The sequence below is a fragment of the Bufo gargarizans genome, chromosome 4, assembly GCF_014858855.1.
Source record: "Bufo gargarizans isolate SCDJY-AF-19 chromosome 4, ASM1485885v1, whole genome shotgun sequence".
In the NCBI taxonomy this organism is placed as follows: domain Eukaryota; kingdom Metazoa; phylum Chordata; class Amphibia; order Anura; family Bufonidae; genus Bufo; species Bufo gargarizans.
The window spans coordinates 490,635,018-490,779,196 of NC_058083.1; the positions used below are offsets into that span (position 1 = coordinate 490,635,018).

At 44.6% G+C, this 144,179-nt stretch overlaps 1 long non-coding RNA gene across 1 annotated transcript; it reads left to right on the top strand.

The window, feature by feature from the left end:
- Positions 1–8,046: 8,046 nt before the first annotated feature.
- On the top strand, positions 8,047–117,955 carry LOC122936347. The gene is made up of 3 exons (XR_006388920.1): positions 8,047–8,167; positions 82,532–82,662; positions 117,779–117,955. It is a non-coding gene; the product is annotated as an uncharacterized LOC122936347 (long non-coding RNA).
- The last annotated feature ends 26,224 nt before the right edge of the window (positions 117,956–144,179 follow it).

The window sequence follows — 144,179 nt, forward strand, 5'->3', positions numbered from 1 at the left end:
CATACCAAAAGGTGGACAATATCAGAGTCATGCAAAATATCGGAGTCAACAAGTCGGCTAATCACAAGGTCTATCAGTTCTCACGTGACAAACACGGCAGTGGAGGTGGATCGTGTGCTTCATAATAGGGAGATCACAGACATCCATGTCGAGTTTGCAAAAAAGTACTAACAGTGGACAGTAAAAGATTGGAGCGAAGAGACAAAATTCAGTAGACTGGGCTCTGATGGGTGCAAATGGTACTGGAAGAAACAAGGGAAAAGAGGGCTAACAGATTGAGAAATTGAAGGAACTGTCAAGTTTGGATACTTCACCAGGATTGATGGTGGTCTCAATGCTGAGCTATATGCGAGTCCCCTACAAGAAGAGTTACACTCGCGTACTATGAATAGGACAATGACCTGAAGCATATGATTGGTGAAGAATTGGTTCAATGACAATGAGATAGAGTTGCTGGATTGGCCCCCATAGTCCCCAGACCTGAACCCAATTGAACAGTTGAAGAAAAAGCTGTATTTATACCCATGTGAGTTGACCAGTATGCACCAAAATTGGGAACATGTAGAAGGGACCTGGGACCTCGGTCGAGACATTGCTTGAAAGTGTATTTACAAAAATAATAAAAATAAAAATTTAGAATTTTAAGAGCAAAACAGTAACAATGCAGTTATACAACAACAATCTGCATAACTAATCATATGCTAAAAAGTTGCAAGTCTAATTTATGTATGAGATAGCCAAGATGAAAAATTGCAGGAGGGTGATACAGTTGAGTTCAGGAGGCACCTTCTTGTGTTCTCTACATCTACTAACCTACCAAAACCTGATATCTCCCTCTCAGTGTATGGCACCATCATCATGCCTAGGAAGCATGCCTGCTGTCCTGACTTTATGTTTGACACTGATCTTTCCTTCACCCCCTATATTCAAACTCTCGCCCGCTTATGTCGCTTGCTCCTGAAAAATATTTCTAGAATCCGCTCCCTTCTCACTATGGAAACAACAACAACTCTCATTGCTGCCCTGATCCATTCCTGCCTCGATTACTGTAACTCATTACTTATCGGTCTTCCCCTCACCAAACTCTCCCCTCTCTAATCTATCCTTAATGCAGCAGCCAGGGTCACCTATCTGTCTAACCGCTACTCCGATGCCTCCGTGCTGTGCCAGTCATTACACTGGTTGCCTATACAGTATAGAATCCAATTTAAACTTCCTGTCCTCACCCACAAAGCTCTCCATAGTGCTGCACCCCCTCCGCCTACATCTCTTCCCTCTTTTCTACCGTCCTACCCGTGCTCTACACTCTGCAAACGATTTACAACTGACATTCACCATAATCTGAACCTCTCATTCCCGCTCCAAGATTTCTCCTGAGCTGCACCATTTTTCTGGAATGTCCTACCCCAAGCAATTAGGTTAAATCACAATATACACAGTTTTAGGGGCTCCCTAAAAGCACACTTTTTTAGGGTGGCCTATCACATCCCCTGATCTAACCCCTCTCCATATATAGCCCATTTATCATCATTTCCTGAACCTGATCCTCCACCAAACTCTCCACCACATCCATGCACTCAGAAGCACTACAGATATCAGCTGGTGACTGGCTCATGTAGCTTTATATCTGCTCCCCTATTTTCCCAAGATGGCTGGACCATTGTACAAAACAAGTACTTTTACCTTTTGTGTCACCCCCTATCTCCTCATAGATTGTAAGCACGACCCTCATTCCTCTTTTAATTATTGACTTGTCTATTGCTGTGCTACTATGAACCCCTGAATTGTAATGCGTTATAATACAAATAATGATTATTTTTATTATCATCATCATTTATTTTTTACCCTTTAATGACCAGGCCTGAAAATACACAGTTTTGTGATTTAGCATCCATAGTGGTTTAAAGTACCTAACTTTTTTATTTGTTGGACTACCAAAATAATTTTTTCAAATTTTTTTAATGTGATATCTAGGGATTTTAATTTATATTTTTTGGGGAGAATTTTTTTTTGTTTTGTTTTAGTGGGAAAAACTGCAAAAAAAAATGAAAAAGTCAATTTTTAGAGCTCCTTAGGGTACTTTAACACTAGCGTTTTCTTTTCCGGTATTGAGTTCTGTCACAGGAGCTCAATACCGGAAAAAACTGATCAGTTTTATCCTAATGCATTCTGAATGGAGAGCAATCCGTTCAGGATGCATCAGTTCAGTCCCTCTTACGTTTTTTGGACGGAGAAAATACCGCAGCATGATGCAGTTTTCTCTCCTGCCAAAAATACTGATCACTTTGCCGGAATGCCGGATCCGGCATTAATTTACATTGAAGTGTATTAAGCCCGGATCCATCATTAAGTGTTCCAGCAAAACGAATCCGGCTTTCCGGTCTGCACATGCGCAGACCTTTAAAAATGCAAAAAAATAATAATACCAGATCAATTTTTCCGGATGACACCAGAGAGACGGATCCGGTATTTCAATGGATTTGTCAGACAGATCCGGATCCGTCTGATAAATGCCATCAGTTTGCATCCGAATTGCCGGATCCGGCAGGCAGTTCCGGCGACATTCCAGGATCGGGTGGAGATAGGAATATTTTGTCCCTTTTCATCTTCTGGAATTCTTCCTTAGTTTTGGTGCCATAGATAGAAATTTTAACAGATCTCTAGATGAAGCCCAAGTCATACTGCCATGCGATACCAAGCTCAGGTCAGGTGATTTTCACATCACAGTTTCATTTTCTATTTTTCTGATCTGTCAGAAAAACAAAAAAAATGATCTTGGGCATCCATTTTAGCCATTTTCGCCTGAGATCCGCTTTTTTTAGATGGGGAAAAAAGTATGCAGGACTTTTTTTTCAGTCTTAAAAAAAAGGATCTCAAATGGATGCGAAATGTGCATAACAATCACAAGATCAGTTTTTTTTTCACAGGATCTTTTTTTTTTTCTGTTCTTCTAAAGGATTAGAAGAACACAAAAGGTGATGTGAAAACAGCCTTAGTTGCATCCTGTCTTAGGAGGTTAGGGGTGGATGGTATTAACTAGCATCAGAAGAAGTCCCCATTTTAATGTTTGCTATGGGGCTCTCTCATCACTATGTACGCCCCTGGCTGAAACTTACAGTATCATTTAAGGAACATTTTGGGTATTAGTTACTAATACCCATAATCACATCTGACGCTAAGCCATAACAAAGGCACAACCGCTCAGTCAAGTGATGTATTTCTCTAGGGAGTCCACAAATGAATTCAATGAAGCATTACATTCCCTTACTGCCAATGACACTGCCTAATTGTTGTGTCGGAAATATTCATTATTGAAAATTGTCACTTTCCATAAAGCATAAAAATCAGCCTCAATCCTATTATCCCTCTAAAACAAACACAGACACATTTTATTCCAAATATGATTATCACTTTAACATTTCTGTGCAGTTCCTCAGGATCTCCATCAGGGAGTTAATCTTATTCTCCAAATACAGCCATACTGTAAAGTCTATGCAAATCCTCAGTTCACGGGTATTACGTTACATTTTGCACCTTGTCCTGATCACTATGTAAGGCTGCATTCATACAACCGTTCAATGGGTCCACAATCCTCAAGATGTGGCCGAAGACAGGACATGTCCTATCTTTTGCGGCCCAGTGGCATAGAGCTGAAAGCACACAGAAGCCCCCTTTTTCTGGGGATATAATTGCAAGGGTCATCTCAGGAAGGGAGACTCCCTTCCTCAGTCTATTCATCAGTTGACTGCTGCAGCAGCAGCTGGAAAAGCAGGCATCTGTTTAGTGCTCACCCCCAGCAGAGAGATACGTGCGTACGTCATATTGGACCCTTCCTTCTTTACTGAACAGTGGCATGCTGGCTTGCATCTTAGCTTTCTTATCACAAGAGGGCTCACATTTTCCTGCCCTGCCTGAATAAGCGAGAGATGTACCAGCCACATCACTGCTAATATCATTGTTGGAGACTAGGCTGGCTGATATTTTCACCCAGCCCTGTGCTGGAGGAGCAGTGCTGCCCAGCATTTAATGTGACCATGCCACCCACATAAAGAAGAAGGTAGGGAAATTTCAGAGCAGCACTCATTTTCTGCTGAAATGGGTGCAACTTTCCGCCACCGTTTACAAATGTACCCAATAACTCACCTTAGAAATATACTCGCACCATAGTTTGTTTTAGTCCTAGCCTCTTACCAGGGGCAGACTGAGAACTTAAAGTGGTCTTGTGAGGAATATGGATCATTATTTAATGGCAGCCATGATATTCATCTGATTTACCTTTGTCAGTGTACCTGCAAAATAAGTTCTCACTCCAACCATCTGCTTGTTAGATAGCAGAGGTAGTGAACTCCACAGGGGTTCTGACTTCAAGGAGGCCGCATGCGTACGAATTCACATCTCAACAGCCAGTATGGAGGCCAGCTAATCCTACATGAAAACCTCTCTGTAGGAGGTCTCAGCCCTTGCCCAGATCTATCATTTCCCCCCAGACATCATGGAACTGGCTGTTCATAAGAAATTATGAATCGCCCATCCATTCCAGACATAAGTCAAATATATTTATACGATCTTGGGGCAAAGACGAACATGCCCATGGTCATAGGTTGGAGGTCGGGTGCCAGGGATAGGAGATATACATATCTCCCCACAGAAACCAAATAACGGTACCATGCTTGGACTCTACTGGTAGCTGGAACCCAGGCGGATCCATTGGTCCCAGAACCACCTCCCTGCGACATTATGGTCTGGACCTATGAGCCCTGACCGGTTTTGTGGCTCATTTGCTGCCAGCCACAGAACAAGGGGAATGGACCCTTTCAGAGGCCGGGAGGGGCCGGCTACAGGTCAAAAGGCTCATGTCAGCAAGCAGGCGTGTCTTTTCTCTGAAGGAGGGTCACATCGTGCCGTGTGTTTAAAGGGACCTGCAACCTGCTGACATCACTGCCCTTCATGTGAGTACAGCTAAGAACTCATCACAACCAAAAGGATTCATCCATCTGGTAAACTGACTTTTGCTCTGTTTAATCCTGTTTGTACCATACCACCTGTATTTGTAACCTCAGACCACTGTATATATCCTTGTGTGTATAGTGTATTGTCTAGTGAGCCCTTAAGGCGATTAAATATACAGTATAATTTAATCTTGTGCTGTCTGGTATATATCGATCACGAATCCCCACGTCCGTGTTTCGGCCTAGTAATATGCTGCCGCTGGTTGGTTTCTTACCCTGTATAATCCAGTTATCGGACCGGGCTTATATCAAAACAAGAAACTGGTGGCAGTCTTTCCGGGCTGAGAACGCGCTGTTTTACTGGGGCAGTGAAAAGGCTCTCTCAGCTTGTTGCCTCTCTGTGCCCGTGTGGACAAGAGGAATCTGTGAAAACGGTACCAAGACTGACCTTACCCGCGCCTCCAGGAGGGTGTAACGTCACTCCTTGGTAACCAGTGACCATACAGTATCTCGTGAGCTCGACCTAGTTGACGTCCGGCGTCAGCCGGGGCACGAGGGGTGGTATTCATCACAGGCCTCATGTTGTAGAGAGGTCCAAATTCACAGAAGGCGTGGAAACACATAGGCGGAGTCAGCAAGGCAAAGTCCCAGCAGCATCATATACCACAGTGCAGCACAATATATTGCCCCAACAGCTGTTCTTCTGTGGTGGCCATCAATAGATGTCATCTTCTGTCCTCCTCCTCTTCCAGTTGTCTCCGATTAAGATATGTAGCAGGGGCTTAGGAGGTGAGATGTGGGCCACAGCAGTTGAATTCAGGAGGGCATGTGCGGTCGCTGGCTGGGTACATGAGTATTTTATTTTCACTGTGTTAATTGTTAATTATCGCTGAGAGATCATTATGTACCCTGCCAGCAGCAGAGAGAAGGACTTGGTTGGCCCACTGGGCATTAGCCCACCAGGAAATTTCCTAGTAAGGTCTGTGGCCAAAATGCCCCTGCCTCTTACCCCGTCTGAGATTGGAGAGGTTGGTATGTGGCCTCAAATATGTCTTGCAGCTAGGAGTCAGGAAAGATAACTATCATTCTATAAGTTAATTGTCTTAAGGTAGGTTTACACATGCCAAGCTTAAAGCCGATTGTCGGGAAGGAGCGCAGTCGGCTGCTCGTTCATTGGAGGTGAAGCGTTGCATTTGCATGCAGTGATCAGTGCAGATTATGAGAATGAGCTATCGCTATTGTGATCGCTAGTCCCCATACAGCTGCATTGTTTCTAGGCAGCAGATCGCTGTTTAGACAGTACGATCTGCTGCCCAGGTGATCAGCGCACCTTTACACAAGCAGACTGTCAGGAACGAGTGTTCGCAGGAAAGTTCATTCCCAATAATCTGCCCAAATATCAGGCCATGAAAATCCACCTTTAAGCCTCATTCATAGTTCAGTGCTTTGTTCAGTGATTTCCAGCAGTGATTATATGAGCCAACACCAGGATTGGAGCCTCCACAGAAATAAGGTATAAAGCAGGGGTAGGCAATCTCTGGCACTCCAGGTGTTGTGAAACTACAACTCCCAGCATGCATACTTGCTCTGCTCTTCTCAGAACTCTCATAGAAATGAATGGAGCATGCTGGGAGTTGCAGTTTCAGAACAGCTGGAGTGCCGAAGGTTGCTGATCCCTGGTATAAACGAAAGATCTGCTCCAGGTAAGGGGGATCGACAGGGTCTTTGTGGGCAGTAGGGGTGGCAATTGGAAACGCCTCCTAGCCCAACGAGAGGCTAGGTGGATCTTCCAATTGCATACTGTCACCCCACATGGTTTAAATGAGGGTTTAAGCTTTGCCCCTTTTTTGCCGTAATGCCCTTGGGGCCTCACCCACGAGTTGTAGTTGATCTTCCTGGTTTTTCTTGAGCTCTTTATTTTGGTTATGCATTATTATTTGTGTTCCTTAGAGCGATTACATATTTTATGTGTGTGTGTCTGCCCACTGGTGGGGTCTTGTCTGTTCCCAGGCACGTCTCCACCTTGGGTGCTTTTAGGGTTAGTATAATATCCCTTGGGGCTGCCTCTTCTTTGGCTGACTCGTTTTTATAATTTTTGTTTTACTTGTCCTTCACATAGTCTGATTTTTAATTCCGTTTTTCTTATATATCTCCTGTGTCAGTTATTTAGGTGTGGTTGCCATCGTTACCTGGGATTCGGCGTGTTCTTCTTCTTCACTCCATTCTGGTCCACAGATGTATCTACTTCCTAGACTAATTGACCATGTTTCTGTATTCTCACTTCATGGCGTTATCAGCACGGACATTATATATTTGTCAACCGTCCTTTTTGGACCTTTTGCATTCACCTTTATCTACATATAATTAGGTCTCTTATTTTACACACTCATGTATTTGCATGTGTCTGTGTGCGCGTGCACTCGCGTGCGCTCATGTTTTCCCCTGTGCACGCGTGCGTCCACGCGCACTCACACACCCTATTTGTTCTCTTTCCTATATGTACAGCAGTGCTTGTACCTTATTCACTTTTGTCACTTTATACATTTATATCACTGTGGTATCTTCTGTGGCATTCATTGTATATACACATGTGTGGGGACAAGCTTCCACATGTGTATGTATATATTTATATATACGTTTTATGTGCAACTTGTTGGTTTTTTATTATCCATACACTTTTCTGCTCATCCTAATTGTAATATATTACATATATGTATATACTTTATTTATTAACATGCTTGTCATTTAGCGCGATAGGAGGTCCGTTTTTCATTGTGCCATATGATGTACTGTATATTGTCTTTTTCACAGTTTGGCTTAATACACTCTGGCATGCTCTATAAAATATAAATATAAGTTACTTTTGCTCCCCCATTTATCAGTTAGGCTCCATGTATTTACTGGAGCGCATTAGGTCACAGCTTTCCCTTTACTCTGGTACTCCTGCCGAATCCCGGAAGTGACGTCTTGCGTTCCACCATGCGGTTCACCTACAGGAACCGGAAGTGATGCGGTGCGTTCCAAGCTGGAACGCATCGTGTCACTTCCTTGTGTGGCCACACATGTCCTGCTCCCTAATCGTATGCAGCTGCCCTGCGTCCATTAGCCATGTCGTTTTGGCTATATAAACCACCCTACTAGCCCCCCCTTCCACACAAACTTCCCCCTGAAGAAGCCTTGCGTGAAACGTGCGTCGGGGTTGCTGGAGCACTATACAGGTAGTTGGTTTATGGCGTTATAATGATTTACTCAGCGTTGGTTATATATCTATTCTGACTATTTGCACTGGTCACTTTACATGCAGACTTTGGTTTCACTATGTATGATATCATTACCTAGCCTGTATAGCTTTGCCTGATTACATGTATTACTAACATTCTATTTGATTTACATGCACACTTAGTGCTATATCTATATACTCATTTTTGTATCTATTTGTCATTTTTAGTAATTTGGTCGTGCTCCATGTCATTCTGTGTGCTCATTTTTCACCATCCATTGTTTCCTATGTGTTTTAATTGTGATTTGTCTCATATGGAGACACTAATAAAATTTATATATTCATAATACTATTTAGTGCGAGCCCTATTTTCTCTTTTTTGGTGTCTTACCACACGTGCTGGCTCTGCACGGGTACTCACTTTTGTGAGTCATTTTGGTGCTCATCTGTATTGTGTTTAGAGCCGCACCTGTTTTTTGGCTCAAAATCACTAATGGAAATCGCTGAACGAACACGGACTGTGTGAATGAGGCATTACTATGTTAACCCTTTGAGCCCCAGGTGATTTTTCATTTTACACTCCCTGCCTTCCCGAGCTATAACTTTTTTATTATTCTAGTCACAAAAATGTATGAGGCATCATTTAATATTGCATACAATATAGTAGGAAGCTGGTAAAAAAAATCCAAAATGGGGTGGAATTGGAAAAAAATGCTATTCCACCACAGTTTTATAGGTTTTGTTTTTATAGCGTACTTTATTTGGTAAAGCTGGCCTGATACCTCTATTTTTCAGGTCAGTACAATTACAGCAATGCCACATTTATTTTTTTTCTTGTGTTTTAATACTGAAAAAAATCTTTTTTTTTTTAAATAATTTTTCTTTTCATCACCATATTCTAACCCAAATAAAAAAAATTATAATTACATCTCTGGAACTTTATGAGGGCTTATTTTTTGCAATCTGTAGTTTTTATTGGAGCGTGCATGATTTTTTTGTCACTTTTTATAAAAAAAATTTAGGGGAGGTGAGGCGACAAAAAAATTCATTTAATTTTTTAATATATTGGGCATTTTGAGACGCGGAGATGCCTATGATGTTTATTTTTATTCCAGCTGCAGTCAATAGTAAAAGACACAAAATGTTATTTAAAAGATACTACACAAATAATTACAATTTTAGAAAATCTCACAGTTGACCATGATTGTACAATTGGTACGTTGGATGTTCAATCATTGTATACATCCATTAGACACGAGCAAGGACTACAGGCATTGTCATCCCAAATGCATAAGAGTGGCAGGTTCAAATCTATACAGATAGATTTTATACTGGAGGCAGTGAATTTTATTCTTAAGCACAACTATTTTATGTTTAATACAGAATTCTTTTTACAGAAGTCCAGTACCGCGATGGGCACCAGATTCGCCCCCAGTTACGCAAATTTATTTATGTCGGATTGGGAGGATGAAGTTATCCTGCCAAAACTGGGGGCGGATCTGGTGCTCTGGAAACGGTATATAGATGATATTGTTTTTATTTGGAGGGGGTCAGATCTAGCATTGAATTTATTTCTAGCTGAGATCAATTGCAACAACTTGAACCTCCATTTTACATCTAATATCAGCAAAACTCATATTGAATTTTTAGATTTAAAGATTGACATTAATATAGATAAACTGATTTGCAGCACGTACCACAAACCAACAGCCAAGAATAATTTTATACTACATTCTAGCTGCCACCTCCCTAGGTGGCTGCTAAATGTTCCAATAAGTCAATTCAGACGCCTTAAGAGAAATTGCACGAATAATGATACATTTGTTAAGGAGGCCGAAACCCTAAAACAGCAGTTCATAGATAAAAATTACCCGAATGACTGTATTGAAGGAGCCTTTAACAAAGTAAAAAATCTTGACCACAGGGAATTTTTTGCAGACAAGATTTTAGAACCCCAAAAGGACCAGATATTACACAAAGAGGCTGCACCTCTTCGTGTAATATCTGGTCCTTTTGGGGTTCTAAAATCTTGTCCGCAAAAAATTGCTACCCTTTAATATTCAATATAAAAAAGTTGAGGAGAGCATTACAAAACATTGGCCCTTCTTATTAAAAGACAAAATTATAGGACCTATGCTATCTATAAAACCTAAAATAGTATATACATGCGCCGACAATCTGGGTTTAAAGATAGCCCCCACAATAAAAAAGTTAAACCAATCGAAAGAAAAACATTGGCTCTGCTTTGAGGGTTTTTATCGATGTAACTCCTGTCCCAACTGTAAGATAACAAATTTTCCCCAAAAAACTGCAAAGGCTATCTCGAATAGTAATGGCTACTCATACAAAATAAGCACTTTTTTAACATGCAACAGTAAGAGTGTCATCTATTTATTGACATGCCCCTGTAAATAACAATATGTTGGCCGCACTAAGAGACTCCTAAAAACAAGGATCTCTGAACATGTGGCCAACATACGGAAGGGGTATGAAAATCACACTGTGTCCAGACACTTTAAAATGTGTCATAATAAAGACCCCACTGGCCTGACCTATATGGCACTTGCTAAAGTGGAACCAGACTGGAGGGGGGGTGATTTGATAAAGAAGATGTCGAGATTGGAGTCTAAATTGATATTTGATTTTGGATCATTGGTACCTAATGGGTTGAATGCGGATTGGGAATTATTTGTTTTTTTGTGAAGGTATTGGTCCTTGGCACAGTGGGAGATATGTAAAAACGTTCCCCATATGTGTTAATGACCCCCACAAAAGATACATATTGAGTAAACCATTAAACCAATTTTCCATGGCTGTTATGAGGAACAAATAATGTTTTTTTTATGTATTTTCATAGTAATTTGACATATTTTAAATCTATTTTCATAGCTATTATGTTTTATAACATGTTTAAGCAGTCATGGCGTAAAACACGCAATGTCAGAAGAAAAAACGCATAATTAACGCATAAAAACCGCAATATGGCAAATCCGGGTTTTGCATGTATCCCTGGGACTGTCGGATTCCGGTTCGGCTTTTCATACTCACCTGGATTACAGTATATAAGGAAGAGGGGTAATACTGCAAGGTTATCCACTGAGGAAGGGGTCACTGCTATATCCCCGAAACGCGTATGGGTCATACCTTGCACCGGCATGCTGGTAAAGAATCTCCCCTGGACATGAATTAAAGCCTCCGGAAGAAAGCCAAAAAGCTCTGACGATATATACTTTCATTAAGCGCACAAACCAGCCGTGGGAACGTAGCTTGGACGAGCACAGCTGATATCCATTATACTACGAACCATCAAGCCCACATGCACACACCGACCAGACCAAGGTAACAAGGATACATAGTAACTGTACCTGGGTGGGACGCCACCTTGAGAAGTTACCGCACTGTATCTTTTGTGTCATTTGAAAGACTGGTGATTTATGCGCACGCTGTTATAGCAAGTCAGTAGCAACTGTGGATTGCGATTAGCTAAAGTTATCCATTCCGGATAAACGTGGAATAATGACTTTACATGCGAAGACTTGAACATAGTCTGAAGTCTGCTGGATATTAATTATCGCTGCCATTTGAATGCACTTTGCACCTTTCATTGCGGTATAAGAGGAACATTTCATGTTTTAACCCATCTACAGAGTGAATCCTCTATGGTTGAATTTTACCACTGACACCATTTTATTATATCAATATTATTGCTGATTTTTCACTGCTGCCATTCACTGTTATTATATTGTATAGTCTAGTGCTGCCATTTATTTATTCTATATGCTGCTGTGTTTATTTCTATTTTTAAATAAAACAATCTAATATTTTAATACCTTATCTCGATTTTGGCTGCATATTTAGAGTGCCAGGTCTTTCTTTTTACTTTTTTTTTTATTGTTTATTTTTATTTTGGGAAAAGGGGGGTAATTATAATTTTTATAATTATGAATTTTGTAATACTTAAAAAAAAAAAAATATTTACCTTCTTTTACTTTTTTTTTTTTTTGCCATTTCCCCCAGGAGACTTGAAAATGCAATCTTCAGATCAATTCCACCTTACATTGTAATGAATTTCTATTGCAATGTATTGATCTGCAGTATCACAGACATTAACCCCGGGTGTCTGCTGGTAAAACGGCAGAAACCAAGCGCCTATGGCACCCGCTGCACTCGTGAGGGGGTACAGTCTCTGAAGTATTAATAACCCCTTCCATACATATCAAGAAGGGGTTAATAGTCCTTAGGCCCCTTTCGCGAGTTTTCCGCATGGGTGCAATGCGTGAGGTGAACACATTGCACCTGCACTGAATCCGGACCAATTCATTTCTATGGGGCTGTGCACATGAGCTGTGATTTTCACACATCACTTGTGCGTTGAGTGAAAATCGCAGCATGCTTTTACATTGTGCATTTTTCACGCAACGCAGGCCCTATAGAAGTGAATGGGGCTGCGTGAAAATCGCAAGCATCCGCAAGCAAGTGCGGATGCAGTGCGATTTTCACACATGGTTGCTAGGTGACGATCGTGATGGGGACCCGATCTTAATTATTTTCCCTTATAACAAAATAATAGCATGGGATGGAGGGGTTAAATTTTTTTTTATTAAACTCACCTCATCCATTTGTTCACGCAGCCCGGCTTCTCTTCTTTCTTTTTCTTTGAGGACCTGGGAGAAAGGGACCTTTGGTGACGTCACTGTGCTCATCACATGGTCCATCACATGATCCATCACCATGGTCCTTTTCTCCCAGGTCCTCAAAGAAGAAGAAAGAAGAGAAGCTGGGCTGAGCAAACAAGTGGATGAGGTGAGTTTAATTTTATTTTATTTTTTTAACCCCTCCATCCCTAATATACTTAGCATTCTGTATTAAGAAAGCTATTATTTTCCTTTCTGGTTACCAAACATGCAGATTTTTCTTACCCGCGTGCAAAATGCATTAGAACGCTTTGCACTCGCACGGAAAAATTGCGCATTTTCCCGCGACGCTCCCGCATCCTATCCAACCCTCACACGCGACGCCCGTGTGAAAGAGTCCTTACACATGAATATGTATCGGTGTTTTTTTGGACTGTAAAAGCACCATAATAGCTGCACACATTTATTTTTGGCCACCTGCATTTTTTGCTATGTTTTCTGTGGCCTTTTTTTGGGCTTCTTTTTGCAAATAGCAAATAGCGAGGTTTACCACACTAAAAATAGTCTACATTTTTTAAAGCAGCAATGTGACTTTTGTAATTCATGTAATCAAAATGTATTATAGCCACTGTGTTATTTTATAAAATATATACCGTAGCACCGCCTGCCGTTTGTTCTTCTTTTTAGTTCTCTGTCCACCTAGCACATTCTCAGTTCCATCCTTCAATTGCCACCAGTCTTACATTCTGTTAGAAGCTGTGAATGAGCTGTGTAGCAGAAAGGACACACCCCTAAGCTGAAATAACAATAGCAGAGCAACTGGGGTAATGAACAGGGATATCTCTGGATCCATGTGAGGTACCCCACATCGTTAGCTTTGTTAGAACAGATTTCCTTGTATTACATGATGTCATAGGATAACCTTTTTAATTGTGTTTTTTTTCCCTATAGAGAAGGTGATGTAAAACATCTAAAAAGATACCAAGAGCTACAGCATGTTGTTTTTTTTTTAAAGCAATACAAAAAGTGCCACCTAATGAACTAAAGCCCCAGTAGCAAAAAATGCTTGTGTGTCCTGCTCTTTATATTTCCCATGGACCTTCAGCTAACACCTGGAGCAGTCTGACTGTGTCCAATCACTGCTGCTGGTGTCAGACTGTGCAGAGGCACCCCCCCCCCCCCAACTGGTAACACCCATCTGTACTTTTACTGCAAACTGCTGGCAATACCATCTAGTAGAAATAATAAACAAATGGTACAACATAGAGTCATAAGAATAAATGCTCCAGAATTGTTATTACATGGGGAATGCAAGTAGTTACTAAAACATACATGTCAGGAGAGGGGACGGCTCCTCTATAATATGTGGTCATGTGAACGAGCAGGCAGTCTATCAGGCGGAATGCTTATGGCGTTACCATTTTGTAGCATGCACAGAAATCTTGTCGGGTTAATTACCAATAAATCAGCGTGACCTCTTCAACGTGACATCTTTTTTTAACAATGATCTTTTCAAGCAGAAAATTAAGAGGCTGATTTTACAGCCTGTGCACACTGCCTGTGGTAAGATAACAGGCTGGCAACACAGGGAGCCACCTCCATGAAACACTACCCTATGCCACAAAGCACTCAATTAAGTGACACATCTGACTTCTTTCCAAGACTCTTTTCTCCCAGACTGATGACTTTTTGCAGCAATAAAAGAAGAACAATGTGAACTGCGTTTAGTTATTGTAGAGGGAAGGGGAGATTTGATTTGGGCTAAAGAACACAAGGAATGGACATTAGACCAGTGGAAATCTGTGCTTTGGTCTGATGAGTCCAAATTTGAGATCTTTGGTTCTAACCACCGTGTCTTTGTGCGACGCAGAAAAGGTGAACGGATGGACTCTACATGCCTGGTTCCCACCGTCAAGCATGGAGGAGGCGGTGTGATGGTGTGGGGGTGCTTTGCTGGTGACGCTGTTGGGCATTTATTGAAAATTGAAGGCATACTGAACCAGCATGGCTATCAAAGCATCTTGCAGCGGCATGCTATTCCATCCGGTTTGCGTTTAGTTGGACCATCATTTTTTTTTCAACAGGACAATGACCCCAAACACACCTCAAGGCTATGTAAGGGCTATTTGACCATGAAGGAGAGTGATGGGGTGCTGCACCAGATGACCTGGCCTCCACAGTCACCGGACCTGAACCCAATCGATATGGTTTGGGGTGAGCTGGACCGCAGAGTGAAGGCAAAAGGACCAACAAGTGCTAAGCATCTCTGGGAACTCCTTCAAGACTGTTGGAAGACCATTTCAGGTGACTACCTCTTGAAGCTCATCAAGAGAATGCCAAGAGTGTGCAAAGCAGTAATCAAAGCAAAAGATGTCTACTTTGAAGAACCTAGAATATGACATATTTTCAGTTGTTTCACACTTTTTTGTTATGTATATAATTCCACTTGTGGTCATGGCTACGGCCAAGAGATATCCGAAGAACCCTAGGGAGAGAAACAACGGGAACAACCTAACCCAGCTAGGCGTGTCTTAGCTAACCTGGCTAAATGGCTTGTTGTGTGCCCTAAGCCATGATCGTGGGTAGGCCTATAAGTGGGCATACCCTGTGGAAATGAGAAGATAAGGGAGGGAGGGTGGGACACCTGAGAACACACGCCTGTGAGTGAGGCTGTGGCTCGTATATGAAGAGCCTCCGCCCCTCCCACAAATGCAGGCTGACTAATCAGCCTTACCAACTTGTGGTCATGGCTACGGCCAAGAGATATCCGAAGAACCCTAGGGAGAGAAACAACGAGAACAACCTAACCCAGCTAGGCGTGTCTTAGCTAACCTGACTACATGGCTTGTTGTTGCCCTAAGCCATGATCGTGGGTAGGCCTATAAGTGGGCAAAAACCAAGCCAAGTAGGGTAGAAAAGGAACTCTAATGGCATGTGCAAACTAATCCCCAAGCCAACTGCAAGGCGTCAGGGATCTAGAGCGAAAAATTTGGCGTGTATGAGGCTAGGCCAGAAGGAGACCTACAACCCATCTTGTGGATGACAAGGCCAGAGACATGATGCTCAATATTGCGGATACTGCCCCAAAGCGAAATGGAGGACCGGGAATACGTTGTGAAATGGGTCATGAAAACCAACTGAACCTTGTAAAGTTTTGTTTCTAGGGAGTACTGGCAATGCCCTAGCCTCAGGAGATCGTGGGACCGAAACCTAACTGCCTAGACTATGCAGGAATTAGGGCTAAAAAGAACTATGTAGATAGGAAGAGAATCCTTGAATAGTTCCCCAGACAACAGCTATCTGCTAGCCGTGGTACGCGAGTTGTTCTACTGTGTGCCCCTGAGAATTGTTTTAACGCTTGAGATGTGAAGACCAACCTACTATCTGAATCTTCTACTGTGAGGAAATGCTGAACTTTGTCCAAAACACGATTTAACGTGGTTGTAGAGAGTCTGAGGTTAGTGCGGCAAGAAGCTACGAAGCCATAATATAGAAGATTCTGTCTATGACTTTCCATGAGTGAGGGAATGCAATTGCAATGAAGCTACCGGCGAGAAATGAATTCCTAGTCGTGGTAAAAAGGCAAAGACTTTGCGCGGGGACCTGGTTGACAAGATATGGTCGACTACGATCGGAGACTGAAATGCTAGAGGGAATTACCCTACTTGTTCCTCCTCTGGCAGGACCTTAACAAAAGCATGAACAATTAAAGCAAGACGAAATATCTGCGTAAGACATGACAATGATGCTGTAGGGCGAACCGGACCAGCTTGCGGTCAAAACATAAAGTGAGCGATCAACATGGATTATTAGGGAAGCAGGTATGTATGTGATACATACGGGCCAAATCAGCCCAGATGGACAACCAACCAGGCAATCAGCCCAGCAGGACTGAAAACAGTCATCGGGCCCCCGAAGCCATGGGGCCAAAGCAGTCGTCGGGCCCCCGAAGCCATGGGGCCAAAGCAGTCGTCGGGCCCCCGAAGCCATGGGGCCGAAGCAGTCGTCGGGCCCCCGAAGCCATGGGGCAGAGTTTTGTTTTTGTTTTTTAAATCAAGAAATTATGACTATAATAAGTGACCTGAATAAGGTGCAGGTGAAATTAAACCATGAGCCTGACCGATGTGGCAGGCGATATCCAAGATAAACTACGTGGCCTGAATAACATGCAAGGTGAAATATTGTTAGGAACGAGACCTGACCGACGTGGAAGGTGACCCCCAACATGAATTCAACTGCATGACCTGAAAAGACGAAGGGAAACGTGACAGAAAATGGAGATAATAACGGACATTAACTAAAATGAAACCTAAATAACATAAGTTGGCAAGCAGGTAAATATGTGAGTCATTCAAAACCAAAAGCATAGCTGCACAGGTGAACAGACAACCATTGGTCGGACCCCTGAAGCCATGGGGCCGAAGCAACCACCAGGGGCCCATGGGGCCGGGCAGCCACCGGGGTGCGAACCTTAGAATTGAGGACGGCTGGGGAAAAGATTGGGCCTTAACCCGACGGGTTTAGTAATCAACCGGGACTCGATAACCTAGAAAGACAATGACATGGGGTAAATCTTCTTAATGAAATGAGGCTGAAATGAACCGCAAGTACTAATCTGTAAAATATAAATGAACAAAAGAAAACTTCTGAAAGGTGTGCCATGGAAAATAGTATCAGATGGCCGTATGACCTACCAATGTCGATGACAATTGTGAAATCCTCTAAGCCAAGAGCCACTCCTGCGAGTCCCTTATGGCGGGAGCCATGCGTGCGAGTCCCTTATGGCGGGAGCCATGCATGGGAAAAAGTATCAGATGGCCGTGCGAACTACAAGTGTCGGTGCCAATCGTGAGGTCCTATAAGCGAACAGCCACTCGGCGAGCCTCTTATGTTTTTTTTTTTTCTTTAAACCACTTATGCAGCACCAGAATGCCTTGGGGACTCGCATAACCATGACCCCCTCCAACAGCAAACCTGGGACACTAACCAGCCTACAACCATGTCGTACCCCTAACAAACAAAACAAAACATGAAAAACGGTCAAGGGGCCCCTGGAGCCATGAGGCCGGATCAATCATAGGGCCCCCGAAGCCAGAGGCCCCGAAGCCAGAGGGATGGCGTTGCGGTGATGATAAGTAATTAAAACGTAAGCCGGACCTGATAGGATATGCAGAGGCTTGAATGATTGGATTGGCTAGAAGGTGGCCTAAGGAACATAACTGCCAACAGGCGTTGAAAATATAGACATTAGTAATCCGAAGCACGTGCATACTTAAAACACTAACCACCGCGAACCATAAAACGTAAACATGAAATTTAAACCGAGATGGGAGAAAAACAAGAGCCTGAGGCATTGCAAGTTCGCTAGGAGAAGTCCCTTATCGCGACAAACAAATGAACAGCTTGTGAAAACATAGCAGGAAATTTACTCCTATTGGCCGACTGATCTCCGCTGAGGAGCCGTTTGGTGAACTGGGGCAGGAGACCAATCTAAGTAAATACGAACCAGAAGTAAAAGGAGACCAGTCTGAGTGAATATGAACCAGGATTAAAGAACCAGAGCGGTGGGTGCAGACTGCCCCGGTGAGACTATTGAGTAAAACCATGACGTAGCAATGAACAGGAGAATGCAGCTTTCAGTGGAAGCAGAGTACAACACATGATGTAACAACAAATGGGTGAATGGAGCTTTGGATGTGAGTGGTACCTAAAAAACATGGTATGGGCGCAGCTCAGAGTATGGGTAGCGCATGAACAGCATGGTATAAGCAGAGGTATGAATGCAATTCGAAAGTGAGCAGAGTATTGACGTGATGCGAAAGCAGACACGTGAACGCAGCTCTAGTAGTGAATGGAGTATAGGACAAGATGTAAAAGCAGACATGCGGACACAGCTTTGGATGTGAACGAAATATTAACTTGATGTGACAGCAGACATGGAAAGCGGCTTTGGTGAGTGGGTATACGACCTGGTGTAGCAGTATAAGTGTGAACACAACTCTGGGTATAAGCAGAGCATGAAATTTGGTATAACAGCAGCTCTGGTTGTGAACGGAGCATAACATAGATGTAACAGCGACATGAATGCAGTTCTTGAAATGGGCCTGGAAAGAACCTGTAGTAGTATAGGACGTGTGAACGCAGCTCTGGGTGCGAGTAGAGTAAACCCGATATACCGATAGAGTGGGGTATGGCAGAGTCTTATTCTAACAACAAAACATGACATATAGCGTAGTATCAGCAGCGGCTGAACCTGACGGTCCAGTTGTCACCCAACATTTAGCTTGTCTTGGGCGATCCAGGTAACAAGACAAATGACATAGCATGGTATCTGCAGTAGCTGAACCTGGGCGATCCAGGTGACATACAACATTTAACTCGGCCTGGGCGATCCAGGTGACATACAACATTTAACGTGGCCTGGACGATCCAGGTGACATACAACATTTAACTCGGCCCGGGCGATCCAGGTGACATACAACATTTAACTTGGCCTGGGCGATCCAGGTGGCATTCAACATTTAACTCGGCCTGGGCGATCCAGGTAACACATAACATGTAACTGGGCCTGGGCGATCCAGGTAACAAGACAAATGACATAGCCGGTATCTGCAGTGGCTGAACCTGGGCGATCCAGGTGACACACAACATTTAACTCGGCCTGGGCGATCCAGGTAACACATAACATGTAACTGGGCCTGGGCGATCCAGGTAACAAGACAAATGACATAGCCGGTATCTGCAGTGGCTGAACCTGGGCGATCCAGGTGACACACAACATTTAACTCGGCCTGGGCGATCCAGGTAACACATAACATGTAACTGGGCCTGGGCGATCCAGGTAACAAGACAAATGACATAGCCGGTATCTGCAGTGGCTGAACCTGGGCGATCCAGGTGACATACAACATTTAACTCGGCCTGGGCGATCCAGGTGACATACAAATTTTAACTCGGCCTGAGCGATCCAGGTAACAAGACAAAAACATATAGTATCAGCCGTGGCTGAAACTGAACGGACAAGGTAACATGCGCCATGTGCACCTGAGAACACACGCCTGTGAGTGAGGCTGTGGCTCGTATATGAAGAGCCTTCGCCCCTCCCACAAATGCAGGCTGACTAATCAGCCTTACCAACATGTGTTAATTCATAGTTTTGATGCCTTAAGTGTGGATTTACAATTTTCATAGTCATGAAAATAAAGAAAACTCTTTGAATGAGAAGGTGTGTCCAAACTTTTGGTCTGTACTGTATATATTGTGGGGGGTTAGCTCTCTTTCGGGGGTCATTCTCACAGATATCTTCAGGACACCAAGTTTTAGGTCCAAACACGGTGCTTTATTGTAGCACATCCACGTAAACAAACAATAATACAAAATAATAAAAAACTCGCCCGGCTGGGCTCTAACTAAACAAATAGATCCCTGACTCACCTAGGTCACAGTTCACACGCTGTGAGCCCATGCGGCTTTGTCAGCCAATGTCCCACAGCCTCCTGGCTGTACAGAGTCCAGTACGCCTACTGTCTCCAGCTCACTGTTTCTTGTGGGGGATTGGGGCTTAGTAGTCCGCCTGACTATAGCCCTGCGACCCTCCCAGGCGTCGCTTCGTCACCCACCTCCAGGCTATCTCCCAGCCTTGTGGTCCCTCAGCCTTGCCCAATTGATAGCACACTGATAGATCCTCCAGGCCTCTATCCACAGGTGACACACTCCCCCCTTGCTGACACCCTGGGGGGTGCTTTATGCCAGCCTGATTACCTCCAGATTGTCTCACCTGTGTTGGAATAGGGGTGTGAACCACACTATCCACCCCTTCCTTGCCTCTAACCTGTGTGAGACCTCACACTGTCTCACAAAATATATATATATATATATATATATATATATGTACACAAACCGGATTCCAAAAAAGTTGGGACACTAAACAAATTGTGAATAAAAACTGAATGCAATGATGTGGAGATGGCAAATGTCAATATTTTATTTGTAATAGAACGTAGATGACAGATCAAACGTTTAATCCGAGTAAATGTATAATTTTAAAGGAAAAATACGTTGATTAAAATTTTCACGGTGTCAACAAATCCCCAAAAAGTTGGGACAAGTAGCAATAAGAGGCTGGAAAAAGTAAATTTGAGCATAACGAAGAGCTGGAAGACCAATTAACACTAATTAGGTCAATTGGCAACATGATTGGGTATAAAAAGAGCTTCTCAGAGTGGCAGTGTCTCTCAGAAGCCAAGATGGGTAGAGGATCACCAATTCCCACAATGTTGCGCAGAAAGATAGTGGAGCAATATCAGAAAGGTGTTACCCAGCGAAAAATTGCAAAGACTTTGCATCTATCATCATCAACTGTGCATAACATCATCCGAAGATTCAGATAATCTGGAACAATCTCTGTGCGTAAGGGTCAAGGCCGTAAAACCATACTGGATGCCCGTGATCTCCGGGCCCTTAAACGACACTGCACCACAAACAGGAATGCTACTGTAAAGGAAATCACAGAATGGGCTCAGGAATACTTCCAGAAACCATTGTCAGTGAACACAATCCACCGTGCCATCCGCCGTTGCCAGCTGAAACTCTACAGTGCAAAGAAGAAGCCATTTCTAAGCAAGATCCACAAGCTCAGGCGTTTTCACTAAGCCAGGGATCATTTAAAATGGAGTGTGGTAAAATGGAAGACTGTTGTGTGGTCAGACAAGTCACGATTCGAAGTTCTTTTTGGAAATCTGGGACGCCATGTCATCCGGACCAAAGAGGACAAGGACAACCCAAGTTGTTATCAACGCTCAGTTCAGAAGCCTGCATCTCTGATGGTATGGGGTTGCATAAGTGCGTGTGACATGGGCAGCTTGCATGTCTGGAAAGGCACCATCAATGCAGAAAAATATATTCAGGTTCTAGAACAACATATGCTCCCATCCAGACGTCATCTCTTTCAGGGAAGACCCTGCATTTTTCAACAAGATAATGCCAGACCACATTTTGCATCAATCACAACATCATGGCTGCGTAGGAGAAGGATCCGGGTACTGAAATGGCCAGTCTGCAGTCCAGATCTTTCACCTATAGAGAACATTTGGCGCATCATAAAGAGGAAGGTGCAACAAAGAAGGCCCAAGACGATTGAACAGTTAGAGGCCTGTATTAGACCAGAATGGGAGAGCATTCCTATTTCTAAACTTGAGAAACTGGTCTCCTCGGTCCCCAGACGTCTGTTGAGTGTTGTAAGAAGAAGGGGAGATGCCACACAGTGGTGAAAATGGCCTTGTCCCAACTTTTTGGGGATTTGTTGACACAATGAAATTCTGATTCAACATATTTTTCCCTTAAAATGGTACATTTTCTCAGTTTAAACTTTTGTTCCGTGATTTATGTTCTATTCTGAATAAAATATTAAAAGTTGGCACCTCCACATCATTGCATTCAGTTTTTATTCACGATTTGTATAGTGTCCCAACTTTTTTGGAATCCGGTTTGTATATATATATATATATATGTATATATATATATATATATATATATATCTATATACAGTACAGACCAAAAGTTTGGACACACCTTCTCATTCAAAGAGTTTTCTTTATTTTCATGACTATGAAAATTGTAGATTTACACTGAAGGCATCAAAACTATGAATTAACACATGTGGAATTATATACATAACAAAAAAGTGTGAAACAACTGAAAATATGTCATATACTAGGTTCTTCAAAGTAGCCTTTTGCTTTGATTACTGCTTTGCACACTCTTGGCATTCTCTTGATGAGCTTCAAGAGGTAGTCACCTGAAATGGTTTTCACTTCACAGGTGTGCCCTGTCAGGTTTAATAAGTGTGATTTCTTGCCTTATAAATGGGGTTGGGACCATCGGTTGCGTTGTGGAGAAGTCAGGTGGATACGCAGCTGATAGTCCTACTGAATAGACTGTTAGAATTTGTATTATGGCAAGAAAAAAGCAGCTAAGTAAAGAAAAATGAGTGGCCATCATTACTTTACTCCGAAAAATTGGGAAAACTTTGAAAGTGTCCCCAAGTGCAGTCACAAAAACCATCAAGCGCTACAAAGAAACTGGCTCACATGCGGACCGCCCCAGGAAAGGAAGACCAAGAGTCACCTCTGCTGCAGAGGATAAATTCATCCGAGTCACCAGCCTCAGAAATCGCAGGTTAACAGCAGCTCAGATTAGAGACCAGGTCAATGCCACACAGTTCTAGCAGCAGACACATCTCTAGAACAACTGTTAAGAGAAGACTGTGTGAATCAGGCCTTCATGGTAGAATATCTGCTAGGAAACCACTGCTAAGGACAGGCAACAAGCAGAAGAGACTTGTTTGGGCTAAAGAACACAAGAAATAGACATTAGACCAGTGGAAATCTGTGTTCTGGTCTGATGAGTCCAAATTTGAGATCTTTGGTTCCAACCACCGTGTCTTTGTGCGACGCAGAAAAGGTGAACGGATGGACTCTACATGCCGGGTTCCCACCGTGAAGCATGGAGGAGGAGGTGTGATGGTGTGGAGGGTGCTTTGCTGGTGACACTGTTGGGGATTTATTCAAAATTGAAGGCATACTGAACCAGCATGGCTACCACAGCATCTTGCAGCGGCATGCTATTCCATCCGGTTTGCGTTTAGTTGGACCATCATTTATTTTTCAACAGGACAATGACCCCAAACACACCTCCAGGCTGTGTAAGGGCTATTTGACCATGAAGGAGAGTGATGGGGTGCTGCGCCAGATGACCTGGCCTCCACAGTCACCGGACCTGAACCCAATCGAGATGGTTTGGGGTGAGCTGGACCGCAGAGTGAAGGTAAAAGGGACAACAAGTGCTAAGCATCTCTGGGAACTCCTTCAAGACTGTTGGAAGACCATTTCAGGTGACTGCCTCTTGAAGCTCATAAAGAGAATGCCAAGAGTGTGCAAAGCAGTAATCAAAGCAAAAGGTGGCTACTTTGAAGAACCTAGAATATGACATATTTTCAGTTGTTTCACACTTTTTTGTTATGTATATAATTCCAAATGTGTTAATTCATAGTTTTGATGCCTTCAGTGTGAATCTACAATTTTCATAGTCATGAAAATAAAGAAAACTCTTTGAATGAGAAGGTGTGTCCAAACTTTTGGTCTGTACTGTATATATATATATATATATATATATATATTGGCCCTGTATGGCCAAAATGGGAATATTTGTCCCAGTACGTCCCCTGTATATGGGCCCAGCATATGGGTTCCTTGTATGCCCCAGGTATATTTGGGTTATATATATATATATATATATATATATGTATGTATGCCCCAGTTATTACATACATATATATATTTGTGATCGGGTCGGCTATCAGAGTGTGATACCTAACACTTAGCAGTGAAGGTGTGGCAGAACTTCTTACGGAAGTATATCTGTAAAGAATAAATCAAGGCAACTGGACGTACTGTAGATTTCCAACGAGCTTTCTCAATTCTGAGTGATTGTACAAAAATTCGGCGAATAAATATGTAACTGAATCCACATCTGGTAATTATACCCAGCATTGGGTCAAAGGTGTTGATTCCATTATCCTAATTGGAGTCAGTAGGTGATAAAGACTTCCCAGAAAAAGGTGTCAAGACAGCATTATACATGGCAGACAATAGATGTCTAACCCCCCACCTCTATTCAAGCTTGGCTTCTCCATTTTTACGTAGATGGCCTCCTTCACGCCTCGTTTGTACCAATCGGCCTCCTTATCCAAAACACGTACTTGACTGCCGTCCAGTTGCCTTGATTTATTCTTTACAGATATATACCATGACCTGGATAAATGAGAACCTTCACAGACTTCTTACGGAAGGATAGCCTAAAGGGGGCCACCCTAGGATAGAGGAGATGAGAGCTGAGTGCTATGGGTGGGAGGGTGCGTCGACCTCGTAGATCACGTAGATGAGGAGAGCGCTACCCCCCACCTTAAGTAGGCCTCACACAAATGCGGCATCTACCGCGCCTATACTTGTGATCGGGTCGGCTATCAGAGTGTGATACCTAACACTTAGCAGTGGAGGTGTGGCGGAATTGCTTAGGGAAGGATAGCCTAAAGGGCAGTGGCGACTCTAGGAACAATATATAGGGGGGGCACAAAGATACCACAGTCAAAAATGGGGGGGCACAAACAAAATAAGTATATATCAATAAGATTACAAAATACGAGTGAATTGCGATATGCAGGGATACAGTTATAATAAAGCAATTTACTTACAAAAGAAGCTACTCAGTCGTCTGCTGTGCCGTCCTCTGCTTGCATCCACGTATTCTTTCCCCTTCTTTCTGTCTCTCGTCAGTGCACAGGCACACTGTTATGGTGGATCTGTGGAAGACACACTGTTATGGGGGCATCTGTGGATGACACATTATGCCTCTCATTAGCCCTCATTATGCCTCTCATATCAGCCCCCATATCAGCCCTTATGCCTCATTAGCTCCCATATCAGCCCTTATGCCTCATTAGCCCCCATATCAGCCCTTATGCCTCATTAGCCCCCATATCAGCCCTTATGCCTCATTAGCCCCCATTATGCCTCTTATTAGCCCCATTATGCCTCTTATTAGCCCCCATATGCCTCCAATTAGCCCCCATATGCCTCCTATTAGCCCCCATATGCCTCCTATTAGCCCCCATATGCCTCCAATTAGCCCCCATATGCCTATTAGCCCCCATATGCCTCCTATTAGCCCCCATATGCCCCCATATGCCTCCAATTAGCCCCCATATGCCTCCAATTAGCCCCCATATGCCTCCTATTAGCCCCCATATGCCTCCTATTAGCCCCTATATGCCTCCTATTAGCCCCCATATGCCTCCTATTAGCCCCCATATGCCTCCTATTAGCCCCATATGCCCCCATATGCCTCCAATTAGCCCCGATATGCCTCCAATTAGCCCCCATATGCCTCCTATTAGCCCCCATATGCCTCCTATTAGCCCCCATATGCCTCCTATTAGCCCCCATATGCCTCCTATCAGCCCCCATATGCCTCCTATTACCCCATATGCCTCCTATTAGCCCCATATGCCCCCATTTGCCTCCAATTAGCCCCCATATGCCTCCAATTAGCCCCCATATGCCTCCTATTAGCCCCCATATGCCTCCTATTAGCCCCCATATGCCTCCTATCAGCCCCCATATGCCTCCTATTACCCCATATGCCTCCTATTAGCCCCATATGCCCCCATTTGCCTCCAATTAGCCCCCATATGCCTCCAATTAGCCCCCATATGCCTCCAATTAGCCCCCATATGCCTCCTATTAGCCCCCATATGCCCCCATATGCCTCCAATTAGCCCCCATATGCCTCCAATTAGCCCCATATGCCTCCTATTAGCCCCATATGCCTCCTATTAGCCCCAAATATGCCTCCAATTAGCCCCAAATATGCCTCCAATTAGCCCCAAATATGCCTCCAATTAGCCCCCATATATGCCTCCAATTAGCCCCCAAATAGCCCCCATATGCCTCCTATTAGCCCCCAAATATGCCTCCAAATGCCCCATATGGCTCCAATTAGCCCTTATATGCCTCCTATTAGCCCCCATAATGCCCCCAGCAGCCACATTTTTTATAAAATAAAAAATAAAAACACTTACCTCTCCTGTTCCTGGACGGACGCCGCCTGCCATTTTCTCCTCAGTCGACTGTGCTCTAAACTGGCGCGCACAGCGTGAGGTCACAGAGCGCCCTCACGCTGTGCGCAGCCCTGCACAGCCGACAGCCGAGGACCAGGAAGTGGTGAGTACAGAGCGTTCACCACTTCCTGGTCCTTCGGTACTAATGAGCGCTTCCATAATGGAAGCGCTCATTAGTATTCACTCTGGGGAATCAGCGGGGGGGGGCACCCGGGGGGGCAAGGGACAACATAGGGGGGGCAATTGCCCCCCCTCGCCCCCCTCTAGCGACGCCACTACTAAAGGGGCCAAAAAGGAAACACTAGACACAAGTGGAGAAAATAGAAATCATGTTATACACAATTACAACAACAGTTTCTGAAAAGCGGCAGACATTTCTATGCGCGGATTAGGAATATACCTGGTATAACAGGAGGACTCCCACCGACCTAATTTCTTGATCATATGAGCCGGTGTATTGTTCTTTGACGCAGCCAATGCCGCGCCTATTCTGAAAGAATGCCCGGTGATTGACCATGGATTCACCCTTAAGTTGGATAACAGAATCCGTACATGCTTCAAGAAAACTTGAATACTAAGAGGAGTGGAGCCGTGTGCTAATAGTGGTGAATGTACCGTGGCATGTTTGATGGTGTCTAACCAACCGTGTAGAACTGCTACTGGGCACCAAGAATTCCCAGTGGGAAAATATTTTACTTGTACGGTTTCCCCCGGCCGAGCGGTTTTGGAATGGCGTAAAGAAAGTGAGAAATAAGAACCATCCCAGGTGAGATGTTTCTTCTGTAGGAAATCTGGGGAAGAACCTGAGCATGTAAACTCGCCTGGATGGAGGAAACCATAAAAACTCAAATATAGCGCTGTCTTAATTAGTAGACTGGTGTAGTGCCCAAAAGGCTCATTATTCAACATGTGAGACAGAGATTTAAACATCTCCCCTGTGACAGGCTTTCGCAACGTTTTTGTTTTAACCGTCGTACACTGTATACCCTTCAAGACGGCTTTAATGGGGTGAGCTAAAAATAATGACGGTCTGTCAGTGTGGAGTATATACTAGAAATGTTGGATACCGGTTAAATATAATTTGACCGTGCAATTGGATAGTTTGAGAGTTTTATGGCAATATGCGATGAATGCTAAAATGTATGAAACATGGTCTAGCTCAGATTGCGGAAACAAGCGTTGGAATCTGATAAAGTGTGCCCAGGCAGTATTGTAATTCCTCAGTGTATTTTTAGACAATGACTGATTAATGAGTGACCTAGCAATTTCCAACTGTTGCCTCAATCCATGTAGAGGAGGCTGTGAGTTGGCGTTGGAGTCGGGAATGGATCTGCGTCCGGAGAAACCTGGAAGAAAGACTGCACGTTAAGTCTGGACAATGCATCTGCGGCCAAATTTGCCTTCCCTGAAATGTGCGCAACTTCATAATGAAAATGATGTTGTAATGCCAACCACACAAAGCGTCTCAAAAACAACATAATTTCTCCGGATGCTGATCTACCTTTGTTGACTAGATCCACCACGGCAGTATTGTCTGAAATAAACAACACTGTTTGGTTTGCCCAAAGACTACCCTAGGCCTGAGCTGCTGCAACTATGGGGTAAATCTCAAAGAGCGGTGAGGATTTTGAAAAACCCTGGGATTCTAGCTACTTCAGGCGGCCAACGACTTACCATTCAGTGTTTACCATATATTGCTGCGAACCCCACAGATGAAGAGGCGTCTGTGTGTATGACCGGGAGTCATTGGAGATCGCAGGTATGAATAACGACACTCCGTTCCAGTGCATCAAAAACTGATCCCACATTATGAGATCAGCCATGGCTTGGTGATCGAGATGAATCAGAGCCTCTTGATCTGTAGCAGAAGGCAACAACCGAAGGAGCATAGAAATGAATGATCTTCCTTGAGGGATTATCCTCATTGCGAAATTTAACATCCCTAAGAGGCTCTGTAGCTCCACTTTAGAAGTTACTCCCCCCTGAATCAGCCTGTGCACTGAATCTCTGATTCTTGACAACTTATCCTCGGGCATACTGGCCTGTAAAGTAGCTGTGTCTAATTGGATGCCTAAAAAGGTTAGCCTAGCGCCGGGCCCATTAGTTTTATTATCTGCTACTGGTACCCTGAGATTCCTGAAAACTTGAGTCAATGTGTTCAGGTCACGGGGGGACTGAAAAGAAGGTTCAATCAGTAAAAAATCGTCCAGATAATGTATGACGTGGTATGCGTTAAATTTGTTCTCCAAGATCCAATGCAAGCACTTGGCAAATCGATCAAATAGCCACGGACTAGATCTAGAACCAAATGTTAATTTGTTAGCAAAATAATAAGATCCATCCCATTTGATCCCATGCCACTGCCACAACTGAGGTAGTATGGGGAGGAGTTTAAAGGCGTCAGTAATATCCGCTTTGGAGAGCCATGCCTGTTTGCCCAAAGACAGAATGACCTGGATAGCTTCATCTATGGAGGAATATTTCATTGTGAATTCTTCGGCTGGAATGAGCGAGTTGAGACTGGGTGTGAGTAAAGAATGTGGAGCTGACAAATCATAAATTAGTAGTTTTTTATTAGAAAATTTCCCGGAGACCACCCCTATGGGATTGATCCTGAATGACTCAAACGGGGGTTTAGAAAATGGTCCTATGAGGTAAGCCTTCCCTAATTCGGCCTGGATCAGTTGGGAGACTACCTCTGGGTCCCTCATGGCTGATTGTAAGTTTTTGCATTTAAAAGGTGCCTGGGGTAAGACAACCTGACCTGTATGGAAACCGGATGAAAACCCAGATATAATAAACTTAACCCATTCTGGTTCTGGATGACCCGTCATATAATCAGCGAGTGTGTCTATGATAACCATGTCTAGTCATGTGGAACTGGGACCTTTTTGTGGGCATGTGACCCGGGGGTGTGCCCTGAAACAATTGGCGCATAGGTGCAATAGCCTGCACTGACTATAGAAGCAACCCCCTGCATTAAAATTATTGCAGATTTGTGACTTTCCTAAATATTTAATGGGCCGACCTAACTTATCCACCCCAGAGACTGTCTTTGACAAAAATGGATCCGGGGAGCTCTTAGGAATGGGATTATCTGCCCGTGTGTTGGTATTTGAACACCATTCTGATGAATGCGAATAGGAACCACAGTCAATATATGCAGGTGCTTTTAGCCCGGCGAAGTGCTGACAGAATAACTCAGTATCAATAACCGCCCAATCAACTATATGCTGGAATTGGGCTTATAATGCTGCAGCTTTGGCTGAGAATGAATAGAAAGCAGTACCCCCATATTTATGGCCTAGGTCCACCACCTTGTATAGATAAAGGTCTAACTCTTCTCTGCAGATGGGGGATACTGAACAAATCATGTCTCTCTATAAGCTAAAGGCCAATACGAATTCCGTAATACTAAGTTTCCTGTTCAGTCGGATATCCTTGGATTTTAGTATGACCGACACTTCGCGACATGCTATTGTTTTATTGTCGGGAACCTCGTGAGTAGCTATCAATAATGAGGCTAGATTAACATCCTTACCATCTAAGATGTCTTTTCTTATGTTAGCTGGAATGAAATGAGAAGGGGCTATGTTAGGAAAATTAGACGGGCAATTAACGGACGTGGCATCGGATATAGATGGGACCACCGGACCCTGAATGACGGAAGTGGAGGAAGATGCCCTATTTTCAATGGCCTCGAGTCTAGACTGGAAGTTGGACATAGATGAAGACATGTTGTTAATCGCAGCGTGCAGCTGAGTGATTGACGTTTGTATCATGTTCATCGAGACTGTTTCTTGACTGGGGCCTGGTTCCGAATGCAATAGACGATATAATTCGGCCTTCCTGGCTGACGCAGGGCTAAGGGATTCCTCTCCTCAGGAGTTCAGCAGTAAGTTTAGGAATAGTTCAGGATCTCAAGGAAGGGGCGTTATCCCTGTCAGACTGAAGATCAAGACTTCTGGGTGATGCGACCGTACCCTGGCTCCCTTGATCCTGTAATGTTTCCATCTAAAATAGTACAAGACATGATCACCGCGTTTCCAGAATGTGCCCCTGAATGAGCATGTACTAGTGCACCCAGTACCCCAGATCACCTGTGAAGTAGTAAACTTGGTCCCTGTACCAGCCCCTAGTGATGACATTGAAAGATACTATGTGTGAGACTATCGCCACCAGCGTAGTGAGTAATGTGAAGCCTGCCTGCGTGTGGGAAAATGTATGCGACATGACAAGTTGAAGACATAAACTAACGCTTGAGCCTAAAAAAAAAAACATATGTCAAACAATGCCTAAATGCGTGACGGGATTTAAATCGAGTCTAATGACGTGACGGACTTACGTATTTGCCTGAAGTTGTGACAGGACTTAAATCGTGTCCGAAGACGTGACGGACTTACGTATTTGCCTGAAGTAGTGACAGGACTTAACCGCCTAACGCAGGATCGCGGTCCGGAGGCGGCTGTCCCAGGCAGAGTCACGCATATACGCGTCATCTCGTGCGCGTTCACAGGATCGGAAGGTAAGCGAGTGGATCTACAGCCTGCCAGCAGCGATCGTTCGCTGGCAGGCTGTAGATGCGATTTTTTTTAACCCCTAACAGGTATATTAGACGCTGTTTTGATAACAGCGTCTAATATACCTGCTACCTGGTCCTGTGGTGGTCCCTTTTGCTTGGATCGACCACCAGAGGACACAGGCAGCTCACTAAAGTAGCACCAAACACCACTACACTACACTACACCCCCCCTGTCACTTATTAACCCCTTATGAACCCCTGATCACCCCATATAGACTCCTTGATCACCCCCCTGTCATTGATCACCCCCCTGTCATTGATCACCCCCCTGTAAGGCTCCATTCAGACATTTTTTGGGCACAAGTTAGCGGGAATTGATTTACTTTTTTTATAAGTAAACAAAAAAAAAAAAGTTTAGTGTGGTGACAGAAGCTCTTTAAATCGTGTCCGAAGACGTGACGGACTTACGCATTTGCCTGAAGTCGTGACAGGACTTAAATCGTGTCTGAAGACGTGACGGACTTGCGTAATCATCTGCAAACATGAATGGGCTCCACGTAGAGTCTGATAGAGTGATGGACTTGTGGTTATCGTAACGGAGCTTGTTTTGGTCGAAATAGGATAATGATGGATTGTACCTAAAATCGTAAAAACTCAGACTTAATCAAAACTCTAGTAACTCCAAAAATGCACTTATTTAATTGCCAGGCTCCTCCCAATATCGAGCGTGATATCTGGAAACTACCTAAGCTCATGATAGGTCGCAAGCATTTTCCACAGCAGGGGTTAGTTTTTGTTGTTTTTTTTTACCTTGCTGTATCCGGAACAAAGCACAAGCTGCCGCCCTGTGGGAAATTCTGCTTAACCACCCGCCGACCGCCTAACGCGCCGATGCGTCCGGGAGGTGGTTGATTTGTTCCTCCTGGACGCATCGGCGCGTCATCTCGCGATACCCGAGATTTCCTGTGAACGCGCGCCCTCACAGGAACAGAAGGTAAGCGAGTGGCTCTCCAGCCTGCCAGCGGCGATCGCTCGCTGGCAGGCTGGAGATGTGATTTTTTTTAACCCCTAACAGGTATATTAGACGCTGTTTTGATAACAGCGTCTAATATACCTACTACCTGGTCCTCTGGTGGTCCCTTTTGTTAGGATCGACCACCAGAGGACACAGGTAGGTCAGTAAAGTCGCACCAAACACCACACTACACTACACCCCCCCCCCGTCACCCTTTTAACCCCTTATAAACCCCTGATCACCCCATATAAAATCCCTGATCACCCCCCCTGTCATTGATCACCCCCTGTCATTGATCACCCCCCTGTCAGGCTCCGTTCAGACGTCCGTATGATTTTTACGGATCCACAGATACATGGATCGGATCCGCAAAACACATAAGGACGTCTGAATGGAGCCTTACAGGGGGGTGATCAATGACAGGCGGGTGATCACCCATATAGATTCCCTGATCACCCCCTGTCATTGATCACCCCCCTGTAAGGCTCCATTCAGACGTCCGTATGATTTTTACGGATACATGGATCGGATCCGCAAAACACATGCGGACGTCTGAATGGAGCCTTACAGGGGGGTGATCATCCCATATACACTCCCTGATCACCCCCTGTCATTGATCACCCCCCTGTAAGGCTCCATTCAGACGTCCGCATGTGTTTTGCGGATCCGATCCATGTATCCATGGATCCGTAAAAATCATACGGACGTCTGAATGGAGCCTTACCAGGGGGGTGATCAATGACAGGGGGGTGATCACCCATATACACTCCCTGATCACCCCCTGTCATTGATCACCCCCCTGTAAGGCTCCATTCAGACGTCCGCATGTGTTTTGCGGATCCGATCCATGTATCCATGGATCCGTAAAAATCATACGGACGTCTGAATGGAGCCTTACCAGGGGGGTGATCAATGACAGGGGGGTGATCACCCATATACACTCCCTGATCACCCCCTGTCATTGATCACCCCCCTGTAAGGCTCCATTCAGACGTCCGCATGTGTTTTGCGGATCCGATCCATGTATCCATGGATCCGTAAAAATCATACGGATGTCTGAATGGAGCCTTACCAGGGGGGTGATCAATGACAGGGGGGTGATCACCCATATACACTCCCTGATCACCCCCTGTCATTGATCACCCCCCTGTAAGGCTCCATTCAGACGTCCGCATGTGTTTTGCGGATCCGATCCATGTATCCATGGATCCGTAAAAATCATACGGATGTCTGAATGGAGCCTTACCAGGGGGGTGATCAATGACAGGGGGTGATCACCCATATACACTCCCTGATCACCCCCTGTCATTGATCACCCCCCTGTAAGGCTCCATTCAGACGTCCGCATGTCTTTTGCGGATCCGATCCATGTATCCATGGATCCGTAAAAATCATACGGACGTCTGAATGGAGCCTTACCAGGGGGGTGATCAATGACAGGGGGGTGATCAGGAAGTCTATATGGGTGATCACCCCCCTGTCATTGATCACCCCCCTGTCATTGATCACCCCCCTGGTAAGGCTCCATTCAGACGTCTGTATGATTTTTACGGATCCATGGATACATGGATCGGATCCGCAAAACACATGCGGACGTCTGAATGGAGCCTTACAGGGGGGGTGATCAATGATGGAGGTGATCAGGGAGTCTATATGGGTGATCACCCCCCTGTCATTGATCACCCCCCTGTAAGGCTCCATTCAGACGTCCGCATGTGTTTTGCGGATCCGATCCATGTATCCATGGATCCGTAAAAATCATACGGACGTCTGAATGGAGCCTTACAGTGGGGTGATCAATGACAGGGGGGTGATCAATGATGGAGGTGATCAGGGAGTCTATATGGGTGATCACCCCCCTGTCATTGATCACCCCCCTGTCATTGATCAACCCCCTGGTAAGGCTCCATTCAGACATTTTTTTGGCCCAAGTTAGCGGAAATATATATATTTTTTGTTTGTTTTTTCTTACAAAGTCTCATATTCCACTAACTTGTGTCAAAAAATAAAATCTCACATGAACTCACCATACCCCTCACGGAATCCAAATGCGTAAACATTTTTAGACATTTATATTCCAGACTTCTTCTCACACTTTCGGGCCCCTAAAAAGCCAGGGCAGTATAAATACCCCACACGTGACCCCATTTCGGAAAGAAGACACCCCAAGGTATTCCGTGAGGGGCATATTGAGTCCATGAAAGATTGAAATTTTTGTCCTAAGTTAGCGGAAAGTGAGACTTTGTGAGAAAAAAACAAAAAAAAAAATCAATTTCCGCTAACTTATGCAAAAAAAAAAAAATTCTATGAACTCGCCAGGCCCCTCATTGAATACCTCGGGGTGTCTTCTTTCCAAAGTGGGGTCACATGTTGGGTATTTATACTGCCCTGGCTTTTTAGGGGCCCGAAAGTGTGAGAAGAAGTCTGGGATCCAAATGTCTAAAAATGCCCTCCTAAAAGGAATTTGGGCACCTTTGCGCATCTAGGCTGCAAAAAAGTGTCACACATCTGGTATCGCCGTACTCAGGAGAAGTTGGGGAATGTGTTTTGGGGTGTCATTTTACATATACCCATGCTGGGTGAGAGAAATATCTTGGTCAAATGCCAACTTTGTATAAAAAAATGGGAAAAGTTGTCTTTTGCCAAGATATTTCTCTCACCCAGCATGGGTATATGTAAAATGACACCCCAAAACACATTCCCCAACTTCTCCTGAGTACGGAGATACCACATGTGTGACACTTTTTTGCTGCCAAGGTGGGCAAAGGGGCACACATTCCAAAGTGCACCTTTCGGATTTCACAGGCCATTTTTTACAGATTTTGATTGCAAAGTACTTCTCCCACATATGGGCCCCTAAATTGCCAGGGCAGTATAACTACGCCACAAGTGACCCCATTTTGGAAAGAAGAAACCCCAAGGTATTCCATGAGGGGCATGGCGAGTTCCTAGAATTTTTTATTTTTTGTCACAAGTTAGCGGAAAATGATGATTTTTCTTTTTTTCCTTTTTTCCTTACAAAGTCTCATATTCCACTAACTTGCGACAAAAAATAAAAAATTCTAGGAACTCGCCATGCCCCTCACGGAATACCTTGGGGTGTCTTCTTTCCAAAATGGGGTCACTTGTGGCGTAGTTATACTGCCCTGGCAATTTAGGGGCCCAAATGTGTGAGAAGTACTTTGCAATCAAAATGTGTAAAAAATGGCCTGCGAAATCCGAAAGGTGCACTTTGGAATATGTGCCCCTTTGCCCACCTTGGCTGCAAAAAAGTGTCACACATCTGGTATCGCCGTACTCAGGAGAAGTTGGGCAATGTGTTTTGGGGTGTCATTTTACATATACCCATGCTGGGTGAGATAAATATCTTGGTCAAATGCCAACTTTGTATAAAAAAATTGGAAAAGTTGTCTTTTGCCAAGATATTTCTCTCACCCAGCATGGGTATATGTAAAATGACACCCCAAAACACATTCCCCAACTTCTCCTGAGTACGGCGATACCAGATGTGTGACACTTTTTTGCAGCCAAGGTGGGCAAAGGGGCACATATTCCAAAGTGCACCTTTCGGATTTCGCAGGCCATTTTTTACACATTTTGATTGCAAAGTACTTCTCACACATTTGGGCCCCTAAATTGCCAGGGCAGTATAACTACCCCACAAGTGACCCCATTTTGGAAAGAAGACACCCCAAGGTATTCTGTGAGGGGCATGGCGAGTTCCTAGAATTTTTTATTTTTTGTCGCAAGTTAGTGGAATATGAGACTTTGTAAGAAAAAATAAAATAAAATAAAAATCATCATTTTCCGCTAACTTGTGACAAAAAATAAAAAGTTCTATGAACTCACTATGCCCATCAGTGAATACCTTAGGGTGTCTACTTTCCGAAATGGGGTCATTTGTGGGGTTTTTCTACTGTTTGGGCATTGTAGAACCTCAGGAATCATGACAGGTGCTCAGAAAGTCAGAGCTGCTTCAAAAAGCGGAAATTCACATTTTTGTACCATAGTTTGTAAACGCTATAACTTTTACCCAAACAATTTTTTTTTGCCCAAACATTTTTTTTTATCAAAGACATGTAGAACTATAAATTTAGCGAAAAATGTATATATGGATGTCGTTTTTTTTGCAAAATTTTACAGCTGAAAGTGAAAAATGTCATTTTTTTGCAAAAAAATCGTTACATTTTGATTAATAATAAAAAAAGTAAAAATGTCAGCAGCAATAAAATACCACCAAATGAAAGCTCTATTAGTGAGAAGAAAAGGAGGTAAAATTCATTTGGGTGGTAAGTTGCATGACCGAGCGATAAACGGTGAAAGTAGTGTAGTGCCGAAGTGTAAAAAGTGCTCTGGTCATAAAGGGGGTTTCAGCTGGCGGGGCTGAAGTGGTTAAATAACAATAACCATAATGAGTGTATACCCCAATGCTGCACAGTTATTTAACCCCAGCTGTAACCAAGCCAATACCTGGCTGCACACTTGAAGATCCTGCCTGGACTGGAGGTGATACTGCGATGCAAAGTGCCCCCACCTGATAAAAGTTGCACAAGCGGAAATGCATGAAAAAAAAAACAGTCTGACCATGCAGAAAGAGATAACTGCTGATTATGACCCTGATGTAAATCGTACCCGCTTACTGAGAACGTGTTGCTCAGTACTATATGCGCTGCTGCCGGCTGCCCCTGACCCCTGCTTACGCTGTGGGAGCCACTGCGTGGAGTGCCTGGGGATCTCTGTGCCGGCCAATCCGATCTATGCCATGTAGCTTACCTGGTAACCAGGCTTCACGTACTTCGTACCGCCGACCGTGCACTATGGATGCTGCTTGAAAGACGAACCCCACGCCGGCGCATGCGCAGAAGACCCACCGGATGCGTCGACCTCGTAGATCACGTAGGTGAGGAGAGCGCTACCCCCCACCTTAAGTAGGCCGTGCAAGAGCCTCCCCTCACACAAATGCGGAGTCTACCGTGCCTATACACATATATATATATATATATATATATACATACACACTCACCTAAAGAATTATTAGGAACACCTGTTCTATTTCTCATTAATGCGATTATCTAGTCAACCAATCACATGGCAGTTGCTTCAATGCATGTAGGGTTGTGGTCCTGGTCAAGACAATCTCCTGAACTCCAAACTGAATGTCAGAATGGGAAAGAAAGGAGGGCTACAACAGCAGAAGACCCCACCGGGTACCACTCATCTCCACTACAAATAGGAAAAAGAGGCTACAATTTGCACGAGCTCACCAAAATTGGACTGTTGATACTGGAAAAATGTTGCCTGGTCTGATGAGTCTCGATTTCTGTTGAGACATTCAAATGGTAGAGTCCAAATTTGGCGTAAACAGAATGAGAACATGTATCCATCATGCCTTGTTACCACTGTGCAGGCTGGTGGTGGTGGTGTAATGGTGTGGGGGATGTTTTCTGGGCACACTTTAGGCCCCTTAGTGCCAATTGGCCATCGTTTAAATGCCACGGGCTACCTGAGCATTGTTTCTGACCATGTCCATCCCTTCATGACCACCATGTACCCATCCTCTGATGGCTACTTCCAGCAGGATAATGCACCATGTCACAAAGCTTGAATCATTTCAAATTGGTTTCTTGAACATGACAATGAGTTCACTGTACTAAAATGGCCCCCACAGTCACCAGATCTCAACCCAATAGAGCATCTTTGGGTTGTGGTGGAACGGGAGCTTCGTGCCCTGGATGTGCATCCCTCAAATCTCCATCAACTGCAAGATGCTATCCTATCAATATGGGCCAACATTTCTAAAGAATGCTATCAGCACCTTGTTGAATCAATGCCACGTAGAATTAAGGCAGTTCTGAAGGCAAAAGGGGGTCCAACACTGTATTAGTATAGTGTGCCTAATAATTCTTTAGGTGAGTGTATATATATATATATATATATATATATATATATATACACACACACACACACAGTCCTGATCAAAAGTTTAAGACCACTGGAAAAATGGCAAAAAATCATATTTAGCATGGCTGGATCTTAACAAGGTTCCAAGTAGAGCTTCAACATGCAACAAGAAGAAATGGGAGTGAGATAAAACATTTTTTGAGCATTCAATTTAATGAAAACAACGAATAAACTGAAACAGGCTGTTTTTCAGCTGATCAAAATTTTAGGACCACATGCTTTTAAAAGGCCAAATCTGTGCAAAGATGTGGATTCATTGTCACTTTCTGTCAGGTAGTCACACGTTGTGATGGCAAAGGCAAAAAAACTCTCCCTTTTTGAACGTGGTTGGGTTGTTGAACTGCATAAGCAGGGTCTCTCACCGCGCGCTATTGCTGCTGAGGTGGGACGCAGTAAGACAGTCATTTGGAATTTCTTAAATGATCCTGAGGGTTATGGAACAAAAAATTCAAGTGGAAGACCCAAAAAAATGTCATCAGCACTGAGTCGGAGGATCCAATTGGCTGTCCGTCAAGACACTGGACGATCCTCGGCCCAAATTAAGGCCCTTACTGGTGCTGACTGCAGCCCCATAACCATCAGATGGCATCTGAGACTGAAGGGCTTCAAAAACAAAAAACGTCTTAAAAGACCTCGTCTCCTGGAACGCCACAGAACTGCTCGTTTGGACTTTGCAAGAGAGCACCAAACATGGGACATTCAAAGGGGGAAGAAAGTTTTATTCTCTGATGAGATTTTTTTTTACCTTGATGGTCCTGATGGTTTCCAACGTTACTGGCATGACAAGCAGATTCCACCTGAGATGTTTTCAACGCGCCACAGTGGAGGGGGCGCCATAATGGTCTGGGGTGCTTTTTCCTTCAGTGGAACAATGGAGCTTCAGGAAGTGCAGGGGCATCAAAGGGCCGCTGGCTATGTACAGATGTTGCAGAGAGCATTCCTCATGACTGAGGGCCCTCGTCTGTGTGGTAACGACTGGGTTTTTCAACAGGACAACGCTACAGTACACAATGCCCGCAGGACAAGGGACTTCTTCCAGGAGAATAACATCACTCTTTTGGCCCATCCTGCGTGTTCCCCTGATCTAAATCCAATTGAGAACCTTTGGGGATGGATGGCAAGGGAAGTTTCCAAAAATAGACAACAGTTCCAGACAGTAGATGGCCTTCGTGCGGCTGTCTTCACCACTTGGAGAAATGTTCCCACTCACCTCATGCAAACGCTTGCATCAAGCATGCCGAAACGAATTTTGGAAGTCATAAACAATAACGGCAGAGCTCCTCATTACTGAGTTCATGTTTGGAAGTTGGATTTCTGTTTTGGGGGGGGGTTTAGTTTTTTTTGGGAGGTGTGATCCTAAACTTTTGATCAGCTGAAAAACAGCCTGTTTCAGTTTATTCATTGTTTTCATTAAATTGAATGCTCAAAAAATGTTTTGTCTCACTCCCATTTCTTCTTGTTGCATGTTGAAGCTCTACTTGGAACCTTGTTAAGATCCAGCCATGCTAAATATGATTTTTTGCAATTTTTCAAGCGGTCTTAAACTTTTGATCAGGACTGTATATATATATATATATATATATATATATATATATATATAAATATATATATATATATACTTATAATATTAGGAATCCTCCTGCGGGCGCATATCACTTCAAAAGACAGAGGATCAATAGAGATCCTCTGCCTTTTGATAACATCTCCGGCAGGGCCGGAGATGTTTTGCATTACAATGACAAGGGGAACAAAGGGCTCCCCTGCCCTTGTATGCTGCGGACCTCCGGTGCTGTAATTACAGCACCGGAGATGCGCGGGCACTTCACAGGTGGGAGGATCAAAGCATCCCCGTCTGGAAGCATGCGCCAGAATGTGCAAGGTGGTGCAGTGATGTCATATCACAGGGCCAGCCCACGTGGACTTGCATGCTGGCGTGCGTGCAAGCCTGCAGCGCGGGCTGCTCGGAAGCAAGCGCTTGTCACAACCAGACAGCTGAGAAGCTCTGACAGAGGCCTTTCAGAACCTCCTCCTTGAGTTTCTGTGTTGTGGTATTCAGCTCCTCCTCTCGTTAGCCTCTCTCAGCTGTCATGTGTTGGACTAATTGCTTCCCTTTAAATTCTTCCCCAGAAGGCTTTTCTGGGCGGCTTATACTACTTCCTGGAGTGTGTGTGCACGCTGACTCTGTCCTCCTGTTTGCTTCAAAGCTAAGTGTTGTACCTTTATCTGTTATTTTCTGTTTGCTGGATCCCAGGTGACCCTGACTCCCTCCGTATCTTGTGTAGGGAGCCGGTGGTCGTGTCCCCTCACTATTGTAGGGTGCTCAGGGCTTTATAGTCAAGGTTCGTGGATATGCAAACCTCCACCATTCGGATCTTTGCATAGGCTGAGCAGCCAGGGAAAGTGCCAGGTCTTCTGCAGGGGTCTCCCTTGGTTCCTTAGTTTTTGGATCCAGCGAGTCGTTTATATATGTTGCTTTGCCTTGTTTCCTGTACACCGTCCGTGACATTATAAGCCGCCATAACCGTCTCAAGCATGGATCCGGTTTCACTTTTGGCTGAACGCTTCCAGGGTCTTTCATTGGAGGTAGCTGATCTCCGTAAGACTTTTTCTCAGCTTCAAGTGACCGGTTCAGCTTGCGTTCATGGAGTTTGTTCTGAGCCTAAGATCTCGCTCCCGGATACGTTCTCCGGGGGTAGTGAGAATTTTGTGCGTTTTAGAGAGGCTTGCAAACTCCATTTTCGCCTTCTTCCCCACTCCTCTGGTGATGAGGAACGGAGGGTGGGGATCATTATATCGCTGCTCAGAGGTAACGCTCAGTCCTGGGCCTTTTCGCTGCCGGAGGGGGCACGGCCTCTCCATTCAGTGGATGAATTCTTTTTAGCCCTGGGTCAGATATATGATGATCCGGATCGTATTGCTCTGGCTGAGTCTAAACTACGTCTATTATGCCAGGGTAAACAATCCGCAGAAATATACTGCTCAGAATTTCGGAGATGGGCAGTTGATACTGGTTGGAATGATGCTGCGCTCCGAAGTCAATTTTGCCATGGTCTTTCAGAGGGATTGAAAGATGCATTTGCCTTTCATGAGAGGCCTATTTCTTTGGACTCTGCTATGTCTCAGGCCGTTCGTATTGACAGGCGTCTTAGAGAGAGAGGAGAGATGTCCCCTTCCTGTCATACTCAGTCCCAGGACAGTGCAGCGGTTCCGTTCTGTGCGCAGGGGTCTCAGTCGCCGTCAGCCCCTTCTGAGCAGGAGCCCATGCAGCTGGGGTTGATTGCTTCTGATAATAGAAGATTCAGCTCGCATGGGAGGGTTTGTTTTTGTTGTGGAGGTATAAATCATTTGGCAAATATTTGTCCCTCTAAGAGATTCAGGCAGTTTTCTGGGAGTAATAAAGAAACAAACAGGAAAAAATCTTTTAAAAATGTTCCGTCTGTTACTATTGGCAGGGTTGAGGCGGAAATTGAAGGTTTTCCATTTGCTTGTAGTTCCTGTTTTGTCCTGCCGGCTAGGGTGGCGCTAGAGAGCAAGAACATTTTTTGTGAGATTTTTGTGGATAGTGGAGCAGCAGTCAATCTCATTGATAATCAATTTGCGATAACTCATGGTTTCCAGGTGCGCACTTTGGGAAAGGATATTCCTGTTTTTGCTATCGATTCCGCTCCACTTTCTCAAAAATCATTAAAGGGCATAGTTCACAATATCCGTTTAATTGTGACTGATGCTCATGTTGAGGATGTGTCATGTTTCGTCCTTAGCGGTTTACCCACCCCTCTGGTGTTGGGGCTGCCCTGGCTCACTAAGCATAACCCCACCATTGATTGGCAAGCGAGGCAAATAAATGGTTGGAGTGACTTTTGCAGATTGAATTGCCTCATGACATCTGTTTCTGAGGTTGCTACTAAGACTGTACCATCTTTTCTCTCTGAATTTTCGGATGTCTTCTCTGAGAGTGGAGTTCAGGATTTGCCCCCGCACAGGGAGTACGATTGCCCTATTAATCTCATCCCAGACGCCAAGCTGCCTAAATCTCGTTTATACAATCTTTCCCAACCTGAGAGGATCGCTATGCGTGCTTATATCTCTGAGAGTCTGAGAAAGGGACACATACGACCCTCGAAGTCACCTGTTGCCGCTGGTTTTTTCTTTGTTAAGAAAAAAGATGGTTCTTTAAGACCTTGTCTGGATTTCAGGGAGCTGAACAATATCACAATTCGTGACCCTTATCCGCTTCCTCTGATCCCGGACCTGTTTAACCAGGTTGTTGGGGCTAAAGTCTTTTCCAAATTAGATTTAAGAGGGGCATACAACCTGGTCAGGGTCAGAGAAGGGGGGGAATGGAAGACGGCCTTCAATACCCCTGAGGGCCATTTTGAAAATTTGGTTATGCCTTTTGGTTTGATGAATGCCCCAGCCGTTTTTCAGCATTTCGTGAACAGCATTTTTTATCATTTGATGGGAAAATTTGTATTGGTGTATTTGGATGACATTTTGATTTTTTCTCCCGATTTCAAAACTCATAAGGAACATTTACGTCAGGTCTTGCTCATCCTGCGGGAGAATAAATTATATGCGAAACTGGAAAAATGTGTGTTTGCGGTTCCAGAAATTCAATTTCTGGGGTTTCTTCTCTCCGCTTCTGGTTTTCGCATGGACCCCGAGAAGGTCCGCGCTGTGCTTGAGTGGGAGCTTCCTGAGAATCAAAAGGCGCTGATGCGTTTTTTGGGCTTTGCCAATTATTACAGGAAGTTCATTTTGAATTATTCTTCTATTGTTAAACCACTCACTGATATGACCAGAAAGGGGGTAGATTTTTCTTCTTGGTCAGTAGAGGCGCGTAAGGCTTTTTCTGATATCAAGGAGAGTTTTGCTTCCGCTCCCATCTTGGTGCAACCTGATGTTTCTTTACCCTTCATAGTTGAGGTTGATGCTTCTGAGGTGGGTGTGGGGGCGGTCTTGTCTCAGGGTTCCTCTCCTGCCAATTGGCGACCGTGTGCCTTTTTCTCAAGAAAACTCTCCTCCGCAGAGAGAAATTACGATGTGGGAGATAGGGAATTGTTGGCCATCAAGTTGGCTTTTGAGGAATGGCGCCATTGGCTAGAGGGAGCCAGACACCCTATTACCGTATTTACTGACCATAAAAATCTGGCCTACTTGGAGTCAGCCAAGCGTCTGAACCCGAGACAGGCCAGATGGTCGTTGTTCTTTTCTAGGTTTAATTTTGTTGTCACGTTCCGCCCTGGAGTTAAGAATGTGAAGGCAGATGCCCTGTCACGTTGTTTTCCGGGAGGCGGGAATTTTGAAGACCCGGGTCCCATTTTGGCTGAAGGTGTGGTGGTCTCTGCTCTTTTTCCTGAATTGGAGGCAGAGGTGCAGGCAGCCCAGTCAGAGGCTCCTGATCTTTGTCCTCCTGGGAGGTTGTTTGTGCCTCTCGCTTTAAGACACAAGATTTTTAAAGAACACCACGATACGGTCCTTGCTGGGCACCCGGGGGTAAGAGCCACACTGGATCTCATCGCTTGGAGATTCTGGTGGCCTGCGCTTCGTAAGTCGGTTGAGGGTTTTGTGGCAGCCTGCGAGACTTGCGCTCGTGCCAAAGTCCCTCATTCACGGCCATCAGGTCCTCTCCTTCCCTTACCCATTCCTTCCCGTCCTTGGACACATCTGTCCATGGACTTCATAACAGGACCTGCCTCGTTCCTCGGGGAAGACTGTGATTCTGGTGGTGGTGGACCGTTTTAGCAAAATGGTGCATTTCATCCCTTTTCCTGGTTTGCCCAATGCTAAGACGCTGGCGCAGGCATTTGTTGATCACATTGTCAAATTGCACGGTATTCCTTCAGACATAGTCTCTGATAGGGGCACGCAGTTTGTTTCCAGAATTCTGGAAGGCTTTCTGTTCTCGCTTGGGGGTTCGGTTGTCATTCTCTTCTGCTTTCCACCCGCAGTCGAATGGCCAGACAGAGCGCGTCAATCAGAATCTGGAGACATATCTGCGTTGTTTTGTGGCGGAGAATCAAGAGGATTGGTGTTCTTTTTTGTCCCTTGCTGAGTTTGCTTTAAATAACCGTCGTCAGGAGTCCTCTGATAAGTCACCATTTTTTGGTGCATATGGGTTTCATCCACAGTTTGGGACTTTCTCGGGAGAGGGGTCTTCTGGTTTACCTGATGAGGACAGATTCTCCTCGTCTTTGTCATCTATTTGGCAAAAGATTCAAGATAATCTAAAGAGCATGAGTGAGAGATATAAGCGTGTGGCTGATAAGAGACGTGTGCTTGGTCCGGACCTGAATGTTGGTGATCTGGTGTGGTTGTCTACCAAGAATATCAAATTGAAGGTTCCCTCCTGGAAGTTGGGTCCTAGGTTTATTGGGCCTTACAAAATCCTGTCTGTCATCAATCCTGTTGCATACCGTCTTGATCTTCCTCAGACTTGGAAGATCCATAATGTTTTTCATAAGTCCTTATTGAAACCTTATGTTCAACCCATTGTACCCTCGCCTTTGCCTCCTCCTCCGATTATGGTTGATGGGAATCTTGAATTTCAGGTCTCTAGGATTGTGGATTCTCGTCTTGTCCGCGGTTCTCTTCAGTACCTTGTTCAGTGGGAGGGGTATGGTCCTGAGGAGAGGATGTGGGTCCCAGTGACGGACATTAAGGCCTCTCGTCTCATCAGGGCTTTCCATAGGTCCCATCCTGAGAAGGTGGGTTCTGAGTGTCCGGAGTCCACTCGTAGAGGGAGGGGTACTGTCACAACCAGACAGCTGAGAAGCTCTGACAGAGGCCTCTCAGAACCTCCTCCTTGAGTTTCTGTGTTGTGGTATTCAGCTCCTCCTCTCGTTAGCCTCTCTCAGCTGTCATGTGTTGGACTAATTGCTTCCCTTTAAATTCTTCCCCAGAAGGCTTTTCTGGGCGGCTTATACTACTTCCTGGAGTGTGTGTGCACGCTGACTCTGTCCTCCTGTTTGCTTCAAAGCTAAGTGTTGTACCTTTATCTGTTATTTTCTGTTTGCTGGATCCCAGGTGACCCTGACTCCCTCCGTATCTTGTGTAGGGAGCCGGTGGTCGTGTCCCCTCACTATTGTAGGGTGCTCAGGGCTTTATAGTCAAGGTTCGTGGATATGCAAACCTCCACCATTCGGATCTTTGCATAGGCTGAGCAGCCAGGGAAAGTGCCAGGTCTTCTGCAGGGGTCTCCCTTGGTTCCTTAGTTTTTGGATCCAGCGAGTCGTTTATACATGTTGCTTTGCCTTGTTTCCTGTACACCGTCCGTGACAGCGCTGCCGAATTTAAATAGTCCGGCAGCGCTGCGCTCATCAGTTTAGCCAAACAGCCCCAAGCAAGAATCATCCCCAGCAATACGAGCATATACAAGCGGGAATTAACCCCTGGAGAACGAGCATCTACAAGCGAGGATCATCCCCTGGATGGTTGAGTAATCCTACCCTATATCACCAACGCATTACCCCTGCATTACCTTCCCTACCCTATACCACCAACTAACCCTTTCCCTATTAACCCCTGAATATCTCACTGCCACCAATTACCCCTACATTAACCCTTTCACCTCTGCCATAGCCCACAGCTACCCCAGTATTAACCCCAGCATTACCCTATACCACCAACCATATACATTATCCTCTGCAATGTTCCCATATCCCTGTATTCTGCCCACCTAGTAGTTCGATGTAGGTGTCATGGTCTTACCTCCTTGCTGTTCCCTTCGTTTGACATGTGCTGGCGGCCATCTTGGTTTCTGGGTTTTCTTGTAGCCTCCCACCCTGCGGCTCCTCCTTCCCACTGGGAGGAGCTGGATGCCTAGCTCATATATATAGGAGGTCTGTGGCTTCAGTTCCTTGCTTGGTCCTCCTGTGTTCACATGCTTCCAAGACTGCTGCTGCTTCTGGTTCCTGATCCTGGCCTCGTCTGACTACCCCGTTGGTTCCTGATCCTGGCTTCGTCTGACTACCCCGTTGGTTCCTGATCCTGGCTTCGTCTGACTACCCTTCTGGTTCCTGACCTCTGTCTCCGCAAGACCCTGCTTCGGTTTAGCCATCCGTTTGGACTTTTGCTTACGGCTTGCTCTTCAATAAAACCTTCTTATTTTCCACTTATCTCTTGTTGTACGTCTGGTTCATGGTTCCATGACATTAGGTAATTATACTTTACTGATGCAGCTATTTGGGTGGCCCAGTCCAAAGTTGTTTATGGGCTCCAAGGGCGTTACTAGGTCTAAAAATACGGGGCTTGGGCCCCAGATGTTTTGTCCAGGGCCCTGAACATTTGGGCCGCAGACTATTCGATGGTGATACAGTTGAATTACTGCAACGAGACACGGGAGTCAGTGTCTCCCTGCCCTAGCGCTCCCTCCCACAGACCTGAGGCCCATGAAAGATTAGAATGTGCAGGCGGTTGCCATGCGATGACATTACTGTGACCAGGCTCGGACTGAACCACAGGAGTACAGGGGAATCCCCCGGTGGGCCCCCAGTCTCCCACCCCCTGCACAAATGGCACATAACACATTAGATTTACTGCACTCCATACATATATTCAATGTACAGCACCTCAACCAGCTTATGTTCATATAAAAAAAACTTTTGATTATTTATTATATTTGAATGTATCCGTACGGTGGGCCCCCAAAATAAATTTTACTGGTGGGCCCTAGGTACCCCAGTCCGACATTGACTGCGACCGCCTGCGCTGAGTCTCAGGAGGTAAGATGAAGTAATCGTGCACGCCCGCCCTAAGCCGCCATCGAAGTCTGAGACTCAAGCCACAGACCAGAAGAGGTCTGGGGCCTGCATCATAGACAGAAGCGTGGAGTCCGTGTTTTTTTTTTTTTTTAAACTGGCATTGGGGAGGGTGGGACACATTCTGACTGCAAGGGGGCGCTATAAGTACTGGGGACATTACAATGAGTGCTATAAGTGCTGGAGGCATTATACCTACTGAAGCACTATGTAGGGGCATTATAACTACAGGGGGCCACTATAAGTACTGGAGGCACTACAGGAAGCAGTATAAGTGGTAGTGGCACTACCAGAGGACAACAATAAGTACTGGGTGCACTACATGGGTGTACTGTACTACTGGGCGCTCTAGAGAGGGACTTTATACCTACTTGTGGGAATACAGGTGGCATTATACATATTGGTATCACTACAGGGGGCAGTATGCTTACTTAGGGTGCTACATGGGGGATTAAAACTACTGGAGGCACTGTAGGGGGCCATTATATCTACTGGGGGTACCGGAGTGGGCAATATGACTACTCTAAGCACTACAAGGAGCCATTAGAATTATTGGGGGCACTATAGGTGCATTATATCTACTGGGGGTATTAGACGGGGCATTATAACTAATGGGGGCTCCACAAGGGGGTATTATAACTACTGAGCGCTCAAGGGGATATTATAACTACTGGGGGGCTCTACAAGGGTATTATAACAACTGGAACATGACAGGGGCCAGTTTAATTATGAGGCACACTATAGGGGGCATAATATCTACAGGGGGTACTAGAGGAGGCATTATAACTTTCTGGGGGCACTAAAGGAGGCATTATAATTACTGAGGGCTCTGCAAGGGAGTATTATAACTACTGGGAGCTCTACTGTGAGGTATTATAACTACTGGAGGGGCTTTATTGCTACTGGGGGCACTTTGAGGAGCTTTATGACTACAGGGGGCACTGTGGGACATTATTAGTAGAGCGGGTTGTGTGGGGACATTATTATTGGACGCAATATGGAGGGCACTACTACTAATAGGATCACTCTTGAGGAGCGTTATCACAGTTGCAAAATTATGACAGGAAAGACAAACATGTTTGACTGCGATATTTGACCTTACCTTTATACGGGCTGCTGTTTGCCTTGTAATTGTGGTATACTATGGCTGGGAAATGTGCTTGCCATGTTAAATCCACATGGTAAATATGCACTTTATACTAGGTAACAGTATCTAGGAAGAGTTCTTGAACCCTTTTAGTTAAAGAAAACTGCAGTCTATTATAGGAAACACACATGCTGCATTTTTTCTCTCAACCAAATCACCATCATCATTGTGTGAACCCGGCCTTGGGGCAACATTTTATGGAGACTGTGGAGATCAGAAATGAAAGCATGATTTTTCAGAAGTGGAGCATTTAGCTCTTAAATTGGTACAACAACATACATTACATCAAGTTACAATATTATTTCTGACACTTCATTTAAAAGCTTGTTACTCGCTACTAGGAAGGTTCATCTTCTTGGAGGAACCTCTGTGCCCAATGAAAAGGAAGAAAATATCATTCGCGCTGATATTTGCAAAGGGATTTTCCCCATGAATAACATTTGTGGAGTAAATGTCTGATTGGTGGTGGTCCTATCAAATCCTTTTGGAGTGTTGAACATAGGAGGACATCTCCATTGAAGTCTGTCGGCTGTAATATGCAGGTGAAGCTGGTAGCAGGTGTTTTATTTTCCCTTGTAGCTCCATCACAGGGATAATGACATAGTGGCCATTGAAATGAATAGGCTGATATAATACATGGACATTGTGGATGGACTAGAGAGGGAGATTCTCTGTGTAGACACTCTGTGCTCCAGTCAATTATTCCCAGCTCAGCCGTTCATGGCTGAGTGCGGAAAATCCATCATATTTGGTGGCTGGAGGTAGTCAGGGTTACAGAAATAACCTAGTGTCTCTCTCACTCTGAAGGACATAGGACATCCATGCATTACAGGATGACCTACTGAGTTCAGCCATACTTCATTTACTCTATGTGGACACTACAGGAGAATTGAAGACTTGCTAAGACCCCTTTCACATGAGTGAGTTTTATGCGCGGGTGCAAAGCGTGACGTGAACGCATAGCACCCACACTGAATCCTGACCCATTCATTTCAATGGGCCTGTCTACAGTTGTGTTCAAAATAATAGCAGTCAGACATCACTAACCTGATCAATCACTGTTTTTGGTAGAAATGATATTTCTACATGGCAAATAATTTACTAGCAGGTGTAGTAGAATAATAGAAATCCGACAGACCCAACAGTCATGACATGCATGCTGCTGATTCTGTGTAATTGAATCACTTATTGAAAGGGGCATGTTCAAAGTAATAGCAGTATGGAGTTCAATTAAGGAGGTCATTGATTCTTTGAAAAACAGGTAACAATTATTTAAGGAAGGAAGGCAGCAAATGTTGTACATGCTGGTTACAGTGCATTTCTCTATGAAATTCTGAGGAAAAAGGGTTGTTCCAGACATTGTTCAGAAGAACAGCGTACCTTGATTAAAAAGTTGATTGGAGAGGGGGAAACATAAAGAAGTGCAGAAAATGATAGGATGCTCAGCTAAAATGATAGCAAATGCTTTAAAATGGCAACCAAAACCTGAAAGACGTGGAAGAAAGCGAAAAACTACCATTCGAATGAATAGAAGAATAGCCAAAATGGCAGGACTCAGCCAACAATCAGCTCCAGGAAGATCAAAGAAGGTCTAAAGTTACCTGTGAGTACTGTTATAATTAGAAGATGCCTATGTGAAGCCAAGCTATCTGCAAGAAGCCCCCGCAAAGTCCCACTGTTGAAAAAAAGACATGTGCTGAAGAGGTTACAATTTGCCAAAGAGCACATTGACGGCCTAAAGAGACATTCTGTGGACTGATGAAAGTAAGATTGTTCTTTTTGGGTCTAGTGGCCGGAGACAGTTTGTCAGATGACCCCCAAACACTGAATTCAAGCCACAGTACGCTGTGAAGACAGTGAAGCATGGTGGCACAAGCATCATATGGGGACGTTTCTCATATTACGGTGTTGGGCCTATTTATCACATACCAGGGATCATGGATCAGTTGGAATACATCAGAATACATGAAGAGGTCATGCTGCCTTATGCTGAAGAGGAAATGCCCTTGAAATGGATGTTCCAACAAGACAACGACCCCAAACACACCAGTAAACGTGCATCATCTTGGTTTCAGACCAACAAGATTGACGTTATGGAGTGGTCAGCCCAATCCCCGGATGGTTAATCCAATAGAAAACTTGTGGGGTGACATAAAAAATATAGTTTCTGAGGCAAAACCAAGAAATAGAGAAGAACTGTCAAATGTAGTCCAATCAGCCTGGGCCGGAATACCTGTTCACAGGTGCCAGAAGGTGGTTGACTCCATGCAACACAGATGTACAGCAGTTCTCAAAAACAGCGGTTATACAACTAAATATTAGTTAAGTGATTCAAAGGAAAGCAAAATCTTAAAAAAAAAATCAGTTTATATAGTGATTGTTTGAGTTTGTAAAGAAGAATACAAACACTGCTATTTTTTTGAACAGTCTTATATTCACTTTTCTTAAATAGAATGTGTAGTGTTCCCAATGCATGTGTGTATATGGAAATAAAAGCTATTAGAAGGATTTTGAGCTTTATTCATTTTTTTAAACACTGCTATTATTTTGAACACAACTGTACATGAGCTTTTCTTTCACGCATCAGTTCTGTGTTGCGTGAAAAATGCAGCATGTTCTATATTCTGTGTTTTTCATGCAGCCCTGCCCCATAGAAGTGAATAGAGCTTCAGTGAAAAACGCTCTGCATCCGGAAGCAAGTGCAGATGCAATGCGATTTTCACAGATGGTTGCTAGGAGATGTTTGTAAACCTTCAGTTTTTTATCACACGCATGAAAAACGCATTAAAACGCATTGCACTCGCGTGTAAAGAAACTGAACAACTGAACGCAACTGCAGACTGACTGAACTTGCTTGCAAAATGGTGCGAGTTTCACTGAATGCACCCTGAACGCATCCGGAGCCAATCCGTCACACTCGTGTGAAAGAGGCCTAAGGCCTCTTGCAGACGAGCGTTCCTCCCGCAGCGAGTCCGCATCGCAGCTCCCGGCCTGACCTCTCAGCACTGGCGGGATTCACATAGCATTATATTGATTTATGATGCTATGTAACCCTTAGGCCCCTTTCACACGGGCGAGATTTCCGCGCGGGTGCGATGCGCGAGTTGAACGCATTGCACCCGCACTGAATCCTGACACATTCATTTCTATGGGGCTGTTCACATGAGCGGTGATTTTCACGCATCACTTATGCGTTGCGTGAAAATCGCAGCATGCTCCTCTTTGTGCGTTGCGGTGCGATAATCCACGCAATGCAGGCCCCATAGAAGTGAATGGGGTTGCGTGAAAATCGCAAGCATCCGCAAGCAAGTGCGGATGCGGTGCGATTTTCACGCATGGGTTCTAGGTGACAGTCTATTCACTGTATTATTTTCCCTTATAACATGGTTATAAGGGAAAATAATAGCATTCTGAATACAGAATGCATAGTATAATAGTGCTGGAGGGGTTAAAAATAATAAAAAAGTTAACTCACCTTCTCCTCTTGATCGCATAGTTCCCGGTCTGTTCTTTAGCTGTGGGCTAAAGGACCTGTGGTGATGTCAGATCACATGCTCCATCACCAAATAGCGGACTGCTATTTTCTTTTATAACCAAGCAAGTGCGGATGCGGTGCGATTTTCACATATGGTTGCTAGGAGATGATAGGGATGAGCAACCCCATTAAATTCTAATCACTGTATTATTTTCCCTTATAACATGGATAGAAGGATCTTCTATCTTCATTCAGCAGAATGAAGAATAAAGAGGACGATGCCAGCTGCACGAACAAGAGGACGAGGGGAGTTAATTTTTTTTATTTTTTTAACCCCTCAAGCCACATTTTTGTAAGCATTCTGTATTAAGAATGCTATTATTTTCCCTTATAACCATGTTATAAGGGAAAATAATAAAATCTACAGAACACCTAACCCAAACGCGAACTTCAGTGAAGAAGTCCGGGTTCGGGTCTGGGTACCACATTCAGTTTTTTATCATACGTGTGCAAAACGCATTGCACCCGCGCGTTAAAAACTGAACAACGCAATGCAATCGCAGTCAAAACTGACTGAAATTGCGTGCGCACTCGCGCGGGTTTCTCACAATGCACACGCAACGCATCCGGAGCAAATCCGGAATGCCCATGTGAAAGAGGCCTAATGGTTTCCTCTCCAGGTATCATTCTGAAAGACTGCAGACATTGTAGCTCGCAAATTAAGGACAGTGAGGCAGAGGCGCCGACCGCGATGTGAGGCGGACTGAAATATTAACGCCAGATAACTACTCCGAGAACATTTATGACTGTGAACAAACAGAATTCATTTGTTATGGCTGGAGGGGACGTGTCACTAAGATGATATTTTCATATAAGCTGCATAGGAAAAAGGTGGATAATTAGCTTGGCGGGCTACTCTCTGCTAAAATGTAGATATTTAGTTCTGGGGGAGTTACTGGAAAAGGGGGAAGTCATCCATGACATCTAATGGGGGTGGGAGGGACATAAGAACCATTTCTGGATAACCATGGAGGATTTCACTGTCCCACACTGCACACCGTTTGCCTACTCACAGTACAAGGCTACATACATCTACGCCAAGGCATTAAAAAAATAAAATAAAAATTTAAGCAATTTTCTAAAAAAAAAAAAGTCTTGGGTCTACAGCAACTATGAAGATCTTTGTCTCCATGGTTACAGACTACAAATAAACCTTATGTAGTCTGATTTGGAAGTCATTAATCAGTTTCCTGCTTCTTGCTAACATACTGTGCCAAGTGTTCATTGGTAAGAACTAGGTCAGACGAAAGAGAGTATGCCTGCAGGATAAGACTACACACGGCTCCTTTGTAGTCTGTCACCATGGAGACTGAACACCAAAATTATTAAAGGGCATCTGTCAGCAGTTCTGACCTGTTACATGTGCGCTTGGCAGCTGAAGGCATCTGTGTTGGTCCCATGTTCAATCATATGTGCCTGCACTGCTGAGAAAAATGTTTTAGTATATGCAAATGAGCCTCTAGGAGCAACGGGGGTGTTGCCATTACACCTAAAGGCTCTGCTCTCTCTCTCTCTCTCTGCAACTGCTGCGCCTTCTTCATTTTGATTAACAGGACCAGGCAGTGAAAACATCATCACACCTGTCCCTATCAATCAAAGTGGAAAGGGAATGGCAGTTCAAGTCAGAGATGTTCGATTCATGGTTCAAGTCAGGGTTCTAGCTGGGCCACTCAAGGACATTCACAGAGTTATCCCTAAGCCACTCCTGTGGATGTGCACAGGGGTGGACTGGTAAATACCCTGGAAAGTTACCTAAAATTGACCCCAATGTTGTAAGGGGGGGTCCAAATTGACAGAAGGGCGGGCAGCAGAGCAGCACAATATATTACCCCAAAAGTTGTCCTTCTGTTGTGGCCATCAATAGCTGCCATTTTATGTCCTCCTCCAGTTGTCTCTGATTACGATATGGAGCAAGCATTCATGAGGTGAGATGCAGGCCACAGCAGATGAATTCAGAGGGCATGTGTACATGAGTACCCGATTCTCACAGTGTTAATTACGGCTGAGAGCTCATTATGCACCCAGCCAGGGCAGAGAGGAGGGGTTGGCTGGCCCCAGGAGCAGACCATGCGACTGCTATGGGGCCCAGGGCAAGAGGGGGCCCAGTTGGGATCATCTACTCTTCTACTAGGGGTGAAAACTTGGTCAGGACTCTAAAGAAACAACTTTTAGCAAACGAGGCAGTGGAAATAAATTGAAGAGGAGTCTGATGGCTGGCACTGTGCAGCATACCTTTCCTGCTTTTTCTGCAAAATATTTTGTTGGGAGCCATAATATGTCCATCTGAATAAAGTCAATCTTTCAGCAGTCGCTGATAATCTAATACAAAAGGGTTACAGGTTAAGGGCTCATTCAGATGGCCGTATGTACGAGTCCGCATCCGTTCCGCAATTTTGCGGACCCATTCATTTCAATGGGACTGCAAAATATGCGGACAGCACACCGTGTGCTGTCCGCATCAGTAGTTCCGTTCCGCGGCCCCGCAAAAAAGATAGACCATGTCCTATTCTTGTCTGCAATCACGGACAAGAATATTTTTTTTTTTTATTATAGCTGCGGCCATGTGTGGTCCACAAATGGTCGGTATCTGTGTTTTGCGGATCTGCAATTTGTGGACCGCAAAACACATACGGTCATCTAAATGTAGCCTAATTCTACAGAAAATTATCTTCAAGGTTTCTTAGGCTGGTCATACATAATAGATCATTCCTTTGCCGGCTATCTCTCCTGACCCCTTATACACACGCATGCTTGGCTTGCTCAGCAGCCGCAATGTGCTACTGTACTCTTAAAAGGGTTTTCCAGGATTTTGATACTGATGGGCATCCGGGGCAACCCCTTTAAGGTCTTTAATGAATCTGAGTTTATATGCATTACTTGTAGATCAAACCCTAATTGGTTCCACCTTGTTTTATTTCAACACTATGCCCGTTATCAACAGAAGCTGTAGTTCTGCAAAATTATCTTCTATGACTAATAAAATTATTTTCCCTTGACTCTGTTTTCATTTACCAGGAGACTCATCAGAGAATTAAAAATATTGCAGCAAAACAGCTTCATCCCGCTTGGAGCACCATTCTACATATGCATATCGTAGCAACCGGTTAAGCACCTTTAATTACATTAACCCGGAGTCTGTAATTATGCGGCAGAGCACACCTGGGTGTAACAGTCACTGAGCGGTGTTCAGCTGTACAATACACAGGGAGAACGCACTGGTGCTATGAGTTGTGTCGAGGTAAAGGTACGAGCACAATGCGCGGTCATCTGTTTGCAATCCTGTAGGATCGGTTTTCAGATCGTTTTCTAGTTCCAGACACCTGTTTGCATATCTATAAGCACTCTTGCAAACATGTACTTGAGACAGACTGGTTTAATTAAAGTAGTACTCCGGTTTTGCAATTTTCAGTATCAGTTGACAGGAAACAACACGCTATCACCAACTGATTATTTGTAATGCCCCGGTTTTCCTGCACTCCAACAAAGTAACGTGATCATTTCCATGGTGTGGGCTCCCTATCCTGATAACATCACATCTGTATATGAGGAATGGCAAGCCTCAAGGGCTTACTGGCCACAGATCCTACTGGGAAATTTACCAGTGGGGCAATGTCTAGAGGGGCCACTGGGGCCAGCCAGGTACAGATTCTATCCTATGCACCTGGCCAATGGCCGTAAGTGCCCTCCTGAATTCAACTGTATACAGATACAGTTGAATACTGTGGCACGGGTGGCAGCATTTTGTGCTGCACTGTGGTATTTGGTCCTGCTGGGGTGGTATTTTGTTCTGCACTATGATATTGCTGTGCCTGCCTACTTGTGTTGCCCCACTTTCTGCCAATTTGTACCCACCTACAACATGGGGCCACTTAAATTTTATTTTTTCCAGGGCCACTTTAAAGGGGTTATGCAAAGTCTAAAACATGGCCCCCCAATGCCCGGGCCCCTCATATAGATTATACTTATCCCACCCTTGGCACCCGCTTCGCACCTGATCCCTGCATGGCCTCCGCTGCACCTCCCTAGCATCACCTCAATGCTAGGGAGGCTAATCCCTGTCAGGAGCAATGTGGGTGGTGGGACGCACGGGGTAAGTATAATCTATAGGAGGGGCCCAGGCACTGGGGGCATGTTTTAGACTTTAGATAACCCCTTTAGGTTCCCAGTCCTGCCCTGACAAGTCTTGTAAAGCTCTGCCCTGTCGACACAACATTATCAATGGCTTTGCTTCTGAGACCAGGGTTCTGCTCATTCTCCCAGACCCTGCCTTGTAGACCTGGTGTCAGCAATGATGCTGCATTTTTTCTGGCAGAGCTTCAAGCAGGCTTGGATCTGTGACGTTCGAGTTGTGAGGAGAAGGAGAGACAGAGACCTGATGCTGCAGACACTTCCCATCTTGAGCTGGGAAGTAAACACAGAGCACAGATCACAGATTGCAATTACACTGGAGGAATCAAAATGCCATCAGAACTTCATCATCTGACTTATATAATGCTGGTGTTATTATTATATATATTTTTTTTAAACTGGAAAATCCCTTTAAGGCCACCTTTTAGCAAATGAGGCAGTGGGAAAAATGGCCCATGGGTCACCGAAAGGGGTTTAGGCGGAAACCCTTCTGTCCTGTGTGGGGGGCCTGATCCTTGCTATGGGGCCCTTCAGTGTACGCCACTGCTAATGCACACAACTGTATTTCTCACCCATTTGCTATTCACTTTTTTTTTTTGCAGATAGCACACTGACCCATTCTTTTCTAAGGGGTAGGGTTGCCACCAGGCCGTTATCTCACCGGCAATGTCGGTACTTAGTGACCCTTCCAGTGCCGATAATTTTTTTTGTACCGGTAATTGCCGGTATTATTCTTTGCGGACTGCTACTAATGAGCGCTTCCATTGTGGAGTGCTCATTGTGGACTGCTACTAATGAGCGCTTCCATTGTGGAGTGCTCATTAGTGCAACCTTTACCTCCCCCCGTGTTAATAAAATAAAAAAAAGCACTCACCTCCTCCATTTGCTCGCGCAGCTGACTGGATGTGCAGGACAGGACCTGCGAGACGTCATCACGCTGGAGTGCAGGTCCTGAGCTTCCAGTCAGCAGGGGGCGTTTAATGAAGCGCAAGCAAATGGAGGAGATGAGTGCTTTTTTTGTTTTGCAGAAGCAAACTGGGGGCACTAATGGGGGCATTATTCTTCCTGGAGGCACAAACGGGGGGCATTATTCTTCCTGGGGGGCACTAATGGGGCCATTACTCTTACTGGGGGGCACTAATGGGGGCATTATTATTACTGGGGGCACTAATGTGGACAGTATTAATTCTGGGGGTGCTAATGGGGGCATTACTATTACTGGGGGCGAGAGACTTAAAGAGAGATAGGAAAATAAATAAAAAACATTGAGTGATTTGCTGTTGTTGCACACATGATCGATGAAACCAGTTATTGGCTGCAGCGGTCACTTGGCCAAGAATTGGGAAGTCACCACTTCCGTTCCAGTAGGAACTAGAAACTGCGGGGGCAGGAGCTGGAGCCCTGGAAACTTTCAAAATATGTGCAGTGTTTTTTGTTTTTTTTGTATATTATTTTCTTCCAACTTTTCATCTATGTCAGACGACTCCTTTAAAGAGGACCTTTCACTAGTCCTGACATGAACATATAACTAGCTGGCTGTGTAGGGCATAGTGAAGACATGTTACAGCGCTTATTATGTTTCCTATGACATGTTTTTCATACCCTTACCTACAGGCAGTAATATCATTTATAGTTCAATTTATGAGTTCAAAATTAGCCATAACGGAGCTAATTATTATCAATTATTGAATTTATTTATTGCATTTACAGCAGTCATGCTTCTAAAGCTCCTAATTAAGGTTTAATATACGTTTTTCAGCAGAAATAATATAGCCTGTAATTATAACATGAGTGTAGAATATATAATAGTTGAGCATTTACACATGCAGAAATAATGTCAGTCATCATGTCCTTCATTTACAGATACACTTCTCACAAAAAGTTTGGGATATTTGGCTTTCGGGTGAAATTTATGGAAAACATAAAAAGTTCCCGCTCCAGTGATATTATATCATGAAAGTAGGGCATTTAAGTAGAAGCAGCGATGGTGATTTCCTCATCAACAATTTATTTAGACAAAAGCCCACCCCAGTGGTGAGTATACCCCCACAGAAATGTCAATGTCTCAATAACTTGTCATGTGGCCTTGAGCATCAATTACAGCTTGACAACAACTTCTTATGCTGTTCACAAGTCAACCTATTGTCTGCTGAAGCATGGCATCCCACTCTTCTTAAAGGGCGGCCCTTAGGTCACTGAGGTTCTGGGGAACAGAGTTATAATCCTCTACACGGCGACTCAGCTGATCCCGTAGGTTTTCAGTGGGATTCGGGTCTGGAGAAAGTGCAGGCCACTCCATTTGAGGTACCCCAGTGTGGATTTGTGTGGCATTCATTATTCGGTTCCGCAGGGCATTGTTCACAATGAAGCTGTGATCGTTGTGGGAATGCGGCCAAAGGATGTCCACTTCTATGCCTTTCTGTTACTTTTCCAGTCTCTCTGTATCTCTGTTGCAACCAGCTGATGACACTCTGTGACACTCTAAGCTCAGTGGCCACTTCCGTCTGAGGACATCCTGCTTAAAGCCTTGCAATGGTGAGGTACTGTTGATTAATTGTTAGGTGTCGTCTTGGTGTCATGATGTCAAAATGTGAACAGCATGATGAGGAGGACTGTTTACATACCAATTCTAATTGAACCAGGAAATGTATTGGGTGATTTATGGATCAAACACCTGTTGTGAATTTTTCTGTTAAGCTCCCTGTTAAAGAACAGCAAGTTGTACAAAAAGTACTGAAACGCTGAACAGTTGGACATCTGCATTCAAACGTTTAGAGAAGGTCACATTAAGTTCACCTGTAAAGGTTAGAGTACATTTTAGGTTTATCCTAGAACTTCACCCACAAGCCAAATATCCATAACTTTATGTGAGTAGTGTACATTGGAAAGCATTATTTTTATGTAAAAGGAAAAAGGGGGCACACCACACTGGCCATCGCGTAAAGGATCGTTCCAATTCTCAGCAAACTTCAAACACAAATGACACAGGCCAATCTACTAAATCCAATTATATTTGTATTTCAGCAATTGATAATAAAAAGCAAAAAATACAAAATTGAAAAAAAATTAACAAATACTTACTACAACACAATACAGAACAAAGCTCAAAGTTAATAAAAAGATAATCCTATAGAACAGAGAAATTAAAAAAAATGTTTTTAATTAAACCTACCATTGTATTATCTCCCCCTTACCTAAAGCTATATAGGTAAGAGGGAGTTAATACGAGAGCTCTGATGCTTATTTGCCCATCAGATCAGGCCATCTTCTTAATTTACTCCAAGATGCAGTTCTGACGCTCATTTGCCCACTGGACAAGGTCGTCTTCTTCCATTGCTCCATGGTGCAGTTCTGATGCTCGTTTGCCCATCAGACTAGGTCATTTTTCTCCATTGCTCCATGGTGCAGTACTAATGCTCATTTGCCCATCAGACTAGGTCTTCTCGTCTTCCATTGCTCCATTGTCCAGTTCTATGCTATGGTGCAGTTCTGACGCTCATTTGCCCATTGGACAAGGTCATCTGCTTCCATTTAATCCATGGTGCTGTTCTGATGCTCGTTTGCCCATCAGACTGGGTCATCTTCTTCTATTTCTCCATGGTGCAGTTCTTGATGCTCATTTGCCATTAGACCAGGTCATTTTCTTCCATTGCTCCATAGTACAGTTCTGACTCTCATTTGCCCATTGGACCAGATCATCTTCTTACATTGCTCCATGGTGCTGTTCTGATGCTTGTTTGCCCATCAGACTGGGTCATCTTCTTCCATTGCTCTATAGTGCAGTTCTGATGCTCATTTGCCCATCAAACCAGGGAATTTTCTTCCATTGCTCCATGGTGCAGTTCTGAAGTTCATTTGCCCATCAGACTAGATCATCTTCTCTTCTTCCATTGCTCCATAGTCCAGTTCTAATGCTTATTTGCCCATCAGACCAATCTTCTTTCATTAATTCATGGTGCACTTCTGATGCTCATTTACCCATTGCAAGTACTTTTGGTGATGGACAGGGGACAACATGAGCACTCTGGCCATTCCTCATACACAGCCAGCTGTGATGCACTATGTGTTCTGACACCTTTCTATCATAGCCAGTGGTAATTTCTTTTCATTTGTGCTGCTGTAGGTATTTTGTAGGACTGAACCAGATGGGCTAGCCTGTCGTTTATAACCATCACAATCTGACCTGTCAAAGTCACTCAAAGTGTTAGGCCCCTTTCACACAAGTGTGACGGATTAAGTCCAGATGCGTTCAGTGAAACTTGCACCATTTTGCAAGGTCAGTCAGTTTTGTCTGCAATTGCGTTCAGTTTTTTCAGCGCGAGTGCAATGCGTTTTTTTAATGTGTTTTTCACGCGCATAATAAAAAACGGAAGGTTTACAAACAACATCTTCTAGCAACCATCAGTAAAAAATGAATTTGCTTCCGGATGCAGTGGGTTTTTCACTGAAGCCCCATTCACTTCTATGGGGCATGGGCTGCATGAAAAACGCAGAATATAGAACATTCTGCATTTTCTACACAACGCAGAACTGATGTGTGAAAAAAATGTGCACAGACCCATTGAAATGAATGGGTCAGGATTCAGTGTGGGTGCTATGCGTTCACATCACGCGTTGCACTCGCGCGGAAAACTCGTGAAAGTGGCCTTAAGCTTGCCAAAAATATAAAAACTACAGATATAATACAGCTCATTGTTTTTGTTGCTGCAAAGGAAGGGTTGATTATACGTTTTAGTAAAGAACTGGAGCTTGAGCTATGCCGTAACCCACCCAGAAGTCTGACGGTGTAAAGTTCGGGTGGGTTCACACTAGCGTTAGGGATTCCGTTATGGCTTGCCGTTATAATGGAAAATAACGGAATCCATAAGATGGAAGGATGGATCCATTCTTCTGCCCATAGACTTGTATTATGACGGAATGCAAAACGGAAGCCTTTAAAAAGGCATTCCGTTTGCTTTCCGTCCTAATAGAAGTCTATGGGAATCAAAACGGATCCGTCTGGGTCCCGTTATGCAAGACGGAAAACAAAGTCCTGTCGACAGGACTTTGTTTTCTGTCTTGCATAACGGGACCCAGACGGATCCGTTATGCTTTCCCATATACTTCTATTAGGACGAAAAGCAAACGGAATGCCTTTTAAAGGCTTCTGTTTAGCATTCTGTCTCGGCATTACGTTATAACCATGTTATAAAGGAAAGCCATAACGGATTCCCTAACGATAGTGTGAACCCACCCTTAGAAGTAAGATTTGTATATTTGGTGAAAGCATGCCATCGTCTCTCCTCCAAGCTCTTACTTAGGCCTCTTGCACACGAACATTGTGTGCCCTTATCACTTGAATGGGTCCGCAATCACCGAGATGCGGAACAGAAGCACAGATCGGAACCCCACAGAAGCACTATGGAGTGCTTCCGTGGTGTTTCTGTCCGTGCCTCCGCACCGCCAAAAAATAGAACTTGTTCTATTTTTTTGCGGTGCGGACGGTTAACGGACCCATTCGGGTTGAATGGGTCTAGATACGTCCCGGCCGCCGCATGGACGTTGCCCGTGCATTGGGGACCGCAAATTGAAGTCCCCAATGCCCAGAACGGATGCACAACGTTCGTGTGCAAGAGGCCTAACCTTGTATTCTCCAATCAGGAGGCATTTTAAATAGCCACACAGACCGAGCCCTCTTGGTTCAGATTCTGTATGAACTCAACTTCAAAATGAAATTGTAGAATGCGCCATTGGTTTCCACAGGTACAGCGGTATTTTTCTTTAGGGGAGAATATCTTCATACATATGAACTCTGACAAAGACTGTTAAGCAATGCCTGTGACAGTGCTCCATTGGAACGTAGTAAAATTCTCATTGACTCCAATGCTAATGTACTAGAGTCTATGAGAGAAGCAATCTGATGACTGCTTGTTATAGTTCCCTATGGGAACTATAAAAAAAATGTAAAAGAAATGTTTTTAAAAATCCAAAAATATAAAAAAATATATAAAAATTGAAATCACCCCCCTTTCCCCAAAATGTAAATAAAAATATATAAACAATAAAAAAAATACACATCATGGGCTTCGCTGCATGTGAAAACACCCAGACTATTAAAATCTAAAAATATTTTTCCCATACGGAAAAAAAAGTCAAAATGGCTGATGTGCTATTTTTTTGGTCGCTTTTAATAAAAAGTTATCAAAAAGTTGTACACACCCCAAAATGGTACAATTAAAAAGTACAGATCGCCCCACAAAAATGAGCCCTCACACAGCTCCGTACACATAATTACAAAAAAGTATGAGGTGTCAGAATATTGAGATGAAAAGAAAAAGATTATTTTTCAAAGTCTTTTTTTCCAGTATTAAAACGCAAGATGAACTATATCTATGTGGTATCGCCGTAATCGCACTGATCTGGAGAATAAAAGTAACAAGTCAATTTGACAGCATTGGAAACAGTGTAAAAAATTAAAACCATAAAACATTTGGCGGAATGGTGTTTTTTAAAAATAATTCCATCTCATTTGGAATGTTTTTTCCGCTTCCCACCACATTTTATGCAACCATATATAAGGCCATTAGAAAGTGCATCTTGCCCTGCAAGAAACAAGCCCTCATACAACTATGTGAATGAAAAAATTAAAAAGTTATGGCTTTGGGAGGGCTGGCAGTAAAAAACAAAAAAATGGGCGGATTTCAAAATCTGTCGTGTGAATGTAACCTGACAGTCATGTGCCAATCAAATACACCACAATGGCTCAAGTGGCTGCACATGCCAATCATTATATTGAAATGGTTGACACCTGCATAAAACACCATGAGGACATTCAGCAGTGGTATAGCCAGTTTTAGGCTAGGGCTTCACAGCGACATGTATCAGTTGCGCAACATATTTTATAATGATAGTCAAGTGTCGCATCCAAGTCGGATTTCTGTGCGACAGTTGCATCGCAGTCGCAGAATGTCTCATGTCACAGTGCAACACCATTGACTATCGTTACAGAAAATGATGCGTGACTTTGGTGCAACATGAATGTCCCGCGTCGCAGTGTAGTTTTTCCCTTTTTGTCGTGCGACACATGTCGCCATGTAGCCCTAGTCTTATGGACAGACGTACATTAGAACAGGCATGAGAGCTTGAATACCCACCTGTAGTGATGGTCAGTTCGCAGTGTTCGCCAGCGAACACATGCGGGATGCCATCTTTAGTAAGGTAGACTCACCCGTCCGGCGATGCACAGGTAAGCCCTTACCTGTGCCTGTGCCGGGAGCCGGTCTGAAATCAAATGCAGTCACCGGGAGCAGGCAGTTCCGAGAACAGCCCGATGAAGGCCCCTGGCGGCTGTTCTCGGAACTGCCTGCTCCCAGTGACTGCATTTGATTTCAGACCGGCTACCGTCTGCCTTACTAAAGATGGGAGCCTGCATGTGTTCGCTGGCGAAGACTGCGAACTGACCATCACTGCCCACCTGTTCCCCAAATGTGCCTGATTCTACATGAATTCCTCCTGTTTTTAATTGTGCTCTCGATAAGGTTTGAAATTTCCAACACTGAGTCCCATCCGAGAATCAGTGTAGGACCTATACGGATCAGATCCCAAAAAAGAGACATTTTCCTTTACACATGTAAAAACTGCGCTGTGTGAACAAGGGGTAATAAAGGGGGTCATTTATTAAGACCGGCGATTTAGACGCCGGTCTTAATCCCCCTGCGCTGGTGCCTGATGCACCCAAGTTATGTAGAGGCGCCAGCTGGCCGTGCAACATGATTTAAACTCTCTTGCAGACGTAGTTTAAGACCATTTTGATGAATAAGACGGAGAGGCTGGCCCGCCTTCTTCCACGTCACGCCCCTTTTCCCACCATCTCAGCAGAGTGGGGTGAGAGGGGAAAAAGTTGCAGATTCGTCTGCAAAACCCCTCAAATCTGCGACAAAATTATGCCAAAAAAGGGCGTACTACCAATGGTGCGCTAAAGTTTTTTTTAGCTGTTTTTGTTGTGATATTTGTCATACTCCACACCACTATAGACCTAGCTGGTCCATTTGTGAATAGGGGCTCATCATAAAAGTAACAAAAGCAGCATAAAGATATATCATCCACACAAACTGGATAAAAAGTGAAGGAATCCAATGGGCACGTGATATGTGCAGCCTGCTGTAGGTCAGTAATCTCTTTCCATATCTGGTCTCTGATCAGATGTCACTAACGCATATTGATGTTCCAACAACTGAACTCATTTGTAACAGATTATTTCACATTTTCAAAGGTTATAATTTGCTCACAGTAGTGTAATAAGGTTAAGCCATTTGCACCTATAAGTACAGCATCCTTAATAACAGGTTAGAAGAGAACTCAGAGTAATCATCTGCTTAGGGTACTTTCACACTTGCGGCAGAGGATTCCGGCAGGCAGTTCCATCTCTCTGGTGTCATCCGGAAAAACAGATCTGGCATTTATTTTTTTCACATTTTTTGCGGTCTGAGCATGCGCAAACTGCAATGCCGGATCCGTTTTGCTTAGACTTTTTTTTTTTAAGAATAATGCAAACGGATCCGTTCTGAACGGATACAAGCGTTTGCATTATCAGTGCGGATCCGTCTGTGCAGATACAAGATGGTTCCGCACAGAACGCAGGTGTGAAAGTAGCCTTAAAGATAATACAACCGGATCCGTTCATAATAAATGCAGATCATTGTATTATCCTAATGGAAGCGTTTTTGCTGATCCATGACGGATCCAGCAAAAACGCTGGTGTGAAAGTAGCCTAACAAAGCTCTTTCTGCTGCCGCTCTCTCCCTGTACCTGCCACAGCTTCTAACAGAAGATATGGCAGAGCAGGCCTAGAAAACTGTCCCATAGAAGTCAATGAGGTCCCCTCCTATCCATTCTATCTATGGACCATGGGGCTGCTGCCTAGCTTCAGATTTGGAAAAAATTTACACTATTAAAAAAAAATACTATAGCACTATATTAGCTAAATTGCAGTCTATATGTGTATTTTACGAATATTCACTATATTGCTATAACTTTGTTTTTTAGAATATGATGAATATATGATATTCGTTATTTAGAATATTCACCTTTTTTTTTTCCAATCTGTACTGTTGTTTGCATACTCCTCCCCTACAAGCGTCCCCGTCACCATGGGAACGCCTGTGGGTTAGACTATACCATCGGATCTGAGTTTTCACGATCTCAGGGAAAACTCAGATCGGATGGTATTTTTTAACCCACAGGTCCCCGTCACCATGGGAACACTTGTCGGGGAGGAGTATGCGAACAACTGTACAGATTGGAAAAAAAGTGAATATTCAAAATAACGAATATATTCGCTATATTGCTATAACTTAGTTCTTTTGAATATTCGTCTTTTTTTTCCATATGAAAACATGATTCCCCCCTGCTTAAGTTGCTTGTGGGCCAATGACTTATTGACCCACAAGAAAGAAGCAGCGAGGAATCATGTTTTCACATGTAAAAAAATGACGAATATTCGATATAGCGAATATATAGCACTATATTTGAAATATTCGCGAATGAGCAAAGTTGCGATATTTGAGATTAATATTCACGCTCAACGCTACTACTTATAAGAAACGCTAATTATTTTGAAAAGACAGTTCTGTTCAAAGGAGGAGAAGAAGAGGGAAACCTGAAAGTAGATGTATTCAGTGGATCTGAGAAATGAAGAGAATGACAGTGAGAAGCACGAGCAGCCATACAGGAGGGAAGACACTGGGAGAATCACACTTCATGCAATCACCAGGAATCGTGAGGCGGGATCTATGCTGCCCCTGTTTCCAAAATCTTTTATTTTTCAATAATTTATCTTTTTGAGGTTTCATCTGTAGATTTGTACTGATAAAACAAAACAAAATATTACCATATACACAAAATGAATATAAAAACTGGTATAAAGGAAAACTGGCTTAGTTTCCCATAGCAACCAATCAGATTCCACCTTTCATTTTCCAAAGGAGCTCTGTAAAATAAATGGTGGAATCTGATTGGTTGCTATGGGAAACTAAGCCAGTTTTACTTTATACCATTTTCTCCATTATTTTTCAGAACATAAAGCTATTTTCGATAATTTTCACAATTCCTATCAGGTTCAGAGACATTGCTTGCCTTGTTAGAGTCGGACAGATGACTGGGGCAGCCCCTTCTCCTTGGCCGGAGCCTTCTTCCATCAGTCAGTGAGACAATTATCTATTCACCTTCTCTCATTAGTTTCTGTAGGCAGGAGTGGCTTGGCTTGGCAGATGGTTAATTATCATTAACGGGACACAGTTTTGTGCATTTCTTCCTCTATGAATTGGAAATGTGCAGCTGTGTCTCAGGACGTGAATGTGGCATCAGTGCAACTGCACAGAACATTTTGACCGTCGAAAAAAAAAGCTAAAGTCGTTAAAGGCAGATGGCACACAGTGATGCTAATTACCAATGTCGTGTCACAGGCCCTGGAGGGACGAGCTGGTCCCTAACCACTTGCAGCTCATGTATTGTAATGCAAGCTCCTAGATTCACATAGGACACTAACATGTGGACTATTAGGCCACCTGCACACATTGTGGAATATGTGCGGTTTTTTTCGGTACAGTACCAGCCAGTGGCATACATAGAGAAGTAAGGGACCCATAGCAAGGATCAAACCAGGCCCCCCCTAGTGACCCTTGGGCCATTTTTTTCCACTGCCTCATTTGCTAAAAGTTGTTCCTTTACGCTGGGTTCAGACCTGAGCGTACTTGAACGTACGCTCTGTATGCGCGATTGTACAGGCGTTTGCAATCGCGCATACAGAGACAAGCGAACGCCCATTGTCGCGCGTTCCCGAAAGTCTATTTACAGGAACGCGCGACAAGACGCCCCAGAGAAGCTCATGTACTTCTTGGGGCGTCGGGCGTTTTACAGCGCGATCGTACGCACTGTAAAACGCCCAGGTGAGAACCATTTCTATAGGGAACCATTGGTTTCTCCTTGTTGAGCGTTTTACAGCGCGTAGGAACGCGCTGTAAAACGCTCAGGTGTGAACCCAGCCTAAGGGCCCTTGCAGACGAGCATTGGTCACGCTGCGAGCCCGCAGCGCAGCTCCCGGCGTTTTTTTGTATTTATTTATAATGCTATGTAACCCTTACAGTTCTGGAATGTATTGGATAACACTGGCATAATGCTGTCAGTGTTATCCAATACATTTCAGAACTGTAAGGCCTCTTTCACACGGACGTCACGGATTTTGTCCGGATGCGCTGCGGGTGCATTGCGGCAAACCCGCGCGAGTAGGCACGCAATTTCAGTCAGTTTTGTCTGCGATTGCGTTCCGTTCTTCCGTTTTTTCCACGCAAGTGCAATGCGTTTTGCACACGCGTGATAAAAAAACTGAATGTGGTACCCAGATCCGAACCCAGACTTCTTCACTGAAGTTCGGGTTGGGGTTAGGTGTTCTGTTGATTTTATTATTTTCCCTTCAAGGGAAAATAATAGCATTCTTAATACAGAATGCTAACTAAAATGGCCAATGAGGGGTTAAAAAATAAAAAAAATAGATTTAGTGCGGGTCTAATGAGTTCACGTCACGCATTGCACCCGCGCAGAATACTCGGCCGTGTGAAAGGGGCCTAATAGTTTTGCATGTTTTTAGCCTAAAAAAATGCTGTTTTAGACAGTCTTATATTTTTTTCGCATTTACTACTGAAATTGTGCCTGTTTTGGAGGCTTTTGTGTCTTGTTCACCTATTTTGATGACTAATTCAGAAGTTTTCTAACTTTTGCGACTTTTTACCAACCTATTTATGAAGGTGCGTCTGAATTTGATGCAAAAAACAAACAGTCTAATTTCTACTCCACCCCAGGACTGGCATACGTTTCTGGGCCTGTTTTCAGTGATGAAATTGCATTAGAAGTCGCACATTCCTGGAGACATGCAACTTTTCCTCAAAGATGCAATGTTTTTCATGCGCAAATAAATGAACTGCTGTGCGACTTTTAATAAATGGTCAAAAGAAAGACAGACAAATGAAATCCGCCTAATTTCACTTCAATGGAGTCAGTGCTGTGTGAAAAACGTACAAGATGGGACATGCTGGGACTTTTCCAGAACACAAAAATGATGCGTGAAAAACTTTGTTCATGTGCACAGACCCATTGAAATAATTGGGTCAGGATTCAGATTCCGGATGCTACGCGTTCACTACACACATCACATTCGGATGGAATACTTGCTCATGTGAAAGAAGCCTAACATATGGCCATACTATGACTGTCTAAAACCGACCGAGCCCATGCTGCAGATCAGTTTAATGGAGTCAGCGATCCGCATCTGACGGTCCGCGCCGCAAAAAAGTGGTGCATGGACAGAAAACCCACAGGAGCACTCCGTAGTGCTTTCGTGGGCTTCTGTTGCGCACAGCACTGTATCTTCTGGATTGCGGACCCATTTAAGTGAATGGGTCTGCATCTGTGATATGGTGCGCACACGGCTGGTGCCCATCTTTTGCGGGCTGCAATACGGGCACGGACCTGCTACGGTCGTGTGCACGAGGCCGTAGGATGAGAGTCACACTGGGGCACAATTAATAAGGGACTTGCGACTATTTTAGGTGTAAAATAATCACAAGTCCCCTTTTATAACGGACCATGTGACAATATTTTGTCGCATGGCCAGTTTTGCACCATGTCCGCCAGTTGGGCAGTGCCGGGGTCCTCGTCAGGGCCGGGACTCCAGCGCCTGCAAATTTACTAATATTTACGCCTGGAAACAGACACAAATGTTAGCGAAACACTACGCCAGCCTTGTCATAAATTAGACAAAACTTACAGCAGTGCAAGGGGAAAACTAAGACCGGAGTAAAAAGCTCTGTGTGAAATTATGTGTTTCTGCACCATATCTGAACCAAAATACACAATTTCTAACAGAGGTTTCTGGCGCTGATTTGATGCAGTTTTGCTGCAGATCTCACCCTTCATTGTAAAAGGGTGAAATCCGCAACTAAAACCACAAACGTGATCGACACAGACAGACTGATTCTAGTCCCTTCATAGGGTCCAGCAGACTAGAAGACCTTATAGAACCTGTTGCTCAGGCGCAGGGGAGAAGGCAAACAACACAGCATATATAGGAAGACTAATGAGCTCATTAGTAAACAGCTGAATACACGGAGCAAAAAAAAGGGTATCGCTTGAGGTGCTTCAACTGGGGTGAGATACAATGAACAATGGCACTAATTCACCCACAGAAAGCCCTTGTCCATGTGCATGAGACAGCGTCAGCCATGAACCGCCATTGTAGTAGTGTGGCCTACACACTTGCCAGCAATCCTCAACAAGCCAGGGGAGAATGGGACCAGCCCCCAACCCAGCAACTGTTGCCCATGCATAGCCTTTTGGAATACAGAGTGTGTAGATGGCAGTTAGCATCACAGTGCACATTTCAAGTTTTTCAACCACTTTAGTAGTAAACTATAGCTTTAACCCTTTAGCAGACATAAATAAGTGTTCCCAGGTGAGTTTGGCAATGTTCTTGGTGAAAGGGGGCTTATTTGCCCCAAGTAAACCAACTACAATGTTAAGAAACCTCATCAAGACGTGTACTGGCCTCCTTATGCCTTAGGCCTCTTTCACACAAGCGTGACGGATTAGGTCCGGATGCGTTCAGGGTGCGTTCAGTGAAACTCGCAATATTTTGCAAGCAAGTTCAGTCAGTTTTGTCTGCGATTGCGTTCAGTTGTTCAGTTTTTTCCGTGCGGGTGTAATGCGTTTTGATGCGTTTTTCATGCGCGTGATAAAAAACGGAAGATTTACAAACAACATCTCTTAGCAAGCATCAGTGAAAAACGCATCGCACCCGCACTTGCTTGAGGATGCAATGCGTTTTTCACGCAGCCCCATTTTCTTCTATGGGGCCAGGGCTGCATGAAAAACGCAGAATATAGAACATGCTGCGATTTTCACGTGAAACTAATGCGTGAAAAACAACGCTTATGTACACAGCCCTATTGAAATGAATGGGTTAGGATTCAGTGCGAGTGCTATGCATTCACGTCACGCATTGCACCCGAACGGAAAACTTGCTCGTTTGAAAGGGGCCTTAGCCTATGTGCACACGAACGTGGGTTGGTTCCGCATCTGAGCCGCATTTTTTGCGGCTCGGGTGCGGACCCATTCACTTCAATAGGGCCGCAAAAGATACGGACAGCACTCTGTGTGCTGTCCGCATCCGTTGCTCCGTTCCGTAGCCCCGCAAAAAAAGATAGAATATGTCCTATTCTTGTCCGTTTTGCGGACAAGGATAGGCATTGTTACAATGGATCCAAAAAAAAAAACGAATGCCATATGGACGTCATCCTTTTTTTTACGGACCGCAAAACACATACGGTTGTGTGCATCTAGGCCTATTCACACATCAGTGTTTTGTGATTGCGAGCCAAAACCATTTGCAGCTCTAAATACAGAACAGGTGCAGATCTTTACCTTAGGGCTGTTTCACACGAACGAGTCCATTGCGGGAATCATGCTCCGTGTGTGAGTGTGATCCTCCGCTCTGGACTTGCAGGAGCGCAGGGCATTATCATGATTTATAATGCTATGTGTCTCTGCTTGACATTATTTCTACAGAATCATACAGACAGCTTTATGTCACTATGATTCTGTGGAAAAAAGGCCACGCAGAGACACATAGCATTATAAATCATGATAATGCCCTGCGCTCCTGCAAGTCCAGAGCGGAGGATCACACTCACACACGCAGCGTGATTCCCGCAATGGACTCGCTCGTGTGAAACAGCCCTTAGGGTTCATGCACATATATTTTCTTTCCATGTCTGTTCCGTTTTTTTTGCAGACCAGTATGCGTCACAATTCATTTCAATAGCTCTGCAAAAAACTGAAATTACTCTGTGCTCTGTGTGCATTCCGTTTCCGTATGTCCTCTCCACAAAAAAGTAGAACATATCCTATTATTGTCCGCATAACGGACAAGGATTGGACTGTTTTATTAGGGGCCAGCTGTACCGTTCCGCAAAATACGGAATGCACGCGGACATCATCCATATTTTTTACGGATCCGTGTTTTGCACACTGCTAAAGAAATATGGTCGTGTGCATGAGCCCTTATACCTTATGTCTGTGGGGGCTCCAATCCTGGTTTTGGCTCACAATCACTGATGGAAATCACTGACCAAAACACTGACGTGTGAATGAGGTTTTAGACTAGGTTCATATTTGCAGCAGTGTTTTTTTATTGAACTGGTCAAAACTGATAGAATTTTTTGGGGGGAAATTAATTTTTTATTAAAGGGAGTCTGTCAGCACATTTACCCCTTTTTAACAGTTCCCATAGCGCTGTAGCCCCAACACAGATGATTAAAACTGTACCTTTATATGCTTTTGTGGACTTGTAAAACTGCCAAAAACGAACTTTGATGCACATGTAAATGATGGCTCGCAAGTGCCATGGGGCGCTTCCACCGCGTTGGTGCCCAGGCAGCTCTGTCTCTTTGGCTCTTATCCCCGCCCAGCCTCTTTTTCTGGCCGCCTATCTGTTTTCTCTCCCCCTCAGCAAGATCCCGCGCCTGCGCACTGACTTCCTGCTGACATTGCTGGCACAGCATCGCAGTAGCTTATGCGCCGGCTAACGGATCAAACAGAAAAATTTACCTCTCTTGGCTCTCTGTGTCTGCTCGCTCGGCTTTCGTCCTCTTCTCCTGCGCCGATGGACCGCCTCCTTTCTGCAGCTTTCGCAGCGTTAGCTGGCGCATGCGCATAAGCTACTGCGATGCCGTGCCAGCAATTGGCATCGCAGTGTGCATGCCCCGGCCAAGGAAGTCAGCGCGCAGGCACGGGATCTCGCCGAGGGGGAGAGAAAACAGATGGGCGGGCAGAGGAAGAGGCTGGGCAGGGATAAGAGCCGAAGAGGCAGAGCTGCCTGGGCACCAACGCGGTGAACGAAACCCCTGGGCACTTGCGAGCCCTCATTTACATGTGGATCAAAGTTAGTTTTTGGCAGTTTTACAAGTCCACTAAAGCATATAAAGGTACCGTTTTAATCATCTGTGTTGCGGCTACAGCGCTATGGGAACTGTTAAAAAGGGGTAAATGTGCTGACAGACTCCCTTTAAGTTTTATGTATGTTTCCTTTAAAAGACAAAATACAACATTGTATAAAGTCAAAATCAGATAGAATAATACAGACATCAGTTATCAAGGCAATAAATGTGAAAATAAAAAATTAAAGAAAAAGAACATCAGTCCACGACTATAATGGTAATAGCGGTAGGCGTGTGTCCCAGGTCTGCCAGGGCTTTAAGAACCTGTCAACTGTGCCCCATTGGAGGGCATCTAAATATTCTGAGGAGCAAATGTCCTTTATCCGAGCACAGAGGCCAGATCTAGAGGGAGAAATAGAACAGTTCCAGTAAAGAGCAATCAGTCCTTTAGTGGCTCCTAATATTTGGAGGAGCAGATTGGCACTCAAACCCCCGAGCGTCTCAGGTACCTCGTTCAAGAGCAGCATCATATGGTCTCTTGAAAGACGTATATTTAGAGTATCTTGGTATCTTGAGCCACCCATATCACCTGCATCCAATAGAGTACTATCACTGGACATGACCAGAAGATATGTGTCACGGACATTCCCTTGACAGGTGGCAGGAGATCGGTGAGACTGGCAATATGTGGTTTGATCTCCCATGTTTTCCGTTTGGATCAAATGACGTCTATGTTGTTTCTGGTGCTTGCCACACCTTCTTTCCCCAGGTGTGGCTATTAAGGTAATTTAACCTTCTCTATTTATTGTTGTTTCTTCCACTATGCTATGCGGTTTATACAGTCCTGATCAAAAGTTTAAGACCACTTGAAAAATGGCAAAAAATCATATTTAGCATGGCTGGATCTTAACAAGGTTCCAAGTAGAGCTTCAACATGCAACAAGAAGAAATGGAAGTGAGACAAAACATTTTTTTAGCATTCAATTTAATGAAAACAACAAATAAACTGAAACAGGCTGTTTTTCAGCTGATCAAAAGTTTAGGACCACACCTCCAAAAAAAAAAAAAAAAAAAAACCCTCAAAACAGAAATCCAACTCCAAACATGAACTCAGTAATGAGTAGCTCCGCCGTTATTGTTGATCTCTTCCAAAATTCGTTTCGGCATGCTTGATGCAAGCGTTTCCATGAGGTGAGTGGGAACATTTCTCCAAGTGGGGAAGACGGCCGCACAAAGACCATCTACTGTCTGGAACTGTTGTCAATTTTTGTAAACTTCCCTTGCCATCCATCCCCAAAGGTTCTCAATTGGATTTAGATCAGGGGAACAGGCAGGATGGGCCAAAAGAGTGATGTTATTCTCCTGGAAGAAGTCCTACTGTAGCGTTGTCCTGTTAAAAAACCGAGTCGTTACCACACAGACGAGGGCCCTCAGTCATGAGGAATGCTCTCTGCCACATCTGGACATAGCCAGCGGCTGTTTGATGCCCCTGCACTTCCTGAAGCTCCATTGTTCCACTGAAGGAAAAAGCACCCCAGACCATTATGGCGCCCCCTCCACTGTGGTGCGTAGAAAACATCTCAGGTGAGATCTGCTTGTCATGCCAGTAATGTTGGAAACCATCAGGACCATCAAGGTTAAATTTTTTCTCATCAGAAAATAAAACTTTCTTCCACCTTTGAATGTCCCATGTTTGGTGCTCTCTTGCAAAGTCCAAACGAGCAGTTCTGTGGTGTTCAAGGAGACAAGGTCTTTGATGAAATTTTTTCATATTTAGCAGGGCTGGATCCTAACAAGGTTCCAAGTAGAGCTTCAACATGCAACAAGAATAAATGGGAGTGAGACAAAACATTTTTTGAGCATTCAATTTAATGAAAACAACGAATAAACTGAAAAAGTTTAGGACCACATGCCTTTAAAAGGCCAAATCTGTGCAAAGATGTGGATTCATTGTCATTTTCTGTCAGGTAGTCACACGTGATGGCAAAGGCAAAAAAACTCTCCCTTTTTGAACATGGTCGGGTTGTTGAACTGCATAAGCAGGGTCTCTCACAGCGCACCCTCGCTGCTGAGGTGGGACGCAGTAAGACAATCATTTGGAATTTCTTAAATGATCCTGAGGGTTATTTAACAAAAAATTCAAGTGGAAGACCCAAAAAAATGTCATCAGCACTGAGCCGGAGGATCCAATTGGCTGTCCGTCAACACACTGCAAGGGAAGTTTTCAAAAATGGACAACAGTTCCACACAGTAGATGGCCTTCGTGCGGCCGTCTTCACCACTTGGAGAAATGTTCCCACTCTGCTTATGGAAACGCTTGCATCAAGCATGCCAAAACGAACTTTTGAAGTGATAAACAATAACGGCAGAGCTACTTATTACTGAGTTCATGTTTGGTAGTTGGATTTCTGTTTTGGGGGGATTTAGTTTTTTTTTGGAGGTGTGGTCCTAAATTTTTGTTCAGCTGAAAAACAGCCTGTTTCTGTCACGGCCACGGTTTTGGCCGTGACTCCTTGGGAGCCGCATACTGTTGCCCGCGGTTTCGGTTGTTGTTTCAACCGCAGCTTGAGGCATGATGTTACTTGTCTTAGGTGCGGTTGCCGCGGACAACAGGTGTGTGTGCGGTCCCTTGGAGTTTGTGTGCGTGTGTGTATGCACTGTTGTTTGTCTGTGTGCACTCTGTGTATTGTGTGGTGTGCACTGACACCTTTCCTGCACTGTGGTTGCCCGTGGCAATGTTTGGTGATGTGTACATGTGGTGGCAGTGTCCCGGCCTCCGGGCTATCTCCCAGGACACGGTTGCCACCCATGTCGTTGCCAGCGGCAACAACCACAGTGTGTTGCTACTGTTGGACACTTCCCCTTTATGTGAGTTTCCCTTCTGTGGTGCTGAAAGGGTTAACTCCCTTCCCAGTGTGTGTGTGATGTCACTGGGTGTGTCCGACTGTGGGGTGTGGCTTCTTGGCCTATATAGCCTGGGTGTTTAGCATGGCTCAGTGGGTTGCTTCAGCCATGCTTGCTGGAGCAGCCTCCTGTGACCTCCATCTTCCTTGTCAGTGAGAGCCACCCCTGTGGTCATAAAGTATTATTGCTATGTTAAAGTATTGTCGTGTGGTTGATGTCTTTATGTGTGTGATGTTGTATGTTATTCTGTTGGGACCTTGCTATGTTGGTGCAGCTTACGGTTCTGGTTTCCTGTCAGTTCAGGGATCCAGTCAGCAAGGCTGTGGCAGGTTGGTGGATCTTGGTGTTCGCCTGCCATTCCCGTAAGGCTGTTTATGTTCCCATTTTCCCAACAGCTTGGCCATTGAGACTCCTGCTCCTCCGTGCCTAGGAGGAGTAGGTCGTCTTACCCAGCTCCTAGCTCAGGGACCTGCGGAGGGTAAGTCAGGGCTCCGAGGTTCCTGCGCATGGGTTCTCCTACCATCAAGGTCGGCCCATGCAGGTTAGGAGTTAGGGTCAGGTTAGGGATGTGTGAGGAGGTGACCTGCTCCCTATCCTGTTCTCATGGCCGAGTAGCTACTACATCACCTGGCATCTCACGGCTGAGGGTTTCCCCCATCCTCAGCCGTGACAGTTTCAGTTTATTCGTTGTTTTTATTAAATTGAATGCTCAAATTTTTTTTGTCTCACTCCCATTTATTCTTGTTGCATGTTGAAGCTCTACTTGGAACCTTGTTAAGATCTAGTCATGCTAAATATGATTTTTTGATCAGGACTGTAGCTTCTGTTGGAGTTGTGGATGGCTGGTGTGTGGATCTCGGTTAAGTTCCTGGTGCTGCCATAGCCACCTGAAGTTAAGTGTTTTCTTTCCCGTTTGTATTTTGTTTGGGTTATTTTGTGTGTTGCATTTCCCTGTCGTTTGTATTAAGGCCAGAGGGAGACTCCTGTTCGTCCTTCCTTTTGGAGGAACAGGTTGTCTCAGTCCTGACATTAGTACCAGGGTCCTATAGGGTGAGTTAGGACATTAGGTATTCCTGTGTATGAACTCACCAACCTCTGGGGTCTGTTCATACGGGTAGTTAGTCAGGACTTTGATTAGGGTTCTACTAGGAGGTGTCCATCTCCTTCCCCTAGTTTCCAGGCCTTATTCCCTCACCCCTTTCCCTCCTATGTTCGGTGTGGTATTTCCCTCCCACACCCGAACGTGACAATATGGTATAAGGAAGACCCTGGTTGAAAGCATCTCCAGCAGATATCCAGCAATACAGGGTTCAGGGTATGTACTAGTTCTGGTGTATGATACCAGTGGGTGAGAATCTTTAGTTGGTTTTCCCTGTAAGTTATACAAGAGGAGCTAGAATGTGCTCTCTTCCAGATAGAACGCCAGGTCTCCACTGGAGCTCACTTTGCAACCAGTCCTCCCATTTCCACATGTAGGAGTGTTTAAAGTCTGCAGAGAATTCAGAGGAAATCAAAATCTGATAAATATCAGAGATAAGACCCCTAGATGAAGGTACTCGGGTACATACTTGTTCAAAGGAGGAGAGGGTTGGGACATCTACTGACCCCAGTACACTGGCACTATCCTGGAGGAGACGCAGTATTGGTAATTGCTTCTTGAACTGCACATTTTGCTATTAACAATCAGTGCACTCGCACATTGTCTTTCCCCCTTTTCTTCTGTGGACATATATGAATTATTCCTACTGTGTTCTCCTCCAGTAGATGTTGCCTTTTTACCTGCACTTACACTTGATTTTAACTTATGTATTTATTTATTTATTTACTAATAAAAATTTACATTGATTGCAAGCGGTCTGGCATTTATTTTATAGGTATTCACTCCTGCAATAGTGTAGGATCCTGTGATATTGAAATGCAATGTGTTTGGTAAAGAAAATTTGGCCTGGAGGTCCGCAAATGACAGAATCTTGGCAGAGACAGGGTCCTTCAGGTTGGCAAGGCGGTATAACCCTGCAGTAGTCAACAGCCTAACCATTACCGCTCCTGAGCTATCTGAGAGGCGAGGAGTAAAGAGAAATATTGTAAGGGGTGAAAGGAGCATGGCAAGGTCATATCTAATTCTGCTTCTATACCAAATCTGAATGGTGAAATCCATGTGGCTGAGCAATTCAGAAGTTGAGATAGGTGGGGGAGGGCCCCAGATTAAGGTCCCTGGGTGAGTTGGTGCCATCCACAACCGCTTGATCTCAGTCCATCGGTTGTATAAGTGAAGCGCACTATTTAAAAAAAAATAAACATCCCTAAAGATAAAGCTCCATATGGCCCTTTTATGCCTCATTCACATGTCAGTGTTTGGTCAGTGATTTTGAGCCAAAACCAGGTGCGGCTCTAAACACAGAACAGGTGCAGATCTTTCCCTTATACCTTATGTTTGTGGAGGCTCCAATCCTGGTTTTGGCTCACAATCACTGATGGAAATCACTGACCAGAACACTGATGTGTGAATGAGGCTTTACCCTGACAGATTTTCTGCTTGTAACGAATGGTGACTCGTTTAGCTGCATTTACACAGAGGAATCATGGGTAATGTATGTGACCAAACGATCATTAGTGGCACAGTTCCTTCCCTTATACAGCAGGCAATTAATAATATGTTAGTTTGTTGGCTGATCGCTGGACATGTCTACACGGGGCAATAATCAGGAATGAGCTTCAAAAGTCCCATCGTTCACCTGATCATTGGCCTGTGTAAGGCCTCGTTCACAATTCCGTTTTTTCACTGACGTGTGCTGTCCGCGTACCCATTGATTTAAATGTGTCTGTTCACATTTCAGTTTTTTTTTTTACTGAGCGTGGACCAGTAAAAAAAGTAACGGAGACATGCACTACTTTGAGCCGTGATGTGGACCAAGCACTCCCATTGAAAATCACGGACACAACACGGATAGCATCCATTGAGTCTGTTTTTCACTGAAGACTAATAGTAGACTCTTTGGAAATAAATTTTCAGCTGAGCAACATCGGTGAATTACGAATGACACATGGATGGTAAAACACACGGATCCTTCTCGGATGAAATACACACGTTATTTTCATGGACGTGACATTGACACGGCAATGTGAACGAGCCCTGAATGGGACCTTTATGGGATCTGCAGCAATCCCTGCCTGCATCGGTCTATCATCAGCTTCAAGGATTACCTGACATTGAGTTTATATGTTAGAGAATTACCCTGTCGCTAGCTTGATCTATGCAGAAGTCTATCATGTAATCGCCTGTGTCCCTGGCAGAGTCGCGTTACAGACACTCAGCAAAAAGCTGCATTATTCCACCACTGCCTTGTATGACCTTGCAGTTTATGAACTAAAAATATCCATTATCCCAGGAACTACTGTACACCTCACATTATATTCGGCAAATGTCATAAACATTTACATTAGGCCGACGCTGGACGGATCTGTCTTATATCCAGAAACCAATTTACAATACACTCGCAAGAGGTCAAGTGCTCTCGAGAAGCAGCCAGCCAGAGAGGAAAATCAATTGCAATTGCCAACCTAATAGGAAACAAAAACTGAGCGGGATTAAAATACCTCTTCACTACACTACAAAACCCCCTTGTGATGCAAAACAAAAATTAGAAGGTGGCCTCTTCTCCTGATGGCTGCCACCTCGTTTTCCACTTTCCCGGCTTCCCCTAATCATCCCCACTCATCGTCTTTAAACAATCGCTTACCGGATATGGGCTCTTGATGATGCCCCCGTACCCACCCCTCTTAATCCTTCTGCATAATTATATCTTGCTATGCTGAATATTAATAACGTGTGCTAATAACGATCGATTATTACCAGCGTCTGTCTGCCCCGTGTAAAGCCGAATGTAAAAATGGAAAGGATTTGCTCGGATGACGTGACAAATCAATTATCTATACTGTGCATCCGTTCCAGCTGGCTTAATCTCCATCAGCCGCAATAATTTATTAACGGAGGGATGAGAAAAGACATGAATCAGTTTAATGTGCTATAAGTAGGGCACCTCCATGGAAACCAGATGCAGAATTCTGTGTTATCTTGTGTTTATGTATAGGATAATTCTCACCTAACGTCGGTGTTGATGCTTAAGTCTGGTCTGCCGGTCAGGCCCTACACGGACTTATTCTAACACGTCTGGATGTATTTGATTTGGTTCACATTGCCATGCCTAAATGTTTTTGTAATTAGAGGAATAACGGTTGTTTCTCATTATGGAGACTCAGCGGTGTATGGCAATTTATTTTTCAAGAAGTGCTCCATAGGAAATGTATGAAAATTTGTTTGTATCAGCCAAACAAGAGGCACCCTGTTGTAAACAGGGGGCTTTTTTCACACTTCCATTCATAGTTTCGGCAGGCTGTTCAAGCAGAGAAGAGCCTGCTGGAGCTCTCTAGGTCCAGTGTTGCCGGATGTTACTGGAATGCCCACCGGCCCCATTGACTATAGAGGGGTCCGGCGGAGATTTGGCCACTACCCGGCAAATATACCGGGATTGGGCCGGACAAAAACTGCTGCGTGCAATGGGTCGGCTGGTATTCTGGTAACATCCGGCAATGCCAAATCCAGAGAGTGCCGGCAAGCTGTTCTCTGCTGGATCAGCATGCTGGAACTACGAATGAAAGTGTGAAACTGGCCTAAGAAAACAACAATAAAGCTACAATACTACATTTAACCATCAGATGGAGCCATTAATCAAAACATAGGTACAGATTATTGCTAAAAATAATAATAATATTTCTATGGAGCCATCATATTACGCAGCCTTTTACAAATTCATGTACAAAACAAAAGACATCACAACGTAACTATTGAGGGCTTATAATCTATGAAAAAAGGGGTTTTCTGGCATTTATGGTAGATATTGATAATATCTAAGTCCCGGAAAACCCCTTTAACCCCTTAAGGACCCGCGCCGTACATGTACGGTGTGAGGGATGAGAATCCATTTTCTATAAACATGTCCTCCATGTTGTGTACATGGGAGATTTAGGTCAGGTCCTAAATGGAGCTTACAGAGTTAAATAGACAAATAATAAAAAAGCTCAAAACAAGGTCAAAAAGTCAGTTTGTGTGTGATAGAACCCACCCCCACCCCACAGTTTCCTCTCTAGCAGATAATATAGTTTGTGTGGCAGGCGCAGCACTATGAAGTGCCTTTTGCGCTGTGGCATTAGAAGAATTTTAATATCTATGACTTTTAGTCTAACCAGACTGTCTATTACTCTGTAATTCCTCTAGCGCCCTTCTATGGAAACAGTAGGTTTAAAGAGCACATCAAATGCTTGAAATAACTTCTTTATTAACTTCAACTTTTCTTCATATAACACTGCCGCCTGCGTAGCAGATATTCCATGTACAAAACACGTGTTGAATAAAGTATTACAAAATGGCGGTATGCATAAGATGGTGGTTTAACTGTTCAATCTTGTCATTAAACATAAAATGGTGGGTATATTTCTCTCTTGAGTATCTGTACTCTCACTTTAAGTTATTTAAGCACTTTATGATCTCTCTGAGAGGTATATTTGAGGTCTAACTAATAGTTAACTTGCTGAATATGGTCGCAATTTGCAGTATGCTGTTAGCAATAACTACAGTTGCAAGAAAAAGTATGTGAACCCTTTGGAATGATATGGATTTCTGCACAAATTGGTCATAAAATGTGATCTGATCTTCATCTAAGTCACAACAATAGACAATCACAGTCTAATAACACACAAAGCAATAAATGTTACCATGTTTTTATTGAACACATCATGTAAACATTCACAGTGTAGGTGGAAAAAGTTTGTCAACCCCTAGACTAATGACATCTCCAAGAGCTAATTGGAGTGAGGTGTCAGCCAACTGGAGTCCAATCAATGAGATGAGATTGAAGGTGTTGGTTACAGCTGCCCTGCCCTATAAAAAAAACACACACCAGTTCTGGGTTTGCTTTTCACAAGAAGCATTGCCTGATGTGAATGATGCCTCGCACAAAAGAGCTCTCAGAAGACCTACGATTAAGAATTGTTGACTTTCATAAAGCTGGAAAGGGTTATAAAAGTATCTCCAAAAGCCTTGCTGTTCATCAGTCCACGGTAAGACAAATTGTCTATAAATGGAGCTGCTGCTACTCTCCCTAGGAGTGGCCGTCCTGTAAAGATGACTGCAAGAGCACAGCGCAGACTGCTCAATGAGGTGAAGAAGAATCCTAGAGTGTCAGCTAAAGACTTACAAAAGTCTCTCGCATTTGCTAACATCCCTGTTAGCGAATCTACAATACGTAAAACACTAAACAAGAATGGATTTCATGGGACAATACCACAGAGGAAGCCACTGCTGTCCAAAAAAAACATTGCTGCACGTTTACAGTTTGCACAAGAGCACCTTGATGTTCCACAGCAGTACTGGCAAAATATTCTGTGGACAGATGAAACCAAAGTTGAGTTGTTTGGAAGAAACAAACAACACTATGTGTGGAGAAAAACATCAACACCAACATCAAAACCTCATCCCAACTGTGAAGTATGGTGGTGGGGGCATCCTGGTTTGGGGCTGCTTTGCTGCGTCAGGGCCTGGACGGATTGCTATCATCGAAGGAAAAATGAATTCCCAAGTTTATCAAGACATTTTGCAGGAGAACTTAAGGCCATCTGACTACCAGCTGAAGCTCAACAGAAGATGGATGTTGCAACAGGACAACGACCCAAAGCATTGAAGTAAATCAACGACAGAATGGCTTAAACAGAAGAAAATACGCCTTCTGGAGTGGCCCAGTCAGAGTCCTGACCTCAACCCGATTGAGATACTGCGGCATGACCTCAAGAAAGCAATTCACACCAGATATCCCAAGAATATTGCTGAACTGAGAATGGTCAAGAATTTCTCCTGACCGTTGTGCACGTCTGATCTGCAACTACAGGAAACGTTTGGTTGAAGTTATTGCTGCCAAAGGAGGTTCAACCAGTTTTTAAATCCAAGGGTTCACATACTTTTTCCACCTGCACTGTGAATGTTTACATGGTGTGTTCAATAAAAACATGGTGACAATTAATTATTTGTGTGTTATTAGTTTAAGCAGACTGTGATTGTCTATTGTTGTGACTTAGATGAAGATCAGATCACATTTTCTGACCAATTTGTGCAGAAATCCATATCATTCCAAAGGGTTCACATACATTTTATTGCAACTGTATTTTCAGATTGGTTGAGTATGATCTGGTATGGTTGTATGCAATTTGGATTGCAATATGGAATTCGTATTGTGATCTTTGTAGTTTGCAATTGAATTTGGTGGAACTGTAAGTAAACACACATATAACTGGTTCAGTATACAGTTCTAATCACTATATTAACAGTAAGAACATTATATAACTGTTTTAAATACCTATTTTGGCCTCTCTTCCATAAAACACAGCTCTTAGTGGAGTGTGTGTCTGTTGAGCTCCTCTGTCTGGTGAAAAATGATTCCAGCAGCTCCTGCTAGAGGAATTTCCCACACAAGCTGTGTGTGAGGCTGGCTGTGATTGGTCAAAACTCCTGCTGTTTGTAAGGCTGGCTGTGATTGGTCAAGACTCCTGCCCAGCAACAACAGTTTAACTCTATGCTTTCTGTTGTTTCTGCTGTGTCATTGAGCTTTCCTCACATCCATATAATGAGTCTTAAAGGCATATAATCTTTTCTGCTTCTGTAAACACAATATATATAACAGTTATATGACATCCAAACATGAAGTCACTGTAAATAACTCTGCTTTTGTCTTTAACACACAAACATAGGACTGTATTAAGGTTATTGGAGGGTCTAGCTGTATAAACATATTAGCTATATTAGCAACCTAGGACAGGTCTTAGCTGGCCAGCTACAGTTTGAGCCTCAGGAAGTGTGGGTGGGGGAGAGGAGAGAGGAATGGAAACCTATGTATGATCTGTAACTGCAAATGTCATGTTTGTCATGTGATGTTTTTTTCTGTTTCAAGCCTATATTATTGTGAGCTTGTCTTTGATTAAAGAGAAAATATGATACAACTATATCCAATGCTTGTGTCAGTTTGCTGAGTGCTCAGATCCCTTTTTAATTTGGATTCCAACAATTATAGGATGATGGGATATTTCCCTAACAAAATCTTGGCGCCCAACGTGGGGCTCAACTAAAGGACACTTCATCTGGTCTCCGACAAATTGGATGTTCCGGTCCGGGATTTGCAGATATAAGAAATAGCGCTAAAAGGTAAGAGACTTTATCTTACATTATATCTGTGTCTCTCTGAGTGGTTTGTCCGGTTTAAGGATCTGGTGATTGAATGTACGTATAAGTCCTTTTATAGTTGAGCCTATTTTTGGTAAGAACCTGAAAATGACTATGATTGTTGGATTTTGAGACCTAAGAGATGGACAGTTTCAATTGGGAAGTCTTTGGTTTAGTTTTGGGAGTTTTGGTATATGCCTTATTTGTTCTTTATTGTATGTGGAAAATCTTGGAGAATTACAGGAAGGGTTATCAAAGTCCTTGGACACCAATGTCCGGTTTGTGAGGTTTTGATTGGGTAAGAAACTCAGTAACAGAATACACTAGGTATATATAGTGGGGAAATTCTGAGGAAGCTGAGGGAAAATATACGTCTGAATAATTGTTTAACTTTCTGTGGAAAAAGATTAACATACAAAATGGGGAACAATTTCAGTATACCAGCTATGACTTTGGTCGAAGAGAGGGAAGGAAAAGAAGGTTTGAAAAATATTGACAGGGCGTTGAAGAAGGTAGAAATGAAGGATGGAAATTTGAATGTGGATACTTGGGAAAGATTCACAAGGACACATTGTCGTTGGATAAAGGATCATGGATGTGAAGAAGTAGTTAATACCTTGGTTAAAGTGGCAGGGGAAGTTAAAACTGAGGGGTGGCAAGGAGAGGTAGTGAGAGGTAGACTGTTGTATACTCAGAAATCAAAAGACAATGACGCTGACGAACGACCTCCCCCATATCCAACTGCCCCTAGACCTCCAAGAGGGAATGGACCGGAGGGATGGACTTGTAATGTCTGTGGCAATCAGAATCCAGACTGGGCCAATGGATGCCGAGCCTGTGGTGCCCTCCAACCCCACAGACCTGTAGGACTCTACCCTGTTCTGACTAAGACAAGACTCCTACCCAGACCCACAACAGGGGGCCACGTGAGGAGCACCTGATACAACCTCAGGACCACCCGGACAGGTCATTGGCGGAACCAGCCGGAATCAGAAACCTGAATTTCTTCACGCCAGTGTGACTGAGTATCACCCCTGGAGTCCAAAAGACCAACTCGGACTTGACCTGACTGCCCGACCCTCTGACAAGATCTATGCCTACTTCTAGGACTCTTCAACAGATAGAGGTGACTTATGGGGCTACGTGGACTGACTTGAAGGATCTGATGTTGCTGAAGATGGGCAAATCACAACATCAAATGGTGAATGACTATATGAACAAACACATAAATGTTCCCATGGATATTATGACTAGAGAATGGGTCAAGACTGTACAGTCTGGGAGTGAATTTGTCAGGGTTTTTACAGAATGGGCACGTACAAGGGAGGAAGAAAGCTCCCGAAGTCTTAAAGACGTAGTACAGGGTCCTCAGGAGACTGTAAAGACTTATGCTGCAGGACTAAGGACTATCTTGACCGACATGGGTTGCGATCAAGCTGGAAACATGGGAGAAAAACTGTTGAAATGTGCATTCATGGAGGGGCTTCGACCCACCCTCGAGGCTAAGCTGAAAGCTTGTTAACCTGAATAGCGTGTAACCCCTTTAACACAATTAATTGCTGCAGCCAAAGGGTGAGAACTAGACATGAAGAAAAACCCTACTCCGTTTAAATACATGGGGCAGGGCACCGGGCCCAAACCCAAAAGTGATTTTAAATGTTATAATTGCGGCAAACCAGGTCACATGAAGAGAGATTGCAGGCTCCCAGGAAACCTAGAGACAACGGTGGCCAATTTAGTCCACAATCACCACCGTCTTCAGACTAGGATACCGGTACCCCCGTGACAGTTCTGCCTGTAAAAGTAGAATCCGTGGGCCCCCAAATACATATCCTGGGAAATAAAAAGGCAGTATCATTCCTGGTCGATACAGGGGCAGTTAAAACAGTTGTTGACCAGAACTTTTTAAAACCCTATCAACTCAGTCCATACCACATCCCAGCCATGGGTTTCACTGGGGAAACCGTGTTTGTCCGTGAGTCTGAACCAGTCAAACTAAAAATCAAAGACAGTACTGTTATCACTCAAATTTTGGTAAAAGATGATCTCCCTGAACCTATTCTAGGAACTGATGTACTCGGGGCCAGTATCCATCTACACTCAGATGGGACTGGTCACGTAGACGTTGGAGTCCCAGAAGAAGTTCTCTGCCTAATGATGGCTTCTATAAAGGTGGCTGAATTAAATCTTCCTGATTGGACAGAATCTGAAAAGAGTATGCTCAGCCAGGTCCCCGAGAGCCTTTGGGGCACCTCAAAGACGAACATAGGCAAATTACCTGTGTCCCCTGTGATGGTGTCTCTAAAGCCTGGGTGTCACCCCCCGCAAGTTAAACAGTACCCATTGAGTCACGGAAATAGCAGTGTCCAGCCAAATAGATGATTTTCTCTGAGCGGGTGTTATAATCAAGACTGTGTCCTTAGCAAACACTCCCCTATTTCCAGTGAAGAGGAAGGCCGTTAATGGTCAGCCAGTCACATATCGAATGGTCCATGATCTCCAAGAGGTCAACCAAGTCACAGTCCTACAAACCCCAATAGTGCCCAATCTGCACACTCTGCTGTCCCAAGTTCCGTCCACAGCTACCTGTTTCACTGTGATTGACCTGGCAAATACATTTTTCAGTGTACATCTGTATCCAGATTGTCAGTATCTTTTTGCTTTCACTTTCAAGGGGAACCAGTATACATTGACTGTTTTACCCCTGGTGGCCCAGAACTCGCCCACCATGTACAGTCAGGCACTACAGTCTGTCCTTCCTTTTGCACCCTGCTCCCTCTTCTGCTGTATTGGTGGCTCTGTGCAACCACCACCTCCGAACTACACAGGTCACTCCCATGACCTTGATTCCATGTGGGGTCGAGGACCTCATCGTCCTCCACATCATCTTCCACACAGTCTTCACCCCTGCCCTCCTTGTCGGTCTGCACACTGCAGAAAGCCACAGCAGTTGGCACCTGTGTTTCGTCATCATCCGAGACGTGCTGCGGTGGTCCTCCCATGTACTCATCTTGAAACATAAGTGGTTGGGCATCGGTGCACTCAATCTCTTCCATTTCTGGGGCAGACCTATGTGGATGGCCCTCGGAAACCCTGCTAGCAGAGTCATCAAAAAGCAGAAGAGACTGCTGCATGACTTGGTGCTCAAACTGCTTGGCTGATTTGCAAGGGGGTGAGGTGAAAGCCTGATGGACATCGGCTGCAGGTGCTAACTCTGATCTTTCAGCAGGAGACTGGGTGGGAGACAATGTGAAGGAACTGGAGGCACTGTTAGCAACCCAATCTACTATTGCCTGTACTTGTTCTGGCCTCACCATTCGTTGAGCTGCATTAGGCCCGACTAAATAATGATGAAGGTTCTGTTGCCTACTCGCACCTGAGGAAGGGGTTTCACTTGTGCATGTAGCTGGCACAGATCGACCACGTCCTCTCCCTGCAACAGGAGCTCCACCAGCAGCACCACGACCGGGGCCACATTCTCTGCAAATTTAGGATCTTGCCCAAAATGGGTGTTTTTTTAATAACAGAATATAACAGCAGTATCTAACGCGTGTATTTCACACTGACAGATGCAGCAAAGGCTGCAAATTTTGTATTTTGCACAAAATGGGTGTTTCTTTAATAACAGAAGATAACAGCAGTATCTAACGCGTGTATTTCACACTGACAAATGCAGCAAAGGCTGCAAATTTTGTATTTTGACAAAAATTGATGTTTTTTTAATAACTGAAGATAACAGCAGTATCTAACGCATGTATTTCACACTGACAGATGCAACAAAGGCCGCAAATTTTGTATTTTGCCCAAAAAGGATGTTTCTTTTTAATAACAGAAGATAACAGCAGTATCTAATGCATGTATTTCACACTGACAGATGCAGCAAAGGCCACAAATTTAGTATTTTGACAAAAATGGGTGTTTTTTTAAAACCCAGAAAATTATTGCTGTATTTCAAGATTATATTTCACACTGACAATTGTAGTATAGGCCCCAGATGTAGGAAATTGCCAAAAATTGGTGCTTTTTTAAACCCTGAAAATTATTGCAGTATTTCAAGCTTGTATTTAACAATGACAGATGCAGCAAATGCCGCAGATGTAGGGTCTTGCAAAAAATGGGTGACTTTTTTAAACCCAGAATATAATTGCAGTATTTCAAGCTTCTATTTGACTGTCACAAATGCACATATGCTGTGTTGGTGCACTGAGCTTGCATAAAATGGCCGCCGCTGCCCACCTAACTAACAGACAGATAAAAGTTATTTTTCTGGGTCACTGGGCTCAGGGCAGGGTAAAAAGATTTTGCACTGCACCCACAAAACAAAATCTAGGTAGATCTTTGAGTTAACAAACACTTCAGATTAAAGATTCTTTCCTATTCTGTCCCTCACAGCAGCAGAATCCTATCCCTACACTAGTAACAGCAGAGTGACATGCAGCGCTACGTGACTCCAGCTTATATAGAGGCTGGGTCACATGCTGCACTGGCCAATCACAGCCATGCCATTAGTAGGCATGGCTGTGATGGCTTCTAAGGCACAAGAGTAAAACAGCCTTTCAGAAAGCGCCATTAAATCGCCGAACACCGAACTTTTACTGAAAAGTTCGGGTTCGGGGTCCAAAAATCCTACAGTTCGTGTTCGCTCAACCCTAGTTATCACCACATAAAGTGACACGTGTCAGATTTGCAAAAAATGGCCTGGTCCTTAAGGTGAAAAATGGCAGGGTCCTGAAGGGGTTAATATGGTAGGGCAGGATTTGTATGTAAATAGAAGAACAGTGTGAAGCAGAAGGTGTGCAATCTTAGCGCATCTGCATTCCTAACATTTTAAGGGACTCAGAAGCAAAGAAAAATCAAATAATAAGACAACTACTAACAGCCGCCACTTCCCACTATGTTTAAAAGGGTTTTTCAGGATTTTTTATTGATGTATTAGCTGTTTTGAGAAGGGGGGGGGGGGGCGTGCATTATATCTTGGATAGCCCCTTTAATGTCCAGAAAAAATGCTTCTAAAGGAATATTGTTCAGTAATATTGTTTTTGTTTGGATTTTAGAAAGTAGAATCTCTGTGTCCTTCTGTATGAGGGTAGAGGCATACTGGGGTACCCTAGGACCCCATAGACACGTGTCTGGCAACATGAAAACACATAGGCCTCAAGTTGATCACCAGATATATTTGGTTTTGTTGTGTCCCATTGTTCGGAAAACCACTAAATGTGCGCTGGATATTAAAGCGTTTCCCGGAGAACCCCGAGTGAATGAAGCGAGGATCACACATGCTCCCCATTTTAGTCTTTGGGGTGCAACTGGCGCATTTTGTGTCACTTCTGATATTTGTATTGTTCTGCTCTTAAACAGGTTGTGAAAGAACAGCTTTTCACACCGGTCTTAGTTTCTCCTTTGTGCTACCCTAAGATTTGGGCACATCTATGGCAGTTCTTGCGCCTGGTCTGTTTCCAAACTTAAATGTTAGTAAATTTGCCGGGCAGGCCGTCGACACGTCCCATCTCGCCCAATTGGCGAACACAATGTAAAATCTGCCGTGTGACTAAATATTGTTGCATGGCCGGTTAAAAAGGTGACTATTTTTTTTTCTCACTAAAATACTTGCAAGTCCCTTAATAAATTGCCCCATTTTGTCTAGAAATGCTACTCCAGTTTTTCTACGCCACCCCCGACTATCAGCACAGGATAGAGACATGCTGTATGTAGCTCACAGCCGATTGCCCAGAATGAATGGTTTTCTCCTCTTCTGAGTCAAAATAGAAATAGAAGACTTCATGAATCTGAACTAACTGTTAAAGTGCAGCTGCTTATAGATAACTCTATATACTGCCTACAACCCTGTGCGTTGTGACACAATTAGAATTACAAGTCTGCCATCTAGTGGCCATGCGAGAATTTGTGCAAATGTTTTATTTAAAAAAAGAACAACTCTGTATACGAAGCATTTTGGTAGAGTGAAAATGCCACTTGTCAGTTCTATTTATTGAGAGACAGTTGCAAGAAAAAGTATGTGAACCCTTTGGAATTATATGGATTTCTGCACAAATTGGTCATAAAATGTGACTGATCTTCATCTAAGTGTTACGCTGAGCGCTCCGGGTCCCCTGCTGGCCTCGGAGCGCTCACAGCGTATGCCCCCAGGCAGCACTCCAGTGTCTCGGCGTGTGCGTCCTCGCTCTCTAGGGCGCGCGCGCGCCGGGACTCTTAGATTCAAAGGGCCAGTGCACCAGTGATTGGTGCCTGGTCCAAAGGGGTTATTAAGGGTTAAGGTTTATGAGAGGCAGTGCTGACTTAATTAGGCTGCACCTGTGCACTGCCCATTTATACCTTCTCCTCCCACAGCTTCCTGCCGGATCTTTGTGCCTTGTGCCTCAGAGAAAGCGTTCCACTGTGTTAGTTTGCCTTGCCTGTTGCCGAACCCGTTGCTACCGTCTACTCACCTTAGAACCTTGCCGCCTGCCCTGACCTCTGCTACGTCCGACTACGCTCTTGCCTTCTCCCTGTGTACCACGCCTTATCAGCTGCCAGATAGGTCGAGTTGTTACTAGGGGACACGACCTGGTAGTTACCGCCGCAGCAAATCCATCCCGCCTTGCGGCGGGCTCTGGTGAAGACCAGTAACTGCTTAGAACCGGTCCTTTAGTACAACCCGCGCCATCGCCTCTCTGGTCCAGAGGATCCACTACCTGTCCTGCCGGTACGTGACACTAAGTCACAACAATAGACAATCACAGTCTGCTTAAACTAATAACACACAAAGAATTAAAGGTCACCATGTTTTTATTGAACACACCATGTAAACATTCACAGTGCAGGTGGAAAAAGTATGTGAACCCTTGGATTTAATAACTGGTTGAGCCTCCTTTGGCAGCAATAACTTCAACCAAACGTTTCCTGTAGTTGCAGATCAGACGTGCACAATGGTCAGGAGTAATTTTTGACCATTCCTCTTTACAGAACTGTTTCAGTTCAGCAATATTCTTGGGATGTTTGGTATGAATCGCTTTCTTGAGGTCATGCCACAACATCTAAATCGGTTTGAGGTCAGGACTCTGACTGGGCCACTCCAGAAGGCGTATTTTCTTCTGTTTAAGCCATTCTGTTGTTGATTTACTTCAATGCTTTGGGTCGTTGTCCTGTTGCAACACCCATCTTCTGTTGAGATTCTGCTGGTGGACAGATGGCCTTAAGTTCTCCTGCAAAATGTCTTGATAAACTTGGGAATTCATTTTTCCTTTGATGATAGCAATCCGTCCAGGCCCTGATGCAGCAAAGCAGCCCCAAGCCATGATGCCCCCACCACCATACTTCACAGTTGGGATGAGGTTTTGATGTTGGTGTGCTGTGCCTCTTTTTCTCTACACATAGTGTTGTGTGTTTCTTCCAAACAACTCAACTTTGGTTTCATCTGTCCACAGAATATTTTGCCAGTACTGCTGTGGAACATCCACGTGCTCTTGTGCAAACTGTAAACGTGCAGCAATGTTTTTTTTTGGACAGCAGTGGCTTCCTCTGTGGTATCCTCCCATGAAATCCATTCTTGTTTAGTGTTTTACTTATCGTAGATTCGCTAACAGGGATCTTAGCATATGCCAGAGACTTTTGTAAGTCTTTAGCTGACACTCTAGGATTCTTCTTCACCTCATTGAGCAGTCTGTGCTGTGCTCTTGCAGTCATCTTTACAGGGCGGCCACTCCTAGGGAGAGTAGCAGCAGTGCTGAACTTTCTCCATTTATAGACAATTTGTCTTACCGTGGACTGATTAACAGCAAGGCTTTTGGAGATACTTTTATAACCCTTTCCAGCTTTATGCAAGTCAACAATTCTTAATCATAGGTCTTCTGAGAACTCTTTTGTGCGAGGCATCATTCACATCAGGCAATGCTTCTTGTGAAAAGCAAACCCAGAACTGGTGTGTGTTTTTTATAGGGCAGGGCAGCTGTAACCAACACCTCCAATCTCATCTCATTGATTGGACTCCAGTTGGCTGACACCTCACTCCAATTAGCTCTTGGGGATGTCATTAGTCTAGGGGTTCACATACTTTTTCCACCTGCACTGTGAGTGTTTACATGGTGTGTTCTATAAAAACATGGTAACATAAAAATTTTGTGTGTTATTAGTTTAAGCAGACTGTGATTGTCTATTGTTGTGACTTAGATGAAGATCAGATCACATTTTATGACCAATTTGTTGAGAAATCCATATCAGGGTTCACATACTTTTTCTTGCAACTGTATCTTTTTAATAATCCTTTTACTTCAGATTTGCTGAATATCTTAATTAAGCTACTTCTTTCACACTCGCGTTTTGGGCAGATCTGTCATGGATCTGCAAAAACGGATCCGTTACAATAATACAACCGCATACATGTTTGTATTATCTGTAACATAGCCAAGACGGATCCGTCATGAACTCCATTGAAATTTTGTTTCAGTTTGGAATGGAGACGGAACGGAGGCAAACTGATGCGTTCTGAGCGGATCCTTATCCATTCAGAATGAGCTGTGATCTGTGATTGGCCAGCGCTGCAGCCTAGGAGAAGGAGACGCCCACAGGACAAGGGAAGACCCGCCTACTATAACTTAAGGAGCAAAGGTACCGGAGCCTATAACGGGAGAACGGAGCGGCGCCCGGGGATAATAGTAAGTTCTTAAAGGGGTATTCCCATCACATACAATGGGGGCATATCGCTAGGATATGCCCCCATTGTCTGATAGGTGCGTGTCCCACCTATGGGACCTGAACCTACAAGGAGAACGAAGCGGGGAGAACTGTGGCTAGAGGACCCCGGGTTTCCCGGTGTCTGTCCACCAAGCGCTGCTCCCATACAAGTGAATGGGACTGCAACGTGCAGCCCCTGCTCCCATTCATCCTAGTGACATGCCCCCATTGTATGTGATGGTAAAACCTCTTTAAGGGGATTCATGCAATATCACTGTATGGTGGAGTATGAGGTTAATTATCCATCCCCTATCTCAGTTGCTAGGTGTGATCTGGCTTCATCCTACTTCTTCCAAAGGCTGCTAGCAGTATGAGTCTGGTGTGAGACAGGTCGGCCACCTGTTAAGTGTCTGCCCTGCGCAGTGGGACCTGCAGAAATCCTTACTGAATAAACTGGAATATCGCTGGGACTTTCTTTGGACCTCAAGATCACCTACACCAATGAGCACACCAATTGACACAAGGCAAGATCATGGTGTGCCCCCGAAGGGAGGAAAAGGTAGGCCCTTCCTACCACTGCACAGCCCTAGGGAGCGCTGGGGAGGACAACCACCGTGAGTACTATAACCCCCATCTGTGCCACTGCTACCACCCTCATCCTCTCTGCCTCCTCATTTGGCCACTGCAACTGTTTAACTTATACCTCATGTGCATAGGTTAAATGTGGGACAAAAACATGTGAACACAGCCTAAGCTTTCTGCTGTAAATGTATGGCATGGTGGGGGAAGGGCTTTCTCATGACAACTCCTGTCCACTCTGCATGGCTTTCTGTGTAGGCTTCATGGTCAGCCATTGACTATAATAGGCTGGCCATGCAACCTCCAGAGGAAATCAAATGAACAACCACTTTTCCACTTTTTTTGCAGACTCATTCATTTCTATGGCTCTTCAAAAAATGGCATCCATGGGCTGTCCGTATCCATGCGGCTGTATGTCCGTCCCACCAAAAAACAAAACAAAAAACATGTCCTATTCTGGTCTGTTTTGCAGGCAAGAATAGACATTATTACAAAAGGGTTGGATACGAGATGGGAAAATTCCGGACATACACAGCCAGTATCCTTGTTTTTCCGATCCGCAGTTTACTGATCACAAAACAGATACAGTTGTGTGCATGAGGCCCAGTGTTCTGACTCCCCTCGATTTAACATTGGTGATGTGTCCTAGCAATACACCATCAGGGTCTATCCTGAGAAAACCTCCTTAAAGAGGAGCTGCCACCACTCCTGACCTGCCTGTGGAAAAGCTTCGTGCATTTCCCCGTGTAATTTGGAACATCTGTTCTTATGTCTCTATGTTGTACCATTTCTTTATTATTTCTACTAGAAGTTATGAATGAATTGCTAACAGTCTGCAGTAACGGTACAGAGCCAGTGCGCTGAATCGAGCCGGCCTGCGCCTGCAGTTACATCATTATGCCCGGCTGACTGGGATAATGCAGTCACAAGCGGCGCATCGCGCAGGCACCAGACTCGCACAATCCCAAGGAATGGTAACTATGTAAATCATAGTCAGGAGGGGGCGGGTAGGAGGCGGGCATTGCTTGACTTGAAGCAAGGAGGCCGCTGCCCCCTTGACTTCAAGCTCACTGCAAACAGAGCGCTCAGGGAGATTTAAAAAACCGTTTTTCTGAAGTATGGATAAACGAATTTCTGGCTCACACACATGATCAGTAACAGACTGGGGGCTGCTATAAGGTAATGCTGGCAGTTTTATATCACTTTAGGAGGTGACAGGTTCCCTTTAAGATCCAGAGCCAGGGAAGCAACTGAATAATCAGCAGTGAGTGAGGGAAAAGACCAGGTTTAAATATCCCTCCACTGATCACCTGACACGGCTGAGGTCGCACCCGATCTCCTCCCTCAGCCCAGGGAAGCTGAGAGCGCGCAGAGGAAGGAACCTCCCAACACATGTCTAAGGCCGAATGCACACGGCCTGGATTCCGGCTGCGAGCAGGAGCGCACGGCATCACTGGTTGCTATGACGCCGTGCGTTTCATGCCGCCACTGTACTACAGTAATGTACGAGTGTATTACTGTAGTACAGTGGCGGCACGAAGCGCACTGCGTCATAGCAACCAGTGACGCCGTACGAGTGTAATACTGTAGTACAGTGGCGGCATGAAGCGCACAGCGTCATAGCAACCAGTGACGCCGTGCGCTCCTGTTCGCAGCCAGAATCCAGGCCGTGTTAACACGGACCGCTCACGGCCGTGTGCATTCGGCCTAAGTCAGTAGACATGACAACAGAGGTTCCCTGGCAACAGCTGACGCTAGGGGTTCTGGCGTCCTAGGACCCCTGAACAGCGTTAGCAATGGAAATGACAGCGTCCAGTCTCCCAGCAGCAACAAGATCCGGAATGGATCCCACAAAGTGACGTGCGTGCGTAAAGCGCAAACCCTTACTAGCTCCGCCCTCCGGAGGCGACACCCTGCCCCTCATGGCCAGCGAGGGGTGAGGGATGCCCCGCCAGAGGGCCAGAGACCACCTGGGAGAATAAGAGACGCGTCTTCGCGTGGTGGCATGCTTCCGGAGAGACTGCGTCTGTCTCGCTGGCTGCCTGAAAACTGCTAGCAATACATTCATAACTTCTAGTAGGAATAATAAAGGAATGGCACAACATGGAGCCATAAGAACAGATGCTCCAGAATTGTTAGTACATGGGGAATGGATGAAGCTATTAAAACAACATGTCAGGAGCGGCTGACGGGTCCTCTTTAACTACAAAAGAGGGTTCGGTTTTCACAGTTATTTTCTTCCAAATTTTTTTCTTCCTACTTTTTCTGTTTTGTTTTATGATGATCTTAACTCACTTGATCATCTTGTTCTTAGCAGGACAACTAGCACATGCACAAGAAGACGGAGAAAATGAAATCTGCTGTTTAGCGGTTATAGACTTGGGCTGGGTTGTTATTTGCTGAAAAATCTATGATCTTAATTTGTTGAGCACAAGGATCCCATTTTATGTACAGAGAAATCTATATCATATAACTGTGAACTAGTTCCAGGGTTTTGATAAATCCGCTATACACAGGAAAACATCCGTATGATAGGCGCATATTAGTAATGGTGTTAGGCCTCTTGCACACGGCCGTTGTGGTTCCGTTCCGTGCATTGGGGACTGCAATTTGCGGTCCCTAATGCACGGGCAACATCCGTGCGGCGGCCGGAACGGATCCAGACCCATTCAACTTGAAAGGGTCCCTGATCCGTCCGTTCCGCAAAAAGATCGAACAAGTTCTATTTTTTTGTGGAACGTAAACACGGATCGGAACCCCACGGAAGCTCTCCATAGTGCTTCTGTTGCGCACCTCATCTCCGGATTTGCGGACCTATTCAAGTATGCAGCCTGCAATACAGTCACGGGAGCACAGCGGCCATGTGCATGGGCCACGATGGTCAGCCATCCCCCTTTTCAGGACTAAAATCACCCTAAATTCTTGTTTTATGTAAATATAGCTTAATTACTGCATGAAACAGTTAGAAAGCTTAGAATATACTTTGGGGGACATTTGTCAATAATGGTGTAATTTGTGGCAAAAACATTCTAACCTTACAAATTAAAAGTGCCGATTAATTTCACCTCAAATATCAAAAGGAACACGCCCATTTTAAAATGTGACTATATCTCTCTATTTGCCACATTTTAGTACCAATGGCACTAAAATGCGACTTTTTTTTAAACGAAAATGCGTAATTTTAGCCACCTCCTGCCAGACCACACTTGAGACTCTTGAAACATATTTGGGACATTTTCACTGGCAAATTGCGACTTTTGTCTCAGACTCGGGACATTTTTGTTATTGTTTTGTTTTTGTTGGATGTCAATTTACTGACAAAACCCTGCTGTTTAGCTCATATTAGAAAAAATAAATGCATGCTGTTTTCGTGCTCGCCAATCACTTGAGTTGGTTCTCTTTTCATAAATGCTACTTTTTGATAAAGTCCCATCTCTTATTCCATAAGGCTCCATTCACACGTCCGCAATGTGTTTTGCGGATACACGGAGCCACGGATCCGCGAAACACGGAAAGCGGCAATGTGCGTTCCGCATTTCGCGGACTGCACATTGCCAGCACTAATAGAATATGCCTGTTCTTGTCCGCAATTGCGGACAAGAATAAGACATGTTCTATTTTTTTGCAGAAACGGAAGCACAGATGCGGAAGTGCGGATCCGCAAATGTGGATGCGGACAGCACATTCCGGCCCCATTGAAAATGAATGGGTCTGCACCCGTTCCGCAAAATTGCGGAACGGATGTGGATCCATTTTGCGGACGTGTGAATGGACCCTAATTGTCCGCAACAATTTGAGCCATTTCTGCAGATAACAGGATGATCAATGAGGGTGTAATATGCGCCAATTTGATGGACTGAAAGCAACTAAATAAAATAAATCTTGCATTTTAAGCATCCGTTATGCGCATTTCTGAGATCCGCTATTTTAGACGGGAAAGAAAAAAAGTCCTAGACAAAGTATTATTTTTCCCATCTAAAATAACGGATCTCAGGTGGAAATGGCTAAAAAGGATGCAAAATGTGCATAACGGGTGCTTAAATTACAGGATTTTTTTTTTCTTTGTTGTTTTCGGCTCTTCTGATGAATCAGAAGAATAGAAAACGAAACAGTGATGTGAACCGGGCCTTAGGGCTGTTTCACATGAGCGAGTCCATTGCGGGAATCGCGCTCCGTGTGTGAGTGTGATCCTCCGCTCTGGACTTGCAGGAGCGCGCGGCATTATCATGATTTATAATGTTATGTGTCTCTGCTTGACCTTATTTCTACAGAATCATACTGACAGCTTTATGTCACTATGATTCTGTGGAAAAAAGGCCATGCAGAGACACATAGCATTATAAATCATGATAATGCCCTGCGCAGTGGCGTAGTTAGAAATGACTGGGCCCCACAGCAAATTTTTGAATGGGGCCCCCCTCCCCCAGTAATTTTTTTGCAACCCCTTCCTTTCATGCTGCCCCCATTCCTGTGGCCAGTAAAGATCGCTCTCTCAGACCAGGCCCGACAGCTGTTCCATCCGTTTCCTACACTGTCTATACTGTCACTGTATATCATTTCATTGTGTAATACTGTTGAGGGGGCCCTGACCAAATCTTTTAGTCCTTCTCTTCCTACATGGGCCCCCTTCTGGGTCAGGGCCCCAAAGCAGCCGCTTCCCCTGCTTGCCCTATAGTTACGCCCCTGGCCGCGCGCTCCTGCAAGTCCAGAGCGGAGGATCACACTCACACACGGAGCGTGCTTCCCGCAATGAACTCGCTCGTGTGAAACAGCCCTAAGTGATCTTCCGGGAGCTGCATCAGCAGCACAAATCTCTTTCCTGTCCTGAAAGTTTTCCACAATCTGTCAGCGCAGATTATTCGACCTGATTTTATTATTACTCCTCATCACATTGGCTTCAATTTTGCACCGGCATCCGGAGATATGCGTTTGATGCTCGGCTTCCGTTAACCCATCAACATGCACGATTATTGTGCGACAATTAATTACAAAGTTGTTCAGCTTAGCAGGAAATAGATTTTGACTGCTTTCAGACGGCCATAATACAGGCATTTATTTTTACTTCAGCATTTTTTGTGGTATTTTTTGCACTGGCATTTTTGCAGTGTTTCTTTTTTTTTGTGTGTGGTAAAAACGGAAGCTCCAGATGTTAGCTGAAGGTCTATGAGGAATATGAAACGTAGGGCACAAAAGTGTTTTTTGCTACTGGTGTTTTTTTCATTAGTTGTTTTTTTTGTCTTGTTTGCTTCGTTTCTTTTCAAAAAGTGGAGCTTTTGGTGGCCCAGATTTATGCCTCATTCACACGTCAGTGTTTTGGTCAGTGATTTCCATTAGTGATTATAACCCAAAACCAGGTGTGGAGGCTACACAGAGACATAAGGTATAAGGCCTCATTCCCACATATGTGGACCACGGTCCGTGAAAACCTGGCCTGCTAAGTCCACGAGCGCATAGCGCCATTAGTTGCTATAAAGCCGTGCACTCAGCAGTATGGCACTTCGGGTTTTCACTGACTGTGGTCCACGTATGTGTGAATGAAGCCTTACGCTGGGTTCAGACCTGAGCGTTCGCGATGGAGCGTTCTGTATGCGAGATTGTACCGGCGTTTGCAATCGCGCATACAGAGACAAGCGAACGCCCATTGTCGCGCGTTCCCGAAAGTCTATGTACGGGAACGCGAGACAAGACGCCCCAAAGAAGATCATGTACTTCTTGGGGCGTCGGGCGTTTTACAGCGCGATCGTACGCCCTGTAAAATGCCCAGGTGAGAACCATGCCGATAGGGAAGCATTGGTTTCTCCTTGTTGAGCGTTTTACAGCGCGTAGGAACGTGCTGTAAAATGCTCAGGTGTGAACCCAGCCTAACCCTAAGTTCACACCTGAGCGTTTTACAGCACGTTCCTACGCGCTGTAAAACACTCAACAAGGAGAAACCAATGCTTCCCTATGGGAATGGTTCTCACCTGGGCGTTTTACAGCACGTACGATCGTGCTGTAAAACGCCCGACGCTCAAACAAGATCTTGAGCTTTTTTTGGGGCGTTTGTCGCGCGTTCCCGCACATAGATATTCGGGAACGCGCGACAATGTGTGCACGTCTGTCTCTGTATGCGCGATTGTAAACGCCCGTACAATCGTGCATACAGAGCGCTCGTTTCAAAACGCTCAGGTGTGAACCCAGCCTTAGGCCTCATGCACACGACCGTTGTGTGCATCCGTGGCCGTTGTGCCGTTTTCCGTTTTTTTTCACGGACCCATTGACTTTCAATGGGTCCGTGGAAAAATCGGAAAATGCACCGTTTGGCAGCCGCATCCGTGATCCGTGTTTCCTGGCCGTGAAAAAAATATGACCTGTCCTATTTTTTTCACGGCCAACGGTTCACGGACCCATTCAAGTCAATGGGTCTGTGAAAAATCACGGATGCACACAAGATTGTGATCCGTGTCCGTGATCCGTGTCCGTGATCCGTGTCCGTTTTTTCCTATCATTTCAATGGCAAACTTGACTTAGATTTTTTTTTCATTTTTCATGTCCGTGGATCCTCCAAAAAACAAGGAAGACCCATGGACGAAAAAACGGTCACGGATCACGGACCTACGGACGCCGTTTTTGCGGACCTTAAAAAAAAACGGTCGTGTGCATGAGGCCTTAGGGAAAGATCTACTCCTGTTCTGTGTTTAGAGCCGCACCTGGTTTTGGCTCAAAATCACTGATGGAAATCACTGACCAAACACTGATTGTGTGAAGGAGGCATTACTAATGTGTCTGCACCAAAAGTCTAAAAAGTCGGGCAAATTGTCACATCTAGGGTTTATACGCTTGCCAGGGCAATTTTATATGCATGTGAAAACTTTGCAATATGTGAGTACAAGAAAACTTAGTTACCTCTGAGTGTTGAGGGTATTGCACCATCTGTTTGTCCTTCTGTTGAAGGTAATCTTGACCCGGTTTGGAGTGAGCGGTCGGTGGCTCAAAGGGAGATCTAACGATAAGCTGGAGGTGGATAGAAGGTTCACTATATGAGAAGTACGGACTTGCGATTACCACTTCCGACAGCTGAATATGAACTTGGTTCTCTACGTTTATGGTTCTTCATTCCAACTACTTTCATAAACTGTCAAAAATATAGCGCGGTTCCCCCATTTAACTTTTCATTTTGCATTAAGGAGACTGAACCTACTATATCAACGGCACCGCTGCTTGGTCTGGTAGTTCACACCAAACAGCATTTCCTTGTCTGAGATTATGTTCAGTTGTTCGTTTTTTTCTGCGCGAGTGCAATGCGTTTTGGTGCGTTTTTTTTTTAAATCATATTTTTTATGAAAGTTTTCATTATAACAACATCAGTTATACAAAATAGACAGTAAAGCCCTCCAACCTCGCAACCCCACCTCATCTCAGAAATGAAATGTACAGTACATATGTATTTTGGTTATATGCTTGTGAACTGTATCTAGTCATTTATATAAAATAAAATAATATATTTATATTTTGTCTGGCTCATTTGTTTTTCTGCTCTATATGCAGTTTGTACATCAGGTTTGAAGCATCCAATTTGGCAAACCATTCAGTATAGAGAAACGGTCGAATAGTCGCCAATATCAGTCGGTGAAGAAAGCTGTCATATACATTGTTGATGTTGATTTACAGTATTCTGCTTCAATACGTTCTAATGTTAAACATTTGGTCGTGTGCAGAATGATCTCCTTCAGTGGTGGTGTATCAGGTTTAGGCCTCTTACACACAAACTTTTTTTTCCGTTTACGTTCCGTTTTTTGCGTTTCGTATACGGACCATATACGGAATGATTCATTTCAATGGATCTGCACAAAAAAAAAAAATTGAAGGTACTCCGTATGCCTTCCATTTACGTTTTTCCGTTCCGTTCAAAGATAGAACATGTCCTATTATTGTCTGCATAACGGATAAGGTTAGTACTATTCCATCAGGCGCCAGCTGTTCTGTTCCGCAAAAAACAGAATGCACACGGACATCATCCGTATTTTGTTTTTGCGAATCCGTTTTTTGCAGACCACAAAATACTGAAAAAGCCATATGGTCGTGTGCAAGAGGCCTTAGGGTCCATTCACACGTCTTTAGTGTATTGCGGATCCGCAATACACCCGGCCGGCACCCCCATAGAACTGCCTATTCTTGTCCGCAATTGCGGACAAGAATAGAACATGTTTTATTTTTTTTCGGGAGCCGCAAACCGGAAATGCGGATGCTGTGTGCTGTCTGCATCTCTTCCGGCCCCATAGAGAATGAATGGGTCCGGATTCGTTCCGCAACGTTGCGGAACGAATCCGGACCCATTCTACGGACATGTGAACGGACGCTTAAGCCAATGGTTTAAAAGACATTTTTTGGCTGCAAGCATTGCCACATGAAGTGCAGCCGCTATTTTAGGTTTAATTGTATCTCTCCCTGCATGAAATAGAAGAATTTCTGGGTCCATTGGGATCTTTGTGTGACACTTGGAGTTTATCATAGATAGGAAAGACTGCCAGAATATTTATACCTTTGTGCATGACCAAAGGCCATGTGTGATATCTGTGTTAGGCAACTGCCATTTGGGACAGTGTGTTATTCTGTCATCTGTATTTTCTGGTAGGGTTCCGAGGTATATGAAAACCGTATATAGCTCTATGAATTATTTTAAAATATGACTCTCTCCAGAACTCACTACTCACGATTTTCCTAATTAGAGCCCATCCCTCCAACAGCTGGTCTGGGAGATTCAATTCCGGGAATTCCTTAATGGTCGGCAAATCCTTCCTGGTTCCATTTGAACCCAAGAAAACACTAAATGGGTTGGTAGAAAATTCTCGTGTCGGATCCTCCACCCTGGGACGTAAGATTGCCATAACTTGATGGTTTGCGAGAAAGTGATTTGTCGGTAACTGGTATAAAGATTGTATTTCCTGAAAGTTGTAAAATCTCTTTTCTGTTTGGTTCCATAAGTGTCTAACTTCAACTATTCCCCTTTCTATCCACTGTAAAAACTGTTTATTTATCGAAGTTGCTTTAAATTCCGGGTGGTTCCAGTTCGACATCTTTTTGGATATCAAAAATGGGAAATGATATATTTTTCTAACCGCCTTCCAAATAGCTACCGTGTCTTGCAGCAATATACTATGTTTTATCGGGTCAGGTAACATTGTGTATTTAGTATGTAGTAATGCATTTAGGTTCCAGGGTTTAGCCATCTCTGAAGATTTGTTTATCCAGTCCAAGCCATGCCTCATTAGGCTTGCTAAGTTACATTTTCTGATATCAGGGAAACCTACCCCTCCTCTGCTTCTATGTCTGGTCAATGTATTTAGGGATATTCTACACCGCTTGGACCGCCAAACAAAAGAACAAAATGTTTTTAGTAGTGCTTGAATATCTGTATGTTTCAGTAGAATTGGTAATGTTTGCATCGGGTATAGAAGTTTACTCAAACTCATCATTTTCAATAAATAACATCTTCCCAAAAATAAAATAGGTAAGCTCGACAAAAATTTAAGTTCCGAAGTCATTTTCTTAAATAATGGGAGATAATTTAGTGTGTATAGGGATTCTGGCGTTTTTCCTATTTTAATTCCTAAGTACTTAATATGATGGGCTGCTATTGTGACTGGAATGTTATGGAATATTCTTTTATGTATGGGTTGGGATGGTGACAGGTCTAGTAATTCACATTTGGACATATTTACTCTAAATCCTGACATTTGGCCAAATTGAGCGAGGAGTTCAAATAGAACTGGTAGATCTTTCTGAGGTTGTGCCAAGAACATCAGCAGGTCATCTGCAAAAAGAGCATGTTTGAGTATTTGCTTTCCAATGGCAATGCATTTTAATATGGTTATTTAAAGTTATTGCCCTTGAAAGTGGTTCCAAAGCTAGGTTAAATAAGAGAAATGAGAGAGGGCACCCCTGTCTCGTGCCCTTGTGTAGGTTAAAAGGCCGTGACAGGAATCCCGAGATAGAAGTCCTTGCTAAAGGGGAGCAATATAGAGATGTAATATACGTACTAAATTGAACTGTAAAGCCCATGATATCTAATATTTCGTTCAAAAATAAAGAAACTCTGCAGCACTTCCATGAATGTGCGTTTATTTACCCGGTATCATGCAATGTTTCAGTCCTCCCAGTCGGACTATTCTCAAGTGGTTTGGGGCTTGAGGGATCGCCCTTCAGCCGCTGGCACTCCAGCATTTACTTTTTTTCTACAGAGGTGCTCCCTCATTTATTTATTCTAATATTTAGTTCAGCCATCCCCAGCTCACATTGTCAAATGCCTTTTCTGCATCTATGGCCAGGAGAGCTGGAGATGGATGAAGATGAAAATTTACTTTAATCCCATCGAGCGCTGCCAACAGATTCTGAATATTATAAATCGCCGATCTACCCTGTATAAAGCCAACTTGATGAGATGTTATAAGTTTAGGCAAGAAAGTGGCCAGTCTGTCAGCTAATATTTTGGACAAGTACTTGAGATCTTTATCTATGAGAGAGATTGGATGGTAAGATGATGCCAAAGTACTATCCGTACCGAACTTTGGAAGCACTTTGATATATGCTGTGTTCATGTCTGGTGGTATTGGATGACCCTGTAGTATTTGGTTGTAGAGGGACATTAGAACTGTTAAGATTTTCAGGGCTAACAGTTTATAGAACTCGTTGGTATAACCATCTGGGCCTGGTGCTTTTCCATTTCCCGATTGGTGGATTACCCTCTGGACTTACTCTTCCGTTATTGGTTGATTCAATGATATCAGATCTTCCTGTGAGACTTGGGGCATTGACAAATTTTTTAACCGAGATTTCCCTGATTTAAACCCATCTTTAGGGCCTAAATAAAGGTTTTCGTAATAGTCCCCTAATACAGTCCTGATCAAAAGTTTAAGACCACTTGAAAAATGGCAAAAAATCATATTTAGCATGGCTGGATCTTAACAAGGTTCCAAGTAAAGCTTCAACATGCAACAAGAAGAAATGGGAGTGAGACAAAAAGTTTTTTGAGCATTCAATTTAATGAAAACAACGAATAAACTGAAACAGGCTGTTTTTCAGCTGATCAAAAGTTTAGGATCACACCTCCAAAAAAAAAACTAAACCCCCCCAAAACAGAAATCCAACTTCCAAACATGAACTCAGTAATGAGTAGCTCCGCCGTTATTGTTTATCACTTCCAAAATTCGTTTCGGCATGCTTGATGCAAGCGTTTCCATGAGGTGAGTGGGAACATTTCTCCAAGTGGTGAAGACAGCCGCACGAAGGCCATCTACTGTCTGGAACTGTTGTCCATTTTTCCCTTGCAATCCATCCCCAAAGGTTCTCAATTGGATTTAGACCAGGGGAACACGCAGGATGGGCCAAAAGAGTGACGTTATTCTCCTGGAAGAAGTCCCTTGTCCTGCGCGCATTGTGTACTGTAGAGTTGTCCTGTTGAAAAACCCAGTCGTTACCACACAGACGAGGGCCCTCAGTCATGAGGAATGCTCTCTGCAACATCTGTACATAGCCAGCGGCCGTTTGACGCCCCTGCACTTCCTGAAGCTCCATTGTTCCACTTAAGGAAAAAGCACCCCAGACCATTATGGCGCCCCCTCCACTGTGGCGCATATAAAACATCTCAGGTGGGATCTGCTTGTCATGCCAGTAACGTTGGAAACCATCAGGACCATCAAGGTAAAAAAAAATCTCATCAGAGAATAAAACTTTCTTCCACCTTTGAATGTCCCATGTTTGGTGCTCTCTTGCAAAGTCCAAACGAGCAGTTCTGTGGTGTTCAAAGAGACAAGGTCTGAGACGTTTTTTGTTTTTGAAGCCCTTCAGTCTGAGATGCCGTCTGATGGTTATGGGGCTGCAGTCAGCACCAGTAAGGACCTTAATTTGGGTCAAGGATCGTCCAGTGTCTTGATGGACAGCCAATTGGATCCTCCGGCTCAGTGCTGATGAAATTTTTGTTGGGTCTTCCACTTGACTTTTTTGTTCCATAACCCTCACCCTCAGGATCATTTAAGAAATTCCAAATGACTGTCTTACTGCGTCCCACCTCAGCAGCGATGGCGCGCTATGAGAGACCCTGCTTATGCAGTTCAACAACCCGACCACGTTCAAAAAGGGAGAGTTTTTTTGCTTTTGCCATCACAACGTGTGACTTCCTGACAGAAAATGACAATTAATCCACATCTTTGCACAGATTTGGCCTTTTAAAGGCATGTGGTCCTATAATTTGGATCAGCTTATATTCAATTAATTGAATGCGCAAAAAAATGTTTTGTCTCACTCTCATTTCTTCTTGTTGCATGTTGAAGCTCTACTTGGAACCTTGTGAAGATCCAACAATGTAAAATATGATTTTTTTTGCCATTTTTCAAGTGGTCTTAAACTTTTGATCAGGACTGTATGTCAACTATTTCTTTTGGCTGATGACAGAGAGTCTCCTGTGTATTTTTTAATGAAGAGATTAGTGAAGGGGGTTTTCATCCCTTTCGCTAGGGAAGCTAAAAGTTTCCCTGATTTGTTTCCATATTTAAATAATTGTGCTTCTCTCCTTTTTCCATCTAGTTCCTCTTTTGTCTTATGCCATTTATCATACTCTGCTTTAGTTTCATTCCATTTTTGTTTGGACTTTGTAGATGGGTGTAATTGAAAATCTGTATAGGAATCCCTAAGGGTATTTGTCAGTTCTTTTAATTTCTGGTATGTCTTTTTCTTTAGACCTTTTATGTAGGCCAAAATCTTCCCCCGTAACACTGCTTTTCCTGCTCTCCGTACTAGTTGTGAGTCACTAGTAGGTGAATTTATATCCCAATATTCCCCCCCCCCCCCCCCCACCATTGTTTCAACATTTCCAAAAAGTTCTCATTTGTGGCCAAGTCACAAGGGAATCGCCATAAGAAATCCGTCCCCCTAGGGATATTATCCGCAATTTCTATGATTACTGGAGAGTGATCAGAAATGACCATGTCTCCTATGTCTATTGCTAACATTTACTGAAGAATATTTTACTAAAAAATAGTCAAGGCGTGACCATAAATCATGTGCTGCTGAAGAATGGGTATATTCTCTCCCTTCTGAATAGAATTGACGCCATGCATCTTGTAACCCAACTTCAGAAGTTATTTTATTCAGGGTTGTATCTCTGTGTCCAGATATAATTTGTCTTTAATTTGCCCTTATTAATTTGCCCTTAATAAACATCACGTATTGGGGTATTCCGTTGACAGAAAGTTATCCCCTATCCACACGAAAGGGGATAACTATCAGATCGATGGGGGTCCTTCCGCTGGGACCTCCACCGATCATAAGAACGGGGGCTCAGTACTCTGTGGAGTCCCCGTGATTTGAAGGGAGTGGCTGGTTGGAAATGCAGCCCACCGATCTGTTCATTTCTATGGGAGCACTGGAGACACATTGCTGTTCTTGGTATGATGTGGGGAGGCAACACTCACAGGAGTGCCGTGGCCTCTTCAAACAGCTGATTGGCTGTGTTCTGGACTTACAGAAGTGCAGGGTATTATCATGATTAATAATGCTATGTGCCTCTGCATGATCTTTCTTCTACAGAATGATAGCGACAGCTTTATGTCAGTATGATTCTGTTAGAGAAAGGTCACACAGAGGCACATAGGATTATCAATCATGATAATGCCGTGCGCTTCTGTAAGTCTAGAACGCAGGATCCCTCTCTCAAACGGAGCGTGATTCCAGCAAGGAAGCTACTACAGTGATTTCACAGTGAAGGGGGGGAAATTTAGCAGCAGTTTGTTTTTGTTTTATGGTGGTGGTGATGCAGGTTTATATTGTGTTTGCCACCTATCAAAAAGGTGACTAGCGTGGGGTGGGACATAGATGACCAAGCACATTTATTATGATTTACCCCAGAACCTAGCTGGCAGAGATTTCAGTTCTGGTTTACAGATGGCCTGAGATGAACCATAATTATTAAAAGGCGTGTGCACATCTGACACCAGCAGACCACGGATGAATGCTTCATTCACACGTCAGTGATTTCCATCAGTGATTTTGAGCCAAAACGAGGTATGGCTCTAAACACAGAAATTATGGAAATCACTGACCACGTATGAATGAGTCTTAAAACCAGGGGTGTTGGGCCCCTGATGTTTTGTCCCAGGCCCCGAATGTCCAGCCTGCCTGGTAGATATAACTGTATTGCCATCCTCAGGACGGCAATATAATTAAAGGGCTTCTGTCAGCCCACTAAACCGTTTTGTTTTTTTTTTGTTAATATTACACTGCAAGCTCCCTGTACATATGCTAAATATTATTTTTTGTTCAGTAGATTTTGTTAAAAATCAAGTTTTATCATATGTAAATTACCTTGCTACCAGCAAGTAGGGCGGCTACTTGCTGGTAGCAGCCGCATCCTCCTCTCATCATGACGCCCCCTCCGCCGTTCGATTGACAGGGCCAGGGAACGGGTTAGTTCTCTGCTGGCCCTGTTTGAATTCAAAATATCGCGCCTGCGCCGTACCTTTCTTTAATCGGTGCAGGCGCACTGAGAGGCGGCCGCTCTGTCGGCCGCTCCATCCTCAATGCGCTTGCGCCGATGACGTCACATCTACACCCGGCGCAGGCGCATTGAGGATGGAGCGGCCGAGAGAGCGGCCGCCTCTCAGTGCGCCTGCACCGATTAAAGACAGGTGCGGCGCAGGCGCGATATTTTGAATTCAAACAGGGCCAGCAAAGAACGATCCCGTTCCCTGGCCCTGTCAATCAAACGGCGGAGGGGGCGTCATGATGAGAGGAGGATGCGGCTGCTACCAGCAAGTAGCCGCCCTACTTGCTGGTAGCAAGGTAATTTACATATTATAAAACTTGATTTTTAACAAAATCTACTGAACAAAAATATATATTTAGCTACCAGTAGATCTGCTACATGAGGAGAGGTAAGTGAAGATTAATCAGTGTGAGAGGCAGAGCAATGTTGGGAGTTGTAGTTATTTAACTAGGACTGTATGTTAGGACTGAAGGGAGGGAAGTTATTTACATGGGACAGTGAGGTGGAGTGATGTTAATTACATGGGACTGAAATTTGGAAGTGGCTGGGGTAGGGTGATGTTATTTACATGGGACTGTATGTTGAGGGGTAATGTTATTTATATGGGACTGCATGTTGAAGGCAGCTGTGGGAGGGAGTGATATTATTTACATGGGATTGAATGTTAAGTGGTAATGTTATTTACATGGGACTGTATGTTGAGGGTGTCTGGGGAGGGCGTGATGTTATTTATATGGGACTGAATATTGAGGAGGTGATGTTATTTACATGGGACTGTATGTTGAAGGTGACTGGGGAGGGGGTGTTATTTACATGGGACTGTATGTTGGAAAGGGCAGGAGAGATGGTGTGATGTTATTTACATGGGACTGTATTTTGGAGGGGACTGTAGATAGAGAGGAATGTTATTTACATGAGACTGTATATTGGAGGGGGCTGTAGATAGAGAGGGATGTTATTTACATGAGACTGTATATTGGAGGGGGCTGGAGAGATGGTGTGATGGTATTTATATGGGACTCTATAGTGGAGGGAAATAGTGTTATTTACATGGGACTGAATGGGGGTGGTGCTGAGGAATTATAATTTCTGAGGACACTAAATGGAGGAATATAACTATGGGGGGCACTGCAGGCGGCATTATAAATAATTGGGGCGCTTCAGGGTGAGCATTATAGTAGTAGGGGGCAGTATAAATACTGGGGGCACTGTGGGGGCATTTTAAATCCATGGGACATTAGGCGTTTTATTACTACTAGGGGCTTTATAGGAGGGATCTGCATTATTTCTACTAAGAGCACTATGGGGGGGGGGGGGCTTATTACTACTGAGGGGTCTGTAGAGAGCTTTATTACCACTGGGATAACAATAGGGGGCCTTATTTCTACTTGGGGCTTTATGAGGGTATTATTAATACCGGAAGGCTCTTCTAATAATGAAGGCACTCTTGGGGAGCAATATCACTTTTGGGTCCAGTAGGGGGCAGTATTACTAATGAGGGCATTCTAGAAGGGAATTACTATTGGTGGGACTATGAGGAGTACTGTTACTTTGGGGGGCACTCATTTTTCTTCATGATAGTATTTGGGGGTAGAGAAAAGTGAGGAAGCTAAGATATCTGTGCTTCACACTCGGCAGAGACTAGGCGGCTGAGAAGTTGTCCTGACCAAATGGAGAAGATGATGACAGAGAAGATCTACATCAGAGGAGACGTCACCTGGGAGGCCATGGATGTGAGAGGTAAGTGCTGCTGTATAGCAAGTACAGCAAAATGCCTTCAGTGCTAGTGTTTGCAGTGGGGGGGTGATGCAGTTGTTCAACTTAGAGAATTGGGCCATATGCATTGGTGCTTGGGCACCGGATCTTTTGAGACCCTGGCAAAGCCCCTGCTTAAAACTGGTGTATAATGTGTCCTTCTTTATAAATTTTCCCTTTAAGTGTAGCCCTAGAGTCGGGGTGCATGTAGCCAGTGGCGTCGCCAGGGGGGGGCCAGAGGGGGCCACGGCCCCCCCTACATCAAGCTGTGCCCCCCCATGTGCCCCCCCAACTAAAATTTGGTACTACTAGACTAGTTGGTCTGTGAGTCTTGTGACATGACATGTGCTGCGTGCCTCCTGCGCTCTGTACCGGACATCTGATCTACTCTCTCCAGTCCACCCACCGCCGCCGCGCCGCATCCTCAGCCCCGCCCCCAGGACCTGACGAGTCAGAATCGACTCAGATGACTCACTCAGTCAGTCTCAGTGGCAGACTGGCGGCAGTGCTGTGCATAAATGAATCAGCTTGCCACTAGTCTAGACTAGCTCTGATCTGCATGATTCATTCAAAGTACTAATTGCATCTGTGACTGTCTGTGGCAGCAGTGCGGGCTGCGCTCCTTCTCCTCCTCCGGCGCATGACGTCACTGTGAGCAGCCCGCCCACTGCATAGTCTAACCTACTTAACCAGGCCCAGACTAGAGACTAAGACAGCGACGAGACAGCAGACAGTGTGGCGTGGCCCTACTCTACCCATATATACCGAACAGACACAGACAGACTGACTGAGACTGACCAAAGACCGACCAGACCTAGTGGTGATTGAAAGGTGTGTAGCACTGCAGCCAGGACACTGAGAGGTTAACTTAAAGGAGTTATCCCATCTGACAATGGGGGCATATCGCTAGGATATGCCCCCTTTGTCTGATAGGTGGGACCCGCACCTACAAGGAGAACGGAGCAGAGAAAGTGGAGGAGGGCGCACTGCGGATGCGCAGCCGCCTTCCGTTCATTTCTATGGAGCCGCCGAAAATAGCCGAGCGCTGGCTCGGCTATTTCCGTCGGCCCCATAGTAATGAATGGGAGCGTTGGCTGTGCATGCGCGGTGCGCTCCCATTCACTTCAATGGGAGAGGCGGGGAGCTGTGCCTGGTGGTGGACGGACCCCTGGAAACCCGGGGTCCTCCAGCCACAACTCTCCCCACCTCCGTTCTCGTTGTAGGTGCGGGTCCCAGAGGTGGGACCCGCACCTATCAGACAATGGGGGCATATCCTAGCAATATGCCCCCATTGTCTAAGATGGGAATACCCCTTTAATAATATAAGGTTAAGTAGTGACTTACTGGACTAAGTCTCTTTCTATATTTCTAACTAGACAGATTAGATCTGACTGAGTCTGAGAGGAGAGCTGGCTGGCGGCTGCCCCTGATTCCCTGAATCTTCCTGATTTAAAAGTTAAAGGGGTTCTGCACTTTAATTTAACTGATGATCTATACTCTGGATAGATCATCAGCTTCTGATCGGTGGGTCCGACACCTGGGACCCCCGCCGATCAGCTGCTTGAGAAGGCACCGGCGCTCCAGTAGCGCCGCAGCCTTCTCACTGTTTACTGCCAGCCCAGTCATGTCACGGCTCACGACTAGTATCAACTAGCGTGGGCGCGGCTAAGCTCCATTCAAATGAACAGAGCTTAGCCGCGCTCAGGCTAGTTGATACTAGTCGTGAGCCGTGACGTCAGTGGGCTGGCGGTGAACAGTGAGAAGGCCGCGGCGCTGCTGGAGCACCGGTGCCTTCTCAAACAGCTGATCGGCGGGGGTGTCGGGTGTCTGACCCCCACCGATCAGAAGCTGATGATCTACCAGAGGATAGATCATCAGTTAAATGAAATTGCAGAACCCCTTTAAAGTTACTGTCAGTGCAGCCTGGATGATTACAGTGTTTACTACTTTACCGTTTAGAGAAATCATGCTTAAATGTGAGCGGTGGGGAGGGTGATCTGTGGATGTCATGAGTCATTACACTATTATAGGGTGGAGGGATCTGTGGATGATACTTTTATAGTGTTATAGGGAGGAGGGGTCGGGGGTCTGTGGATGTCATGACACTGTTACAGGGGGGGGGGGATCTGTAGATGACACTGTTACAGGGGGGGGGATCTGTAGATGACACGATTATGGGGGGGGGGGGGATCTGTGCCACTGACACTGTTAGGCTCCATTCAGACATCCGTAACAGCGGTAATGTGCGGGTCTGCATTTTTCTTTTCAGGAACGGAATTGCGGACCCGGAAGTGCGTGTCCGCATTTCCGTATCCGCTGGCACGTCTTGTTGCCCTATAGAAATGAATGGGTCCGCAATTCTGTTATGCAAATTTTGGATGTGTGAATGGGGCCTTATAGGGAGGGGGGTCCTGGTATGACACTGATATGGGGTGGATCTGTGGATGACACATAGCATAAGATGCTATAAACGGTATGTATCATCCACAGATCCCCAGGCAGCTAGGACATGTTGAAATCTGAGTGATTGGGGTTTTTCTTCCCTGTTGCGGTTTTAGGTATTGGGTAAAGTATTGCAGCATTTCTAAGCATACTTGTGTAAATGTATCGTTGTTATAGCTGCCCCCCCTACTTTTGTCCTGGCCCCCAGTGTGCCCCCCCAAAATTTGAAAGCTAGAGACGCCACTGCATGTAGCACTCTGTATTGTCAATGACCACATGGTTCAGACTGTGTGCACTAATCTACTTTTAGATCTATATGGAAGTTTACCCGCACTCTGCTTTAGCACCACTAGGGGGCAGCAGTTGCATTACTGATTTCTGCTGTCTGACTTCTCTAATAAATTAATTTGTGAGAAGGAGAGGCTTGACATAGTTTGTAAACTGCTCTCACGTTCCAGGCAATCTGTGAGCGATGCTGATACAAAGGAATGACTCAACCTAAACTACATTTTGCTGCACAGCCTTCATTAACACATTCAGTGTCACAGACACATACAGGCAAAAAGGAATGAAATAACGTAAAACTTAGGGCTCTTTCACACCTGCGTTTTTGTCTTCCGGCATAGAGTTCCGTCGTCGGGGCTCTATGCCGGAAGAATCCTGATCAGGATTATCCCCATGCATTCTGAATGGAGTGAAATCCGTTCAGGATGCATCAGGATATCTTCAGTTCCGGAACGGAACGTTTTTTGGCCAGAGAAAATACTGCAGCATGCTGCGCTTTTTGCTCCGGCCAAAAATCCTGAACACTTGCCGCAAGGCCGGATCCGGAATGAATGCCCATTGAAAGGCATTGATCCGGATCCGGCCTTAAGCTAAACGTCATTTCGGCGCATTGCCGGATGCGACGTTTAGCTTTTTCTCAATGGTTACCATGGCTGCCGGGACCCTAAAGTCCTGGCAGCCATGGTAAAGTGTAGCCGGGAGCGGGGAGCAGTATACTTACCGTCCGTGCGGCTCCCGGGGCGCTCCAGAGTGACGTCAGGGCGCCCCAAGCGCATGGATCACGTGATCGCATGGCACGTCATCCATGTGCATGGGGCGCTCTGACGTCACTCTGGAGCGCCCCGGGAGCCGCACGGACTGTAAGTATACCGCTCCCCCGCTCCTACTATGGCAACCAGGACTTTAATAGCGTCCTGGGTGCCATAGTAACACTGAAAGCATTTTGAAGACAGATCCGTCTTCAAATGCTTTCAGTACACTTGCGTTTTTCCGGATCCGGCGTGTAATTCCGGCAAGTGGAGTACACGCCGGATCCGGACAACGCAAGTGTGAAAGAGGCCTGGGGTTATCCCATGTAATGAAGTTTCAATTATTGTGTTGCTTATCCCACCACATGCAACTTACCAAATACATGTTGTAATCGATTCCTCCTCCTTTCCTCCGTTTTCCTTTCTTCCTCTGAGTTGTGTACATGTGGTTTCCAATGGTTACGGCCACCGCAGCGATACTGCCGCGGTGGCCGTGCTTTGTGTGGTGTTCTCCTCTGTCCCCTTGTAGGCTGGATGGCCAGCTTCACGGGATTGTGCGTATCAGTGCATGCGTGGTCAATCTCTTGCCTCCTTTTGTATATATGTTCTCCTATCACATGACCGTGCATACGCGGTCAAACCCGTTCGTCCTGTCATTTCTTCTGCTGTAAAGTCTGCGCATGCGCAGTCTATCTGTATTGTGCACCTCTGACACTTCCGGTGTCTCTGTAGTTTACAATGGAATGACCGGCTCAGACGGGAACGCGTACGCACATACAGGCTACAGGAGGATTATGTCAGCAGAGCGCTGATTCGGCTGTCACTCAATAGGAAGTTCAAGGCCCCCTGACAAAAGGTGGCATAACCCCTTTAAAAAACAATGGGAGTCATTTATTAAGACCAGCATTGTAGACGCCAGTCTTAATAACCCTATTCGCTGGCGATGGATCTGCCAAAGTTATGAAGAGGCGCCTAAAACAGGCCCGTCCCCTTCCCCTTTTTTAGACCTGGCGTGAAAAGTTGCAGACTGTGGGGAAAAGTTGCAGATTGAGGCGCAAAAAACCTTTGTTCCGCAATCTGTGCCATAAATACACCAAAAATAGACAAATTTCTGTTAGTAAATGATCCCCAATAACTCTATATTTCATCTATACATAAACCCTACAAAATATACACCACCCTGAAGGCTTAGCATATTACTTTCAAGAAGTGTAGTAAAAAAAAAAAGTGGTAATGGGATGTGTGTGAATGTAAATTATATCCTCATCAATATAAGAAGAGCTTCTTGACAGTAAGGGCAGTGCCAGGACGGAATGGCAAAAACAATGGGGCACATTTACTAAGATCGCCTTTTTACGCCAGTCTTAGTTTCCCAATGCGCTGCCGTAAGAATTTGTCTAATTTATGACAAAAAGCTATTTCAGCCCCTGGCTGGTGTAGTTTTTCACCAACATTTACACCTATTTCCAACATTCACACCCTTCTGACTATGCGGTAGATAGCTTCATTGCGGTTTGACTGAGCTGGTGGGTTATCCTCTCTGGTGTTCATGTTCTTCCATCTCTACAGAAGTTAAGTGTTGCGTTTGTTGTATTTTTTATTTCCCTGTTGTTGTATCTGGGCCTGAGACAGAGACTTCCATTTGTCCATCTGGGAGGCGTGGGTTGTCTCTGGTCCTAAACTTATTCCAGGGCCTTATAGGGAAATCAGGGCCTAGGTATCCTGCATATGAATATTCCTGCCTTCAAGGTTGTCTAGGAGGTGACCTGTTTCTTCTCTAGTTTCCAGGCCCAGTTACTGTTCCCCTGTCCTCCTGTGTTCAGTGTGGAGTCGTCCCCCCCCATACTGATCGTGACATTGACACCATACAGTATGTCAGCTCACTCCCATTCACATTAGCTGGCCGATCCCACTGAAATCAGCGGATTTCGCCAACTGCACTAATAGGTAATGCTTTTAAAATGAATTTTCAGCTGAGCAGAGGGCAAAAAACAGGCACACGGTCCAAACACATATCTTTCACGGACAACTTCACTGATGAGGCCTTAGGCCTCATTCAGATTTCTATGTCCGTTTGACGTCTGTGAAAAAATCAGCGTGTTTCATTCGTGAAGGATCTGTGTTTGGTCCGTTTTTTGCCCTCCATGTGTTGTTCGTATTCCATGGACACTGCTCAGCTCAAAATTAATTTACAGATCCTCTCCTATCAGTGGTCAATGAAAAACGACTATACATGGATGCCATCCGTGTTCTGTCAATTTTTTTTTTTAAATGATGATGTGAACAAACACATTAAAATCAATGGGTATGTGTGCTGTCCACAGAAAATGTATACGTCAGTCAGCATACACAGACTGCATACGTCAGTGAAAAACGGAAATGTAAACAAGGACTTATTTCCAGTGACGCTATTGGTGCAATGCTATAATTAGATGGGATACGGCTGATACTATACATAGCAATATATCATCTATAATTATTAGTGATAATAATATCTGAGTAAAGTAAAAAATGTCAGCCTGTAGACAGGATCCTGTTAGGTCACATCTATATTTTATGTTGTGTTTTTACTCTCTTTTTTTGTCTCTATTTCTACTATTTTAAAGTGATACATAATAATCAGATAGAGACCGCATTATCCTGCATTGTTATTTTAAAGGGGTTGTCCTGAATTTATAAAAAAATGTCCTCCTACTCAGCATGGCCTGTGAAGAGATCTATACCTACCTGCTCCCCACCCCTCCCCTGCTCCCCACCTCTCCGGAAGAGCTCTGTGGCTCCTGGACACCAAGCCGCTTGGGGACAGGTCTGTCACCGCCAGCTCTGTGAGAAGATCTGGCAGACGTTCTTCTCTACTTGTTGTATGATGTTCTTTGTTTTGGTTTCACTTTCTCATCTCTTTTTCTTCTCCCAGCTGTCACCTATTTGCACTGATTGTCTCCCTTTATATTCTCTCCCACACTCCCTCACTTTGCGATTTATACTTCTTCCTGGATTGTGTTCACTGCTGGAGGCTGCTTCTCCCGATTCCTCAGATAAGTCGGTTTCCTTTATTTGTGTTTCCTTCCTGGCTTGATTGTAGGTGACCCTGACTCCGTCCGTATTTAGTGCAGGGAGCCGGTGGTCGTGACCCCTCACTATTATAGGGTTTTCAGGTGTCACATAGTAAAAGGTACGAGGGCATGCAATCGTCTACCATTAAGACCTTTGCATGGGCATAGCAGTCAGGAAGAGCTCTAGGGGTTTTATAGGGCTCACCCATATGCTCCTTAGTTTGGGATCAAGCCAGTCGGATGTTTATTTATAAGTTCCAGCTTTCTGCAACACCATCTGTGACAAGGTCACTGCTGAGGCCAGTCTATGGCTGCAGCGACACACATGACCCCCATCCACGCAGGAAGTTTACAAATGGGGACCGGAAGCCTGGTGAAGACAGCTGAGGAGCCACAGAGCAGCAGACAGCAAGTACGAATAGATCTTTTCACAGGTCCTACTGGGTAGGAGTGAAATTTGAAAAACAATCTTGGAGTACCCTTTCAAAGGGGTTATTCGAAGTCTTAAATATTCCCCCCCAATGCCCGGGCCCCTCGTATACATTATACTCACCTGCTCCCCGACACTCGCGTCTCTCTGGATCCCTGTGCAACTAGGGAGTTTCGTCCTTGTTTCGACATGCTATTGGCTGCAACCTCCCCCCGTCGCTGGATGTTTTGATCCACGAGCTGGAGAGATGCAGCGGTGACGCAGGTGCCAGGGAGCAGGTAAGTATAATGTATACGAGAGGCCCGGACATTGGGAGGGGGGATCTTTTAGAATTCGGATAACCCCTTTGAGGAATTTTTCTCCACTGCTTTCCATGTGAGTAAAATACTTTTTAAACCGTCTGGAAAAAAAATGAGTGTACGTGCTTCAGGCTGGTAGGTAGCTGGCAGCACTAGAGCCATTTTAATGCTCAGTCTCATCCCTAGAGGCACAACCTGAAGCTCCTGGGCCCCAGTGCAAAATGTGAAAGAGGGCCCCCTACATACCATGTGCCATACATAATACTAGTGTGGCGGGGGGAGGGTCCAGACTTTGAGGATGTGTTCCTCCGTAGTTTTCAATACAGATTTGTTGCAGATTTCACCCGATCTGCATTGCAAATGATGAAATCCGCTGTGAAAATCTGCAGCACGCTCAGAACGTCACACTGATTTTTTCCGCTATATGACAATTAGGTTTTGTAAATCCTATTCATGTGTATTGTACTCTAAATTGTGCTGGGTTTTTGGTGCAGAATCTGAATTAAATCTGTAACATCCACAATGTCTGAACTCACCCTTAGGCACCAGGAGCCATGTGCTACTGTTGCCTCTGGCCCCCTATAGCTACACCCTTGCCCATCCCTTAATCTAAATCCCTCAATGTAGAATAGAAGGGACTAGTAGGAGATGGATCCTGGATCTGCATTACAAATCAGTTTCTAGGTTTAGTGAAAGGCTCCCATGTACCAACAAGCTTTTACTCACAGATAACAGACGGCTCATTTTATATGTTCCTCCCCCGGTTCTTGGCTGGACACTCCAGTATAATTTATGGGATTATGTACCCCTTTCTGTAAATTATATGGAAATTACACTGTTGTGTGACCAGTTTAAAGGCCTGTTCGCTCAAGCAGATGTCAGGGCAGTTATTAGGGAGGAATGTTCATGGCAGAGCTCCTCCCCGATAATTGCCCTGTTTAAAAGTGCTGCTGATTACCCAATCAATGGGCTCCTTCATTAGGTGAAAGCATCACTGATGCATGATTTACATGGGCTGACGCAGCAGGCAATTATCGGGATTGACCCTATCATTCCTGATAACTGCCTGCTCGTCATAGGAGGTAAGAGATGCATTTACATGCAGCAATCATAACCTCTACATGGGGACGAGGGATCGCTGCTGTGTTCGCTCGTCACCAAAGGCTGAGAGCACTTATGATTGGCGGAGCCCTGGGAGTCAGACCCCTACCTAGCTTGAGGATAAGGTCATCGGTATAAAAAAAAACAAAAAAAAACCTTTAAAAGAGAGAGCTAATACTGGGGGAGAATTCATCACGCCCTACACTGTAGAATTCTGCAGTAGGGCTTTGGGAATTTTTGGGCTTACTTGTGCATAAATTTAGCAATGGAAAAATGGACATGGTTAGCTATGTTAATTAGTTTCACTCCAGATTTTTCACTGGGACTTTTTTTTTTTAAAAGGTTGCAAAAAAAAAATCACTCCAGTCACGAGGTGGCAAAAAATGTAGTTGCATTTTTATACAAAAGAGTTAGGTGTAAAGAATGTGTGCCGGCCGGGCCCGTGCTGTGGAACGCAAACTGCGGTCCGCAATGCACGGGCACCGACCACAGGGCCGCTGTATGCGGACTCAAACCCATTTCACTTGAATGGGGTCTGCAATCCGCATCCGACGGTCTGCACCGCAAAAAAACAGTGCATGCACTACTTTTTTGCGGTGCGGAGGCACGGACAGAAACCCCACAGAAGCACTCTGCTCCGCACCTTCCGGATTGCGGACGTATTCAAGGGAATGGGTCTGCATCCGTGATGCGGTGCAAAAACGTTCAGGGCCCACTGTTTGCAGGCCGCAATACTGGCCTGGCCAGCCCTTAGTCAGTGGCTTGCACAGGAGAAGGGACTTCCTGCAATGCAGTCTGTAACAGACTGCATTGCAGGAAGAGATAAGTAGCATCTATGGAGCACCACTTATCTCTATAATAATCAGGTTCTGACATCAGAACATATTTTGTTTCCGTGTCCATTCCATTTTTTTTACGGACCGTACACGGAACCATTCATTTAAATGGGTCCGCAAAAAAAACCTGAAGTTACTCCGTGTGCATTCCGTTTCCGTATGTCCGTTTAGAAAAAAATAGAACTTGTCCTATTATTGTCCGCATTACGAACAAGGATAGGACTGTTCTATTAGGGGCCAGCTGTTCCGAAAAATGAGCCCATACATCGATGTGTAGTGTGCTTAGTTTATCATTACAGGTTATATTTTATTGTATATTATATTGTGTTTTATTCTTTTTCTCCCTGTAACATTAATGTAATATTTTTGGGTCCCTTGCAGATTTTTTTTTGCTGAAGGTCGGTCGTCTGTCCTCCTGCCTCCCGGAGAATTCAGGATATAAGATGACTTCAGATGCTGTCGCCATTGAGCTCGAGCTGTTTTCTGTTTGTGGGTTGCCAAGGTGATTTTGGTTCTACTAATAACTACTGCCTAAAAAATAATAAAAATGCCTATCAATTGGTTCACACCTGCTTTTTCCGAATCCCATTATTAAATGATAAAAACAAATATATTGCGGTGTCTACATCTTATTGTGCTCCCGCGCTGCAGCAGAACATTTCATGACATGTTAAAGGGAATTAATCCTTCAAGACGGCAGCTGCTAAATTGTTCTATTTCTCTTTCATTCCTCAGACCGTGATTGCTTTCTGTGCAGCGTTCATTTTTATGTGTGGCCTCAGCTATGGCATATCGGTCAGCCATTATCCTCTATCCGCTCTTCCCCCAGCACTATTTCTTCCCCTGGTAGAGACCTGTCACCGTCCTCTTCTAAATATCTATATCTTTACCCTTTCTTTATGCTGTAGTGCTTCCGGGACTCTACAGGGGAAATGTATTATTCCACTACACCTGTTTTTGGCGTAGAAAAAGTGTCTTTGTGACTTTTTAATGCCATTGAGAATGTTCTCGTCGCAATTGGCATTTTACGCCACCCTCACCTCTTTTACCAAAAGGGTCATTCATCATTATTTACGCTAGAAACTGGCGTAACTATTGACTGAGATCTACAGCTTAGAGCTGCGTAGATTTCATTCTGGCACATGGACTACCGGAGGAGCCATGTAATTTACGACAATGTGCAGGCCGCATCCTAAATCACACAGCTCCTCCGGTAGTCCATGTGCCAGAATGAAATCTACGCAGCTCTGAGCATCAAGACCGGCGTAACAGATGCTGGTCTTGATGAATCAAGGCCTATAAGGGTGCCCTCACACGGTGTGGAATTTTTTGCAACAAAATCCGCAACATTAAGACATCCCCTATGTTAGCCTATGGGGATGAAAAGTGTCAATGCCTGCGTTCTGCTCTGCGGCGGATTATTAATGCTTTGTTGTGGATTTCCTGTAGCTGAATATCTCCATTCATTTTAATGAAGATGTAATCCGCACTGAAATCCGCAACATAATTCACAAAGAAATACCCTTCCTATTAAGTTTCAGAAAAATCTGCAACAAAACCACAACATTGTTGTGGAAAGTTCCGCAGTCTGTGATGGCAACCTAAGGGTGGCTGCACATGGTGAGTGGTGTGCCACGGGGGTGGGGGGCTCTGCCCTGGGTGCCAGCTCTCAGGGGGTGCCAGAAGCAATGAGCACTTCTATCAATACAGATTGAAGCGCTCTTTATTGAAATTTGGTTCTGCTGGGGTGGCATTTTGAGCTGCACTAGGGTATGTGGTTCTGCTGGGGCGGTATTCTGTGCTGCACTATGGTATTGCTGGCTCCACCTACTTCTGTTGTTCCTGCCTACTTATGTTGCCCCACCTTCTGTCAATTTGGACCCACCTACAACATGAGGTCATTTAGTTTTTTTTCCAGGGCCACTTTAAGTTCCCAGTCGCCCTTTCCAGAAGATCCTTTAAACAGGCACCTATCAACTTGTTATATCATATACTATGGCCTGGCACATCTTAAGATAGGGTGAATCACCAAATTGGACATTGTTCCATAGGCAGTAAGAGATGAGTTTAAAGTGGTTGTCTAAGTTAAAAAAAAAAAAAAAAAATTATAAAATCTGGGATATCTAAGGTTGAATACCTCTGAGGCCAGTGATAGTCATGTGTGGTATCTGGGACTTCATCACTGCAGCCAAGAACATGACATAATGGCTGCCTCGGAGGTTTGAAGCAGGGATACTGGAGCCAAAGAGGTTCAAGATGGAGAGTGTAAGTTTTGTTTTTACTGTTTTAGGAACATTCCTGTCTTTTATCATGTTTTTTTAACTTCTTCTTTTAAACAACTCCTTTAATTTTCTAATATAAATCCATCTTGCCTCCCTACAATGATTATGGTAGTATTCCTGGACAGTGGTGAAGTAGTAGAAAAGTCTTATGTACAAAGGTGCCTTTTTTATAATACATTTGGGACCTGAAGGTGCAGCCACACGTTCAGGGATTTTGATGCAGTTTTTGAAGCTAAAATCAGGAGTGGTTTCAGAGAAGTCGTATCTGTCTGTGGGCCATTCTGGGAAATTGATGGCATATCCCTAGGACCCAGGACAGATGAGCGTCCCACCTCTGGGACCTGCTCCTATCTGCAGAATACGGCCCCCAAAGGTAAAGACAGCATATGACGTATGTGTGGCTCTCCATTCATCGCTTATAGGCGTTCAAAAATAGCCGAGCAAATGCACCTAGCTATATTCGGAAGTCTAATAACAGTGAATTGAGAGAGCACAGTGCGAGTGCGTCCACCTTTCTGTTTTCTGCTATGGGACTGCCGGAAGTAGCCGAGCCAGCGCTTGACTATTTCCAGAACTCCCATAACGGTGAACAGAGGATGGCCGTGCATGCGCATCTACTCTCTGTTCACTTGAGGGGTCCAGTTCTGGACATAGGAGCAAGTCTCAGATGGGGGACCTGCACCTATCTGACATTGATGGTATATCCCATCTGGGCCAACGCCTTTAACACTTTCCTTTAATGATCCACATCTGTTTTTGGCTTCAAAAACTGCATGAAAAAAACTGCAGGTGTGGCCGCAACCTGATCGTTTTTAGTCACCTCTGCATACTATTGGCGTAATTTAAGGACCGGTGGCATTTCGATCCCTTGACACCTAGTTTGACTCCCAGAGTCGACACAAAGCCTCAGTGCAGCACGCTGGTATGAGCCCTCACATGCACAGATGAGCAACAGTCATTGGCCGCATGCCTGGATTCTAGTAACGCTTCTGTTTTGCACTTCTAACAAGCTATGCTAACTACCTTGACTCCAGTTGCTAATTGACAAGTGCAGGTTAATGCTGACACACCCGAATGACTGCTATGCGAAATCATGCCGTCTTGTGTGGACACAACAACTACGGTGTCATTCCTTGCTGTACATTATATTGAGATAACCTTTTGCAAATACAAAAGGGGGGACATGATGTCAGGGAACACCCACCCCTTTTTGGTATGTGTAAAGCTATGTGGTAATGAAAGGGTTAAGTTTAATTACTTACCTGTAATAGTGCTGGACTGAACTTGATCTCGTGGACACTGGATGATCGTGATTGGTCTGTGGGTAACGGTCAGCACGAGTCACCTGTAAGAAAAGAAAAATTCAGTTACTTACAGCGCATTCTGGAGTTGACAGCAAAGAATCCCCCATCCCTCCCCCCCCCCTTTTTTTTCGTCACGGTGTTTATACGGGGTAATAGACGCTCTTTGAGCGGACTAGTTTGGGTCTTAGACAAGGTATTGGATTTAATTGGTTATTATAATTCAAATATTTTGGATTGTCTAAGAATATGAAACGTAAAAACACTGTGGCCTTTATTTACCAAAACAAATTAATTTTATTAAAAAATAAAATATATTATTATTTAATTTGACAATGTCTAAGTCTTTTTTGTGTTTCAATTTTGGTTAGTGGTGGAATATGACACCATGCTCATTTACAGGCGCTGCTAGTGTTTCTATGGGCAACAAATACCATTTACAGTCTGTTTCCTGAAAATAAAGTGTTCATGGGCCCCAAATACAACATAAGGTCATTAGAACAGTATCATACCAGAATTATTCCATTTTTGGAGCTGACCAAAACACTGACGTGTGAATGAGGCTTTAGTCTGATTGGACAGATATTGGTCAGGTAATCTGATCAGGTGTAATACAGCCCTAAATGACCACCATTGATTCCACATGATTCAAGTCCATCCTACATTTAAAGCAGCCTTATCATCTGTCCCCAGATGCAAGAAATGACTGTAGAGATGAGCAAATTTTAAAACAATTCGATCCGGCCGGTTCGCCGAATTTGTTGAAATGCAGCGAATTAAGTTAAAATGGCTGCAGAGAGCCTTTATAGTGGTGTAGAACACTGTGCCTTGCAGTAACACACATAGGGAGTCTGCTGTGGTAGTGAAGTTATACTGTGAGTCCATATGACATTCAGATGACAGGCGTCGCTCTTAGAATCACTGCACACTTCACTTATTTGGGCAGTCACGGGGCCAAAACTGACCAAATAACTCAAGTGTGAACTTAGCCTTACAGGTCGATGTTAACTTCAAGAAGAAGCGCACTCCTTTTACGCCGTCATCAGCTGATTCCACATATATGTCAACAGAACCTACAAGTAGAGCCCCCCGACAGAGTGGAGAGGGTGTCAGCAGCAAGTTTGTGTTGACGTCATTGATAATTTTGCCCTTCCTCTGATCTGTCAACAATAACCCCCAAAAAAGCAGCATCAGAAGACCACAGAGTGGCAAGGTGACATAGTGTGGAGGTGGCAGCAACATGAGGAGACCACAGAGTGGCAAGGTGACATAGTATGGAGGTTGGAGGCAATACCAGTACCCGCTGAAAATGGTGGGTGAAAGAAACATAGAATGTGTCGGCAGATAAGAACCATTTGGCCCAGCTAGTCTGCCCAAGGAGCACTTGGCATCAGATGTGTGGCATCAAGCGGGTGGCAGCATCAGAATAGTAGCTGAGGCAGGTAGTCTTTTGTCAAAGTGTTGGTGTGGCACCATGGATGGATTTTGGGTGGACAGGCTAGTTCTTCTTGGGGTAACTATGGACCCCTCTTCAATAAACACTCTGATGCCACACTACTGCCCGAGCAAGACAGCTTTTCCAGGGCAAACTCTGCCAGTTGCGGCCACAAATCCAGTTTGGCTGCCCAGTAGTTCAACATGGGGTGGCAGGGTGCTGTCCAAGCATGCCACCACCTGCTGGTTCAGGTCCTGCTCTATGTCTACCTGCTGCTGCTGGTAAGTAGTTACTTCAGTAGGCGGGTGAAGAAAACTGCTCATCAGCAACTCTAGACTTAATAGACTTAAGTTGCTGCTGATGGAGCTGGTACTGCTCCTGCCCCCCCACCCCTCTCCAGCAGCCATGGCAGTGGAAAGTGAGCGCAGAGGGCCCCCCCCCCCCCCCAGTCAGACCTGCGTGAGGATGGGCGATGGCGCAGCGGCCAACATAGGATGTCTCTATAGCAGTTCAAGCAGTTCAGTTTGTCCTCCCTCTCAGCGGGTGTAAAAAAAGGCCCCAATTTTACCGGTAGCGAGGGTCAAACGAGGTGAAGTGCCATAAGTCATCCCTCTGCCGATTGGTGACAATTCGGCTGTCACTACGAAAGCAAGAGAGCATGCATCGGGCCATTTCCGCAAGTGACTCGGAGGGACTCCCTATCTCCATCTCCAATGCATACTGCCATGGTGAGTCTGGGTCCTCTGCCTCGTCTTCCTCATTGCCCTGTAGCTCCCCTGGCTACTCCTGCTCCTCCTCTCCTGTCACCTGTGTAGAAAAACCACCCATTTCTAAACACATTGCTTGTGCTCCAATGTCCTCCTACTCCTCCAGTTCAGCCCCCACAGGGATCATGTGGCCGTGAGATCTAGGCGCCACGTCTCCGGTTTCCTGACCAAATAGATTTACCAGCATCTGTTCCAGGACATGAAGCAGTGGAATGACATAGTTCATCTTGTAGTCCTGGCGACTGACAAATAACGTGGCCTCCTCAAAGTGCCTGAGCAAACGGCAGGTGTCATGCATGAGCTGCCACTGGCTGACATCGAAGTTACACAGGGGACTACTCTTGTCCGCATGGATCATCAAGAAATCATTAATGGCCTTTCTCTGTTCGTATAATCAGTTAAACATATGGAGGTGGAATTCCAACGGGTGGAAACGTCGCATATCAGCCTATGTTGGGTGATGCCGTTCTGCTGCTGCAGCTCAAGGAGGGTGTGCTTTGTGGTGTACGAGTGGCTGAAGTGCATGCAAAGTTTCCTGGCAATTTTTAGGATGTCTTGCAGATGGGTAGAAGACTTCAGGAACCGCTTGACAACCAGATTGAACATGTGTGCCATGCAGGGTGCATGGGTCAGCCTTCCTTGATGCAGCGCCGACACCATGTTCTTCCCGTTGTCGGTCACCATGGTTCTGATTTTGAGATGTCGCGGAGAAAGCCAGGATTCGATATCTTGATGAAGGACACGGAGCAGTTCTTCCACCGTGTGACTCCGTTCGCTCAGGCAAACGAGGTGTAGAACAGCCTGACACCGGCGTACCCTGCACATGTGGAGGCTGAGGACACGGTGGAGGATGAGGAGGCAGAGGCGGACATTGTCGCAGGACCAACAGTGTGAGAACGTGGAAGCGGAAGCGACATCACCTAGCCAAGTTGCTGGTGTGGCTGGCCAGGAACCACATTTACCCAGTGGGCCGTAAAGGACATATTTTGTCCTTGACCGTAGTTACAGCTACCGAACAATTTTCCCAAAAATGGCTGTTTCACAAAAAAAATTCACCACTGAATAGCTAATCAAGGTAATTCGGTCCATACAGCAAAAGAAAGTCTACAATCACCCATTAATTTTACCCAAAAAAGCTGTTTCACAAAAAGATTTCACCACTGAATGGCTAATCGACGTAATTTGGTCCATACAGCAAAAGGAAGTCTACAATCACCCATCAATTTTCCCAAAAAAGGCTGTTTCACAAAATAATTTCACCATTGAATGGCTAATCTATGTAATTCGGTCCATACAACAAAACAAAGTCTACAATCACCCATCAATTTTCCCAAAGAAGGCTGTATGACAAACAAATTTCACAACTGAATGACAATATAAATTCACAGCAGAACTGCTAATAACACATACTTATTTTTGCTATTAATACAGCGCAACAATGTCTGTATGACAATGTAAATTCTCAGCAGAATGGTTAATAACACGTACTTATTTTTCCCATTAATACGCCCGAACAATGGCAGTATAACAATGTTGGTTCACTGCAGACTGGCTAATAAGACGTATTTTTTTTCCTATTAATACACCCCCCAAAAATAAATATAACCATCACAATTCACTGCAGAACGGCTAATAGGACGTACGTATCTATCCTATTAATACACCCTGTAAATGGCTGTAGTACAATGGAACTTCACCGCTGAACAGGAAATATTCTTTTTGCCACTAATACACACCAAAAAGGGCTGTAATTTTCTCACTTCACCACACAACGGCTAATAAGCCCTTTTTCTTTTTCCTTTAAAGTCCAGCAATTCTAAATAGGATAAGAGGGTTAAGAGGTAAAGAATACTAAAGTCCAGCTAGAACATAACCCTTCTAGAAAGATTAACTTTTAATGGTAATTACACAACAAATAGAAGTCCACTGATGTCCTGATGTACATGAGCACCGGAAACATAGCATGCTCATTGAATCTATGGGGGAACTGTCCCTAGATGCATGCCCTGAGGCTAGACCCTCTGCCCAGGGAGGACCCCTTATGGTGGGGACCCCTGTCCTCGATCCTAGGCTAGCAACTCCTAGATTGCCCTATTATATATGGGCTGATAATTATCGATCTAACGGTGGATTCATATACATCCACTAAACAAACAATGAAGAGTGCACAATGTAAACAGCCCTAATGATGTAAAACACCAAGAGGTACATGGTGCAACAGACTAACTATTAAAAGACACCCTAATGCGATAGTATTTGATATCACAGACAGTTTCTGTGGCCAACCCCAACGTGTTTCCCCCACGGTGTGGGATCATCAGGGGGTAAATAAATCTATATACTTAAACAGATGAAAAAGACTAAAGAAAATCGAACGGACGGAGACCCAAATTATGTAAGGGTATCCGTAAAGCGGGTATTCATAGCCGTTCAACATGCAGTGGTGTCAAGTCACAAACAATAGTAAGATTAAAAATGGACCAGATGACAATCCTAGGAGGAGAAGGAGGAAGAATAGATATCGCATCCACTGATGTATGAACACATATTTCACATGAGTCGAACTCAAGGTAGGTTTCTGTGGAAAAAGGAAAAAAATACATATATGTATATATGTGCATATATTTGTACAAGGAGACCTATATTTGTTATTAGGTAAGAAAGCCACCACCATTATGAGCCCCAATTAGGGGGATAACTCACTGTGTCCGGGGGTAGCTCAGTGCACATATACACAAGATTTGTATTACACTAGAGCCAACCAGGTTATGCGTCACCATGAGGTTAATAGTGTCCACCAGGGCTCACATCCATGTATGTTTAGTGATACGATAGACTGAAACATAAACACATATAGGCTAACTGGTAAATATACGGAGACACCACCTGGGACCACCACCAAACGGACCCAAAAGGTATATAGAATAAAGATACCTCAGATATACTATTGATTTGGTAAACATCAGTCCAGGATAAATGGCCTGTTCATTGTGGGTCACCTACATGGCAGAGAGCGTACATCAGAGCGTACATAAAGCAGTAGCCTACACCTATACCAAAAGAGTGTCCAGGGATTACTCGCAGTTGGAGCCTGTAGCGGCGCTTCCCCCAATTTCAGTCCTCCTAGGGTCCAATGTTGAGCCTCTCTACTCAGCCCCACCTTATGAAGCTTGCCCCCAATCATTCACAAATGATTTAATCTGTGCCAGTGTGGATCACATTGTTGAAACAAGCCAACGGTGTGGGCGTGCGTCCCACTGTGGAACGCACGCCCAGATATCCGGTCAACGCTATCGGTCTAAGCGCTGTGTCTATACTGTATGATCAGAGCACACGGTCCACTGTGGAACGCACGCCGCGATCTCTACTTTCAGCAGTGGCACAGAGTTGTCGCGTCATATCCTAGATCTGGAGCGCATGGTGGTACGCCAACCGACCTGCAGGATGTCCGGTTAAATATAGGTACAGTCATGTGAAAAAATTAGGACACCCTTTGAAAGCATGTGGTTTTTTGTAACATTTTTAATAAAAGGTTATTTCATCTCCGTTTCAACAATACAGAGAGATTAAAGTAATCCAACTAAACAAAGAAAACTGAAGAAAAGTCTTTTCAAGATCTTCTGTAAATGTCATTCTACAAAAATGCCTATTCTAACTGAGGAAAAAGATAGGACACCCTCACATGTATTCCCTCTTAAATTGGCTCAGATCTCACACAGGTATATCACACCAGGTGCACATAATTAGTAGATCGTTACTCTGCATGTTGAATGAGGCTTGCCCTATTTAAACCTCAGACATTTAGTTTGGTGTGCTCCTGACTGTTGAAGTGAGAGTGAGCACCATGGTGAGAGCAAAAGAGCTGTCAGAGGACTTCAGAAAAAAGATTGTAGCAGCCTATGAGTCTGGGAAGGGATTTAAAAAGATCTCAAAAGATTTTGAAATCAGCCATTCCACTGTCCGGAAGATAGTCTACAAGTGGAGGGCTTTCAAAACAACTGCCAACATGCCCAGGACTGGTCGCCCCAGCAAGTTCACCCCAAGAGCAGACCGCAAGATGCTAAAAGAGGTCTCCAAAAACCCTAAAGTGTCATCTCGAGAACTACAGCAGGCTCTGGCTACTGTTGATGTAGAAGTACATGCCTCTACAATCAGAAAGAGACTGTACAAGTTTAACTTGCATGGGAGGTGTGCAAGGAGGAAACCTTTGCTTTCCAAGAGAAACATCGAGGCCAGACTGACATTTGCCAGAGATAAAGTTGACAAAGACCAGGACTTCTGGAATAATGTTCTTTGGACAGATGAGTCCAAAATTGAATTATTTGGACACAACAGCAGAGGACATGTTTGGCGTAAACCAAACACAGCATTCCAAGAAAATAACCTCATACCAACTGTGAAGCATGGAGGTGGAAGTGTCATGGTTTGGGGCTGCTTTGCTGCAGCAGGACCTGGTCAGCTCACCATCATAGAATCCACGATGAATTCTACTGTGTATCAGAAGGTGCTTGAAGAACATGTGAGACCATCAGTTAGAAAATTAAAGCTGAAGCGGAACTGGACCATGCAACATGACAATGACCCAAAACATACTAGTAAATCAACCAAAGATTGGCTGAAAAAGAAGAAATGGAGAGTCCTGGAATGGCCAAGTCAAAGTCCAGATTTGAATCCCATTGAGATGCTGTGGGGTGACTTGAAAAGGGCTGTACGTGCAAGAAACCCCTCAAACATCTCACAGCTGAAAAAGTTCTGCATTGAGGAGTGGGGTAAAATTTCCTCAGACCGATGTCGAAGACTGGTAGATGGCTACAAGAACCGTCTCACTGCAGTTATTTCAGCCAAAGGAGGTAACACTCGCTATTAGGGGCAAGGGTGTCCTATCTTTTTCCTCAGTTAGAATAGGCATTTTTGTAGAATGACATTTACAGAAGATCTTGAAAAGACTTTTCTTCAGTTTTCTTTGTTTAGTCGGATTACTTTAATCTCTCTGTATTGTTGAAACGGAGATGAAATAACCTTTTATTAAAAATGTTACAAAAAACCACATGCTTTCAAAGGGTGTCCTAATTTTTTCACATGACTGTACATTACAACCACCATACTATTGAACCACATAGCTCATCCGGTGAATGGAACGCAAATGACTTCCTATTGCCCTCCGCCAAGTACTGGACATCGTTATAATGTATCTATATAATAATGGCTAATCCTATTCGCGATCCACCAGGATGTTTAGTGTTAGTAACACAGTAATGACAAAATCGGTCCTAGATATAGTTCAGAACCAGCCTAATGGCATCATATCACTCATGAATAGTGATTAACCTTACAAAAGAAATAATAATCATTGGGCCAGACCCAGGGGGGCACATTGGGGACAAATAAACCCATGGGGGGGCGGGGGAAAAGGAGGACACCTAGTGAAACAGGCATATTGTCGCAATACTCAATATCTTTTTCCCCACTAATACACGCCAAAAAGGGCTTTAGAACATATAACTGAACGGCAAATATATTTTTCTTTTGCCACTAATACACACCACAAAAGCCTTTAGAACATATAACTGCACCACTGAACGACAAATGCATTTTACTTTTGCCACTAATACATGACAAAAAGGGCTGTAATTTTAGCACACCACACAACGGCTAATAAGCCCCTTTTCCCCACTAATACAAGGCAAAAAATGCTTTAGAACATATAACTGCACCGCACAAGGGTAAATAAGACAGAAATATTTCCTTGTAATAACCCGTTAATGGCTGTATCAAACAGCACTTGCACCCCAATAAGAACGGTTTGCTGGAATTACAGAGCTGTATAATGGCAATTTGGATCCCCAGTCAGTGCAGCAAGGTGTAATAGGATTGTTCCTATTACCCAGGCTGTAACCTCCCCTACTGAACCCTGTTCAACATAAATGCTGCGGAATGATTCCTCCCTATCCTTTTGCTACACCTTGAATAATCTTTCCCTGCATTTGTAAATCTTTTTTTGGCACAATGAAGTTTTTCTAGCACTGTCCCTAGCGTCTCTCCCTGCACTAAGTGCACTGGAAAATGTCAGAATCCAAGATCACAGGGCTGACTGGCTGCTGATTGGCTGCATGCATTGCATTATGGGTGATCCTGCCTTCCCAGAGTTCCTTGCTCCATGTCCTCACACATGGAGCAGCCATTTTAGTAGAAAATTCGGATTCGGTGCAAATTGAATAAAACCTAAAATTCGGATCAAATTCTACTTCGTCAGCTAAGATTTGCTCATCTCTACAAGCAATGTTCAAACCATAACCTATGGTTCTAATTATCACAACAAAGTTTCTGCAGGATCTTAGGGTTCTGTGGATCCCATCCAGTGGGAGGATCTATATTAAAACCTCAGACAATGGAGAAATTAATCCAAGTATATCAGCCAATATATTTTAACACATCTGTGCCCGCGTACCAGATTTTATTATATCAGAGTGATATGTTTGCATCTATTGTGTTAGTGCATTAATATCTGTCTTCTGCAACTTTAAGATTTATAGCATATGTGCCGCCGGGAAGAAGGTAGAGGAATATATGTGATTTATGGCTACAAGGCTCAGCGTCCCTATGATAACACTGACCTGCCAAGAGCTGCGGTGCTGTTATGGGTCAGAGGCCTGGACCAGGCCATTAATGCACAACTTGCAATGCATTTAAGCTGTATTTACAAAGCCAATGATCGTCCAGATTATTGGGAACGATCGTTCCTGCGGATGGTCGTTCCCGACAATCTGCCCGTAAAAAATGTGCCCAGAAACCTCGTCCTCATATGGTGAATGAGATCGCTGCATGTAAATGCACCGTCTCCTTCACTGAGCAGCCGACTTTTGGGAAGGAACGCTTCCTACCAGACAACCAGCTGCAGAATCATCCCGTGTAAATCCCCCTTTAGTCATCACCTTTCTATAGGCTGTATTATGGCATGCTGAGCTTTTATAGACCTATTCCCCTTGCATTCAGCACACACAATGGGGACATTCACACAGTGCGGTCAAATTGTGGTTTGTTTGCCATGATTATAGTGAAATCACAAAGAAATGCTGATCTAGAAACTTTTGGGTACATTTGATGGAACAGGATTTCTTACAGTAATGACTTTATTATACATTATATGTTTTTCCAGTTGATTTTTATCAACTACTAGTATCTATGTCCCAATACAAAGGGCCGACCAATAACAATGGAATCAGTTGATGATTAATGTGTATGGGACCCTCGCTTGACAATGGTGAAAGCAGGCAGTGGCCTAAGGCCTATTTACACAGGCAGATGTAAATGTGCCACTGACCATCCGATGACCAAGCAAATGCTTGTGCCACACATAAGGTCATCGTTAGTGATGAGCGTCAGGGGCTATATTCGAACTCGCGATATTTCACAAATACTTTGTAGAATATTCGTCATATATTCGCAAATTTCACAAATTCAAGATTATTTTATTGAATGCGATAATTTGGCAATGTAAAAATCGTGTAATGCTAATTCGTAATGTGGAATACAGGCGTGGGTCACATTTTTCAAGCTGGTAAAAGTTTCCTGAAACTGGAGAAAATGGTTGGCACGGCAGAACATTAGAATAGCTTTATATGCAGATAGAGTCAAGTGCTCCAATATATTTGCGATTGCACTAATCGGCAGTGATTACAATATTTTTTTGCAGTACGTGCAACTTCACATTTTAGCAGGTCTGACTACAGATTACTGATTGGTGCACTAAGTATTGTTGTTGTGAACTTGACATTGCTTCCTTCTCATTGGCCCACAAACAAGAAGCAGAGAGGAATCTTGTGTTCAGATGGAAAAAATGCTGAATATTCGATATAACGAATATATAGCACTATATTCTAAATATTCGCAAATTCTCGAAGTGGCCATATTCGCGATAAAAATTTGCTATTTGAATATTCGTGCTTTACACTAGTCATTGTGTGTCCCTTGACATTGCCTTATGTAAACATGCATCTGCTGCCAACAAACAATAGAACTCTATGGGGATTAATGACCGCAGTTATGATCGTTCATTACCGGCATCCTCTGCAGCCAGTGAGGATGCCGGTAATTGGTTTCAATACGCTGGGTCTCTCTGAAGAAACCCAGGGTATTAAAGCTGCAATTCTTATTTTGGCCAGCAGGTGGCAGGCCAACATAAGAAATTAGCAATTCTGTACAAATCATGGGTCTAAAAAGACCCATAAGGATTCAGAATTAAAAAAGAACAAAAAGGGTTTTGTAGGCTAAAATATGAGCTTCAAAAAAAAAGTAAAAAATAAAAGAAAATATAATAGTTTACATTTTTCCCTTTCCGGAGAATAAAAAAAAAATACATAAATTACAAAAACATATAAACATGAAAAAAGGGTCAAAATGGCCAATTAGCAATTTTTTCATTGCTTCTCTTACCCCATAAAATGTGATAAAATGTGATAAAAAATTCACACACAAAATGGTATCAATAAAAACTACAGATTGTCCCTCAAAAAATGAGCCCCCACACAGCTTAGTAAATATAACTATAAAAAAGTTATGGGGGTCAGAATATGCTAATATAAAAAATGTTTAAATGTATTTTTACACTTTAGACATAAAAAACCTATACATATGTGGTATCGTTGTAATTGTACTGACCCCAAGAATTAAGGGCACAGGTCAGTTTTGCCACAACGGGAACCCCACTGCAGCTCAGTTAAATGACTGAATTTCATGGTATTTTCTGCAAGCTACAATGTCAAGAATAGAAAAAACTAATAGTTACACAGTATTGCACAAACTTTGCCTGTTTACCGACTACAAGTATTGCCTGACACCTTGGTGCTTTGCACCGTTGTCTCTGACCTCCATGGGTCAGCTGTCAACTACACTGGAAATGGTAGACAGCGTCCTGGGGGGTCCCCTGCAGTAACGGCCAAATCCCTGTATAAAGGGTAAAAACAAGGGGATCACCAATATAACACCTTTAGGACTAGCCCAAAGTCAAACTGGTTAGTTGGTACAGTGTGTCCACACCCACTGGCCGTTACAATAGCAAGCTATGTTGTTTATGCATTTCACCAAGTGGTGAAAACTGTGTCGGCCACTGTACTATGACTCCCATTGTTTTTAGTGACTCCTATTTACTTGTATGGGAGGCACGGAAATAGCTTGGCACAGACAGTTTGGCTGTTTGACCACCTCTGACTGCTGCATCCAGGGAGGAGGTTGGAAGGGTCCTTTCCTCAGACAAGAAAACCCCTTTAAGACATGACCAGATATCAATAGTACGTTGTGTATTTTCACAAAAACTCTTATATGAATCAGAGAATACTCTCTCAATACTTTTACATTCCATATCATTCCCAGACTCCCACTGTGGACCTTTAGAACCAAACACATATTTTAAGTTTAAATCTTACAATCTGTTATATCAATTAGAATTTCCTACTGTTGTATGTAATTAATCACTAGAGCATAGAAGACTGGACCTGTGCCCGAAATTCCTTCCATTTTTGGGTCATCTGATGCTCTTGGCTCGAGTGTTACCATATTTAATACTTCCTTTGCTATAGTCATGTTTTGAAAATTTCCTTGATAAGTCAGCCGCTCCAATTACAAATCTTTGATGGAACAAAACCTTAATTTAAAGGGGTTGTCCACTTTTTTTAAAAATATTGATGACCTATCCCAGTCAAGGCTAACCTCCGGCATTCCAGCTGTGGTGAAATTACGACTCCCAGAATGCTCCATTAATTTTTATGGAGTTCTGAGTACAGCCAAGCAAGTGTGCATCTTGGGAGTCGTAGTTTTACCACAGCAGGAGTTCCGGAGGTTAGCCATCACAGACCAATAGAGTTGAGCGAACACCTGGATGTTCGGGTTCGAGAAGTTCGGCCGAACATCCCGGAAATGTTCGGGTTCGGGATCCGAACCCGATCCGAACTTCGTCCCGAACCCGAACCCCATTGAAGTCAATGGGGACCCGAACTTTTCGGCACTAAAAAGGCTGTAAAACAGCCCAGGAAAGAGCTAGAGGGCTGCAAAAGGCAGCAACATGTAGGTAAATCCCCTGCAAACAAATGTGGATAGGGAAATGAATTAAAATAAAAATTAAATAAATAAAAATTAACCAAAATCAATTGGAGAGAGGTTCCATAGCAGAGAATCTGGCTTCCCGTCACCCACCACTGGAACAGTCCATTCTCAGATATTTAGGCCCCGGCACCCAGGCAGAGGAGAGAGGTCCCGTAACAGAGAATCTGTCTTCATGTCAGCAGAGAATTAGTCTGCATGTCATAGCAGAGAATGAGGCTTCACGTCAGCCACCACTGCAACAGTCCATTGGCATATATTTAGGCCCAGCACCCAGGCAGAGGAGGGAGGTCCCGTAACAGAGAATCTGTCTTCATGTCAGCAGAGAATTAGTCTGCATGTCATAGCAGAGAATGAGGCTTCACGTCAGCCACCACTGCAACAGTCCATTGGCATATATTTAGGCCCAGCACACACACAGGCAGAGGAGAGAGGTCCCGTAACAGAGAATCTGGCTTCATGTCAGCAGAGAATCAGTCTGCATGTCATAGCAGAGAATGAGGCTTCACGTCAGCCACCACTGCAACAGTCCATTGGCATATATTTAGGCCCAGCACACACACAGGCAGAGGAGAGAGGTCCCGTAACAGAGAATCTGGCTTCATGTCAGCAGAGAATCAGTCTGCATGTCATAGCAGAGAATGAGGCTTCACGTCAGCCACCACTGCAACAGTCCATTGGCATATATTTAGGCCCAGCACCCAGGCAGAGGAGGGAGGTCCCGTAACAGAGAATCTGTCTTCATGTCAGCAGAGAATTAGTCTGCATGTCATAGCAGAGAATGAGGCTTCACGTCAGCCACCACTGCAACAGTCCATTGGCATATATTTAGGCCCAGCACACACACAGGCAGAGGAGAGAGGTCCCGTAACAGAGAATCTGGCTTCATGTCAGCAGAGAATCAGTCTGCATGTCATAGCAGAGAATGAGGCTTCACGTCAGCCACCACTGCAACAGTCCATTGGCATATATTTAGGCCCAGCACACACACAGGCAGAGGAGAGAGGTCCCGTAACAGAGAATCTGGCTTCATGTCAGCAGAGAATCAGTCTGCATGTCATAGCAGAGAATGAGGCTTCACGTCAGCCACCACTGCAACAGTCCATTGGCATATATTTAGGCCCAGCACCCAGGCAGAGGAGGGAGGTCCCGTAACAGAGAATCTGTCTTCATGTCAGCAGAGAATTAGTCTGCATGTCATAGCAGAGAATGAGGCTTCACGTCAGCCACCACTGCAACAGTCCATTGGCATATATTTAGGCCCAGCACCCAGGCAGAGGAGGGAGGTCCCGTAACAGAGAATCTGTCTTCATGTCAGCAGAGAATTAGTCTGCATGTCATAGCAGAGAATGAGGCTTCACGTCAGCCACCACTGGAACAGTCCATTCTCAGATATTTAGGCCCCGGCACCCAGGCAGAGGAGAGAGGTCCCGTAACAGAGAATCTGTCTTCATGTCAGCAGAGAATTAGTCTGCATGTCATAGCAGAGAATGAGGCTTCACGTCAGCCACCACTGCAACAGTCCATTGGCATATATTTAGGCCCAGCACCCAGGCAGAGGAGAGAGGTCCCGTAACAGACAATCTGGCTTCATGTCAGCAGAGAATCAGTCTGCATGTCATAGCAGAGAATCAGGCTTCACGTCACCCACCACTGCAACAGTCCATTGTCATAAATTTAGGCCCAGCACTAGTGTTGAGCGGCATGTCCCATATTCGAATTCGCGAAATTTTGTGAATATTCGAAAGAATATTCGTAAAATATTCGCGATTATTCAAATTCGTTATTATTTCGCATATGCGATAATTCGAATTATCGCATAATACATATGCTATGCAAAATTCACATGTGCGCTAATGAAATCGCCTTACGAAGATTCGCAACTCAATTCAATCACTAATGTATGAATGCAATGCCCTTTGCCTCTGTTCTGGGACAAGTGTAGATATTCGCATGTGCGCTAATAAAATCGCCTTACGAAGATTCGCACCTCAATCACTTTCTAGGGAATGTGAGACTTTTGGGAATCAATCGAGATACAGTGGGGGGTGATGACAGTAGTTGACAGAGTACAGATCAATGTAATCTGTAAGGTGGAAAGTAAAATAAAAAATACGAATATTCGTAAATCGACTTTTACGAAGTTCTACGTATTCGCGAATATGGTGCTATACTATATGAATGCACAGGCCTTTGCCTCTCTGTTCTGGGGACAAGTGTAGATATTTGCATTTGCGTTAATAAAATCGCCTTACGAAGATTCGCAGCTCAATTCAATCACTAATGTATGAATGCAAAGCCCTTTGCCTCTGTTCTGGGACAAGTGTAGATATTCGCATGTGCGCTAATAAAATCGCCTTACGAAGATTCGCAACTCAATTCACTAATGTATGAATGCAAAGCCCTTTGCCTCTGTTCTGGGACGTGCCGATATTCGCATGTGCGCTAATAAAATCGCCTTACGAAGATTCGCGCCTCAATCACTTTCTAGGCAATGTGAGTAAGATCTGAGCTGTTGGACCTTTGGGAAACAATCAATTATATGTGTACTGTAATTTTGTGGGGGGGGGGGGGAAACAAAAAACGAATATTCGTTTTTACGAATATATAGCACTATATTCGAAATATTCGCGAAATCGCGAAGTTGCGATATTCGCGAAAAAAATTTGCTTTTCGAATATTCGCGCTCAACACTACCCAGCACCCAGGCAGAGGAGAGAGGTCCCGTAACAGAGAATCTGGCTTCATGTCAGCAGAGAATCAGTCTTCATATCATAGCAGAGAATCAGGCTTCACGTCACCCACCACTGTAAGAGTCAATTTTCATAAATTTAGGCCCAGAACCCAGGCAGAGGAGAAAGGTCCCGTAACAGACAATCTGGCTTCATGTCAGCAGAGAATCAGTCTTCATATCATAGCAGAGAATCAGGCTTCACGTCACCCACCACTGCAACAGTCAATTGTCATAAATTTAGGCCCAGCACCCAGGCAGAGGAGAGAGCTCCCGTAACAGAGGATCTGGCTTCATGTCAGCAGAGAATCAGTCTGCATGTCATAGCAGAGAATGAGGCTTCACGTCACCCACCACTGCAACAGTCCATTGGCATATATTTAGGCCTAGCACACAGGCAGAGCAGAGAGGTCCCGTAACAGACAATCTGGCTTCATGTCAGCAGAGAATCAGTCTGCATGTCATAGCAGAGAATGAGGCTTCACGTCACCCACCACTGCAACAGTCCATTGGCATATATTTAGGCCTAGCACACAGGCAGAGCAGAGAGGTCCCGTAACAGACAATCTGGCTTCATGTCAGCAGAGAATCAGTCTGCATGTCATAGCAGAGAATGAGGCTTCACGTCACCCACCACTGCAACAGTCCATTGGCATATATTTAGGCCTAGCACACAGGCAGAGCAGAGAGGTCCCGTAACAGACAATCTGGCTTCATGTCAGCAGAGAATCAGTCTGCATGTCATAGCAGAGAATGAGGCTTCACGTCACCCACCACTGCAACAGTCCATTGGCATATATTTAGGCCTAGCACACAGGCAGAGCAGAGAGGTCCCGTAACAGACAATCTGGCTTCATGTCAGCAGAGAATCAGTCTGCATGTCATAGCAGAGAATGAGGCTTCACGTCACCCACCACTGCAACAGTCCATTGGCATATATTTAGGCCTAGCACACAGGCAGAGCAGAGAGGTCCCGTAACAGACAATCTGGCTTCATGACAGCAGAGAATCAGTCTGCATGTCATAGCAGAGAATGAGGCTTCACGTCAGCCACCACTGCAACAGTCCATTGGCATATATTTAGGCCTAGCACACAGGCAGAGCAGAGAGGTCCCGTAACAGACAATCTGGCTTCATGACAGCAGAGAATCAGTCTGCATGTCATAGCAGAGAATCAGGCTTCACGTCAGCCACCACTGCAACAGTCCATTGTCATAAATTTAGGCCCAGCACCCAGGCAGAGGAGAGAGGTCCCGTAACAGAGAATCTGGCTTCATGTCAGCAGAGAATCAGTCTTCATATCATAGCAGAGAATCAGGCTTCACGTCACCCACCACTGTAAGAGTCAATTTTCATAAATTTAGGCCCAGAACCCAGGCAGAGGAGAAAGGTCCCGTAACAGACAATCTGGCTTCATGTCAGCAGAGAATCAGTCTTCATATCATAGCAGAGAATCAGGCTTCACGTCACCCACCACTGCAACAGTCAATTTTCATAAATTTAGGCCCAGAACCCAGGCAGAGGAGAAAGGTCCCGTAACAGACAATCTGGCTTCATGTCAGCAGAGAATCAGTCTTCATATCATAGCAGAGAATCAGGCTTCACGTCACCCACCACTGCAACAGTCAATTGTCATAAATTTAGGCCCAGCACCCAGGCAGAGGAGAGAGCTCCCGTAACAGAGGATCTGGCTTCATGTCAGCAGAGAATTAGTCTGCATGTCATAGCAGAGAATGAGGCTTCACGTCACCCACCACTGCAACAGTCCATTGGCATATATTTAGGCCTAGCACACAGGCAGAGGAGAGGTTCATTCAACTTTGGGTAGCCTCGCAATATAATGGTAAAATGAAAATAAAAATAGGATTGAATGAGGAAGTGCCCTGGAGTCCAATAATATATGGTTATGGGGAGGTAGTTAATGTCTAATCTGGACAAGGGACGGACAGGTCCTGTGGGATCCATGCCTGGTTCATTTTTATGAACGTCAGCTTGTCCACATTGGCTGTAGACAGGCGGCTGCGTTTGTCTGTAATGACGCCCCCTGCCGTGCTGAATACACGTTCAGACAAAACGCTGGCTGCCGGGCAGGCCAGCACCTCCAAGGCATAAAAGGCTAGCTCTGGCCACGTGGACAATTTAGAGACCCAGAAGTTGAATGGGGCCGAACCATCAGTCAGTACGTGGAGGGGTGTGCACACGTACTGTTCCACCATGTTAGTGAAATGTTGCCTCCTGCTAACACGTTGCGTATCAGGTGGTGGTGCAGTTAGCTGTGGCGTGTTGACAAAAGTTTTCCACATCTCTGCCATGCTAACCCTGCCCTCAGAGGAGCTGGCCGTGACACAGCTGCCTTGGCGACCTCTTGCTCCTCCTCTGCCTTGGCCTTGGGCTTCCACTTGTTCCCCTGTGACATTTGGGAATGCTCTCAGTAGCGTGTCTACCAACGTGCGCTTGTACTCGCGCATCTTCCTATCACGCTCCAGTGCAGGAAGTAAGGTGGGCACATTGTCTTTGTAGCGTGGATCCAGCAGGGTGGCAACCCAGTAGTCCGCACAGGTTAAAATGTGGGCAACTCTGCTGTCGTTGCGCAGGCACTGCAGCATGTAGTCGCTCATGTGTGCCAGGCTGCCCAGGGATAAGGACAAGCTGTCCTCTGTGGGAGGCGTATCGTCATCGTCCTGCCTTTCCCCCCAGCCACGCACCAGTGATGGACCCGAGCTGCGTTGGGTGCCACCCCGCTGTGACCATGCTTCATCCTCATCCTCCTCCACCTCCTCCTCATCCTCGTCCTCCTCGTCCTCCAGTAGTGGGCCCTGGCTGGCCACATTTGTACCTGGCCTCTGCTGTTGCCAAAAACCTCCCTCTGAGTCACTTCGAAGAGACTGGCCTGAAAGTGCTAAAAATGACCCCTCTTCCTCCTCCTCCTCCTCCTCCTCCTGGGCCACCTCCTCTTCCATCATCGCCCTAAGTGTTTTCTCAAGGAGACATAGAAGTGGTATTGTAACGCTGATAACGGTGTCATCGCCACTGGCCATGTTGGTGGAGTACTCGAAACAGCGCAACAGGGCACACAGGTCTCGCATGGAGGCCCAGTCATTGGTGGTGAAGTGGTGCTGTTCTGTAGTGCGACTGACCCGTGCGTGCTGCAGCTGAAACTCCACTATGGCCTGCTGCTGCTCGCACAGTCTGTCCAGCATGTGCAAGGTGGAGTTCCACCTGGTGGGCACGTCGCATATGAGGCGGTGAGCGGGAAGGCCGAAGTTACGCTGTAGCGCAGACAGGCGAGCAGCAGCAGGATGTGAACGCCGGAAGCGCGAACAGACGGCCCGCACTTTATGCAGCAGCTCTGACATGTCGGGGTAGTTGTGAATGAACTTCTGCACCACCAAATTCAGCACATGCGCCAAGCAAGGGATGTGCGTCAAATTGGCTAGTCCCAGAGCTGCAACGAGATTTCGCCCATTATCACACACCACCAGGCCGGGCTTGAGGCTCACCGGCAGCAACCACTCGTCGGTCTGTTGTTCTATACCCCGCCACAACTCCTGTGCGGTGTGGGGCCTGTCCCCCAAACATATGAGTTTCAGAATGGCCTGCTGACGTTTACCCCGGGCTGTGCTGAAGTTGGTGGTGAAGGTGTGTGGCTGACTGGATGAGCAGGTGGAAGAAGAGGAGGAGGAAGCCGAGAAGGAGGAGGTGGCAACAGGAGGCAAAGAATGTTGCCCTGCGATCCTTGGCGGCGGAAGGACGTGCGCCAAACAGCTCTCCGCCTGGGGCCCAGCTGCCACTACATTTACCCAGTGTGCAGTTAGGGAGATATAGCGTCCCTGGCCGTGCTTACTGGTCCACGTATCTGTGGTTAGGTGGACCTTGCTACAGATGGCGTTGCGCAGTGCACACTTGATTTTATCGGATACTTGGTTGTGCAGGGAAGGCACGGCTCTCTTGGAGAAGTAGTGCCGGCTGGGAACAACATACTGTGGGACAGCAAGCGACATGAGCTGTTTGAAGCTGTCTGTGTCCACCAGCCTAAATGACAGCATTTCATAGGCCAGTAGTTTAGAAATGCTGGCATTCAGGGCCAGGGATCGAGGGTGGCTAGGTGGGAATTTACGCTTTCTATCAAATGTTTGTGAGATGGAGAGCTGAACGCTGGCGTGTGACATGGTTGAGACGCTTGGTGACGGAGGTGGTGGTGGTGGTGTTGGTGGTACATCCCCTGTTTGCTGGGCGGCAGGTGCCAACGTTCCTCCAGAGGCGGAGGAAGAGGCCGAGGCGGCAGCAGCAGAATAGGCCGAGGCGGCAGCAGCAGAAGAGGTAGCAGGGGGAGCCTGAGTGACTTCCTTGGTTTTAAGGTGTTTACTCCACTGCAGTTCATGCTTTGCATGCAGGTGCCTGGTCATGCAGGTTGTGCTCAGGTTCAGAACGTTAATGCCTCGCTTCAGGCTCTGATGGCACAGCGTGCTAACCACTCGGGTCTTGTCGTCAGCACATTGTTTGAAGAAGTGCCATGCCAGGGAACTCCTTGAAGCTGCCTTTGGGGTGCTCGGTCCCAGATGGCGGCGGTCAGTAGCAGGCGGAGTCTCTTGGCGGCGGGTGTTCTGCTTTTGCCCACTGCTCCCTCTTTTGCTACGCTGTTGGCTCGGTCTCACCACTGCCTCTTCCTCCGAACTGTGAAAGTCAGTGGCACGACCTTCATTCCATGTGGGGTCTAGGACCTCATCGTCCCCTGCATCGTCTTCCACCCAGTCTTGATCCCTGACCTCCTGTTCAGTCTGCACACTGCAGAAAGACGCAGCAGTTGGCACCTGTGTTTCGTCATCATCAGAGACATGCTGAGGTGGTATTCCCATGTCCTCATCATCAGGAAACATAAGTGGTTGTGCGTCAGTGCATTCTATGTCTTTCACCGCTGGGGAAGGGCTAGGTGGATGCCCTTGGGAAACCCTGCCAGCGGAGTCTTCAAACAGCATAAGAGACTGCTGCATAACTTGAGGCTGAGACAGTTTCCCTGGTATGCATGGGGGTGATGTGACAGACTGATGGGGTTGGTTTTCAGGCGCCATCTGTGCGCTTTCTGCAGAAGACTGGGTGGGAGATAATGTGAACGTGCTGGATCCACTGTCGGCCACCCAATTGACTAATGCCTGTACCTGCTCAGGCCTTACCATCCTTAGAACGGCATTGGGCCCCACCATATATCGCTGTAAATTCTGGCGGCTACTGGGACCTGAGGTAGTTGGTACACTAGGACGTGTGGATGTGGCAGAACGGCCACGTCCTCTCCCAGCACCAGAGGGTCCACTAACACCACCACGACCATGTCCACGTCCGCGTCCCTTACTAGATGTTTTTCTCATTGTTATGGTTCACCACAACAACAAATATATTATTTGGCCCAATGTATTGTATTCAAATTCAGCGGGATATAAATTTGAGGCCTAGTATTTAGGCGCTGGGTGACCGGTATGGATTTAGTGACAGAATTAGACTTGGAAATGCACAGAAGCGTGTGTGTGTGAAGTTATTCTGAATGACCCAATGTGCACCTTGAATATTATATACCCTTTTAGGGATAGATTTCAAATAGCTCTGATATAGCAGAAACCACTAAATTATGAAATTGCTAAATTGGGAATTGTACTTCAACCCAGAACAAAAAATGTGCTTTGACGGACACTAAATATCTTGCCCAGCAACAACAGTACAACGGTGGGTAACGAGAGATTTAGAGGGAATTAAATTTGAGGCCTAGTATTTAGGCGCTGGGTCACCGGTATGGATTTAGTGACAGAATTAGACTTGGAAATACACAGTAGCGGGTGTGTGTGAAGTTATTCTGAATGACCCTATGTGCACCTTCAATATTATATACCCTTTTAGGGATAGATTTCAAATAGCTCTGATATAGCAGAAACCACTAAATTATGAAATTGCTAAATTGGGAATTGTACTTCAACCCAGAACAAAAAATGTGCTTTGACGGACACTAAATATCTTGCCCAGCAACAACAGTACAGCGGTGGGTAACGAGAGATTTAGAGGGAATTAAATTTGAGGCCTAGTATTTAGGCGCTGGGTCACCGGTATGGATTTAGTGACAGAATTAGACTTGGAAATGCACAGAAGCGTGTGTGTGAAGTTATTCTGAATGACCCAATGTGCACCTTCAATATTATATACCCTTTTTGGGATAGATTTCAAATAGCTCTGATATAGCAGGAACCACTAAATTATGAAATTGCTAAATTGGGAATTGTACTTCAACCCAGAACAAAAAATGTGCTTTGACGGGCACTAAATAACTTTCCCAGCTACAACAGGACAACGGTAACGAGAGATTTAGAGGGATTTAAATTTGAGGCCTAGTATTTAGGCGCTGGGTGACAGGTATGGGTTTAGTGACAGAATTAGACTTGGAAATACACAGTAGCGGGTGTGTGTGAAGTTATTCTGAATGACCCTATGTGCACCTTCAATATTATATACCCTTTTAGGGATAGATTTCAAATAGCTCTGATATAGCAGAAACCACTAAATTATGAAATTGCTAAATTGGGAATTGTACTTCAACCCAGAACAAAAAATGTGCTTTGACGGACACTAAATATCTTGCCCAGCAACAACAGTACACCGGTGGGTAACGAGAGATTTAGAGGGAATTAAATTTGAGGCCTAGTATTTAGGCGCTGGGTCACCGGTATGGATTTAGTGACAGAATTAGACTTGGAAATACACAGTAGCGGGTGTGTGTGAAGTTATTCTGAATGACCCTATGTGCACCTTCAATATTATATACCCTTTTTGGGATAGATTTCAAATAGCTCTGATATAGCAGGAACCACTAAATTATGAAATTGCTAAATTGGGAATTGTACTTCAACCCAGAACAAAAAATGTGCTTTGACGGGCACTAAATAACTTTCCCAGCTACAACAGGACAACGGTAACGAGAGATTTAGAGGGATTTAAATTTGAGGCCTAGTATTTAGGCGCTGGGTGACAGGTATGGGTTTAGTGACAGAATTAGACTTGGAAATACACAGTAGCGGGTGTGTGTGAAGTTATTCTGAATGACCCTATGTGCACCTTCAATATTATATACCCTTTTTGGGATAGATTTCAAATAGCTCTGATATAGCAGAAACCACTAAATTATGAAATTGCTAAATTGGGAATTGTACTTCAACCCAGAACAAAAAATGTGCTTTGACGGACACTAAATATCTTGCCCAGCAACAACAGTACAGCGGTGGGTAACGAGAGATTTAGAGGGAATTAAATTTGAGGCCTAGTATTTAGGCGCTGGGTCACCGGTATGGATTTAGTGACAGAATTAGACTTGGAAATACACAGTAGCGGGTGTGTGTGAAGTTACTCTGAATGACCCTATGTGCACCTTCAATATTATATACCCTTTTTGGGATAGATTTCAAAGAGCTCTGATATAGCAGGAACCACTAAATTATGAAATTGCTAAATTGGGAATTGTATTTCAACCCAGAACAAGAAATGTGCTTGAACGGACACTAAATAACTCGCCCAGCTACAGCACTAGGGACAGATTTAGCTGGATATAAATTTGAGGCCTAGTATTTAGGCGCTGGGTGACAGGTATGGGTTTAGTGACAGAATTAGACTTGGAAATACACAGTAGCGGGTGTGTGTGAAGTTATTCTGAATGACCCTATGTGCACCTTCAATATTATATACCCTTTTAGGGATAGATTTCAAATAGCTCTGATATAGCAGAAACCACTAAATTATGAAATTGCTAAATTGGGAATTGTACTTCAACCCAGAACAAAAAATGTGCTTTGACGGACACTAAATATCTTGCCCAGCAACAACAGTACAGCGGTGGGTAACGAGAGATTTAGAGGGAATTAAATTTGAGGCCTAGTATTTAGGCGCTGGGTCACCGGTATGGATTTAGTGACAGAATTAGACTTGGAAATACACAGTAGCGGGTGTGTGTGAAGTTATTCTGAATGACCCTATGTGCACCTTCAATATTATATACCCTTTTTGGGATAGATTTCAAATAGCTCTGATATAGCAGGAACCACTAAATTATGAAATTGCTAAATTGGGAATTGTACTTCAACCCAGAACAAAAAATGTGCTTTGACGGGCACTAAATAACTTTCCCAGCTACAACAGGACAA